The sequence below is a fragment of the Xiphias gladius genome, chromosome 12 (assembly GCF_016859285.1).
Source record: "Xiphias gladius isolate SHS-SW01 ecotype Sanya breed wild chromosome 12, ASM1685928v1, whole genome shotgun sequence".
In the NCBI taxonomy this organism is placed as follows: domain Eukaryota; kingdom Metazoa; phylum Chordata; class Actinopteri; order Istiophoriformes; family Xiphiidae; genus Xiphias; species Xiphias gladius.
This window is the reverse complement of record NC_053411.1, coordinates 12,910,827-13,052,060: the sequence shown is the minus strand read 5'-3', so window position 1 is coordinate 13,052,060 and position 141,234 is coordinate 12,910,827. Positions and strand designations below refer to the sequence as shown.

The 141,234-nt window shown below is 41.5% G+C and overlaps 11 protein-coding genes and 1 long non-coding RNA gene across 23 annotated transcripts in view; 6 read left to right on the top strand and 6 right to left on the bottom strand.

Moving 5' to 3' along the window:
• The window catches only part of svep1 (sushi, von Willebrand factor type A, EGF and pentraxin domain containing 1), a 106,507-nt gene extending 80,897 nt beyond the window's left edge, over positions 1–25,610 (bottom strand). For 3 of the 8 annotated variants that reach the window (XM_040140947.1, XM_040140952.1, XM_040140948.1), the window contains exon 1: positions 19,466–20,690. In XM_040140947.1, the coding sequence (XP_039996881.1) occupies positions 19,466–20,014 (549 nt within the window). In that variant the 5' untranslated portion in view covers positions 20,015–20,690. Of the gene's footprint in view, positions 1–19,465; positions 20,691–21,835; positions 21,936–24,134; positions 24,228–25,542 lie in introns of those variants that run through there. The other 5 variants (XM_040140950.1, XM_040140949.1, XM_040140954.1 and 2 more) reach the window with 5 other exon arrangements.
• Positions 25,611–41,083: 15,473 nt separating this feature from the next.
• On the top strand, positions 41,084–59,459 carry slc7a8a (solute carrier family 7 member 8a). The gene is made up of 7 exons (XM_040141145.1): positions 41,084–41,999; positions 48,876–49,080; positions 52,068–52,219; positions 57,256–57,381; positions 58,320–58,473; positions 58,951–59,074; positions 59,352–59,459. Exons 1-7 carry the CDS (start codon positions 41,867–41,869, stop codon positions 59,457–59,459), a joined length of 1,002 nt encoding a protein of 333 aa, XP_039997079.1. The 5' UTR covers positions 41,084–41,866.
• On the bottom strand, positions 48,966–52,046 carry LOC120797460. The gene is made up of 3 exons (XR_005708524.1): positions 51,965–52,046; positions 49,682–49,768; positions 48,966–49,076 (listed from the first exon to the last, which is right to left on the bottom strand). It is a non-coding gene; the product is annotated as an uncharacterized LOC120797460 (long non-coding RNA).
• Positions 59,460–65,618: 6,159 nt separating the features above from the next.
• nedd8 (NEDD8 ubiquitin like modifier) lies at positions 65,619–68,943 on the bottom strand. Its single transcript, XM_040141146.1, has 4 exons — positions 68,606–68,943; positions 68,434–68,481; positions 68,241–68,323; positions 65,619–67,337 (listed from the first exon to the last, which is right to left on the bottom strand). Exons 1-4 carry the CDS (start codon positions 68,621–68,623, stop codon positions 67,211–67,213), a joined length of 276 nt encoding a protein of 91 aa, XP_039997080.1. The 5' UTR covers positions 68,624–68,943; the 3' UTR covers positions 65,619–67,210.
• Positions 68,944–69,116: 173 nt separating this feature from the next.
• gmpr2 (guanosine monophosphate reductase 2) lies at positions 69,117–74,633 on the top strand. The gene is made up of 10 exons (XM_040141144.1): positions 69,117–69,172; positions 69,675–69,817; positions 70,146–70,265; positions 71,012–71,095; positions 71,196–71,369; positions 71,503–71,584; positions 71,987–72,093; positions 72,784–72,826; positions 72,940–73,099; positions 73,291–74,633. Exons 2-10 carry the CDS (start codon positions 69,731–69,733, stop codon positions 73,478–73,480), a joined length of 1,047 nt encoding a protein of 348 aa, XP_039997078.1. The 5' UTR covers positions 69,117–69,172; positions 69,675–69,730; the 3' UTR covers positions 73,481–74,633.
• Positions 74,634–78,538: 3,905 nt separating this feature from the next.
• On the top strand, positions 78,539–80,873 carry homezb (homeobox and leucine zipper encoding b). The gene is given in 4 exon segments (XM_040141561.1): positions 78,539–78,553; positions 79,781–80,062; positions 80,064–80,212; positions 80,549–80,873. Coding segments are annotated over 4 exon segments (771 nt in total).
• Positions 80,874–81,136: 263 nt separating this feature from the next.
• cideb (cell death inducing DFFA like effector b) lies at positions 81,137–86,995 on the bottom strand. Of its 2 annotated transcripts, none has more exons than XM_040141420.1 (6): positions 86,926–86,995; positions 84,408–84,475; positions 83,592–83,706; positions 82,860–83,018; positions 82,475–82,665; positions 81,137–81,938 (listed from the first exon to the last, which is right to left on the bottom strand). In XM_040141420.1, exons 2-6 carry the CDS (start codon positions 84,431–84,433, stop codon positions 81,797–81,799), a joined length of 633 nt encoding a protein of 210 aa, XP_039997354.1. In that variant the 5' UTR covers positions 84,434–84,475; positions 86,926–86,995; the 3' UTR covers positions 81,137–81,796. The 2 variants fall into 2 exon arrangements, with proteins under 2 accessions (XP_039997354.1, XP_039997353.1); XM_040141419.1 differs by lacking the exon at positions 86,926–86,995 and adding an exon at positions 86,187–86,262.
• tinf2 (TERF1 (TRF1)-interacting nuclear factor 2) lies at positions 86,340–92,718 on the top strand. 2 transcript variants are annotated; one of them, XM_040141417.1, is made up of 10 exons: positions 86,340–86,698; positions 86,944–87,146; positions 87,288–87,395; positions 88,036–88,128; positions 88,251–88,361; positions 88,703–88,826; positions 88,929–89,823; positions 91,588–91,646; positions 91,746–91,825; positions 92,240–92,718. In XM_040141417.1, exons 1-10 carry the CDS (start codon positions 86,671–86,673, stop codon positions 92,357–92,359), a joined length of 1,821 nt encoding a protein of 606 aa, XP_039997351.1. In that variant the 5' UTR covers positions 86,340–86,670; the 3' UTR covers positions 92,360–92,718. The 2 variants fall into 2 exon arrangements, with proteins under 2 accessions (XP_039997351.1, XP_039997350.1); XM_040141416.1 differs by having other exon boundaries at positions 88,033–88,128; positions 92,240–92,717.
• Positions 92,719–93,286: 568 nt separating this feature from the next.
• On the bottom strand, positions 93,287–97,499 carry dhrs4 (dehydrogenase/reductase (SDR family) member 4). The gene is made up of 9 exons (XM_040141418.1): positions 97,421–97,499; positions 96,057–96,172; positions 95,634–95,811; positions 95,273–95,374; positions 95,002–95,072; positions 94,827–94,878; positions 93,838–93,972; positions 93,619–93,674; positions 93,287–93,507 (listed from the first exon to the last, which is right to left on the bottom strand). Exons 1-9 carry the CDS (start codon positions 97,454–97,456, stop codon positions 93,393–93,395), a joined length of 861 nt encoding a protein of 286 aa, XP_039997352.1. The 5' UTR covers positions 97,457–97,499; the 3' UTR covers positions 93,287–93,392.
• On the top strand, positions 96,980–107,479 carry efs (embryonal Fyn-associated substrate). 2 transcript variants are annotated; one of them, XM_040141414.1, is made up of 8 exons: positions 96,981–97,148; positions 97,654–97,861; positions 98,659–100,005; positions 100,252–100,371; positions 101,490–102,434; positions 102,700–102,771; positions 104,564–104,821; positions 105,060–107,479. In XM_040141414.1, exons 2-8 carry the CDS (start codon positions 97,850–97,852, stop codon positions 105,243–105,245), a joined length of 2,940 nt encoding a protein of 979 aa, XP_039997348.1. In that variant the 5' UTR covers positions 96,981–97,148; positions 97,654–97,849; the 3' UTR covers positions 105,246–107,479. The 2 variants fall into 2 exon arrangements, with proteins under 2 accessions (XP_039997349.1, XP_039997348.1); XM_040141415.1 differs by lacking the exons at positions 104,564–104,821; positions 105,060–107,479 and adding an exon at positions 102,856–102,937 and having other exon boundaries at positions 96,980–97,148.
• Positions 107,480–107,758: 279 nt separating this feature from the next.
• Positions 107,759–131,263, top strand: acin1b (apoptotic chromatin condensation inducer 1b). Of its 2 annotated transcripts, none has more exons than XM_040140519.1 (17): positions 107,759–107,959; positions 109,860–109,925; positions 110,026–110,137; positions 110,632–110,705; positions 111,021–112,415; positions 112,806–112,888; positions 118,754–118,874; positions 123,786–123,831; positions 125,207–125,343; positions 125,810–125,956; positions 126,143–126,314; positions 126,507–126,652; positions 127,597–127,704; positions 128,148–128,255; positions 129,328–129,712; positions 130,075–130,172; positions 130,306–131,263. In XM_040140519.1, exons 1-17 carry the CDS (start codon positions 107,825–107,827, stop codon positions 130,624–130,626), a joined length of 3,654 nt encoding a protein of 1,217 aa, XP_039996453.1. In that variant the 5' UTR covers positions 107,759–107,824; the 3' UTR covers positions 130,627–131,263. The 2 variants fall into 2 exon arrangements, with proteins under 2 accessions (XP_039996453.1, XP_039996455.1); XM_040140521.1 differs by having other exon boundaries at positions 107,760–107,959; positions 111,024–112,415.
• An 819-nt stretch (positions 131,264–132,082) lies between these two features.
• ajuba (ajuba LIM protein) lies at positions 132,083–140,634 on the bottom strand. Its single transcript, XM_040141447.1, has 9 exons — positions 140,264–140,634; positions 137,900–140,122; positions 135,307–135,408; positions 135,048–135,115; positions 134,854–134,916; positions 133,801–133,931; positions 133,275–133,326; positions 132,828–132,896; positions 132,083–132,621 (listed from the first exon to the last, which is right to left on the bottom strand). The coding sequence occupies exons 2-9, from the start codon at positions 139,476–139,478 to the stop codon at positions 132,493–132,495; spliced, it is 2,193 nt and encodes a 730-aa protein (XP_039997381.1). The 5' UTR covers positions 139,479–140,122; positions 140,264–140,634; the 3' UTR covers positions 132,083–132,492.
• Between the last annotated feature and the right edge of the window lie 600 nt (positions 140,635–141,234).

The window sequence follows — 141,234 nt, the reverse complement described above, 5'->3', positions numbered from 1 at the left end:
CAACAGATATTTGCAAGCATTGCTTCCCAGCTGCTTAATTATGCCCAATCCAATACAGTAGAAATTGAGTAGTACAAATTGGGATTGTGTGAGCATACCTTAGTGGCATGTATTGTAGAGTTTCTGGCCCTTGACATAATTTCACGGTCCTAAAAGTTACAGGATCACACCAATTTGAAAGTTTTCATATCATCATATCCATTTGAGTATAGCATAATTCTGCTATGGGGAACATCGGGGAGCTCAGGAAGTGATTTATATGGAAAAACTGATAACCTCTTAACCCATTTAATTTGGATTAATATTACAAACATCGACATACAAGTTTTAGATATCTCCTGTGACACTGTCTGCATATGAAGCAACCCCACATGGCATCTGATTCCAGAGAAATTTTGATGCGTAGGCATCTGTACTTTAAGAAAAGTAGGCACAAAAAGGAATACAATATTTTGAATAGGCTCACTCATCAATCATTGTGCTCAAAGCAGAGGTTTTGAAAACCACGTGAAATGTTTTTTAAATTAAATAGTTTCTAACCTGTCTGGGGTATAGTTGGCAAAATTTTAGGGATGCATAACTATTCCTAGAACAAGAGAGCCATAACAGGAAAATGCTCCCAAATTGGCAACCATTGACTTATTTACCACTATCTAATGATTGTGAAGTCTTCACCAAACTCTGCCTGTGTAACGTGGATTTGTCAACAGGCCCAGAGTGAACCAGTCTGACTGAGTAGTGCAATGGCAGAGTGTTGGAGAAGAGAGTGCGGACAGTCAGTTAATTGCCAGAGACGGTAAGCTGGACGGCTGTGTGTGTTAGCTTGACGGTTTCTGTCACAACACCATTCATCAAACTAAACAACACAAGCCGTAGCGACGAGAGTGAGATACACAGAGAGAAAGAGAGAAGCTAATTCCACAATGTGATGCCAAGGAGAAAGGCTATCTTGGCTGGCAAATGAGAAACTCATTCAATTATCCCCCCGGCCTCTGCGTTGTGCTGGCAAAACGAAGCGCTGAGAGAAACATTTTAGGCACTGACCGTGCTCCAATCAGACACGGCATTCTGGGTAATTGGACAAGGAAAGCTGGTTTGATTGAGTGGGAGGAAGAATAACAAGAGCAGTTACAGTCTGAGAGCCAGTTGGATGATGCTGGGCTCAGCCTGGCTTGTATTGTTATTACTGAGTGCATGTCATGGTTACTGGCCAGTTTTATTCATTGTATATTTTTGTACTTCTTTTTTGTTTTCTAATCTGATGTTTTTAATTTGATGAAGACCAGTGTGTTTGATATGTTACATATTCACAGGTTTAGAGCTGAAACGATTTGTGGATTAATCGACCTAAAGAAAAATAATTGGCAACTATTTTGATAATCAAGTAACCATTTATGAAAATTTTTAAGCAAAAATCCCAAATACTTGAGGGTTCCTGTTTCTCAAATGTGAGGATTTGCCAGTTTTTCCAGTCTTACATTGCTGTAAACTGAATATTTTTAGGTTTTGGATTATGGGTCGAACACAAAAAGCTTTCTGAATACATCACTTTGGGCTCTTGAAAAATTACTATGTTCATTTTTCACCATTTCAGATGTTTTACAGACAAGATCCATAAACTGAAAAAAATAATCGGCTGATTAATCGATAATGAAAATAATAATAATAATAATAGTAGGCTAATACGATGAGTATTATGAGATGAGTCCCATCAAATGCAGCTTTTTGGCAACTTTTTTTTTTTTTTAAACCACTCTCAGATGTTATTTCATTCCTATGCATCATAAATAAGTGATCCCCAGGAGTTATTCTGTGATTTAATGGTGTGATTCATTTTTGAGATACATATTTCTTCTTCAGTTAATCGTGTTTGTATGTTTTGTGGGATGCCTTTGAGCAACCAGAAAGCCAGCATGAAAAATACAGATACTTTCTGATTTAACCAGAAGAAGGTGGTAAGCATGATAGTCCAGTAAGAGTTTTCTTCATTGAATGTTGGTCTATTTAAGCTGCTGTTACCAGAAAAACTGTATCTCTGCCTCTCGTACATCGGATTGATGTTTATGACTGGCCAGCATCAAAACAACAAAACCTGATACTTAATTTTGATATTTCAAAAGATTTTCTGCCACTAAACTGTATTGTGGCTGTGTTAAAAATTACCTACACGTGAAATAAATAGCTATTTTCAGCAGAGTTACTTTGGAGAGTGGAAGAGATCCCATGTGTTATGTAATATTTGACATTCATGAGATCATTACCTCACTAACCAAGCTAACTAACAAGTCAGCCACAGCATGATCTCTTAGGCTGAGCTTTGATTTTGAAATAAACAAAGGCAACAGTGTGGTGAAATGCAGTGCTTTTCTTGACTCCAGACTGGCTTGCTGAATGTGCTTATACACAAGGAATGATTTGGGGACTGTTACCGGCTTAAAGCATGCATGAAAATGTATCCCATCTTGTCCAGACTTGGTTCAGACCACACTGCACAGACAGACGCAGAATTTTCCTTTGTTACGTTGACTGTTGTTGCTGTGGCTGCATTTCTTTCTCATGTTCCCCTCTCTCTCTGTCCTCTCCTTCTTTCTTCTCCTGAGGGGTTTGTTTGTTTTGGCACCAGCTAGAGGTGGAGATTTCATCTAATAGAGCAGGGAATTGGAGAGACGTCGGTGTTTATAGTGCAGATTAATGGAGAGGTTTCAACTTATTGATTCTCCTGTTTGTTCTGGACTCGGCCCACGTTGGTAGAATAAATTATGTTTGACATCGTAACATCAAGAGGAAGCACAAGCTGGGAAGTCATATGAGGAGGACACTTTTTGGGTGGTATTGCTTGGAGATCTTACGGACCTGGCCTGGGTTGCCTTGGATATCTACAAAAGCTCTAAACCTCACAATAAATCAAGAGAAATTTGGAGCATAAATTATTTTGCGCAAACATTTTCTCCAAAATAACTTAATAAAATACCAATACAAATATGTTGTTGCTGGGAAACACCTGTGTTTAGTTTTTGGACACCCTATATTTAAGCTGATTATATTTGTATGCTTTTGTGTTCTTCTCTGAAAATTGATTGCGGGTTTTGGATGATCGGTATCCTGTCCTGGGGGATGAGTGTCTTGCCAGCGCACAGCATTTCAAACATGAGCTGATGAGGCTGACAGCACAACTAATAGTTCCAGAAAGTAAAATCTTGCACAATCAGAATTGGGACATGTTTAAAAAATAAATCACATAGAAAGCAAATAAACAAAGAAGACAGGATGAAGGCTTATTGCTGGGTTCACATTCATGTACCAATTACCTACTTATACTCATTCACACAAACACAGACATACAGACAGTCAGACAAACACTTACACACACACACTCACCAAAGAAAACGAGCCAATGGAATCTGGCACTCTCAAACTCTAACCTCAACATAGCAAGTGGTTTACTAATAGATCTACATGCCTTAGCCCATAAAAACATGTCATTTAGTTTGCCACTACTTGCACTTTTAAATAGTTTTGGTTTCTTCAGGTGCCAATGTATGATGCTTTTGGTATATCCTAATCTCAAAATGCCAAAATAAATTCATATGCTTATAGAACTTGTGTCATTTGTCTTTAATTGCAAAGCTGTGGCCTTTATATGGTTTTGTGAGCATAGAGCAGCATTTCAGAGGTAAGTGATTGACTTTTCACATCAAGAACAACAGTTCAATAACACTCATCAAACGCAGTTTATTTCTTGATCAAAAAGGCATGTTTGTGTCAGCTGATATTTCGGCATGGCAGATATTATCAGCTGATTTTAGCATTTGATTACTGCAGCAAAGAAACCCCAAATTTTGTTTTCACTGCCTAGTCTGTCCGCCAAAGTACAATGACACTTTAATTTTTCTTCAGTTGTAAAATCAGTACACATATGGTCGCAAATTGTTAAAACCAATATAAAGGTACTGGAGCGTTATACATCTTATCCCAAGATTGCTTTTCTAGGCTTGAACTAATGATTATTTTTATCATTGATTAATCTGAAGATTTTTTTTTAAAATTACTTTGATCGATAACTGTTCAGAAAAGTGGCATCTTCAAATGTTTTTCAAACGAAATTCAAATTTCTTGTCATTTCAATTTTCAAACATTTATATTAATACCGGCGTCAAAAATCCAGTTTCAGTAGGGCTCTTTTCAGTACATAGAAGAAGTTTCATCCAAAAAATATGTGCGATGGTTAAAAGAACCATGGTTTCAACAGCACGGTGGCCTAGTGGAAACACACTTTTTCCAGTGAGATCAGGAAACCACTGTTTTCTACTCATATACATAGTTGATCATGGCAGCTGAACACAGGCCACTGAAGCTGCTGACAGTCAGTCCCTGTCTCCCTGACCTTTCACCTTGCTGACAGAGTATTATTCTTCAAAGCCTCCTCGCCACTTGTTTCTGAATTGCATATTTCACTCTGTGCCTCTCTACTTCCGTACTCTCACTGACCCCCCCCCTCGACTTTCATGTGCTGCTTTCATACACACACACACACACACACACACACACACACACACACACACACACACACACACACACACACACACACACACACAGCTTCACAAGTCTGGTGTCAGCAGCACCTATCAATTGCTGAGCAGTATTTTAAGTAAGAGGGAATCTGTGTATAGGTGTGTGCGTGTTTATGTGTGAATACACATTCAGTGGAAAGAACAGAGTGTGAGTTTAAGTGAGTGATCATGATGTGTGTAGGAAAGTGCATGCTCCCGACCATATGGGTAACGCTGCAGATGCTTTATTTTTGCATCCAACAGTGAAGCTAGTTTAAAGCATTTTTTGGTAACAGTGCATGAACTGAAATGCTAATTAGATGCATTTCTATCAATAAAACATATTACGGAAAGCGTCAAGTAGGTGTGGTAATTCTGATCACCTAATCATAATAAGAAAAAGAATCAGTGACCTTTTTCACAGCAGATAGCGTGACTGCAGGAGGAGCACAGGTGTGATTATCAACCTTAATTAAGGTTGCATTACAGTTAGTGGTTCCAGTCCCCGGTATTGGGCATGCTGGCTCATTGTGCATGCTGCCATGGTTTACCCAAATGGCACACAGTCATCAGTTATTATTTACATCTGTGATTTTCCTGCTCTGACAAGGTAATATGTCTGCTGTGAAAAATCTCTGCTGGAGAGAAACATAAGTAGTGGTCCTCAGTTCCAAGCTGGTTCCAGATGTCTGAATCGCCACCCACATCTTCTGTTTTTTTTAGGGATTGAAACAGGTCTGCTGTTTTGATCAGTGCTGGGTTTTTCCACAGTTAGAAAAATCTACTGACCCAATCTGGGCTTTGTAGGTGAGATTAAGAATGGGAACATAATTGTCCTGTACCCGAGCCAAAATCCATTTCAAACAAAAACGTCAAGCATGGATACAAGCGATGCAGCTCTTTAGGCGCCAGTATTTTTCGGATGGTCAAATAGTTTTGGAAACCCCCACGCTTCATAACTTTCTGTCGTTGAATTGGGGGGGGGGGGGTCCAACCATTTCTGTAACTTTCTGAAAAGGACAATCCAACAGTCACACCCACTTCACGTCATGACTGGCCAGCTATGCTGAGGGGAGAAAATGAACAGAATTTGAACTCCTCTCTCAGCTGTGTCACTTTTCATCACGACAACCAGATGCAACACTATGAATGTCTTCCTGGAGAGACTGCCTGAAAATTTGCACAGTTATTCACACTTAAATTATAGCGTGTCCCCTCCCTCTCTATGACAGCCGGCTTTTCACCGCGCCTCTGAGTCAGTAGGGCTATAAGCACTTGTAATTGGACAACACATCATACAACTTAGTTCTCATTCAGTAAAGTGACACATTACTTTATTCAACATGACAAACGTTTACTGCTCCGAGCATCCGCTACTGCAGCTTTCTGTGTCAACTGAAATATCTGGTACTACTGTCCGGTTATGCAAAGTAAGCCGAAATTGGCATGACATGCGCCACATCATAATTTATTCAACAACTGAGTAGTCATCGATGGGTGTAAATCCACAAACAAAAAAAAACAAAAACAAGTCAACCAAGCATTAAAATGTTTTGTGACATTAACTACTTTGTTTGTGTGCTATTCATGTTTGTGTAATGTTTGCACAATGGGATCTGAGGTGGTGAAGCTAAGAGCTGCTCCTGTAGACTCCCCCACTTTGTAATGTACATGTATTTTTATGACAAGTTACACCCCACTCTCTGCAGCCATTAAATTAAAACATTTTCACTGGGGAACAATTAATTGCATGGGTGAAATGCAAAAAATGACGCGGTGATGGAAGCATAGGGCCGATGTGGAGACGTCTAAAATTACATTTGTTTCCATCAAGGGGTCTTACTGACATCTGTTTTTTTACAGATCCTGGAAGTGTAAAGACTGCCCTCTCCAGTCTCCTTTGCTGAGCTCATTCAAATGCCCCATTTTTCGAAAAGGATTTTAGAATTTCGACTTCAGTCTTGCAAGTAGCAAGTGAATAATTTCTTTTGAGTCTGGGTTGGAATACAAAGTGGTGTGTGGTAATTTCCACTCTGGCAAAGTGACTCACTCCTGATGCATGTAACAGGAGAACAGGGGAGAGCAAGAATAAGGAATATCTCCAGAAACATTAGCGAAACATTTGTACGACACATGTTAATGAAATTAAATCAGTCACCTACAGTTCTTAATTATCTTGTGTTTCCTCTTCCTTTCTGAATGCAATTTCATTCATTCACTCATTACGTATATCCCCTGTGATGGGTTACTGTGTGGTCAAAGTTGTGGTTCTGGGTGTTTTTTTCATCTTCAAACATACAAATAAACTGTTGTTGAGCACAGAACAAGCACAGGCACACTGGGGGCATTAAAAAACAACAGTTATGCTTTTTATCATTTGCAAGCATTTACACACACTCCTGGAAACTACTGATACATCAATCTGATACACTGGATTGGTATCAGAGCCAATACTGACCTACCTGTAACTGAATGGATCAGCCAGATGCAACCTATCCAACATTATACTTGTTTTTAAGTTGCTGTTGAGAGATTGTATGTTACCAATTTCTCAAAAGCTTGATCAAGTCAGGTTTGAGGAGCAAAGTATGGGCTAAAGCCCTGTTTTCAGATACCCGAATTGGCACATGAAGAGAAAAAGTGGTAAAAATGCACAAATAAATGCTTGTAAACTTGTTTAACTCACATACCCCCCAAAGACACAAACACACACAGACACACACAGACACACACACACACAAAGACACTCACACCTTCTCTAACTGGAGTCGCTGGCCAGAGGAAAGTCCAGTTATTTGACCGCAGCACTTTTAGCCCCAGGACAAGTGGGACACTCTCCAAAGCCCATACTGTGTACACTGAAGGCTACTTAAAAATGCTGGAGCAGACCATCAAGGGAGGAAAATTAGTCATGACGCAGAGAGAGAAGACAAACTGGAAACAGAGAGAAATGAAAGACATGGACTGATCACCTGGTGCTTTGGAAGACTGAGACAGTGTAAAATAGACCGTGTGATCCAAACAACAGTCAAAAAGACAGCAGCTACAAACTCAGCAGCTTCTGCAGAAGCAGAAAATACTTTATCAGCAATAACTACAGTAATTTAGAACCCGTCAAAAAAGTCTAGACCACCCAAACAAAGACTGATTTGGGTATATTTTCACTTTACAATTCTAAACAGACAGCAAAAACGTTTCAAGCTGTCTAAATGTTGATGTGGACACACATTTGACAGACATCCTGTACACAAGCACTCATTCCAACAAAGTCAGATTCAGATCCTCTCCATCCATTTCTAATCCATTCAAAGCCACCAGTGGCTGCCAGCGCCTTCATGATCTATCTGACATGTATCAGGTTTGTCTCAAAGAGGGTTTTTCAACAGTTAGTTACACAGGCCACCAGTCATAGACAGACTAAATTGGTTAAATAAATAAAATAAAAGGGGAGCGAATTTTTGTGTGAAATCTAATCAGACCATGTTGCTTTCTGAGCCTGTCTCCTGAACAGTTCAACACCGGGAATTTTCCAACCTAAACTCGGGTATTTCTGAATTTGAGTTGGACTCTGCCTTCATGTTTAATGTCTCATAGTGTGTTACCGGGTGGGGGGGGGGGTCACTGATCTTCTAAAGAAAGACCTAAAGAAGATTAAGAAGTAGCAACAAATCTGCTGAAGTCGTACATCGCCAAGTCTGTGGCTAATGTTGTAAATACAGATGGGACAAGGATGATGTGTATTGGGTTTCAAAAAAAACAACAACAAACGAACAAAAAAAAAAACCCCGAAGGGTTTTGTTCCAAAGGATATATCTACTCCCCCCCTTGAAAATCTTTTCTTAAATGGTTCAGACCAAAAGGACTGAAACAAATTTTGCTGCTATTTTTGAGACTGTAAGTCATCAATTGCTAGCTCTTGGTTGACAAAATAGCACATTCACAGACAAAACATTTGCATATTGAAGAATTTTTTAATTCCCTCAGTAATTGATAGGGTGTGTCTAACTGTAAAGATAAAAGACTGCAACATGCCTAGCAGCTGGGAGTATTTCAAACAGATCTCTGTTTGAGTCCTCCTCCCAGTTTTCTGACAGGTTGCACATATTTGAACCACGTTCGGCCTCTTACGAGCCTTTCTGCAATATAGTAAACTGCAGATGCACTCGCTGCCATGACAACTGAACTCAGCTGAACTTTCAGTCTGCATATTTCTGCTCTAACTGGCTATCTGTCAACACTTCCCCAGAGATATGCGATAGTCAGAGAATTTAGAAGGGCTCCAGGTTATCAATACATGGTGACAGAGAATGGTGGGATTAGTTTAAACTCATCTTAGAAAATAAATTCATTTTAAAAGCGTTGTACAAAACATTTGAATAATCTGATGAAAGATAGGTCAAAATATATTCAAGAAGCATTCACAGTTTTGCTGTGTCACAGAAAACTGAAAAGCTGATTCAGAGAATAAAAATTACTTAATAAATCCCAGCTTTGGCTTGGATGTGGTCCTGGGGATGCTTTCACAGAGGGACTATTTAATAAATGACACATCAGGGCTCTTTTTTTTTTTTTTTTACTGTTAGTTTATCCATGTTTGCTTCTCTGCTTTTATCTCACCCTGTCTTGTTCACTTTTAATCTTAACTTTTCATCTTCTCTCACAAAGTAGCCATCTTTCTTTTCTCGCAAGTTTTTTAAAACTTTAATTTCTGTTTCTCACTGCTTTTCATCTAAGGTCAGTTGCATCAGGCCAGTCTGCATGTTATGTTGTGTGTCTGCCTGGGTGTCTGCGAGATAATGGTGAATGAGGAGGCCTCAGGGTCTTCTGGATGTTCAGAGCTTGTAAAGTAGGCCCCTGTTTCTGGAATTATTCACTATCCATTTCAGATACGAGGGCAGGGGTGAGCAGAGTGTGATGAGAGAAGGAACAGGAGTTCTCAGGCTGCTGTTAAGTAACAAAGGTAAATATCGTCCGTACAATTAGACATAAAAAGACAGAGCACAGTTTGCGTATGTAGAGGGCAGACTGTATGCAGATTACTTTTGCAAGTGTTTAACCTTTAGTGTAAAACAAACCTACTGTAAAACGAAATATTTCAGGGATGGAGCCACCATGCAGAAGTAGTTCAGCAACCATGAAATTTAAGATTAAACCTTTATGCTGACTACATAAGCAGAGCTGAAACAGGTAGTTGAACAATCAATAAAGTTGACTGAATCAAATTAATTGTCAAACATACTAACAATCACTCAGCCGTGAGTAAGTAATAAAAAAACTTTTCAAAACACATTATTTGGTTCCACCTTCTCACATATATTCTCTGTTTTATTTCATTTTCAACTGTTGGTCAGACAGAACAAGTAATTTGTTGTTGACATCTCCTTGAAACCCAGGAAACTGTGCAGCCCTACAAGCAACCAGCAGATCAAAAATATTGAAAGAAAGCTATGGGTAGAGTACTAAAAAGAAGGTGAGGGAATTAAAGATAAAAGATTCCTACCAAAAGGTATCGCTGATGTTAAATGATGGAGATAGTTTTGAATAGTGAAATGCAAAGATCCCTAGATCAAAGCTAATTTCATAAAAATTCATGGGAATGTTGAAATATTACCTCAAAGCCCACAGTTTCTTCTCCCGCAAACAGAAGCATTGTTAATGATAACACAGACAAAGAACAGCTCAGTCAAAGCATTCTTTGAGAAAAATGCTAGAAAGCTTATTTGAGGTTGATAGATAAAGTTATATAAGAAGAGAACGGAAAATAATTCTGTCAGAATGATTCAGTATGAAGAAGCCCAGAAGAGCAGAACCCAAGACTAATGCATTTTTTCCTCCTAAACCCAAAACAGACAGACAGACAGACACACAAACAGTCATGTTGAGTCTATTGTGTTGATTACCATGACACTGTCTGAATAACTTTCCAAATATGCCCCGAGCATTAGTGCCAGGTAAGCACCCAGTAAATTGTATGTGTCTGTGTGTTTAAGGAGTGGACTTGCAGATGCACTTCTCCAAAACAGTTTTTTTTCTTAAAAATGATTGTCACTTCTTCTATAATATGAATTCAGAGGATGAAAGTAAAGTCCAAATTCTAGCGTTACATTTAGATATCAGCTAAAACAAAAATTACATTTGAAATATATCATCAGCTATGTTTTAGAAAACTGACTGAAAAAAGGGGAATCTCAGGTAGCCGGGGCTTTCAGAAACCAACACACTATGTAATGAAGTCAAATCCTTCATATATTCGTTGAATATAAAATTAAAACTATATATTGCTATACAAAGTGATATTTCCATAATCCTTGCAATTGACTTGAGATAAAAGACAGTTATATTAGTTCAGACTTCTAAAGAAGATTCCAAATAAACAACTGGAGAATTAAAATCACTCATATTAACTCTATTAATCACTCAATTAAACCTATGACAAGCTGTCACAAATAGACACTGCTTTGTTTTAAGGGGACAAAGTCAAAAAGGTTGGGAACCACCAATCTAGCTGGTCTTCAGTATATACTAAAGAAAAAATTCAAGCTATAATTTGCAATTTATATCCATCTGGACTTACTCTGGGTGGTGATTTGGTTTATCAGCTGTCAACGTTCACCCCTTTACTAAAAATATATAAAGTTTAGGTTTCCAAGGCGGTCAATTGGACGAACCACAACAGGGTGAAATAACTTAAAATACAAGACACTATATTATCCTTGCTGTAGTTCGAACCTACATAAAGTTACAAGTTTCAAATTTAAAAGTGAAACAGAAATTTTCTTTACTATTTTCTTTTACTCGTAAATATCACCAAAGTAAAGTAAGGACTGTTCTCTCCACCACTGATCTTGTTTTGAGACAAAGTGCAATTTGCGCCGTGTTAAAGCAATATACTGTCCTTATCATCACCCAGAAGATTCATGACTGATCCATATGAAGTTATGATAGTGACCCACATCCAACTGCAGACTCCGAAAATGTAAATCTGTTTTCTAGTGTCTGTGGACGTTCCTGTCTGGCCTCAGTCTTATCTGCGTTTTTCTGGCTGGTAGGTGAAGAGATCTGTCTGCTCCATCCTTCTGTCTCACCCATCCCTGCCGCAGACCCTCTGATACTGAGGAGTAGGCGGAGGCGAAGGGGCTGAATAGAGGGAAGAAGCAGACGGACTGAGGGGGAGGAAATGATTAAGGGTGAGATGGCGGGAAGTGGCAGTTGCACACAGGAAACAGAGTCTTTTCTTATCATCTTATCACAACTGGGTCCAGCCTTGGGGACCAGATCAAAGAGATGCACCTTAATTTCATTTGTAGCAGAGGGCCCTCGTTTGTATAGTCTCTCACTGAAATTGTAGCCATTTGCTTTATCCGTACTACTCTTTCCTCTTAAACTGAGAGTTTAGCTCGAATTTATCAAAACCTGCTGGTGAAAATTGCCTGGCTTGTTTAAAATTTGCCCTGTGACTCAGCCAAGAGAATAAAAAACGCTTCAGTGAGCAAATGTGTTTTCTAGAAATGAGAAGGCCCCTGAAAATCACCCTGCTGTAGACAACATTTTCCAGCATTCAGGTGATGGATGGTGTTCATTTCCCACCTTAATTTGCTGCACTCTACATCTCATTACTGGTTATTCAGAAATTCAGGCAAAGGCTCAGACTCTCAAACATTAACATCGAGTGTATGTGTGTGTTTGACTGTGAGCGTGTGTGTGCTTCAGACAGACCAAGGATGTACAGGTTCTTCATTTTCACAGGCCAAATATAAGCAACTTTCACGAGCCTCATTTAATCTAATAGACAATGTTTTGAAAAACAATACTGCACATTTTAGCTGTAATGCGTCAAAGCTGACGAAAATTACATTCCCTTGCCTGAAAGACTGCTGGGGAGGTCTGCATGTGTGCAGGAGAGCAGGATGGAAAGGAAAAATAGCACTGATTCACTGGAATGAGACGGGGGGCCTCACAAACCCAGCCCACAATATTTGTTTCGCTTATTTTGGTGTAGCAAAACTCAATAAAAAAAAAAAAGGCATCATCTCACATAGAGTTATATGAAATGCGAGTGACAAGTGATGTCCTTCGATGAAACATTAACTTGGACGGGACAAATGTTGGCTTAAATTCATTTTTTCAAACTTGGAAAAAAAAAAAAAAAAAAAAAACCACACTGCGGCCATACTCAAAAAGCTGTGCAATTCCTACATTATGCAGCCAGATGTGTTCCTGAATAATACAAGTTGACAGATAGAACTTGCAATTACATTGCAATGACTCTTCATTTTGCATCTACAATGAGTATTTAAAGGTTGTATAAGGTTTCAGAGCCGACAAGACACAGCTCAAAATCAAAATGAACACTAAATGAAAACTAAACAGCTCCACAAAGTTTCCTGACTGGTCCAGCTTCCGTAATATCAGGTGAAAACATTTTTGGTGGCTGTTATCAGGATTAAAATCCTGCAGAGTCTGCAAGATTTACGTTGACTTCACACAGCTACAGACATGCTGGACACATACAATATGTCTATAAATGCAGGCACACACATTACCATGCACACACTCTCTGACTTATATATGACGACAACCATGTAAAGACATGCAGCTGCTACATAAACTCTTGTGCGTGAGTGGATGTGTGTGTGAATAATGGGCATGAATGTGTACATTTTCCTGGTGAGTGGGGCACATTAGGAGTCACTGGAACTTTTCACTAAGGTAGCAGAGGAAAATTACCCACCTGCTAGTCCAACTTATACAGATTTCAGTCCCAGAAACACACTGGCTGGCTGAGCAGAAAGCTCATTTTATTAAGTAGCTCCTTTTAACGCTGGTAAATTACTCCAATATCTGTTCTGACCCAGATTCAGGCAAGGCAGCACACCACTAACCAACAGTCAGTCAGGTAAAAACATTACTGTGAAAAACCACCAGTAAGAGTCACATTCTTTCACTCAATTTGATCCAGGGCTTTTTCCCCTCTTTCTTCTACTTTTTTCCTCTCATTCTTCCATCTTTCTCCCACTCCTTTTTCTTTCATCATCTCTCTTCACACGCTGCCCATCTGTCTGTGTCTTATGCAACTGTGAAGGCAGACTGACACAGTGAGGCCGCCAAGTCCAGTTTAGCACTCAGTGTTTTCTTGCCAAAGCCAGGCCTGCCTGCTGGGAGTAAGAGGGGGTTTTATTTGGCAACACATGGCAACCCAGAGGCAAATCTTCAGGATGGAGACAAATGGTGAGACAAAAAACAAGTGATGGCGGGGATTTTTAACTGGCTTTTTAACAGATACAGTCATTTTTCTCCCTGTATTTTTATGGCTGACTCTCGTATCCAAAGCAAGCTATAATAAAAGCAACAATGGAAAAAAACGTAATTCCTGGATCAACAAGATTACAAGCAAACAACAGAATAAAATGAAAGGCTCTGAGCCATATTGCCTTAAAGATATTTGGTCATGTGAGAGGCAAATGCATGGAATATAAATATAATGAGAGCTTAAAAGAACGGGAAAATGGATTGACTTTTTCAGAGCATTTACAGTGAGTGTGTGGGGGGGGGGTGATTCAATTTGGATCAGTTGATGTGAGCAGCTTCTGTCTCAGGTACAGTACCATTGTTAATCCTTGGGGGCCTGAAAACAATTACTGAAAGTCATCAATCAGCTCCTTAGTATGAAGGTCGGGAAAAGCACTGGAAAACTACAAGGTAAGTGATGTCATCAGTTACCAGGTTATCAGGTCTGACACGAGGTTGAGGAGAGACAGATCCCGAAGGGGCACTGTGAATCATCATGACAAAGAACTCATAGTGTATGACATTTACCCTCATCTACGTTATTTCACGTACAGACACTGAATGATGTGCTGGTTTTTATCAGTAAAGCAGAGAGAGAGGGACTGGGCATCGGACCTCAGTATTAAAGTTGGCCATGAGCGCTCAGTTAGATTCTTAGCCTTGTTAATTTGTCCATTGATCAAATATTTTCTCATATAAATCAGATAATCAAGAAACCTTGTTAAATTTAGACTATTTTATACTTTTATGTACTACTGTTATATGCTTGTAGAGCTGTTGGTGTTATGACACCATGAAACAGTGATGCCTTGAGATGTTAATTAAATAGGCAAATGTTTTTGTGGAAAAAAAAAAAAAAACATTTGTACGTTTATTGTCTTTCTGGTATTGTTACAGAAAAAGGGTACTGTATTGGCACAAATATCAAAACATTTCAAACAATATCCAACCCGAGGGGCCTCGTGCCTCTTATAAAGAGCTTGCCAGATCATCTGACAGCATTTGAAACAGCCTTTCCAATGGCAAAATTGAATCGGTGCTGGGTCCATGAACATAACAGACAAACCGACAATCTTGTCCACTTCACACAGCAACTGGCCAGGTGCGCAGAGGTGTGAAAATAGGCTGGATTTTAACATCTTTTTTCATACTTCATACTTCTTTTATTTTTTGTGTGTATGAATGTCTGCAAAACCATGAATGCCTTCAAGGAAAGTCTGTCTGAAGGTGCGCGCACTTATCCCCATTTTTACAATTAATCGCATATTTTGTGTTTATACTTGATCCAAAGTGACACATTGGAAAGCAGAGTAAAAAGCCTGCCATCATAGCCAGGGGGGAGATATCTTTTAAAAACAGGGATAATGGCGCACATTTTCAGGCAGTCTCTACAAGAAGATATTCATAGTGTTGCACTTAGTTTATACATGAAAACTGACATAAAGAGGTCCTTTCTCACCTTTACACAGCTGACCAATCACATCTGACACAGACCACCCTTATTCAGTGTTGGAAAGGTGTTTGGGGGGGGGGGGTCCGAAGCTATGTGACCATTTGACAAGCAGTTCCAATGGAGTATAAAACCCGCTATCAAGTGATGCCATTCAGAAGAGCTACAAACACTTTTGCCTTTAGATGTGATCAGATGACACATCACACAATCTGGTTTTCTGAAGCATTTGATACCATAAGAGAGAGCTTGGAATGGAGAAGTGACTTATTTGTATAAGATATATATGTCCAAATTATATCTATCTATTAGTTTAACGCTAAATACAATATTTCCCTAAGCTAAGTGAAAAACTCCTGAATCAGAAACCATTTTGGAACCTGCATAAACTGATGCTTTAAACCTACTGTATGACGTATCACGTGAAAAAAAGAGACAGCAGACAGACAGCAGAGAAACGGAGAGAGACAGAGATGAAAAGTGCTGGAGGAGAGCCCTGTCTCTACATGCACGGCTGGTGGAAAAATGTCTCTCCTAATGGAATCCAGCTTTCTACAGCACTTAGAAGAGCCAAGACCAGCCAAGGGAATAAAATATGGCATCATTATTATTATTATTATACTGAAATTCTCAATTATCCTCTCTCTCTCTCTTACTTTCACTGTCTCTCTTTCTAACACAAATGCATACATTCACACATATCACATAGACTTATAGACACATGCTATACACACACAACTAATTGAAACCTTAGAACCGATACCTGGGATCACAAATGCATGAGGGCACGTGTAGGGGCAAAAGAACTGAATCACTAACTACATGCAATCACACGCAATGCAAAATTCCCAATTCAACACACTCACACACGGAGACAGTCGCCCTAAAGTTCAGTCAGCACACAATGACAGGCAGATATGCGCCTTGTAGATTACTGTTCACAGACCCATCCTTTATATGGCTAATGGAAAGACATGACAAACGCCCTTTTTTTTCCTCTTTCCAGTCAGATTCAGATGGACGACAAAAAAAAACGATCAGGGGATTAATCTCAGACAGCCTTTTTTTTTTTTTTTTTTTTTAAACATCACTTCCTCAATCATGCAAACACACAGTAAATGTCAGACTAAATCTATCAGGTTTAGGGTGTTTTCTGGAGTACCGGTTGATGTGCTGCGTCTCGGTCTGTATCTGCTAGGCTCATCTATCTTTCCAAAAATTCTCAGCTCTGTTTAGGCTGCACGTAGCTCTCCCATTACTCATACATCGGCCTTTCACCATGCAGATGCCATATGGAAAAGAAATACAGGAGTGTTTGTTGGCTATGATATGTGAATATCAGAGTTAAAATTCACTCTTATTTTAATCAGTCTTTTAATCAATAACAGCCAACTTAAGAGCCTGAGCAGCAGTACACCCTGTCATCTTTGGACGATTTAGACTACTACATCACTTGATAAATCACCCAAAACATTCTGAGTGTTTGTGAATAATGATAAGGTACTAAAGTTCCCCCAGAAAGCCTTTTCTTGGTATTGTTGTGGTCTTTAGCAGCTGGGACACGGCCAGCGGTCTCCTTATCAGCACTTAACTAAGGAGGGTGAGTTGAAAATCTGTCCTGAGGGCCAAGCTTTCAGCGCTAAGCTGGAGCATAGGGTCCAAGGCTATTAACTTTAAACAGGGATGAAGTGGAGGGTAAATTGGCCAAAAGTCAGCCTACCTACCTTTTTGTCTGAAAATGCTGACGTGATGTATTCATGGAACGTTAGAGTGCATCAAAGTGATTTACTCTCCCAGAGCACTTAAGAACACCTGTACACCTGCTTATTCATGCAATTATTCAATAATTCAATCATCTGGCAGCAGTGCAATGTGTAAAATCATACAGATACAGGCCAGGAGCTTAATTTAATCTTCACATCAAACTTCAGAATGGGGAAAAAATGTGACTTTGACCGTGGTATTTCTGAAACTGCAGATTTCCTGGGATTTTCATGCACGACTGTCTCTGGAGTTTACTCAGAATGCTGTGAAAAACAAAAAACATCCAATGAGCAGCCGCTCTCCAGACCAAAACACCTTGTTGATGGAGCTGACAGAAAAGTTACGGTAACTCAGATAACCACTCTCTACAACCGTGGTGGGCAGAAAAGCATCACCGAATCCACAACAGGTCTAACCCTGCGGCAGATGGGCTACAACAGCAGAAGACTACATCGGGCTCCACTCCTGTCAGTCAAGATAAGAAATCTGAGGCTGCAGTGGACACAGGCTCACCAAAACTGGAAAGTTGACGACTGGAAAAACATACCCTGGTCTGATGAATCTGGATTTCTGCTGAGTCTTGCAGATGGTAGGGCCAAAATTTTGTGTCAACAGCGTGAATCCATTAACCCAACCTGCCTTGTGTCAACAGTCCAGACTGCTGGTGGTGTTGTAATGGTGGGGGGAATGTTTTCTCGACAAAGCAAAAGTTGTCTCAAGCTGGTTTCATGAACACGACAATGAGTTCAGTCCATGTCACAAAGAACTGAGGCTGTCTTGAAAGCAAAGGGGAGGCCTTACTCAGTGTTATTCCTAATGAAGTGCTGGGTGGTTGTAGGTCTTAAGGTGAAAAGGCCATTTTCGAAAAATATAATTGTTAAACCTGATGGTTGTTTACCTTATGATCATTGAATGGATGTAGTTATTGCTGCACTTCAACCGCCTTTTCGTTTCACACCGCATCACTGACTTTACCCAGATGATGCTGCAGCAGTCCGCAACAAGCTGAGATATTTTGTCAGGTCTTAGCTCCATTTTCATGTGGGACTGTATTTAAGTCAATGAAGCTCGAGTCTGTATTCTGACTTCGGTGCACGAGTCTGTATTCTGACTTCGGTACACCCAGTCATAAGCTCAATAATGCATAATTGTAACCCTGCCATGGTTATAGCCATGTCTCCTTTCATCTGACTGCAAAATAACAGAAATAACTTAATAACAGGCCGCAGTAATTCTTAATAGTTTTGCAGACCCCAACAGCACCTGAACTTTGTCTTGTGTGTTTTTAAAAATAGCTTCAGTCAGCAGCTCAGTGTCTCACAAAGCTCCTAACTGAAGGCAGATCTGAGGCATGAACTGAGGTATGTGTATTTATACAGGACCAGCCTCTATACCACCAACACCGCTTTTCCAGCAGGGCTATTTGGACTTGACGGCTGAACTGTGCCATATGTCCTGGGTGTGTGTGTGTGTTTGAGTGTGTGTGCACGCGGCTGGGTGTCAGGCAGCTCAAATCAGCAAACCATAAACAACATTTTGACCTCATATGACCCAACATAACCCCCACATCCCTGCCTCTATAACAAATATTGCCTTACAACCTGTAATGCGTCTGTTTAAGAGCAAACACTGTCTGGAGTAATGAAAACAGGCAAAAAGAGTATTGCACAAAACCTTATCACCAATAACACTGGAGCAATTCATATTCGTCCAGAAAGCTTCATCTAAGACACATTTCCAACTTTTCACATTCATCAATTAAAGAAATCCTGGACTTGATTTACGTGTGTCTTACTATCTGTTCCACTTTTCCAAACCTGTTTCTCAGTATTGGCCACTGTTGTATGTATAATAGAGCTCATTTTTGTGTATACATGGCTTTCTATGTGCTTGCATCTGTGTGTGTGTGTGTGTGTGTGTGTGTGTGTGTGTGTGTGTGTGTGTGTGTGTGTGTGTGTGTGTGTGTGTGTGTGTGTGTACGTCCGTGCACGTATGTGCTCACTCTTACTGGTATTTTTATCACTGGAAACTCCTGAACAATTAGCCGGCAAGCAGCTTCCCCTCACTGTATGCTTGTGTATAATTCAGAGGAAGCAGGAGCAGCAGCAGCAATGCCATGCATTGACATCAACCTTACTGAGCCGCAATCAATCCCTGAAGACATAGCAGGCTGCAGACCAACTGGCACACACATACAGATACTGTGCAGTCACACATATAGCAGAGGTTTCTTCAGAAGCAAGCTATGGGGTAAGATGCAAAGAAAATAAGAAAGTAAACTAAATTTAGGAAAGAATTACACTTATACAAACAAATGCAGGCACATTAAGGAGCACAGACTGACACACATGCTTCACTGGCATCAACATTAGAGCCTAGAGCCACTTGCACTTTATCTTTAGGTCTGACTCACCGCTGCCCTCTGGAAGGCTCCTTTCGTGTAGGTGCCTCCTCCTCTGTAGTGTATGCCCGGGATCTCCTGGTTGAACAGGGAACACTTGTGCTGGTGGGACTTAGGCGCTGAAATGTGGTCCACCCTCGTCATTACATGGGTCTTGGATGAGAAGGTGACCAACGCCACCCGCGTGTTCTTCGGTGCGACGGGAAAGTCAGACAGCATCTTGCGTATGAATCTCAACTCACTCAGGAAGTTATTTGCCCCCACGCTGGACGACTCGTCCACCAGGAAGACCAGGTCCAAGCAGGAGCTTTTCTCACGCAGCTCACGGACATTACGCTTGAAAGCCTGGCCGAGGCGTTCCACTTTGCTCTCTGCGCTTTCTGACAGGTTGCCGGCTGAGGAGGAAGTGGTTAGGGGTGACATCTGCCTGGACCGACGGGACTGCAACTGGGGTTGGGACTGTTGGGCAGCTGGCCAAGCTATGGTCCATACATCCAAGATGCACAGGACCAGAAGACAAGAAGTCCATGAAAGTCTTAAAGAGTACCTTTGAGAAAACATAGCGACAGTCAGCACAACACCTGCACTGAAAAAGGACTTTCTTAAAAAAGAAAAAAAAAGACAACGCGGATCCTCTTCTCAAGAGTAATTCAGTGAAAATGTGCCTTATGCCTGCATCAGCCTCCAGGAACATAGCAGACAGCGAAAGTCCAGTGCAAAGCTCCTCGAAAACATTGCTGGATGATGAGGAGGATTCTTCTCCTTTCATTCAAAATGTGCCTCTGTTCATCTGCCTCCTTCCTCTTCAGTGGAAGAAACCTACGGTCCCGTCTGGAATAATGTTTAGACTTGCTCACAAGGTTATCTGCCTGCCTTTTCTACAAAAATATAATTGTACGGTATATCTGGCTTTTAACTTGCATTTTTTTACAGTCTGTATGTGTTCATTTATTGTTTAAAGCTTGTTAAGAGTCTGTAAAAGTCAATATGTCCTCTCTTTCTCCTTCTGCCTGCCTCTTCTGTTAGTCAGTCTTTTAGTTTGTGCATCAGATCCAAAACCCCCACAAGCCTCTTCAGTCCCTGTGTTCTGCCCCTCAGGCTCCTGTTTGCCTATGTGACGCTCCTGCCTGCACCGTCAGCCAAGCTCCGAATGCTTGTTCCCCTCTTCTCCCCAAATCATTTCAAAAAACACACAGAGGAGGAGGAGGAGGGAGGAAAAAAGTTGAGAGACAGAGAGAGGCTGAGGGGAAAAAAGGGGGCAGTCCAGTCGTGGCCGTGAAGTCATTTTTTTCCCCTTCATCTCTCCTCCTCCTTTTCTTTCACCTCCCCCTCTTTCCCTATCTCTTTCTGTGTCTCTCACCCTCCCCCTTGCACCCCCGTTTTCTCTCTCTCCTCTCTGTATCTCTTTCTCTCTCCCTGTATCTGTCTGTCTCTCTTCTCTTGACAGCAGAATGAGGTTCGATGTCAGTGCAGCCCCTTGCTTGTCAACATTCCCAAAGAAAACATCAGCAACAGGCACTGTGATCAACTCCGTATGTCCATACATGCACACTCACCGTGCACGTAGGATAACATCAGAATGAGATCAAACAAAGTGAGAACGAAAGGTGGGATGAAGGGAGGAGAGGACAAAAAGATAAATCAGAATAAAAAAAACAGACTTAGCTTTAAAAAATAATATTTAAAATTAAAGAAGATTTAAAAAATAATAGATTTAAGAAATATTATCAGACAGAAGCAAAGTCTTGCCAAGATTAGAGGAAAGACTGAAATCTCAATCTGTACTTCAGAGTTAGGAAACAGTTAAGTCCGTTCTGGATACATGCTTTGTCAAATCATCACTCTTTTAGGAGATATAATTTCCTCTCCCTCCTTCTCTCTCAGTCTCTGTGTGTATGTTGTTCAAGAAATAAAAAAGAGGAGGGAAGAACTGCCCTGCTCGCTCTCTGGATTTGTCTATTTATTCCTGCACCACAGAGATTGACACATACTCCTTCACTGCACAGTTTTTTCTTCATCTCTTATAGCGTCCCCCTCATTGTCCTTCTCTCTCTGCTGCCGTGTTTTCCTTCAGTGATTTTATCTGTAACCAAAACAAAGGCAGCCGGTGTAACAGAGGCACACTGTGCCTATTAAACCAAAGGCCTTAGATTTACAGCAAAGAGCTGGCTTAGCAAGGAGCTGCAGATGCTCATGAAGAAGAAAGAATCGGAGAAAAGAAAGAGAACAAGACAGGATGAGGAGGAAAAGATGAAGGAGTGAGGAAGATGAAGGGAGTGAACAAGGTAGAAAAAGATCAGGAGAAAGAAAGATAATTGCATGGCCAAAAATATGCGGACAATCAAACGTTACACCCATATGTGACTGTTAAAAATTTCATACCAAAACCATGGGCTTGAATATGCTGCTATAACAGCCTCTGCTCCTTTGCGAAGGCTTTCCACAAGATTTTGGTACCTGGCTGCAGGAATTTGCTCCCTCTCTGTGAAATGTCATAAAATTATGAAAAAGGTCCATCAGTGTATCCCAGAGTCCAAGGTGATGTCTACGAGTGTTTTATTTCATCTAACCAACAATTCAAAACCGTAAGAAATTCAATTTACAATCAGATAAGATAGAGAAATGTAGCAAATCCTCACAAGTGAGTAGCTGAAACCAATTAATATATATTTTTTTTTTGCTCAAAAATGACTTTAACAATTAATCTATTATCAAACAGTTATCAATTGATTAAGTAATTGTTTCAGCTCTGATCTGAACTAAGGGGTCTATAGCCTAAACCGTGAAAAAAAGCCCAAGACCCAATGTTCATAAAGATATGTGGGCGAGGGAGTCTTCATACTTTCGGCTATAGTGTATAGAAAGGGAGAAACAAAAACAAACAGACAGAGGGGGAGCAATAAGAAAGAGAAAGTGAAGAAATATAGAGGTAAAGAGCAAGAGAGGAGACCGAAACAATAAAAAAAAAAAAAAGCAGAGCTGACAGAGGGTGTGTGTGTGTGTTTCCACCAGAGCAGTCCAGTGCAGTCAGTCTTATACTATTAGCCACCATGACACACAGCTCAGGCACACAGAGTGTTTATTAGTCTGTATAAACCAGGGTTTCTCTCTCTCCCTCTCATTTAACAGAAATGGAAACTTCTGCACAAAGAAGTTGGAATAGAAATTAGCGTCATACTAGCCAGATAAACTGTATGGGAGAGTAGCTGAGACACAAACACAGACATATAGAGACTAAAACACACACACACACACAAACACACCCTGACCCAGATCTACACACATATGCAGACAGAGTCAAGAAAAACACACACACACACACACTCTCACACATGCTGAAAGGGGGATGAGCACAGCTGTGACTTCCTGCTTTTTGGCACTGGAGACCCCTCACCAGACTTTCGGGGTGGTCCCTAGGGAGACAGGGGGTTGGTGGATAGAGGCGAGGCTTCAGAGTGTGTATGTTTGTGTTGATGGGGGGGTGTGTGTTGGTCACTGTATATATCTAACCAAAATCTGTGAGGGAGAAGTGGCCTATTTGTACAATACAAGGCCTCTGTGAAAATTTTGAGTACTTATTTAATGACTCGTTGGAAGTTTTTTATACCTCCTACAGTTAAAAATACAGTTTCCATGACAAATGAGTCAAAGTAATAACACAAAAGACCTTCTTATCTTTCCTCCAACTCTTAAATAAAAAAACCCCATTGTTTTCTTCTTTTCTTGGGTTAAATGTGTAGATAAGTAAAACAAGGCTTGCATCCAAATATTTTTGCAGTGTATAAGCCATTTAAAAATCCAAATAAAGCAGTGGAAATTGTTAGCGTTTGCGAGATATAAAATTAAAGTACAAAAAGAGAGACCAAATAAGCAGACGTGCTCTTTCAGTCTGCCACAAAACAAATTTAATGTCTCCTTTCTTTAAATCCCAGACAATTTAAGGTCGTTTTTCTTAAGACCTACACTGGGCCTTACGCTTGCCTTCATCATCATCCAGAAGGCCGAAGGAAAGTCTTTACATTGTCTTTGTTTTGACCTTTTTGTAATGTTTTTATCTCTAGGAGGTATTAAAAACTCTGCAAAAATCTATACTCGACAGTGGGCAGATGCCATCACTGAGAGCGCATCGGTGAGACCTCTGTATAGTTCTCTTGAGGAACTTCAAGTCCAGATGCCTTCGCATAGCACTTACAGAATACCATGACCTGGATGACTGAGAATCTTCACAGACTCTGTATATGTTATTTTCCCTCATAACCACTCTGGTTAAGGCTGGTTAGTTTGGTGAGTCAAGGTTGACTGGTGTTTTTAGAACTGAAACAATTAGTTAATTAATCCATTAGTGCATTGACAGAAAATTAATCTGCAACTATTCTGATTCCATTAAAGGTAATCTACTAAGCAAAAATAACTAAAATTTGGTTATTCCATCTTCACCAATGAGGATGGATTATCTGCTTTTCTCTGTTTTATATCATTGTAAACTATGCAGTGAAAATAATCCTTAGTTGCAGCTCTAAGTGTTTTTATTTTAATGGACTTTTAATGATGCTCGCACTGATCTGCAAAAGTTTTCAAAGTTAGAAAACTGCCGCTTTATAGTAGTGCTATGCAGCAAAAGATTTGTAGAATTCACCCATCGTCCAACAAAGGAATAACGCTGTAGATAAAAGTCTCTCACCTGTCTGTAATCTTCTGAGAGCAGGTTGGAGCTTCAGATACAGTAGCTACAGGTTAAAGCGTATTCCTCATATTTCTCGGCCTATTTCTCGGCCTGAAGGATAAGGCACAGATTTCATCAGGAGGATCACCTTTCCAAAACATTCTTTCCCTGCTTCGCTGTTTGATCTAAAATCAGGTTAAATATTTTTCTCTTTCAGTACAGAGAGAAAACGTTGAACTAAATACATATGTTAGGCTCTCTACATCCTGTGGCTTTAATATATATGGCCTGATATGAGCACAGATTTGGATTTTGTGTTATATTTACTTTTTCGTCGATACTTCGGCAAAAATTAGTTGGTAAATTGAAAGGAAATGAATCGCCAACCATTTGGATAACAATGTAATCACTTAAGACATTTATCATGCAAAAACAAAAAACATTCCCTGTTTTCAGCTGCTCAAATTGGAGGATCTGCTTCTTGTCTCTGTTTTATATCACTGTTAATTGAAAATGTACTGGTGGTCGGACAAAACGAGGCATATGAAGATGATGCCTGGGTTTCCGGGAAAATGTGATGGGACCTTTTCACAATTTTATGGGATTTAACAGACCAAGTGTTTACTAGAAAAATAAACATGTTAATTAATAATAATAAAAAATATTGTTTGGGCCAGCATTAATATATATATATATATATTTCATTTATGTTCATTTCCAGATTGCTTTTGTGCAGTCTTTTGACCAGCTTCCTATGTATTGGGATCATGGGAACTACAACAGCGAACTTCATTTCCCATGTGCACTTGCATTAAAAAAACACAGGTGTGCTCTGTTTGATTTAATTACATGCTTTGAGTTTCCTTTCTGTCAAACATTTGGACGAAGCGTACAAAAAGCCTTACTTTCTCAGTTAGTGTAACCAAGCTGCAACAAGAAAAAAAAAATGTTTAAAAAACAAAACATTGCTTTTAACTTCATTTATGTCATCCAGCACTACTTTACTGTAAGTTTACTTCACCTCTAACGATTTTCACGATATTTTCAACACTCACTTACGGTGGAATATGGCTTTCACTCAGCTAGTTATTAATGTCCCCTATCCTTTGCTTGAAGACAGTTAAATGGCCATAAACCAAAAATAAATAAATAAATAACATATGTCTAAATGCAGAGAAGCAGTTCGTAGCTTTTGGTGCCTGTTAGCTAACAGGCAAAAACCAGTCTTGCCTCTGAAGAGTGATTTAGACTGAAAGGGAAACTCTTTCTAATAGCAGTCAGGGCTACCGTCCTCATTTTGGGAACTTTACAGAGCGCTCAAAACAACCAAAGTGAGCGCCAGGCTGACGCAAACCCTACCCTTTTGGTAGTTTTATCCCAGTGCAAATGTATAAGTGCATAAAAATAAAATTAAAAGCCCACTGACCGGTCAACTCCCGGCTGTCCTTACAAGCTGAGTCGGCGCGCGCGTCGTCACAGAATTGTGTCACAGCACCCTCTGCAGGCGGCTCGACGTCAGCGCACTATGAGTGGCGTGGAGGAGGAGGCAGTGGCACCGCGTGGCCGCTGGGCGGCGCGGTAACGCAAGCGATTTGGAATGAAGAGGGCAGGTGAACCACCCCTAGCCAATTTTGAATCAACCACTGAAGTTGAAAAAAAAAAAATCCTTTAATTCTCTTGGGATTCATTCAAAGGGTAGTTTTTTTTTTTTTTTTCTCAGCTCTTAAACAACTGAAGTACCTGTACTCTAACACACGGACATCACAGCCTCTTTCTTGAGTCACAGCCAGTTTGCAGCCAGATATACTGTATCAGGGAGACGATTAGGCTCCGGCAATGTGCAAACTTTAGTGACTGCTTTATTCAGAGGTGGAAGAAGCCATCCTTTTGCGTAATTAAAAACAGTAATACCGCATTGACAAAATACTGATTTACAAGTATTCAAAATTTTGTTAAGTAATAGTACGGCGTCAGGTAAATGTACTTAAGTATCAAAATGAGAGTACCCCTAATGCAGAATGACCCCCTTCTAGAGTGTTTTATTATTATTTACTCTTAATTATCTGGATTATTACATGATACACAGGATTAACATTATGTATCAAACTGACGTTGAGTTGTTTTACATGAAATATTTAATAGGATGAACAACAGAGTAATAATAATAATAATAATAGATTAAATAGATGAAACAACAGCTATAGTTTCTGTTACGTGCTTGAGTTACTTAAGTCAAATTGTTTGCTTCATCTTTTTGGTTTTTTGTAAGTGCACCCGTTTAACTGCAATCAATTTCAGCATCTCATCTGAGTTAAATATTAACATATAGTTCTACAGTCGAGTCTAATGTTTAACAACCTGGTGTTCTAATGAGCAAAATTTATGAATTTCAGCGATGTAATGTGGATGCAGGGGGTGGGTGTATGCCTTGTCATCTGGGTGAGTACGTGTAGTGGAGGAAATGTTCACCAAAGGGGGAAGTAAGACCCAAGTGCACATGACAACATCATGTCTGCTGAGCACCAGACATCACGTTTTGCTTTCGTTCGTTTTTTTAGAAATCAGCTCAGCAGCTGTCAAAGCACTATTCTGCAAGAGTTAGGGCTCTGCATGTCTATGGCCGGGGCCCCCATTTCCTGCGGTATCACTGTTCCTCGCAGAGTCCTTTATCTAGAGGGTGTATGGAAGTTCATTAAATACAAAAATATTTAGCGGGGGAAAAAAAGGAAAGATTTGAGAGTGTGCAGGGGCAGACTAGATTTTCAGTGCAGGCAAGGTACTGTAGAGGCATTTCTGGTGTCTGGGACCTGACATGGTTTTGAGTTATTCATTTGGATAGATGTTGGGCCAAATCCAAATTCTATTCCGTCTAATCATGTGTGAGCTGTGAAGTGCAGGGTAAAATGACATGTAGTGATCAGATCTAATTATCTTGGGGCTTTTCAGATCAGAGCAGGCCTCCCTTTTTAATTCTTTGAAAATTAGAGCAGGGTAATTTGATTATTTTTGACAGTTGGGGGCAGCGGAAGAAGTTGTAGACATGACATTGAGATATTACCACCTGATAAAGTTGTCTGCTTACTTACACATCCAGCAGACATGGAGAGACATTTGCTTTCATTTTGAGTTGTGTTTCTGGGAATTTGATAAATTTATGTCCAATATAAACAGTTCTTTTAGCTTTGTTTTTGGTCTCCATGCTCTTCTGAGGGAAACATATATAAACAATACTCCACTATATTCACCAGCTAATCAAACATTTAGCTTCTTCATTTGGGCATTTACAATTTAATCCCACCTTTTTTTTTTTTTCCTTTTCATTAGCAGGAAGCCAAAAATAGCTTCCTGCTAATGTGTTTGATGTCAGTGTTGCCTTACAAACCAAAAGCTGAGACACTAAAATACAACAATCAAAAAGGGTAAAGGGAAATGTAGAGTCAGGTGGTAAAAAGTGTTCAAAACACACAAGAGGAACTGAGTCACTGCATGTGTGCAAGACATCCTGTCAATATTATTATTATTTAAAAACCTCTGCACCCTCAGTCTAGGAAGTCCGTATCATCACATCACGCACACTCAAATGGGGAGCAGAGTAAACTGAGTTGGATTGGGCTGGTTCATGGTCGATTTGTTTTTTTAAAGCACACTTTCACTGATTTGTTTGCAGTCTTTAATAGGGCAAACAATGTTAGAGGCTGCGGATCAATAAGTCAGCTCCAGTCCTTTTTTGTTTTTGTACCTCTGAAATTTTGGTGTCTTTGATCTGCGAAGCACATGATTCAGCTGCACATTGCTGGACGTCACACGGAGAATCTCTTTTCACCTTATTTATGCGCTTTGTGTTTTATCCTACGCTGATTCTATTCTATTCTGATTCACTGCTGTGCAGATAATTGCCCTCTGATGAAAAATAAAGTGAACGCTGATTAATTGATACCAAACAAATTATGACCATAATAACATGGAGGGCAACTTCTTAACTGTATGAAAATCTGTATCTGTCCCTTTAAGCTTTCAGACTGATTAAAAACTTGAATGTATTCTATGTTATTGATTGCTTAATAGATTTTCTCATTAATAACTTCAACAGACAGATGCTGACAATAATGCTTGGCACACAATCAGACTGCAGCTTGTGCAGGGTGTGTGTACTCCTGCACAGTCATACGGAATATCAATATGTCTGCTCAGAATGCAGCCTACATCTAGTATGTCACGCTGTGTATGAATTTATGTGTGTGTGTGTGTGTGTGTGTTTGTGTCTGTGTGTGTGTGTGTGTGTGTGTGTGTCTGTGAGTGAATAGTAAAGCTGTGTGAGCAGCGGTAAAACTAATGGCTTTATCTTTAGCTGAGACTATTTATAGCCCAGGCTGCGCTCACACGCTGCATAAATATTTTATAAGTCCAACCAGCCTGCAAGAAAGTGACATCCCTGAGGCAGAAAATCGACCGCACACCCTCGCAGATGTATCGACCTGCACTGAATAACCTCACACATCACAATCTATAGTGTGCCACCACCTAATCAGGTGACCCTCCTGAATAACTCACAGTACAGAAAATCGTGACTGGTTTTGATAGCCACCAAGGTCATAATGAATCAATGCCGAAAGTCTATCTATTTCAGATTTTATAAATAATGACAAAAGGAGTCTTGCTGTCAAGTTACAATAAATCAATTTCGGCATCATGTCATATCTTGTCACTTAAAATTGTTCTACATCCAGAAAGATCCAATCAGTCACCCTCATCCTTTAAGATCGCCTCTAGTAAGCCATCAATCATTCTGCAATCAAAAAAAACAAAAAAATAATTGAAATATGCAAATGTGACGATATTCGCATTCATAACAGGCACTCGGGCATGCAAACACGTTCTTTAACGTTTTCATTGGTGCAATGCTTCACCAATCTGTGAGCTGATCGGTACAACAACTGGCTCCTGTGAGCAGCTGAAGTGAATATAAGTCCTGCGCTTTGCCTGATGGCACTTCAGCAGCTACATTGTGTCCTTAACTGTTGGGTGATTGTGTGACCCCACAAAGATAGAAAAATGCACACAGACACACAAAACGCGCACACACGCACCAAGAGGGCAGATTTTGTTAGAGATCGAAGGGAAGCGTCATCGTGGGAAAGGTCCACAAAGAAGAAAGGTGTTACATTCTGCACCTACACAAGAGAGATAGATCATATAGCAGACGCACACACACACACACACACACTTACACACAAACACACACACTTACACACACACACACACACACACAGACACACTCATGCCATCCCCTGCCTATATACAAACTGAAAAGCACCCATAGTCCAAAATAAAAAAATCTTAGCTTAAAATCCATTGACGAGCCTTTTCCGAAGCTTTCAGCTGCATCTAATGGTCCTCCTCGGCAAATAGAATTTGCTCAGTTTGCTCACTCAATTCCATACACCGAGGAAGAGCATGAGATGTGGTTGAAAGCTCGCAGAAAGCTAGAAATTTGACCTTGAGTTTTACCTATAGTATTATAGTCTTCATTCCGTTTCTTCATTCTAGTTGTTGGTCTTGTATATCTTCCTACACATGTACAGGTGCAATTGTTTTCCCGCAACAGGTCTTTTTTCACAGCGGACATTTTGAATTGTCATAGTGGGAAGAGCACAGGTGTTACCAATAACATTAAAGATGGCTCCACTGTGTTCAAGTTTCCCAGTAAGTCATGACAATGCCATAGTGTGCCAGCATCCATTATATCGGGACCCTGAAACTGAAACAGTTAAATGGAATTCATTACTGCTGGAGCGTTGCCTACCTTATCCTCCTGAAACTGTTTTAGGGAAAACAAACCTAACACAAGTATGCACCATGTCAACATAAAATCCACTGACCTTTTAAACATTTTGAAACTCTTTTTTGACACAGATCCCCTCTATGATTAGACTGAGCAAAAATGCAGGAGCCACCATGGGATGTCTACCGCCTCTGTTTTTAATGTGTTGTCGTGCTGCCACTAAACAACCAAACAAATTCATTATAAATTTAATTCCCACAGGATAATCGCCACACAGACAACCTTTGGAGTCCCTAAGGATCTGGGGCACCGGGGCAGTTTCCTGCTCTGCCCGACTGGTAATCCGGTGTTGATATCTGCACCTGCACATCTAGACATACTGTATATCTGCACAAAAAGCAGTGCACAATACATGTCTGAATACATAAGTATGTTTTCGATACACAAAATCAAAGATTCACACTGAACAAACCAGCTGTAGTTTTCTCTCACTGTTACTCTTTCTTTCTCTCTCTCTCTCTACTTGTTTCTTTAGACAATTCCTCAGGGAAGTGCAAAAGTTGGTAACAACAAACAAAGGGGCTTCACAGAAGAGAAAAAAATGGGAGAATAGAAGGGAAGAAAAAACAATGTGGAATAGAAAGAAAGAAAGGAGACAGAGGAAAAGGGGAGCTGAAATAAGGGAATAAAGAGCAGTTCAGCAAGGACGAAAGACGAAAAATGAAATGAACAGTAAGAGAATAAAGAGGGGAGAGTGATTCGACAAAACAGATGGAGGAGGGAGGCATGGGAGGAGTGGGAGAAGGAGAGGGAGAGAGTAAGATGAGGAGGTCATGTCTTGAGGCAGTGTGAACTGGATTCAGCCAGACTTCCATAAAAACAGCCTCAGCAGCACTGACAGTCGGAGGGGCTGGCCCATTTGGAGAAGAGGGAAATGAATATGAAAAATACACGAGCATGCGCGCACACACGCACACACGCACGCGCACACACACAAACACACACACACACACGCTTGAGGGACTACACAGCGCTCTAACTCACTGAAAGAGGAAGTTTTTCACCTACGATTGTTTTAGAATATCTACAAGAACAGAGACCCGCCCTGTACTGTGACACACTAAGGTGCTGGCTCAGCTGATCAGGATTACTGCACATATCCAATCTCTTGTTATTGTCAGGGACTGCCTGCTTCTAGTTCTGGGTACTGAATGGAGAAAAAAATCCACAGAATTTAGGCAAATCTTGGCAAAGAAATCAGACTTGAAATATTTGTTTTTGTCCATATCTTTTTTCTCTTATTGACTAAACTGAATGTGCAGATAGTTATTTTTAAGCATACTTTTCCCAAGGACTTATTTACATCACACTTTGACGTCCTCTGTTCCAGTGTGACGCTGTCCTGTTAGGAATATTGATTCTAAAAGTCAACAGTTATATCAGGGATCTGGGTAAACAAAGAACCGGATGAGAAACTTTAAGTGTGCCAGCTGTGGTGCCGTTTGGGGGCGTAGCTCTGGGCGAGACGCAGACAAGTCCAGGCTGGCTCAAGTTTTGACACACAAGGAGATCAGAAATCCTGAACATGGATGGTGATGTTCCAATATGTATTTATTTATAGAGGAGGAGGTTGACCTACTGTTTAATTTATAGCAGCTGATTGCCCAAAAAAGGTTTGGCAGAATACACATGAATACGCGTGATGAAAAATTCCTAAACAAAGAAATAAACAGCCACAATGGCAACAACATAAGCTTCATTCAAGTAAACCGTAGCCCTAACACTGATAAACAGACGGTCTTCAGTTTTTAGTTCTGTGCTCGAAGGGCGACACCAGTGTCTTTGCAAATTTTAGCTCCTTAACTATAAATCATGTATACCTTACATGTTCGCTGACCAGTTTCAAACACGTGATGTACAGACTTAGTTTTTAGCTGTATCTTTTTCTCTACCGTTCCATCCCAGTGAATATCACGCTTGCTTTGCATGATGTCAGTCTTATGTTATTGTTGCCTTGTAATGCATTTTAAGTCTGCACTGCCTTATGCCATCCCAACAGTGTAAATTTGAGAACAGCTAACAGAGGCTTCATATTGGTCACCGTGACGAATTACACAATTTAAAGCTGCATTCATTGATTTTCGTGGCCGATGGAGGCAGCAGAATGAGATTTAAACACAACACTGACACATAATTAGCTTATAAAGTTGTTGTGGCAAACGTGTTGGAAAACAGACGCATATTTACATGCCCAGCAGGCGCAAAGCAACAAGACAAGCAAGTCTCTCACTTTGTCTGTCTTTTACAGTGGGTTTATCAGAGCTTTTTTTTTTTTTGGGCTGAAACGAGAAAACAGATGCCTGCTGTGCCTGAAAACAACACTAATGAGAGCAGTGAGCTTGAATGTAAACAGTTGAGTTGCATGACAGAAGACCAAGAGAATGGTGAAAGATGCCAAAACACTCTTCTTGTCTCTGCTGGGTTTCTGTGGGTTTGTGAGAGAGAGCGAACCCCTTTAACATTACATATACTGAATAGATCCATTGTTAACATAAAACACTTCGATCACTGCAGCTTTAAGCTTTCACAACATATAGAAAAGAATGAAAATCAACAAATGCCCGAAACGGTAGACAAAACATACAATACAAGTGAATTGAAGTGAATCGGCTGAAACTTGCAAAACCAGTGACACAGTCCTTTGGAATAGCAAAGGTACATGTATGGATGCCATCTCTAGAGTTGGCAAAGAAATAAAGCTTTATTTCCAAATTAGATACATTTGTATACATTTACAAGAATAATAGCTGTTACAAATCATCCTCCACATCTCCTTTACATCTCATGGATACAGAATAATAAATTCATTTTCTCAATTTCCCGTGTTTACAAGTTGTAAAACCAGGTACCAAAAGCGAATCAGCTTGTTTGGGTCGTGATTTCACCATGTGTTTTCGAACACATTGTCCCAGGAACTCATATGTTTCTGAGGACATGGTAAACACATGGCTCGAATTACCATCTCCACTCCCAGGCTCACACGCCCCCTTCACCACTCCCCTCCTCGTCCTCCTCTCCCCAGCCTTCAATCCCTTCTTTCTATTCCCGTTTTCTCCTCTCGTCACCTCTCTGTCTTCTCTCCAACTCTTACTGTAAATCTACACATTCCTCCCCTTCTCGCCAAGGTCGCAAACATTTTCCTCCCCCGGACCTCTTTCTCTCACTGCACACTCCTGCTCTCCCACCTCCATCTCTCTTTCTCTTTCCTCACTTACCCCTCTTCTTCCCCCGTGTTGCGCAACCCCATCTAATGTTCCCGTAAATAAGTGTTTATACATATACAGTTATGAATAAACATTACATCACAGTCATTCAGTGGCACATGCCGCTGAAGGAACATGTGCTTGGTCTTCCTGAGGATTGGAAGTCATGGAGTTTTCTAGGAAAACAATGGGCGGGGACATATCCACACCAGCGTCATTGCTCTGCTCCTTATTTAGTGTTAATATACATAGCAATGGACCTATTGCTGATATGGCTCAAAACGTGCTGAGCAAAACATTTGCCTACAGTACATGTTCATGGATTTATATCTATCTTAATGTGAAGAAACGAATCAGAGCTTTTCATCTCAGAAGTTGCAGTACTTAAGTATTAAATAGCATGTTGAGAAGGGCCAAAATACAGCACATGCTATTCCCTGTTCTATACGCAAACACTTCATCAGAAGGGCTGGAAATGTTTAAGTTTTTGGGTCTGTGCCAACCAAAAACAGAGAGCTGTTTGCATGTTTTCTGTTACACTGTTTTCCCTGTGATAGATGGAAACTTTTTTTTTTGTTAAGAAATAACGGCTACACCCCCCCCCCCCGATATTATCCTTTAGTAACAAGTGAAGCTGGTTTTGACTTATACTCCTGGTTGATCGGCGACTGTAGAAATACAGGGCTTGGTGCTGAAACACCTTTGCTCTCCCGCCCGTCACTCAACCATAATCAAATTACAGACAAGCTCGTTTTTCACTGAGTATATTCCATGCAAATCCGCAACCAGCTTTTGGAGAACCTGGATAGGTGGAGAACTGAATTCACTGTAACCAGAGGAAGCTGTAATCAATCATTAATGTGCAGAGACTGAGTTAGATGAAAACGGAGAAAGGGAAACAGGCTGTAAGGGAAGATAATACCAAAATGAGATATTAAAGGACATGCAAACGACCTTCTGTTAACAACTCTACTCGCCGGTCTCATCCCATGAAATCATCACAGACTAACAGCTCAGACCCTTTCATCAACCTTCTTAACCTTCCTGATGAAATAGGTAAGTAGTTAGCAACTGTTTGTACTGACACGCCCTGTGATTTCCCAAATTAAACACTCCTTTAATTGCCTCTCAAAGAGCAGAGTTAACAACTTAGAGAAAGGAATATGATCCCCCCCCTCCACACACACACACACACTCACACACACACACACACACACACACACACACACACAAACAGCCGGCTCTTGCATTCAAGGCATTCGATGATTCAGTTCATCAAACTAATGTTAAGGGCACTGTGACACCTACAGTATCAGTGAGTTTAGATGAAAAGAAGAGGCATTTAAGTGCAATATAGTCTAATTCTTATCATTTCTTGTCACGTCTGCGGGGACTGAAATGTTTCTTTTTTTTTACTGATTCAATAAATATCTTCAACGTAAGTGAACAGGGATTTCCTTTTCTACAGGATATCAGGCATCTTAAGTTAAAACCATAATTCTTTCTCATGAAAGTGCCAAGGCTTCAATATACGGCTCCAAGATCCTTGACAGAGTAGCTTTAAGTTTTGGAAAATATACTAATTTACTTTGTTTGCCGAGAGTTAGATGAGAGGATCGATACCATTCGTATATGCTTTCGATAAAGCTATGGCTACTGCCAGCAACTGGTTAGCTTAGCTTAGCATTAAGTATGGAGACAGCTTTGGCTCTGGCCAAAGATACCAAAGTCCTCCTACCAGCACCTCTCAAGCTCAATATTTAATATGTTATATCTTGTTTGTTTAATTTTTACGACACCTGTAAGAAAAGCGTAAAACAGTATCACAGGGTGTTGCATGCCAGACTGTTTCCTGGCCAGGAGCAGTAACTTTCTGGAGTCTCCATCAGTTGCCTGGTGACCTTTCAGTGACTAGAAGATTTCTGGACTACACTTTGTTTTTGCATGAGTTAACCGAACAAGATATAATGTGTTAATTACTGAGCTTTAGAGGTGATGGAGGGCAGATTTTGCTACTTTGGGGGAGAGCCAGGTTAGCTGTTTACAATCTTTGTGCTAATCCAAGCTAACCGGCTGGTGGAAGCTTTATATTTAACTGACAGATATGACAGTGGTATCAATCGTATTCTTGGCAAGAAAGCAAATAAGCACATTTCCTAAAATGTTGAACTACTGCTTTCAAAACATCTTATTGCTCAGATCATTGCTATGGTCTGTAGGTTTCCAGTATCCTGACAGGAAACCAACAAAGTATATCTTATCACAGACGACTATGTTGTGTCTTATTTTTCTTTATCTCTTTACATGCAGGTGTGGTCTTTTGCTAGATACACTTAGATGCATATAGATTGAATAATCTCTCTAAGTAAGTTTGTCTTCAAGCAAGAGCTGTTCTTGCCCAATCAAACAGATATACCCTTTTTAAAAGCCTTAAGATACAACTGTGATATACCAGCCATTACTGTTGGTGTTATGATCAGGTCCTTGTTGGAGACCTGCATCTCCCTGCGGTCTGCCTGCCTAGCACCAGGGCCATTACCTCCGTGTTTGCATGTTATTGTTCCAATTTTCCAGCCACTGAGCAGCAAACAACCTGAAACAGCAGGGTTACTCATTGACAGCCTTATCTGGAGAATCTCCATGCCTTTCACTACCTGATCTTTCACCTGCCAGGCGTTTTGTGTGTATGCGTGTGCATGGACATATGCAATGTGCGTGTGTGTGTGTGTGTGTGTGTGTGTGTGTGTGTGTGTGTGTGTGCATATGTTACAGATGATTACATCAATCTCCATGTGATGGAAAGGTGGAATGCGTGCATGAGAGGTGAGGACCTGAAGAAAGAATGAGTGTGAGGTGTATCTGTCTGTTAAATCTGACGTTTTGGTAACATCATGACCGCATTTAAACATTTTAATCACAGCTGACGGGTTGCATAATTCATCCTTAATGCTGAGAAAATCATTCAACCTTCACATTTTTTATTGTATTTGAAGCATAACAGTTAAAATAAAAGGAGTTTTCTACCTGACATGTGAAACTGTATGCCTACGTTTACTTTGTAACAGTGTTCTGTACACCATGGTGTGTGTTGGTGTGTTTTACTACAGGTGTTGTTTGTGTCCCGCGTGCACATCCCCCACATACAGCTATGCCAAAGTGTGCACCATTATCAGGGTAAAGGCCCAGGGTCATCTTTACCACAGTGATAAACTCCCTGTAACAGCTGACTCAGGACATACCGCTGAAGTTCAAACCAAGCCGCCACTCCTCCACGTCTGCTCTGAAAATCACTTCTGTTCCTCTTCTTCACTAATATTTGACTCATGAAGCCTAATGTTAAATGTCATCAGATATGGGTCATGATTGAATTTGTTTCCACAGTGCTCTCCTTTACTGGTGGATAGCAGAGAGGCTCCACGGGTCATAATATCAAGACAGTTTTGGATTTGTACTCCAGCACAATGGACCTTAAAATCAAACAATGGCTGTGAGGTTAAAGCGTTAACTTTCAGCTTTGAGGACACTAACCGTTACACTGTGTGAAGAGCAGGCTGCTCTATACACAGGTCCCCAGTTTAAGGACAATGCTAAGAACAATTATCATAAACAGCCCAAACATACACACCAGGTAACAAGGTGTTTCTTAAAGGCAAAACAGTGGATTGTTTTCGAGTGGCCAAGTCAACCACATGACCTCAGTCCACCTGAGCTTGTGGTGAGCTTACTAAAGTCCAGGCTGGAGCCCCAATAACAAGCAAAGATGCTGGTGTCAGCTGATGTCTGTTGGTCGTACACTGCAGCACAGTACAGTTTTTAATTTATTAGATGTGATGTTTTTTTAAATTTGAGTCCATGATGACTTGTCCAATTATGTCCAATTGAAGAACTGTGTATGAACAAGGCTAAGAGCCTACAGCCATGCTAGCAGCTCTGTGAGGCTGTAGACTACTTACTGTAGTCACAGTGGTGCTCTGAGCTAAATGCTAACGTCGGCATGCTAACATGCTGATATTTAGCAGGTATAGTTTTCTTAATGTTCACCGTCACACTAACATTTACAGATTGGCACTGAACACAATGCAAAGTACAGCAAGTACTTCAGCAAGTACCAAAGTGGCTTCAGTTCCTACACCGTACATCTAATGTGGATGTAAACACCCTCACATTAAAGCTGAAAGTCAGCACTTAAATCTCAGTCATTGTTTCTTTTTAAATCCAATATGCCGCAGTACAGAAAATTGCGTCACTCGCTTTCTGACCCTCCTGTATAGCTAGAGATGATTCATGTCTTGGCTCTGTCCTCCCGGTCCGCCTCTTTCTCTGCACCCCGGTCTTTGTCAGAGTCTCCAGGGTTTTAGCACGCACCCTCAATCCTTATCTCTTTGCTCAAATGGTCCAGTAAGCTGATCAAATACACACACACACAGACACACACAGACGCTCAAACACACACGCGCACACACACGCACACACAAACAAACACACACACACACATCCAACTAAACACAAGCCATTTACTGATGGGAATACCTGTGACTACTCCTTTAAACAGTCAAGTACTTACTTAATAATAATAATAACATACTTTGTGTTTTATGGAAAGATTGGAGTACTTTTGAACTAAGTATAATTCAAATTTGACTACTTTTATGCCAACAAACAAACAAATTCATGTAATATTCAGTAGTGTGAAGTGTGAAAAAGCTTAAGAGAAAACAGGATCCAGGCCTTAATATTTGGAAATAAACTTTGATGAAACTATATACTAACATTTAACTAAGTAAATGAAATATTGTAATAGAGTGTTGGGGGAACTCATGACCTCAGTATTTCTGAAATCCTTGGTCTGAGTTATGCTTAATTGCATAACTTCCTCACCCTAAGCGAACCTTACCCAGCTCAAATAAAACAGATGTTTCCCAAAGCTACTAGCTGGTAATTATTTTTATCAAAGCTCTTTATCGAGCCGTAATTAGAAATGATGTAATTACAAAGAGTATAATCTTATCAAGCAAACAATGCCAAATGAAGGCAATTTGGACTCAATCAGCGCGTGGGGAAGATGATCAGGGATGTCTTCCACATCTGTGTCCGTAAGTATCAATACTATCAGAACCAAAACAATAAGGGTCATTGTGTTTGATTACTAAGCCTACCTATAGGGATACTGATCAACAGAGAATGGCGATTAAGAGTCGATAAACCTCTAAAACGGTATTCTGAGTGTCAGGGGGGACCAAAACTCAAAACCGAAAACCAGACGCGTGAGGATATTTGAGGCTGTCCAAAAAAACACATTACACCTTTAAGTTAAGAACGAATTCAAAATCAAATGAGGAAATTCAATTTCATTGCTGGTTTTATGGACTTTTATGCAGATGGGTTAAAGGAGGAACTTCCATCCCTTCAGCAATGGCCTACTTTATATCAAACTGAAATACTGGTCTAACCCTGGGACCAGCAATTGAATACGTAACTCTGATTCTTACAGTGGTTCCCAGCCTTTTTTTGTTTGGGACCCCCTGATATGAAACAAAATCTCCCTGCCACCCCTCATTGTAGGTTGTCTGTAAGCTGTGGGTAGTTCAATCGAAGAGCGATTTTCCCCCACTCAGATTGTTTAACTTATTTATTAACATATTTTTCTGTGCTAGAATTTACTTTTTTTGAAATTTCTCACCAGCGTAATCATCCAACAATCCTCTAGATCTATCAGTGCTAGGCTGGGAACCACTGATACCATTTAATCTAATGTCTGTGGACATTGTCAAATGAATTAAATCATCGAGTAGATAAGCTGTGTCCCCAGCTATGAATGTGGTTCTATAGTGGCAGGCAGTTTTGACCCTCATTTCAACCACAACACGACACCAAAACACGGCTGTACTTGCAGACTTTCTAAAAAAAATATATTCTGGGTAGGTGCTCTGCGGCCAGTAAAAAGTCAACAAACTGGCTCACTGACCTGTTTCCTAATGGTCCAGCATGTGTACTGTGAGTGAGCTGTATCGCCGATGTGTGTACCCCTTCCTGCTTCACTGCATAGGCACATTTAGAGTATTTTTTTACACTGCAATGCCAAACCTTTCAGATGAAGTACTCTGCATAGAGTCAAAGACAAGAAGCTGGGTCAGAGGTATTTTAGTGCAGTCAGACTATGCTGAGGTGATTCAGGTGACCTTGTTGTTCTGTCCACTCAGCAGAGAAACACTGGCTTGCTCTGTTTTGCAGAGATTAGTAGCTGTGGTTATGTAACTCCTGGCTTTTGTTCTGCACTGGCTATCATGAGTCAACAGTTGTTCAGGATCTATTGGGGACTCTCAGGTGAATCCAAAGTTTCCTAGCAAATCAAAGGAAATGCTAGTAAAGCAGAACCGAAGGACTGAAGTTCGAGTCTTCTTGTCCTGCCTGCAAGCATCTGTGCTGCTGGAGTGTCCTTGGGCAACACGCTGAATCCCAACCAGCTCCAGGGACTCTGGAGGCCAGCAGTGATCTGATCTCCTTGGGGAGAAGCGAAAAGACTAACTTCAAATGGTTATTTCAGAAGTGAGCTGACAAGCTGGATGGACTTTCAGTTCTTTGACCTTTAAAGAGATGTGATCTTGTTATGCACAACAATATTTAGTAAAGCAAAAGACTAAAAAAAGCACCAGTGCTCAGAAGGAAGCAGCAACCTACTCATAAAGATGTCTATTTGCAAAATGAGTATTTATACATAAACCAAAGTGGGCAAGACATGTGTAGGATTTCAAATATATCCGTCTTTACTGATCTTTTTTTAAGACAAGTCATCACTGCAAGTGTTCATGCGGTAGATAAATTAATTCTATGATTTTACTGTAAACAAAAGACCACAGAAAATTGAAATCAATGTTGTGGACTGCATCATAAAAAATGTAAATATAGATCATGCTGAGGAGATAACTTGTCCTCTCTCTCAACATATCCTAATTTGAAGAGAAAAGCTTTTTGCACTTGAGCCATTTAAGGAAGTCAGAGGGGTTTTGCGCTGACAAACGTGTAACAAGCATCTGTATCGGCTTGTGTTCCGTGTCCCAGCATGGCCCAAAAAACACCTGAAGGCACATGAGGGAGAAGATGAAGGACATAATGAGTATCTCGAGCGGGGAGCAAACATTTGCATTCGGACATTGTTGAGCAAAGGCGAGGTCATGATACCAGACAGTAAACTCTCTCTCACACCGAAATGACAGAAATGTTCTTGCTACCTTTTCCACCGCGTACCCAGGAAATTGTCTTTCGAATCTTTTTATGGGTCACAGCTTCATCTCAAACAGTTAAGTAGAGCTTAGGGCTGGTTTTTGTGGCTTGATCAGGAAATAGCAACCTACTACAAGAGCAGCCTAACTTCTGACAAAACTGTATAGAGAGACTAGATTCTCTATCCTATGCAGTTTGACCATACACGTACAAGAGGACAAAGACACCGGCATTGTGGCAGCAGGCAGAGCGAGGAGTGAGTTGCGTGTAAGGGCTAAATTTAGACTCTGGCTTCTGCTGCACGTTGAATAATACGTGTGCATGAGTGAAAGTCTCTGTGCAGGCGAGGAAAAGGCAGTGGCAGCGAGAAGAAGTGGTCGAGAGAGAAAGGAGGGCAAGTCAGAGTTCTGTAACCTGAACGTGGCTTGTTTTTCACTCCCGAGCTGCCTTTCTTGGGGAGGATTTCAGCATGTGGAAGCTGCACAGCTGAACAGCAGGAGTGATTTTGGAATAACAGCTGATGTTTTTTTTTTTTGTTGTTTTGGGTGGGGGGATGGAGGGGGGGGGGGGGCGTATGGGAAGGTCCTGCAGAGGCTGAAGGAGGAAAAACAAGTAGGTGGGAGGAGGCAGAAAGGGGGCGGCGCTACTGTACTCATATGAAGGTGAGAATGTATGTCTAACCAAATGCAACATCTCTTGTCCAGGTTGAGCACAGGTGTGCACGGGGCAGCGCTGAACGACTTTCCCAGACTTTTCGGTTTTACCGGAGCAGCTTCGCCCAGAGAGGATGCTCTTGTCCCTTCAGCTCACACCTGATAAAGGAAGCAGCGAGGGCTTATTGTTGTTTCTGTGAGCATTTTTTTTTTTTTTTTTTTTTGTCGTTGCTGCGGCTGTCGCTCAAAATCAGAAGCAAAGTGAAGGACCGGGCGATTTCCCCTCGGTTACTTTTAGGGAATGCCAGTGGAATGTTGCGCTTTTTTCGCTCCGTGACCGGACTCGACGTGATGACCGTGTAGACTGTGTAGACCCGTGGCACCGGCTGTGACGGCGGCAGGCACCAGTACAAGAGACGGTTCGGTCGTCAACTGTGCTCAGACCTTGAAGAGGCACTATAAAGCCGCAGCCGGGATTTTGCACCGTGAAGAAAGTGACATTGACATTTACAACAAGGTGTCTAACAGACTGCACCAATTTTTGCAGTATTTCCTGTCTAGTTACGTGGGGTTTTTTTCCGTTTTTTTTTTTTTTTTGTTTTCGTCTTATAAAACCCTCGCCTTCATTGTGGTCGCTGACAGCGCAACATCAGTCATCTTTCCATATCAGATAGGTGCAGCACGTTCCAGTGAACGTGGTTTTACGCAGAAAGAGGAGACGCTTGAGCGCCAGGCGAGAGACAAGCGCGCGGGGCAGCATCAGGTGCCGGGGGCTGGAAAAGAAGACCGAAACGTTACCCAGAAGCCCGGCGGTGAGGTCCAGCCATCAACATGACGGACGGTCCGAGACAACGGAGCAGCACGGCAGGCTCTGCCAAGGATGCTGCCGGCGAGACGGAGTCCGGGGGAGGAGTGGCGCTCAAGAAGGAAATCGGGCTTGTGAGCGCCTGCGGTATTATTGTTGGTAAGTGATTGCCGCTACTGCTGTGCTAGAGAGGGTAACGGGCATGTGGTGCGACCGGCTGTCTGATCGAAACCCCCCCCCCCGCCTTTTAATAGCCTAGAAGCAGAAGTGTGCGTCTGAGAAGGTAGAACAGCTCTGTTTGAGTGTGAGGATGAGAGAAACAAAGAGAGACAGGGGGCGGGGAATAACGTGGAACAGGAGTCCGCCCTGCCACCCAGGACTTATACCCAGACAGTCCTCAGCGGGGTACAAAAGCTGCACCCGGGATCAGATTCCACCATTCAGTAAATGAGGTCTATAAAGTTTACGACGAACGCGATGATGTCGTATTGCAACACGCACAGTGGGTGATACTGCCGCGGCTGCGCGCCGAGCCAACAGCTACACGGGGCAGGGCTCGGCCGACGCACCGAAGCATCCATACTGACTGGTTCGAGGTGTACTAATAAAACCAACGGGGCTCGAAGGGGGGCATGTGCGTTCCCATACCGGGAAGCCGTCCTCCTTGCGGCGCGCCTCGTGCCGCCCGCCCCGCTCGCAGCCCTCGATCGGTCAAGCCGCCGTCGTTTCCCTGGAGCCCGGCCAGTACCGATGATGTCGCCGCCCTCGCTGGTCTCTGGCGCTCGGAGGACTGGCCCGGTCGGAGCCCCTTGCAGGCTCACGTGACAGGCCGTGGTGACCTCGGTGGAGGAGCACAGTTTTTAAAAGGGGGGCACTTAAGTCTGAGAAAAAAAAGACAAAAAAAAGACAAAACTCAGCCATGTAATCCCGGGGGTTGCATTGTGGGAAATGTAGGACAAAGTGTTTGAAGTCTGCATGTATTTATTTGCATTCGTAACAGCATAACGAGATAAGAGACATAGCAGGAGAGGTCAAGAAGCCACGCCTCTTTATACTAGCAACTAATAATTATTTTCATTGTCGATTAATCTGCAGATTATCTTCCCAACAATCGATTCATCCTTTGGCTGAGAGAATGTCAGAAAATGGTGAAAATTCCCTTTTTTAATTTGCTAAAGCCCAAGGTATTGTCATTAAATGTCCTGTTTTGTCAGACCAAGAGTCCAAAACCCAAAATTATTCAATTTACTACCACATAGGACAAAGAAAAACAGCAACTCCTCACAACTGAGAAACTTAAACTAGGGAATATTTCGTGGTTTTGCTTGACAACTTTATCTCTTCTTTATACTATACTATATATGTACTATAATACTAATATACTATACTGTTAAACTCAATTAAAACAATCTAGATTGATCAACAATCGAGCAGCACTGTAACTGTCCCCACTTATTCAGATTTATGGTGAAAGTATAACCAGTAAACTTAAAGCAGTGAAATCTAACATTGCACTAATTACCTTGTCTATATAATAATGGGGGTAAATAACATAAATACAGTGGCATGGCTGTACAGAGGCCAGTCAGTGCAGACAGCCAGCAAGCAGAGATAACATCATCAGACAACGGATCTTACTATACACACTCAGGGATGAACTATGGCACAGGTTGTCCAGATGGGTCTGAGGGAGTGTGTGGTCGTCATGTCGACCTTGGCGGGTCGAGGCGAAGGGAGCGGATGGCTCATTCATTCTTGTGTTTCCACGGCAACGGGAGGAAAGAGGAGTGTGTGCACATGGGAATTCCCAAGAGGTTTTGCTGCAGGAGGGAGGAGGGAGAGGCTGGGAAAAAGACAGGGAGAGATGAAGGACAACTTAGTCACTGAAACGTTGTTTAGAAGACCTTGTTCCTTCTCAGTGTGTAATTTACTCCCTAAATCCCTGAGGTTGCACTGGAAAGGTTTAATTTCTGCTCTGCTGTAGGTAGCAGAGATCCGTTTATCTAAAGACTTTTTGATTAATGTTTTCACACCTTTCCACTTCAAAATGATCACTTGATTGCAAATACCGCACGATCGCTAAAGATCTCTAAAATGCCTGTAAAAATCAGAATACAAGCAAGAGATCCCCTTGAACACTGCCTACATCTCTTCTCCAGCCCCTTCGGCGTATCTTTTTTATCACTCTGCATTCATCTATCGACTATTAAGAAACAGGTTGGCAGTGTTAAACCAAAAAGGCCATATTAGAGGATTTATACGGCCGTCCAGAGTCCATACATTCAGCATAGTCACCAGACTGTTCTTGGCCGGGGCTTTCGTCCTTGACTTAACTCATTCATGCTCGTTCAGCTAAATCAGCTCACACTGTCATGTGCGATAGAGACGTGAGCTCAGGTGACTCGTCTGATCCTTTGGTTGTGAACATGCCCACACACAAGGACATCAAACAATTTTATAGCCTATTGTACAGTACAGGCATTTATCACTCACACACACATAAGTCCAGAAACGTGCAAAGCCAGGAATTGGGATTAGAGGCGAACCTTTGGCCACGTGGAAAAAGGCCCCGCCCTGATAATGCTGTTTTACTAGCTTGACTGGATTAGCCATGTCTGAGCTGGATACCAAGATATGTGTTTCATAATGGAATTGCCGCATTAACTCAGATTCACATCACTTTGATTAAATATCAAGTTCAAATTGATCCTCTTGTCTTTCAAAATTGTATTAAGCTGCAGAGCCTAAATCCTTAATTGGCAGAAATATCTATGAACCTTGGTTAGATCCAAAATACGAATAACCTAGAGTTTGCCACTAGTTTGTCTTCATATTAAATATCAAGTTCAAATCGATCCTCTTGTCCTTCAAAATTGTATTAAGCTGCAGAGCCTAAATCCTTAATTGGCAGAAATATCTATGAACCTTGGTTAGATCCAAAAGACGAATAACCTAGAGTTGCCACTAGTTTGTCTTCATATCGAATTGCTTTTATTACAATATACGCATTAGTGGTTCTGTCTCTTGGAAATCGCTTCAGTGTAGAAATAACTCACATACATGTGCACAGTCCTGCAGGGCCTGTGAGACGCCGGCTGAGGGGCAACAGCAGGTGGCCTCAGCCTGGTGGCTGTTTGAACAGGGATTTAACGCTGAGAGGAAATGCAAGGACTAATCTTACAGGGCTTTATAAAGGCTGATTAGGGTTATATCATAATGTTGCACAAACACACACCTGCTTGTTAATTTTCATCGCCTGCTGTTGGTGTGAGTGGTCTTTGGTTGAGTGGTGGCATTCAGTCGTGTGTCATGGGGAGACCCAAACAAGTAACACAACATCTAATTTCTGTCATTGGTTCCTTCTTGTGTTTGTGTGTTTGGACTTCACTTAAGATAAACATTGCGGGTTTGGTTTTTCCTTAGCTTCAGGAAATGTGTCTCCATATCGTGTCTCCATGTAAATTTTTCTCATGTGTAAAAAATTATTCGATTTTTGCTTTAAGTATTTTAAGAGGAAATGTTCTAATGCCAATACTTGTTAAATGCAAACAGTAATATCACAATACACAGTCATACACTGTTTTTTCTTTCTTTATTCACCCCTAATTTAACCATGAAAGCCTCACTGTCCTGCCCAGGATACTGTAGGTAACAATAATAATTAGTAGAGCTGAAGGAATTAGCTGATAAATTGATTATTTGATCGACGCAAAAATTAAACAGCATCTGTTCAGGTAATCAGTTAATAATTTACTTATGTTTCTCTTTCTCTTATATGACAGTAACTTTTTGTGTTTTGGACTGTTGGTTAGACTAAACAAGACATTTGAAAACTTGGGATTTAGGTAATTATAACAGGCATTTTTCACAATTTTCTGACATTATTTTTAGACCAAACAATTAACTGAGAAATTATTTGCCCAAATAATGAGTTACAGACAAACAACGTGAAACAGATAACACAAAAATGCCACAAAAAAAAAATCATGAATAAAAATTCTAACGCAAATCAGATAAAAGATTACATCCTTAAAACAATATATCAAAGTATCCTGTGGGTAAAGAGGCTGAGGCCTGCAGCGAGTTATAAGGTTGTGATACAAACATTCTGTTGGTCTTAGATCAAGGTCAGGAGAGAGCCAGTGGTATAGCAACAGCACATTAAAAAAAAAAAAAAAAAAGGCCCTGCTTGGCCTCGTTGGAGACAAAAGGGTGTAAAAACAACTGCAAGAACAGGAAACATGAGGATTTCACATTAGTCAGCATTAGACTCACATGAGGGTGTGTGTGATGATGCAAAACATGAATACACAACATGCAAGTGTGCACGGCTGGTTATAAAAGCACCATTATAAAAATGACAAACAAAGAAATCATTCGAACCATCCAGTACTAGCGTGCTACCTCTACTTGCCTCTGCAAATTTGTCCAAAACTTTATGTCGCGGAAGCATAGCAGGGAGTTTCGGCAGAGAATAGAGCTGAGTCAGCGCACGGCTCCTTTTTTTCCGCAGAGTCGAAGGTCAGGCACTGAGGGCCGCTGCTGCCATAAAGGTGTCAACAAAATCAGGGGAGGGATGGTTTGTTCGTCGTCTTTTTCCCTTTTACCTGCAACTGGAGTTACATAAGTGAGCGGCTGTCTTCAACACTCGCACGTGAGGCATGTGGAATCGTTTAAAGTTGAACAAATTTGCATGTCCTCATGCTTCAGTTGAGCACATGGTTTGGCAAACGTTCAGATTTTGCTTTGGATTAAACTGATTTTAGAAAGCAAATACAGTATTTTTTCTACAGAGTGATAAAAATCGACCATTGTTTTTTTTTAATTAATAATTAATCCTTTCATTTTTATTATTCCATTGTTTAATTTTATTGATCCACACACACCCAGTCGCTGCAGTTCATTTGACTCTCCAGGCAGAATATGACAGTATCATTCATACCTTTGACTTTTGTACTGTAAAATGCCACTCGGCCTTCCATCCAGCCGGCCCATTATGATTCAAAACCTTAAACCTTTGACCCTGATACCTCTTTTATTGGCCGCTGAGTTTTAGCACAGTCAGAGCACAGTCGGCTGGATCTGATTGGAGGCTACTGACCTCCGACCTCGGCTCTGTCAGAGGAGTGAATCCTTTCATGCTGGACCAGAACCCAGTCGTCCATCCCTCCATCTTTCAGCTCCTGTGTAAACTGCCTGGCACGCTGATGCTCATTGAATATGTCAGGGCATTAACACCCCACCCCCTGCATGCACCTCTCATCCCTCCTCCCTCTTTGCACTCTTTCACCCTGCTTTCTGCCTTGCTCCATCTCATAACTCTGTGCCTAGTCAGCAGATTGCCACTTTTCCTGCTTCATCACTGTTCAAACTGTGCTCACTCTCTCATTTTTATTCTCTCTCTCACTCTGGGCCCATGACCTCACTGTTTGTCCTGTTCAGTTTGTATTTTTCCCTTTTCATTTTGTCTGTCTGACTGCAGTGCTTTCAGTGAATGTTACCCAGTAGCCACCTGTGAACATTTTCATCAGTCGGCTGTTTTTACTATATCAAGCACTAGTTTTCCTTTTATAGTGCATAATAATGTGCACAGTTACCCTCCGACCTCTCTCAGGCACTCAGACTCAGAGTGCAAGAAAGCCCTTAACAAGCAGAAATAATGCTACCTGACTTAAATGGAACTCAAGTGGGAGTAAAACTGTCCTAAAGTAACACTATAAAGACAACTTAGGAAGTCTGACTATGTTGCAAAGGACCATTCAGTCTCAGCTTGGCAACTACAAATCACGCATACTTTTGCTGGCCATTTAGGTTAAACAGTTTTAAATGCGTTTTCCTACTTTTCCAGACAGCTTTTGGTTCATTCACTTCCAGTTTACAAACGATATGAAAATTGAATTAGCGGACTCTTGACATCTGCAGATTAACACATCGTATCTTGTTTGCTTAATCAAACAAGCAAACAAGAAATGTAGATGTTGCAAATGTCAGTGTAGTGACTTCCCAGGGTCTCGTCGTCTCAGTGAGGTTGCCAGGTTTGGTACAATTACCTTAAAACCTGTGTACACTGACTAGCAACTGTTATTCAGCCAAGAAATTGCTGCAGCGCGTTATTCCCTGTCAAACCAGAAATTTCTGCTTTTACATTTCTGTTACAACAAATGAAACAAATGAGAGACAAATAAAACTGTGAGTTTTAGATGTGTTGGTAGGTGCTTTTTTTTTTTTTTTACTTTGAACAGCCAGGCTAGCTGTTGCCCCCTGTTTCCAGTCTGTCAGAGTGGTAACGATCTTCTCGTCTGACTCTCAGAAAAAGAAAAAAAAAAAAAATCATACTTCCTGAAGTTTTGCACTATTTGTTTAAGTTGTTTCCATGGAGCACTGTTGTTGCATGGTGATGCAGTTTAACTACAGACTGAGGTGCAAAGTTTTTGTCAATTCATTTTAATATTTTAGACAAATGAAGGGAAACCAAAGGATGCCTGGAATGGTTAGTGAAAAAGGGCTAAAAATGTGCAAAACCTCTGTTATGGTCCTTTAAATGGACTACCTTCTTGGTACCTGTTACTGTTTTTTAGAGGAGTTATTCAGAAATTTAGTTTGCACTTCCATAAAGCTGGAAGTCTTGCAAAAGACTCATCAACAAAACAATGGTTAAAATTGAAGAGATCTACTGGCTTTTATTCGCCAATATGGGTCAAGATTCAAAATACTAGATCCTACACTTCCCACAATGCAACTGGATAGCATATCTTTGCCTGATAAATGCACACATTCTTCAAACTCAGTTCCCACAGTGTCTAATCAAGGCTATTAGTCAAGAATTTGAAGTCTCAAGACCAAACTGAGATAACCTGGTATGTTATTTTCTCACTTGACAAAACTCACCCAGAGCTACAGAAGACAATACAAGACAGTGTCGAATTGTACTTCCCACGGCAACTAAAATGATCTTGAGCTGAGAAAAGAAAAACCTCTTTATCAGTTTGTATTCAAACCTGAAACCTCTCTGTCCTCCCACTCTTCCTCCACCAGGTAACATTATCGGCTCAGGTATCTTCGTCAGCCCGAAGGGAGTGATGGAGAACGCCAGCTCCGTGGGCGTGGCCCTGATCGTCTGGATCATCACTGGCATCATCACTGCCATCGGGGCGCTGTGCTACGCTGAGCTGGGCGTCACCATCCCCAAGTCGGGAGGAGACTACTCCTACGTCAAGGACATCTTTGGAGGGCTGGCTGGGTGAGCAAACAAAACACATTCATAAAAAGGCAGCCAGGTGTATTTTTATACGAATACTTGAAGGTGTGAGTCGAGTCAGTGAGCAGAATACATCAGAGAGGGCTGACATATAACAATGGAAAGAATTTTTTAAAGAGCCGGCTTGATTCAAAATGTGCAATGTGTTTGTATTGGGTTGCCATTAACTAGTTGGATCTAGTTGTCTGTCTGCCCTGCAAAAATACTTTGGCAAAACATGATTTTTAGTTAAGCTTAAATTATTTAAATATTTTCTGAAGTGCTTTATATTTGTTATGGGGAAACAAATGTCTTTTTAAAATTTAAAGGACATTTTTTTAACATCAGATGTTAAAAATCGATTTTTCAAAACTGCAAAAAAAAAAAAAAAAAAAAAAAAGTTAATTTATGCCATCAGTTATTTTTGCAAATGCAAGAATCACTTGTTCCACAAATGTTGGATTCATTATTGGTCTTTGTTGTGTTGGTCTGATAAACCCCCATGGTCAAAAGTACTGCCTATTAAGTATATGACCCAGTTTTCAAAAAGAAGGGGCCTCCCAAACAATTAAAGTTAATTTGACAAGGATTTAGGTGAGCATACCAACATGTCTAGATTCCTCTCTCTATCCTGGTGGATGAGCTTTCTGATGTAGGTCAGACGTCTTGATCCAGAGCAGGGGGTCTTTAGCTAGTCAAGTGCAGAAGTTAGAGGGTAAAAAGATATTAAGCCAAAAAGAATCAAATGTATTATACTGTATATGCACATGCCCACAGACGAAAGCGACTCACAGAATTACAAGTAGCATGCAGCTGTTGGTTTATCATCTTTGTGAACCTTTTTTTGAAATTACATTCAACCCGCAGCCGTCCTCCGTTCATGCATAAATAGTTAGCTTAAATGTAACGCCGCTTACAGTAAATGCTTGGGAACCATGCTAGGTTAATTTCCTAGCAAAACAATATCGTTTGTTAGCGTAGATTTCACACACACTGTGCCTTTGCCCAGACTGTAAACACAGATTAGACCATTGTTTTTTCAACTATCACAAGGAGACGTATTATCAGGGGTTTTTTTTTTTGGGAGAGGAATTCAACCAGACAAAACAGCCAATGATTGTTTTTGTCTCTTTGTACAGTAGCTATCAATACACATCAATGAGCTTCTACCTCCAGAGACTTTTTGTAGTTCATGGCTTCAGATGCTCGGTTTGAATTGTGGGGCCACAGCGTTTCCCTGTGCCCTCTGTCTAAGATAAATAAACCGTTTTCAAGGGGTGTTTGCTTTTGTTGTCCTGCTGCTTTCATCCCCACTTACATATCTTACTTACATCACCTCGTCGCAGCTGGACGGAGGCGAGCTCGCAGAAAAAGGGAAGAGCTCGTAAAAGTTGTACGCTCAAAGACAACTTGATTGGACAATGTTTCAAGTACAAAGGCTCTTTGTTATGTCAGCCTTATGAGGGGTCGTGTCACACCCATGAAGTGCAGCGTAGACACTAGTGTAGATGGAACAGGAGTACAAAGGAATTTATTACATAGTTCTAATTATTTTAAAGTCTGCTGATATCGCCTGTGTATCCCTACCTGTGTTAATTCTGTGTCCTATTATTCATATTTGTCTGTGAGTGGAGGAAGACGCATCCAGGTCCTTTACTCATGTAAAACTAGTAGAAGCGAAACAAATACTGTATTTCCTGGGTATCCTAGTTCTCTATGATAGTAAAGTGAAATCTCTTTGGGTTTTGAACTGTTGGTCAGACAAAACAAACTATTTGAATATTCAGATTTGGCCTTTCAGGAAATTGGGATGTGCATTTTCATCATTTTCTCCCGGAACCGCAATTATTATTACAATTATTGAGTTTATGTACTTATATCGGGAACCCACTGGTGTCTGCATAGGGGTTTCAGTCAGCATCGGTCTGCATTTGAATCCACATTTTTACGTTAAACACACACACACACACACACACACACACACACACACACACACACACACACACACACACACACACACACACACACACACACACACACACAGACACACACATTCCAGTGAATCACAATCCCGTTAATGCAGTCAGGTGTAATGATCCCTCTATAAGCTTTCGGAGAATTTCGTGGAAAAAGCGTGGTCTCTCCTGCTACAGACAGCTCCCCCCTGCTCTCCTACATGTCATCTCACGTCTGGTTTGCATTGCAGTTTTTTAACTGCTGCTTAGTCTAAATCCTGTTTGACTACACTGACACTTCACACTGCAGTGAAAAAAGGAAAAAAATGGGGGGGGGGGTCAAAAATGTCTGTAGCTGAACATCAAAGTAGGTTAAAAACAGAAGTGTTGATATAGTATGAGCCTTCAAGTTTCCAAATCAGTTAGTAACGAACAGCATGGGTTTTCCCCTTTGCTTCAGGGCTTGCAAGGAATTCTTATTTGTATTGCCTTAATCTGTTGGCCTATTTTTTTGTATTGATTGTTTGATTGTTTAGCCTGTGAAATCGCACCAGATAGCAGAAATGTGATTTCCGAGAGCCCAAGATGGCATCTTCAAATTGCTTGTTTGTCGAACAAACAGTCCAAAAAAACAACGATATTCAATGTAAAACACAAAGAAAGCACCCATACCTCATACTTGAAAGGCTGGAACTAGAGTATCTTTGGGATTTTTGCTTTATAAATGAGTCAAATGATCAGTTTCTTGTCAGCAATGAATATACTGCTAATCGTTTTATTGAGTTATTTCACCACTACATGTCTTTTATAGCCACATGAGATTTGTGCCGCCCTCAACCAAAATAACTTGCTTTGAATGGGAATCTGTAAATGGAAGGATGTATATGTGGTGTATGTACCTCTGTGATGCGTTTCCTCGTTTTCATCCTCACCTGTTAGTGCTCCTACACAATGCATTTGATCCGGACACCCTGCTGTTTCTCACAAGCCTCTGTGTTTGTAACCGCGCCCCCCCCCCCCCCTGTTCTGTTTCAGGTTCCTGCGTCTGTGGATCGCCGTGCTGGTCATCTACCCGACCAACCAGGCTGTGATCGCGCTGACGTTTTCCAACTACGTCCTGCAGCCTCTGTTCCCCACCTGCTTCCCCCCGGAGAATGGCCTGCGTCTGCTGGCCGCCGTCTGCCTCTGTGAGTAACACGTCAGGTGTGACGTGTGTGCAGATACTAAGACACCAACACACCCACACAGTCAAGGTCATGTTTCTTAATGTGGAACATACTTCAAACAAATGAAATATAGTCTACAGATACATTTTTAGTTATTAAACTTGCTTCCAGCATCGTGCTTAATGGTTTACTATTGATAATAATTTTAATAATTTTATTTTTAATTTTTAAGATTTTTTAAGACTTTGGAGTCTTCAGGGGAACTTACAAGATTAACATCTGCATGTAGATAAATACACAGTGCGTGTTAAGTACAATACCAGTGACACCAGTACTGGGGATGAGGTGTGTGTGTAAGCTGTGTGTCACAATCACGTAAGGGAAATTCATCAGAGGAATTTAGCGCAATCGTGAACAGTCAAAAAAATGTAACCCTTGCGTCTGCGAGAATTTCCTCCTCTGTACTCCCTCACTTTTGACAAATCAGCAGTGTCCGCTTCAGCTGAAGGGACATGCTCAGACTGCGTTGACAGCAGTCTCCCCTCAGTGTGCTAACCACATGACAAGTCTGTCTAAGGCAGAAAAATAACAAGCCGCAAAATGTTGAAACTGTTGAAATGTTCACTGACTTTAATTTGTTTTCCATCAAAATATCCAATCTGCTAATAGCAAGTAAAGCAATATCAAACTTTTTAATGGTTATGTTTAAACAAATTAGTGCCTTATGAGTGTAATTTCCATATGATAGAAGATTTTACAGATTAAAAACCCTTTGTGCATTAATAGTATACGTTCCTGGTGAACCTACCAAAAGCTACCAAGAGCACATTAAATTCTTTGAGCGAACTTGTTTAGACAGGCTCAGATGTGGAATAAGAACCAGTAAATATAAGACTGCATTCTATATATATATCTATATATATCTATCTCTCTCTCTCTCTCTCTCTCTCTATATATATATATATATATATATATATATATATAAATAAACAAATAGGAATCAATGTGATTCACCAAAAGCAATAAGTGCACAAATGCTGACACAGTTACTGGATGCTTAGATATTCTGGGTTGAGACACCAGCTGCGGGAAGGAATGTAAGAGTAGTTTAGATACTGTACAGTGAAGTGTATGAGAGCAGATTTAACAGTAAAGCACAGGCTCTGCTGCAGGAGCATTCGCTCTGTTGGTTGCAGTTACATCATCAAAGCTGTCTGTAATATGTAAGATATTTAAAGCAGTCAGAGATTGGTTGAATTATGTCTTGAATTATCCAGTTTATGTCCGTCCCTGTCCCAGTATTTAGCCTTTTTCTCAGAGACTCTTCTGCTATTTAACCCTCTGTCAGAGCTCATTTAAGAGAAGAGGAGAATAAAAGAGGTAGCAAAGCAGCTGGAGGAGAGTAGCAGCGAGTAGTGAATGCGTGAAGACAAATGGATAAATGTGCTGGCAGTTACATGAGAGTGGTGGATTTGAGTCCCTCAACAAAGGTCACACTCACTGGTCAAATACTGCAGGCAGCCTTCAGACAGAGAGAGAGAGAGAGACAGGCATGGACGCAGAAGAAGAGTATGTTTTTTTTATCTACGCATGTGTGTTTGTGCATTACTATGAAGCAATCCTTGTGTCTGATTACAAAACACGACTGTTCTCTGTTAATACCCTAATCTGACCTGTCAAATAAACTTCCCACTATTCTATAATCACTGGTTTTTGTGGGAGCTGCATCCTGACTCCTGCAACTGTTGTGACATTTAGTGGGATATCATCAGTGCAAATGTTCTTTTAGTCATCTCTTTTAAGTCATCACTAAATCTTCGCCAGTTGAGAAGGGAGAAGGAAAACAACTGTGTCCTTTTCTTTAAGTTACCCATACTTTTTTTTTTCCTGAGCTCAAATGGAAAGTGGTTTTTGCATGTCCCTCCAAAATAGGCAAGTGGTTGGCATCAGCTACAGAAAAACAGGAGCTGGTAGAACTGGAGAAACTGGAGCTACACAAATACGCATGATTCAGCATTTCACTGGGTTTTTGTTTGGGTTCTTCGGTAGAAAGGTGGAATCTCGTAGTCGCCACTGTAATTTTTTTAAAATATATTTATTTTCCCTTAAACTGATCTCCAAAGGGTTTTTTTTTTTTTTTTTCCTGGAGTTGGAAAGCAAGGAGGACATCCTGTGACATGCTGTTCACTGGCAGATGGGCTCAGTCGGCCACTCTGTTTGGTCTTGACAGTGTGGAAACCTCGCTTTCCAAAGGCATGCACAATAATATGCACAAACGTATTTGTACTCCGTAAACGAAGAGATCCACTACTCAATCACCTCTGCTGATTAAGTTATGTTTTCAGTTTTATCTGTTTGCATTGAATCTAAATGTCACACAGTCTGTTTGGGTAGAACAGTAGATTTGGCGTGGTGTACTCTGATAGCTGTTAGTTAAAGCTAAGAATTTAGGGGCGGGGGGACATTTTGTTTTGAGTTATGGTGTATTATGTCAAATAGGCAATTGGCATTAAATCACAGAAAAACTGTTTTGTTTTGTTTTTTCGGGCCTCTCCAACTAACCGACCAAATTTGGTAAAATTAAGATGAAATTTGCAAGAGTAGGTTGAAAAAAAAATATTATATTCAAATTGGCTGAAATTCCGTTTAGGTGGAAATAGGTGATATCTACTTTGATAGCTATTTGTTAAAGCAAAAAAAAAAATAAATAAAGTTTTTAGGAAGAATAGAAAAAGTTCATATGGGCCAAAACATGCAGGGTTTCATAAATGGCCACAGGGTAGAGCTACTGGGTGCATTCTACACCAAAAAAAAATACAAAATGACTTGTTTCTTTGGCACTTGTTTTCTTGTTTCTCGAGATATCATGCCAGCTAACAGACTGAAAACCTCTTTGGCAGAGGTACTAACAAATTTTCAGCATGGTTAACCGCGGCAGAGCTCTGCACTCTCTGAATACTTTGTAGTGTTTTTGTCTGGATTACAGACACATTGACCTACATGCACCTGTCTGTCTTGTCCCACTTCCATTTCCACTTGAGTGCCTTCAAGAAAAACTGTGTTTAGTTCTGAGGGGAACTGCTAGCAGCCATTCTTATTGCCAAACTCTGGTATGTTCTTAGCTAAAGTGATTTTGATTGGCTGAGCCAGCAGAGTGATGTAGCTCCTGTGCTGAGTTACTTGAACTAATGTTGTCGGTCAGTTTTCGGCAAAAAACCTGAGTTGCTGAGCCTTTTTTTTTTTTTTTTTTTTTTTTTGGTAGATGTTTTATCCTTGTTTTGCAGTTGTTGTTCAGGGGAAAAGTGGGTGAGAGGTTAGCTGTTTCCCCTCAACTCTGATGTCATCCTTGTTTTTTTATAGGGCCAGTGTGTTTATCTACTTCTGTGTTAAGACATTTCTGCGACGTCTTCAATTTGATCCTTGCTGAAGGGTGTATGATAGTGCGCAGGATATAACCTTTCTTATTACTTTCATATCCAGACACAAGCAGATTGAGTGATAGTGAAACCAGACGCTTTCGAGGTATATTGTTTCAAAAACATGCGGGAGGATTCTCCCTGGGGTCCATCTCTTTCCTACAGATGGCAGAGCACGAGGTCATAACTCTGTCATGTTTTCCAGCAGGCTCATAGTTAACTCAGCAAGTTTCCACACACACACACACACACACACACACACACACACACACACACACACACACACACACACACACACACACACACACACACACACACACTTATACTCAGCTTACAGACAGCTGAGCAGCCCCAAAGCCCAACGGTTCGGAATGTGTCAAATGTGTCCTCAGGTGATTACTCGCAGCCTCCCAGTCTACTAGGAAGACTAGGAGGGGACGCACATGGTACTTTAATGCAGTATGGCGGCAAAGAGTTCTTAGAACAACTCTGTTTACTGGTGGTTGAGTTAAGAGGTTTGAGAAGTATTTAGTGCATCAGCTAGTGGTAGTTAATTGTGCCTGTGTTTAGACACTACACAAAGCAGATCATAAACTGAGTTGCGTGTGTATACACTTTCATTTCCTTTTTTTTTTTGTGGCAGGAGTAGCAGCACCAGCTCTCCCTGACACCACAACTCTTGTTCTGTCTGCTGCAGTAATTTTGTTTGCGAGGGAAACGCGAGCATGCATTTGTACTAACTTTTTCCTGCCCTTAAAACAACCACTCCCTGAGCTAAAAACATCATACACTTCTGCACGACATCTGAAAACAAGCCCAGTCTGCCAACCCCGCTCTGTGCGCTCGTGCGTCCATCCAATACACATATGCATTTTGTTTCTGTCAGTGCAGAGCCGTGCATGTCTGTTCATGTGCATCTGCCTTTGTTTCCTGCAGTGGCAGCTCGACTCAGAGTTATTTAATGTGATGAACTTAATCCCACGGAGTCAAACAGGCCTATTATTTAATGGCACCCTATTGGCGTGAACCCACTGGCCTGTTGTACCCAGCAGTACAGATCAAATCCATTATCTTTGTCTGTGTTAGCTCAGCCTCAAGTTGGGGTGAGTTGAACAGCATTTTACAAAAATTGCTGGTTCATGTAATAACGTGATATCATTACAGTGGCAGGTGATCTATTACGTTAATGGGTGTTTCTATAATTTTTACTATCTAGAGTTTTTTCCTTTTTTGTCTTTACATTACACTTTACGATGCATGAAAGGGATAATCATTGTCATTTTTAGAAGTTACAGAAGGCAGAAAAGCAACTTGAATCGCGGAACCATGCATGAATGGGAAATACTTGCAGTACTTCAAAAGAAAGACATACAGGTACTGCAGGTACGACTTTAGGTGTAAGAGATAACGCCAACAGAGTCAAAGGTCGCTTCTGTGTTTATGACACATTTACAGCTTTTAATCATCCTCTATTCACTGACCTGAGATCAGTTCACCGTCCATCAAGAAAACTTCAAGGTTATTGAAGTTTAACTTCTTCTCATGGGCAATTTTTACGGGTACTACAATGACAAATGTGACAGACAACTTCAGTAAAATGTTTTTTTTTGTGTGTGTGTGTGTGTGTGTGTGACTGTTTAGTGCTGCTGACATGGGTGAACTGCTCCAGCGTGAGGTGGGCCACCAGGGTGCAGGACATGTTCACCGCCGGCAAACTGCTGGCCCTTGCCCTCATCATCATCATGGGCATCGTGCAGATCTGCAAGGGTAAGCTGGCTAATGCCATCTGTGCATCCGTGAACGCATACATATGTCCATAGTACATTCCACCTGGCGACCCCCCCACCAACCACACACACACACACACACACACACACACACACACACACACACACACACACACACACACACACACACACACACACACACACACACACACACTCGCGGTCACTGGGGACATCCTCAGTCATGTGGGACAGTATAGACTCCCTGTGGACGCCACAGGGGTCAGTTAGTTGCTGGGGCCCTTTTGGTTAAAACTCACATTGCTAATATAAGCAAGCCTGTGTGGGTTTGCAATTCAAACATGGCTGAGGGCCAGTTGTTATAGGGGGCCACAGAGTGTAGGCTCCTGAGACAACAAAATGGGGATTTATGTGCGAATGTTTGAAGATAATGAAGAGTTCAGTGGCTAATCTGATGGGAGATTTTGGGTCATATATGAGAGAGCAGAGTAGAAATATTTTCATGCTCTCTGGAAACTTGCATCTTGAAGGGATTTGAGAAAAAATATAATGACATATGAACAAAATAACAAGATTTCTAAAGATAATTTATGATTTAGACATTTACCCTAAAGAGTGTTTGATAAAGTCTCAGTGAATTTCAGGGGAGTGGAAATCACTTAATAGGGATTTAGCAGAATGTCTTCTACAACTTGTTTTACACACACCGATTGCATTAGATGTTGGTATTCGGCTGGGTTTCCTCACAGGTCTCTGAGGTCCTCATTGGTCTGTTTACCCCCTCGGCAAGACAACTATTGCCAACCAGAGTGAAACGATCAGAAAAAGACCTACTTAGTTAGGTCATGTCATTCAGGTTTACATAAGGGACACAGAAAAACGAGAATAAAGGAGGCAGTTTCAATGGAAATGGAATTGCAGATTTTGCCTCTTATTTTGCATTATCTTCTCCACCTGTAGGAGAGTACTACTGGCTGGAGCCCGCCAATGCCTTTGAGCCCTTCCAGGACTATGATGTGGGTTTGATAGCCTTAGCCTTTCTACAAGGCTCCTTCGCCTATGGAGGGTGGAACTTCCTCAACTACGTCACAGAGGAGCTGGTGGACCCCTATGTGTAAGCCACTTTACTTTCATATATCTACAAATATCGTGTTGTCGTGGTTCGAAAACAACCTTCCCACAGTACTGAATGGGTCATTACCATAGGATACAGCTGATTTCCAAGCCGCTTGTAGCTATTTCAGTGATTAGCAGTCGCATACCAACTAAGGTCCCCAGTTTAATCCTCGATCCTTTTTGTTAAAGCTCTCTGAAATTTATTTAACTTAGCATAAAAGAAACTCTCACTATCATTCCCAACGTCTGGCCACTGACCTTGCACAATCTCTTTGTGTATGAAATGGTTTATTTTTTCATTTCCTTTGCATTTTCTATTTATCTTTTCTTTTTTTAACAATTCACATTTTTTAATAACCTTGGTATCCATTAATACACCTTCCCTAAGGTACCACTTTTAATTTCCTGCCTCAAATCCCCCCCCACTCCCCCCATTCTGTGAAATAAATACAGTTTTTTTATTGTGTCCACGCAGGAACCTTCCTCGTGCCATCTTCATCTCAATCCCCCTCGTGACCTTCGTGTACGTCTTTGCCAACATCGCCTATGTCACGGCCATGAGTCCCCAGGAGCTGCTCGCCTCAAACGCTGTTGCCGTGGTGAGTGGATCTGATTGTGAAGTAGGCCGGTCCTGCGACTTCATTCAGACACATACGTTGATAGTAGAGTGACTCTTTCGCCCTCTAGTGGTCCCTGATGGTCAATGCAGGTCAAAAGTGTTAGCTGATGACCTTTTGGACCTCATCACTTGCATTATGAACATATTAAAAACTTGCTGAAATAAGCAACTGACCATGAGCCTGTGTGTCTGCCTCGCTCCCCTGCCCCTCCGTCTCATCCATCCTCTAACCTTCATCCTCCCATCCTCCACCCCAGACGTTTGGTGAGAAGCTGCTGGGAGTCATGGCGTGGATCATGCCCATTTCTGTGGCTCTCTCCACCTTCGGAGGAGTCAACGGTTCCCTCTTTACCTCTTCAAGGTGAGTTGGCTCCTTAATGACCTCTAACCCTCGGTCAAACCATTTTTGAAATTTTCTTTTTTTTTTTCAGGGTTTTACTGCCAACGGAATAATTAAAATTTTGTGTCAAATAATAACCAGGTTGTCACTCATTTTGACTTTTTCTGATGCTCATTTTATTGGTTTATTTAAAAAAAAAAATAAATAAATAAATAATCCGATGGCTCCGACACAAGCACAAAAAATAACTCAAACTGAAATAACCCACACGCAGCATATTTATAATGTGAAAAAAAGAGTATCAGTTGTTATGATTATTGCCTAGGCTCTCTCCTCCCTACAACAACACACACAACACAGCAGGGGATCTTTGGTAATACTGTCTCTCTCTGTTTTTTTTTTTCTGTTTGCTACTCTGTCAATAAACCCTGCACCCCCTGCATAAACCTGTACGTGCTTTAATTTTTTTTTTTTTTTTTCTCTGTCCTGCTACTTTTTGCTTTTGCTTTTGTTGAGCCAGAGGGCCACCTCCCCAGTCTGCTGGCCATGTAAATGTAAAAAAATGCTGCCTGCTCCCTCTGCTGCTGCTCTCACTGTGAGTGCTCTCACACCCACTCACTTAATAGTATTCTCCTCTCATGAGTCAGTCTTTCTCAGTTCTAGTCTACTCATTAAACCTAAACGACCAAGAGACCAAAGCCACAAACATGACAAACCAAACCCAGTGCCTTTTCCCCAGTGCCTATCCACTCTGCTTATGCTGTGCACCAGTGACATGTACACTCTCATCAACAACAACTACACTCATCAAGAGTCACTGTTCTATCACTCTGTCCTGCTCTTATTGTCCTCAACCCAAAATGCAACAACATGCACCGTGTGTTTGTGTGTGGTGTGTTGGTGTGTTTTGTTTCATTTTTTTTTGCCTTTTTTTTTTATTATTATTATTATATATTGCACTTGCACTTTATATACATTGTAAATAACAAATTTAAATAAGATACATTATATATATATATCTCTCTCTCCTTCTCTCCTTTTTAGTTAATCTTTAACTGTTTGTTTTTTTGTTTTTTTTTTTTTTTTTTTTTTTTTTTGTTCAAACAATCAATTTTTTTTTTTTTTTTTTTTTTTTTTGTCTCTAAAATTTAAATCATATAATAGATAAAAAAAAAATAAACACAAAATTATGGATGCAAAAAATGTAAAAATATTGCAAACTAAACCGAAAAAAGATCAAATAAATTTCTCTGGAAGTACCATAAAAAAAATGTATCTTGCATCCAAATCTTCCTCTGATATTGTTTATCACATTGAGAGAAGCCTTCTCAGTGGCCAGATAGAAAAGCTTAAAAAACAGAATTGGAGCCAGTAAAGTCTGAAGGTAAACCTGTTTCTTAAAAGGAAACTGCCCTGAAAATTTTAGAAGGGAGACACTGATAATGTGCAGTAACTCTGCTTTCATGCAGCCAAAGACTTTGTTTTTTGAAAGCTGCTCTATATTGGGGAGAAAGGTGCACTATAAGAGAGTGATTCCCCAGAGAAGAATATGCAAAATATAATCAGAGAAAAGACAGAGACTATCGGTGGCAGATGTAGCAGTAGTGGAAACTGCCCAGCTGTTTAAAGTCTGCTGCAACATTAATATATGTTAAATTCTGTCAAAGCTGCAGTGAATTGTTGACAATATCTCAGAATATTCATCACTTCAAAGTCCTCATTACTGTACTTCGGGGGCCTGTAACAGCATGTATAGTGGATCTGCATTTCAGTTAATCTGCGTGATATTCAAATGAGGATGAAATACCAAATTATACACTGTACTTGACTGCTCAAATGTGTCACTTTGTTCCCTCCTCCAGGTCAGCCTGATATGGCCAGTCATTTACCTCATCTTCTGGGCCTTCTTGCTCATCTTCTCCCTCTACTCCGAGCCCGTGGTGTGCGGCATCGGACTGGCCATCATGCTGACTGGTGTCCCCGTCTACTTCCTGGGCGTCTACTGGGACAACAAGCCACAGTGCTTCGACACCTTCGTTGGTAAATTAGCTTATCCTGGGCTACGACATGTTAAGACAGCTGTTTTGGACAAATGTTTTATTATTATTTTTTTAAATTGTTTTTAAACAAATTTACATTATTATACAGTTTCTCAAGTCTACGGAATAGGTCAGCATTTTGGGAAATACGCCCATTCGCTTTCTTGACAAGGATTAGATGAGAAGAGCATGTCATGTCTCATGTGCGTAAAGTAGGGATCCAGAGCCTGGTGGTGGTTAGCCTAGCTTAGCACAACAACTGAAAGCAGGGGCTAGACTGGCTCTGGCTGGAGTACAACAAAAAATACACCTACCAGCCCCTCTAAAACTCAATAAATAACACGTTGTATCTCGTTTGTTTCCACCTTAGTGAAATGGTGACGTAAAAATAAGAACTTGTAGTTTTAGAGGGGTTTTACGTGGTGTAGCTAGCAAGGCTAGCTGTTTCCCCCTGCTTCCAGTCTTTATGCTAAGCTAGGCTAATCACCTGCTTGCTCCTAGCTGGGTCCTTGCTGCACATATATGAGAGTGATATTGCTCTTTTTATCTAACTCTTGGCAAGAAAATTAAAAAGCATATTTCTCAAAACGTCAAACATCTATACTCAAAGTAGTATTAAAATGTCATTGTGTTGCATGTAAAATGCATTTTAATTATTTGTCCTTTCCATTTCTGTTGGCTGTTATTTCATCTGTTTGCCAGTTAACATTTCAATTCCAAAACAACCTGTATATCCAAGTTAAAAGAAACAAACCAAATAACATTGTTGTTCTTTTCGTCCAGACAAAATGACATACTTGGGCCAGAAGTTGTGTGTGGTGGTGTATCCTGCGGAAAGTCATGGCAGCAGCAGCGGGAGTGGAGAGGAAGGAGAGGAAATGAGGGAGGCCAGGTCTCCTCTGTCCAAGGAGGACGGAGACAACCACAAGTCAGCGGACTGCTGAAGTGCACATCATCGCCCACCTTCCCCAGAATAAACAGACAAAAACAGATGCATATGTGGGCGCACACATACACAAAGACACATGCAAACATACATAACAGTTTGTAGTGGATTAACTGATCAACACTTGTGCCCCCACACCTTGACTTTAATATTTTTATTTGGTTTTCAGCATCGTATCAATCAATAATTTCTGTGCCAAATATAGTATGAGACCTTTACGGTAATAGGACCTCAAACTTTTCTATCTGGGGTCCTTCAAAAATGCAATAAAGAAAGGTTAGTACCTTCCAACTCCTCAGTACATGCTTTTAAACAGACACATTTAACCATTTACTACTCTTCATCATCATCATCATCACCATCATCATCACCACCACCCTGCTTCTTAGCCTGCCCCTCCCCCTCCACACACTCTCTGCACACTCCTACTGTAAGAGCGACAATTTTTTTTTTAGTATTTTTTTATCATTATTATCAAAAGACTCTTAATGTAATGTGATGGCTAAACAACCACGTTTTGTTTGTTTTGTTTTTTTTCCGTTTTTTTTGCCACATTGTAAATTTTGCTTTGTCGTACTTTCAACACACCAAAGCTGTATTCTGACTGACAAAGCAGAAAATCTGATTCAGATCAAGTCATTTAATGTCGTGAAGTACACTAAGTACTGTTGTTTTGTTTTTTAAAGATGACTGTGATTCCGAAATGTTTCTATCTTTTTTTTTGTAATTGTGATAATTGTTTATATCATTTACCTTTGTTTTCATTTTAGTTTTAATATGTTAATTTTAGTTCTGTTGATATTCTTTTTCTATTCAACATCATATTGATCTGGGCCTATTTTTTACTTTTGAAACTGCAAAGGTGTACACCTGAAAGATGATGTGTGATCTGTAATGTGTAAATTTGGTAAATGTCCTGGTAAATGATGCACAGTTCTTGTTAATTGCCTTAATTAGATTATCTTCTGTGCTATATCAGCTGTGGTGCCTGACTACACTGCCTATAGTCAGCCATTATATCTGGCTGAGGTAGCGAGATGGTTAACCCTCATACTTTGGGGTAAATTTTATGAAAGTGACAAAAAAAATTGTCAGTTTTTTAAATCTGAGAGTTTTGAGTTCTTGTATGGACACTACACAAACAAGTAACCCGTTAAAACGTCTAGAAGGAATAACTAGGCAAGACACGATAGTTTTCACCACCACATTTGCATTGTTAATGTGCAAATCCTTACACCGACACACGTGAATGCCTGTGTGAAAACAGTTTTAAAAAGGCATTGATTGTCTTTAATGTATTAGGGCAAAAGTATTTTTGTAGCTTAACATCTAGCTGTGTTTAGATATATTTTGTGCTTTATTTAGGGCGTAGAAAAGAGAGCTTTGCATATTTTTTTTTGATTGATACAATTCACTAAAAATTAAATTATAGTGCAATATTAGTACAGGCAGCAGCAAAAAATGAACATGCACCCCTGAATTAACCCATTCTGTGTTGTCTGGTTACCTCCACCAAAGAGGTTATGTTCTCACCCATGTCTGCTTGTTGGTTTATTTGTCTGCGGAATTATGCAAAGAGTACTGAACAGATTTGCACCAAACTTGGTGGAGGGATGGGGCATGGGCCAGGGAATAACCCATTAAATTTTGGGGCCGAGGCGGATCATTTACTATGAATTTGAATTTTTTTTTTCTCTGAAGTCTGGTGTATGTTGTTTGACATTGGCCTTGGCAGAGGTATGTGCTCTACTCAGTGCCATTCTAGTTGTAGTTTTGTATCTATACTTATGCTGCATTATAGTAACAACACTCCTTCATACATAAACACACATTATATACTTTAATGTCTTCAGTCTTTCTGTAAACTGTTAGTGTCTCAGGGCATCCCCACTGCCTTCTCTTTACATACACTGCCTAAAACCTCCAGACCATGAAAACTCAGCAGATCTGACTCATTGCTTCTTTAAAATCCAGTCTGTTGGTGGTCAATGTCTGTACTGGTGCTTTTAGATATTTATTTCCTCAGGAGTCTCAATCTTACAACCAATCCCCGAAAAAAAAAAAAAAAAAAAAAAAAAAAAAACTCTCACAGAGAATGTCAGGTGTTGAGTAATTTTAACCATCAAAGTACCATTTAAATTGGGCCAGTACTGTAAAGGTTGTTCTTATTAAACTCTATGGGGAACAGGGTGTCTTGGATGTCTTTACAAGTACAATGATTACATGTTATTGTGTATTTACAGTATGCACAGATGTGATGCCGGTCTGTATTTTGTCTTAGTAAATAAAAACCACTGACTAATGTTTGAATTTGTAATTCAGGGCTTCATTTATATAAAAAACAGTGCTCCCTGTTTTCATCTCTATCCCATTGTCCAATCATTTGAAATAATGTGGTTAAATTCTTATTAAATTCAGTGCTTTCACTAATGAGAAGACATTTTAAACATACATTTTAACATAAGCTTTGTGGTTTTCACATTACTTAGCAAGATCCTTACTGTACATAAATGATGCCTGAAAATTCTCCCACCTCAGAAATCAAATGCTGCAACGTTGTGTCATATGGCATCGCGACTTCAGTCTGAGTCAAATCCTGTTTATCTATAGGAAGTTCAACAGTGCTGGTATTTTTGACTCACGACTCACTTTCTTGCTGCTCAAGGTCTCCTTATAAGCTTATAACCAGGCTTCCAACGTGGAGGAAATATGAAGTTTCATATGTTGTAACAGGCATTACGTATACTGCTATTCTAAGCAATTCTCCTCTTAGCAATAAATTATCGCACTACAACAGACCGCTATGAAGAAAATGTTAATTCTAAATCATTTTTGTGCACATTGGTCTCTAATTGAAGCTGCCTTTTGTCGTTTGCAGTCTACCTACCATACTGAGAGCCATTTTGACTGACATGTCTCTCAAACGTATGTCTATTTTTGTGTTAAAGATGTAAATGTACATATTGGTGGCGTGTGTGTGACTAGAATAAAAGAATATAAATAAGTGAACAAGACTCTTCACGTCTCCTTTGTTCAGCTGTATTGAACATTTCAGATGAATGTACACGGAATGGAAAGAGTGAGGCATTTTCATCATTATCATAATTTTATTCTAGTCATAAACTAATCCACAGCATGGGCCAGTTTCACACAATACTGTACACACTGAGGGTGGGGTTGGGGGTTGGGGTGGGGTGGGGGGGGGGGGGGGTGTTGATTACATATGGGTGCTTTCACAGCAATCCCAAAAGTTGACATTGCTTCTCTGGAGATACAAACAAACCTAACAATATCCATGTAAACTGAAGCCATTGTCAGTCAGGACCAGAGTTAGTACGCTCCTTGTCTACTTTCAGTAGTAACCTATGCAATCAACACAAAAACAAATCACTCTTAACAAATTAAATTCACGTGAAATTTTATAAAAACATTATCCTACTGAATGGACATGCACAGTCTATGAAGCAGGAGTAAAGCACATTATGTGGTACATGATTTAGAGTAAGTGGCAGGAGGTTTTCCTGACACACAAAGCACACAAAACATGTCCTTTAGTTGTTTTCCCTTATAGGAATAGTTCAACATCTTGGCAAATATGCCTATTGACTTTTCTGGTGCAGAGTTAATGTTAAATCAGAAGATCGATACCGATCTCAACTTTGTCCATTAAGGCTGCAGCCAGCAGCCAGTTAGCTTAGCACTCGTGCCGTTTGTTAGCCCAAAGCCTGGAAACAGCTACTCTGGCTCCAATGGTAACAAAATTCAACTGTCAGCACCTTTAAAGCTCACTAATTAACACGTTATATCCCACTTGTTTAATCATTAAAAAAAAACAATAACAACAATAATAAAATAATAAAATGATAATTCATCACTTCGTAGAGGGACAGCACCGGACCGTTGGTTGCCTGGCAACTGTCCAGGACCAAGAACCAGTCCGGCACATAATCCTCCCTAAGGCATCGAACAGTTGTTTTAAAGTTTGTTTTTTGTATGGATTAATCGAACAAGATATGATGTGTTAATCGGTAACCTTCAAAGGTGCTGAAAGGCTTTTTTCCATTGGACATCAAATAATTGTGTTTTCCAAAACATCAAACTATTCTTTTAAATATGCCCATTCTTCATAAGTCTAACTGAGCTCCATGGGCGCTTCGCAAGAGAAAATGTCTTTTGATACATTGATACAGTAGCTTCAGATAATTAAACTATATGAGTGGGGGCATTATGTCGAGAACAGAATAAAACATGTAGGAAGTAGAACCAGTAAATCTTACTTTGTGTCACGCTCTGAAGGCAAAGATTGTAATCCAAAAATGGCTTTCCCTAAAGCATCTGTACGCTACCGTTATCTCTACTTCATTGTGGGTAAGTGGAACAAAGATAACATCTCTGCTTAGATGCTTTGGGAAACTCAGCCTTGCCTGATTCAGAGCTGAAAAAAATAACCGCAAAAAGCAAAAAGTCATGTAAGTTTTCCATAGCAGCCAAATTAGCTCTGGGTCATGAATCTATAGCCAAAGCTTGTTTTAATTTTGAAAGTAACTTGCCTTTTCCCCCAGCCTAGCTTTGACATGTGGAGTGTCTCGCCCTAACAGTGGGGAAATGTTTGCAGTCAACGCATTTTTGGCTGATGGGAAGAGGCTGCCACAAGCAGAACCTGATCTCTAACCAATGGTTCTGTGTTGCCTACGGTGCCACCGGTTGACTCCACAACCGGTGGCTGTGTGTTTTTAGTGTATCCTCTTTTTGTAGGCATTGCAAAAGCTAAGGCATGTTTTGTAGTGATGGCTACAATGCAGGCTTGGAGTAGAGGCTTCTTGGAGAGCAGGGCACCTGCCCTCCTCGCAGAGCAAGTACCAGGTGGAGAACAGAGCCTCCCTGGATTTTATAGTCTGCCGCGGTTTTCTCATCGTTCCTGAGAAAAATTAAGGAAAGGGATGCAGAGTGGAAGACTTCAGACAGCAGAAATACGTCTTTTAAAAAACTAAACTTATCAGTGTGATCATTAAACTTATCACTAAACTTATCAGGATGAGTAAACTGATGAAGAGAGTCGTGATGATTGGGTTGGATGATGATTTCTGGGTGTAGTCTTTTATGTTATGCTTTCACTTCATGTACATTGTTTTATGTGAGCTTGCATGGATTTTTTTTTTTTTTTACATATTTCTATTGTATCTTTCATGTGCTTTATTATCGTTTAAATATCTTATGTTTAAATCTGTGTGTTTTCTATGTTTCATCTGGTTGCAAGGCAAATTTCCCCCTTGGTAAAATCAAGTTAATGTTGAGATGAAGTTGAATACTGTCTGACTTCTCTACCCTGTCTGTGGCACTCACTCCAGGCACATTTGTTCCTGTCAAAGACGTAAATCTTTCAAAACAGGTCACGAATACATAGTTTCATTTTTAAGAATGGCTCAATAATTTCCTAAACAGGTCTTCAGTCATTTTTAACAAAAATTAATCAAACAGTAGTAAACTGTGCATTCATTGGGGACAGTTTTGATAAACATATGGTGCACTAGTCAGCATTTACAGCAGTAAACTATGGTGCCCCTGTTTATGGTAATAAACATATGAAAATAACACCCAGTGGAAAGGTGCAGCCCACTGATGTGTATATATGTATACATAATAGTTTTTGAACAACAATGGAGATGTATGGCAGAAATGATTAAACTATATGAGGCTTTGGAAAGACAGATATGACTTGATAGTGGGATAAATTCGTCGTGGGTTTTGGATCTGTTGACAAGAAAAATACTGAATGTCCCCAACTTTATGCTTCAATTAAGAAAGGGTATGTTGATCTTACATCTGTTTTCCACTGTAGATCAGCCTCTGCTGTTGCGGAGGAATCCCCTCTTTCTCCTCCACCCTTTCTTTAATCCGCTCCACCTGGATGGAAATTAATGCAAAACATAGTGCTCTGCACTCAAACATACACTGTATAACTGAACACTATGTTATTATCAGCACAAGTGAGGAAATAAAGGATCATCATATACCTTATCAGTGGGCTCTATGTCAATCTCTATCTCCTTGCCAGTGAGCGTCTGTGGTAAAGATACTCTCAAGTTATTAAGAAATATACGACATGGAGACAACTCAGTGACTCAGTAATAACAACTGTTCAAATGAAGAGCTAACTGCTAAATCGTTATGCTTGCTATGCCTTACCTTCACTTTAATCAGCATCTTTGTTGACTTGTTTTTATAAAATTCCCTGGAGCGGGATGAGTGGTATGATTATATGTCAACAAAATCTATGATTTGACCAACCGCGGGTTGAAAGATAATGTTAATACGGTATTTTATGACTCGATAATTCCTTCCAAAGATTCAATGGGTGTTTCCTGTGTTTCTCAGTAAATCACACCGCCTCTTTTTTTTTGTATGCCAACCGTTCCGCTTCAGTGGATTTCGGACTTGCTTCATTTAACGGTCGAAAACGCACAACGAAAATGCCCTAAAATGATGTTAAATTAGTGTGAGCATTGCGCCAACAAAAGAAAACCGAAATGTGTTTCCTAAATACCTAAAATAATCCTTACGGTGTCAGTACAACGTGGCGTAAAGCGAGTCTCGCGTTTGTAGTTTTTTGCTGCCTATTGCCTACAAGCTGAAGCCCTTAAAAAACTACAAGGCTGCTGTCTATTGGTGTCCGCCCGCGTAAAGCTTCCTGCGCAAACAGTGGGTTAAAGGAGGCAGAGGCACAGGCAAAAATCAGTCATCATTTTTCTAAAGGTAAATACTTTCTTTTGCTGAATCTATAACATAACTTCGTTCTGTTGGTAGCTTATGCACTTTGCAAGTGGATTCAATTTTGACTCTTGAATCCTGACATCGGGCGTGAAAGGGCGACACTGTTCTGATCTGTTTGCAATGCTTTAGTGTAACTAGCATTAGCAATAGCATTTTCAGTAGTCTGTAAGCATTTTTTAAACAGCCAACTAGCTAAAGATAGCCCTATTACATTTCCACAAAGTAGTAATTACAGTTCTTGCCAAGGTTGACTCGCCTTTTGAACGCGGGAATGGTTATTTGCCTTTAAATGACTCCTACCAGACCTTCCAGACCACACACCATGCCTCCTTGTAGTTACTGCGGTTGATGACTATATGTAGGTGTATGATTGTATGAAGGGGGGTAAAAGAATGTGTAAAAATGAGAAAAGACACAGCATAAAAAAAAAAAAAAAAAGAACCTGACCTTTGACCTCCCTCTTTTTTTCAAATTTTCATTCCAGGACAAACTGCTTCATTTCACTTTTTTTTTTTTGTTACACTATTTCCTGTTTACAAAATGCCTCGCATTGAGAATGACATCAAGCTGGACTTCAAGGATGTGCTCCTCCGTCCAAAGCGAAGCACACTCAAGTCTCGGAGCGAGGTGGGTATACAGCTGTGGATTTTTCTCCACATCAAAACCAGACTGACCTAAAAAGAGATGTTTCCATTTCCCGAACCTTTAGTTATCCCTGAGTAATCACACATCCTCATCAGCATGTGGTAGTTGTTCAAAGAGACACAAGTAATCACGCAATTCACATTTTACCAGCTGGTCTGAGATTTCAGGGAGTGACCCTTTAGTCACAAACCTGCATCTATAAAATATAGGTCGCTGAGAGAGAATTTCAAGGCCCTAAAATAAACGGTTTCTTAGTTAGTTGAACAAACTACCAAGTGCAATAAGGTCTTGCTGTTCTTGTCTATTTCAGGTGGACCTGATGAGGAGCTTCACCTTCAGGACCTCCAAAGGGAGCTACAGAGGGATCCCCATCATTGCTGCTAACATGGACACTGTGGGGACCTTTGAGATGGCCCTGGCCTTGCACCAGGTAGGCTATTGATGACATGAGAGGTGTATAAATCACTTATTATTTCACAAAGAGCTGCACAGAGCAAATGTTGAAGTGCCAGTTGTTTTTTTCGTGGGAATGAAAAGTGAGAAAAGTAGTCCAAACAAAACTAGGTCTACCTTAATTCAGTCTAAGATGTGACACTATAATGCCTAATAATCCTTATATTACACAGCAGCCTGATAAATAAGGACAAGCCCTAGTTCCCTTACCTGCCCTTCTCCAAAGACCAGATTAAAAAGTAAGAGGTGATCAAGACCTTCCGGTCATGGTTCCCATATGCCAGAAGTTAAGTACTGGTGGTTTATGTGTACCATCTTCTTTTGTGTCATTGTAATGATAATAACACAAAGTACTGTATGTTACTGATTTTACTTCAGGGTCCTCTTGGCCTTTTTATGTACGAACAAATAAAAAGTACCTATTAGATTTAAAACACACACACACACACACACATACACACACACACACAATGTTAATTGTTTTGTTATTTCATTAAATCATTGACTCCTTTACTACTCCATCTCTACTCAATTACCGTTAGGAAAGCTGCCCCCAGTGGCCATTGGATGTCATTGCACCACCCACAGACGTCAATCTGAAATTGAATTCTTCAGCTGCCTCTTCTCAGAAACACTGAATAATGTGGCTATGTGTGTCCTTGTAGCCATATATGTCTACATAGATATCTTCATTAATGTGTTGTTCTTTGTCTCCTCCACCAGTTCACTCTCTTTACCACAATTCACAAGCATTACTCTGTGGATGACTGGTTGGAGTTTGCAGCAAAGCATCCCGAATGCCTGGAGGTACTAAAAGTGCACATTATTACGAAGCCCGTTTTTTCGGGGCGTTTATTAATGCCAGTAATGGTGACAAAACTCTCCGTCCTCTCTGTTTATCTCCCAGAGTGTAGCAGTCAGCACAGGTACCGGTGATGGTGACTTTGAGAAGATTTCAGCCATCTTGGAGGCAGTGCCACAGCTGCAGTACATCTGTGTAGACGTGGCAAACGGCTACTCTGAACACTTTGTCCACTTTGTCAAAGACGTCAGGCAAAAGTTCCCCTCACACACTATAATGGTTAGTGGATGTCTGTTTAATGCCTTTAAATTACAGCACATGGGGTTGAAAAAAGGAGTGGATGTTCACTAGTTAACATTTCCTGGATAGGTGATGAATAAAACATTTTTATTATTATTTTTATTTTGCACAGGCAGGAAACGTGGTCACTGGAGAGATGGTGGAAGAGCTGATCCTGGCTGGCGCTGACATCATCAAAGTAGGCATCGGACCAGGTGATCACAGCATAACTTTGAATTTTTCTTAACACAAAAGCATTCATGACTTTTGACACATTAACATTACTAAGTTGTAAATCCATCAAACCATCCATCAAGAACACATTTAGTATTTGAAAATAATGAACTTACTTGGAGTACCAGGTGGGTATCAGGTCATTGTGACTTATATAAGTTTATATAGATGTATAAGTCATCCTCACCAAATTGTTTTAAAGTAACTTTCACATAGTTTCCTGTGTCTCTTCTTGGGGTATTTATATGCTGTAGGAACCACCCGTTCGTTTGGCACATGAAGATCAAACAGACCACAAACAATGCTGTTTCCTGTTTGCAAATCGTGAGCGGCAGACTAGAAATGTTAAGAGTCATCGCATGCCCCTGTGTCTTCCTCTACAGGCTCTGTGTGCACCACCCGCAAGAAGACAGGGGTGGGGTACCCCCAGCTTAGTGCTGTGATTGAGTGTGCAGATGCAGCCCATGGACTGGGCGGCCACATTATTTCTGTAAGTGACTCACTTCTATAATAATCCGGTAATGCAATCAGAATTTCTACACAATTCTTGTGCAGGATTAATGCTAAAGGAATAGTTTGACATTTTTGCCGTGAGTTGGATGAGAAGTTTGATACCACTCTCATGCCCGTGCGCTAAATTTGAAGCTACACCCAGCAGCCGCTTAGCTTAGCTTAGCATAAATAATGGAAGTGTGTTTTATGCTGGGGACTATTTCTGGGCTGGGTGCAGTGATTTACTGGAGGCTTGTTGTCACCTTGGCAACAAGCGGAGACTGCAAGAAGTCACTGCATCAGACCAAAAAAGAGTTTGGTACATAACTAACCATAAAGCCACATATTGTCATTTTTACACTTATTTATTTTATTTTTTTACAGATTAAACAAACAAGCTATTCCATGTTAATTTTAAAGAGTCAGACTCATGATACAAATTATTGATCATCCTTCTTTTCTTTTTTTTTCATTTCTTTGGCTTGTTTGTAAAATGGTTCGTGGCCTGCCTCGTGTTACTGTCTGTGATTCCATTCACTCTTAAACATGTATTTCACCCTGGCAGTGTACAGCTTTATCTTTTGCTCCAAGATGTACACGTGCAGCCAAGATAAACATAAGGTCACGCTCGTCACATGGTGTTTTTTTTGTTTTTTTTGTCTTTTCCTTTCTTTTCTCTGTCATACAGGATGGGGGATGCACTTGCCCAGGAGATGTCTCAAAGGCATTTGGTTAGTTTTTGTTTTTACAAACTGAATTTTATTGTATTCCAACCATAGCAAGAATTCTCTCTGTTAAAACGGGCTTCTCACCGTTTGTTTGGCTCTTTAAATGTGACTCTCAGGTGCTGGGGCAGACTTTGTGATGCTGGGTGGTATGCTGGCAGGCCACTCAGAGAGTGGGGGCGAGGTCATTGAGAAAAACGGCAAGAAATACAAGCTGTTCTATGGAATGAGCTCCGACACAGCGATGAAGAAGCATGCTGGCGGCGTGGCTGAGTACAGGTGAGAGTCACAGTTATTGTGGTATGTAAGGGAAAATATATGTGTCAGACTATTTTTTATGTGTTTCTGGATGTTTTCCTGTCAGTATTGACCACTAAACCTACAGTGTGCAATGGTGATTGGTGTGAATGATGACTGGTCCTCTGAGGATAGTTAGTCTTGGATTTTTTTTTTTTTTCCTCTCCATCCAGAGCATCGGAGGGGAAGACAGTGGAAGTCCCTTACAAAGGTCCGGTGGACGTGACAATACGAGACATCCTGGGCGGGGTGCGCTCCACCTGCACCTATGTAGGGGCAGCCAAGCTAAAGGAACTGAGCCGCAGGACCACCTTCATCAGGGTCACCCAGCAGCTCAACATGGTCTTTGGCAATGACAGCTGAATGTCCAGCTCAGTCCTGCTTCAGGTCGAAGGATTAGACTGCATCACTACCTGTCTGACTTCTAAACTTCTAGATGCTGGTTTGTGTATTAACCATGTGTAAAACCAAGTGAACAGACACATATATTAATACTTACATTTGATAAAAATAGAAGTTTTTCAAGTTGGAATTTGAAGGCAATTTTAGTTTATCAAGCAACAATGTTACTTTTTTTTGTACAAGCCGGAGAGTGTTTCAGGGGTCAGATTCTCTACACAGTGATATGTAAGCTAGAGCAGTAGCTCTGCAGTCCTTTAATGTCTGCTGTCTCATCATTCCAATGCAAGGTCCTTAGCTGTTCTTTTTACATGTATGCAAATCTTAGTCTGTCTATAAACAGTATCTACAGCATGTCTCTGCTCTGTGCCGAGATCGTACTGTAAGCCTTCATCACCTATATTTAAAATTATAGCAAATGTTATAAATTATTTAGAAAGCCTAAATATGTATGTTACTGCTGTAGCTAATTGTTTGTAGTTCATTTTTATTTTTATTTTTTTTTAATTCAATCATTCCATCACTCATGATGTTTTGCACTTTGAGATTTTAGAGTCAAATATTTAGTTTCCGTTACTGTCTCATGGAAATGTTTTGAGACTATAGTGTCATATGTTGTTTCCGGCACCTACTACTGCATTATGTATCTTGCATAATTACGTTTTCTTAGATAGTAGGTGAATTCAATTTGGGAGAATTTACATATGACCCAGTGAGCGCTGAATGCTAGTACAGTATGAGAGCGCATACAGTATCTAGTTACGAAGCAGAGGTGTTATCCGTTATAATATGCAGCTTTTCTCTTCTCTGGTCAATACCAAAGTTTGTGTGGGCCTTTTTTAGTGCTGTACACATTCAAATGAATTTATGATTCATAGCCTCTAAGTGGTCGTTCCTTGGAATTAGACTTAGAAGGTTTGCACCGTCAACACTGGGTATGGTTTCACCCTCACGCAGTGTCTGTAGTTATTCCATTTCAAGCTGTTCTTACATGGTCTGTGTTGTTTCATTTCTTTCTCACTTTGCTGTGATGTTTTTATGTGGGCAAAACATAAAACTAAAATGCAGTTTTTAATTCTTTTTTTTTTTTCCACTTAACCTTCTATCCAGTCAATAAAAACATTCCACATCTTAAAACTTTACTGGCTTTATTATTGACAAGATCATTCGCAAGATATGTATGATACAGTAGCCACAGATTTCCTCGTTGCCCGTTACAACCCTTTTAAATGATATTAAGGGAGACTGACGGTGCATAAAAAACAAACGTCACGGTCTCCCAGGCCAAAATAACAAGTAAAACTCCCCATACTAACTGGAAAATAAAAACTCAGTTAACCTATAGATTCAAACAAAAGACAGTCACTAACCTCCCTGACTGACTTCAAAACAGGAGGAAATTGGATTTTTTAAAAAGACAGTTGAAGCATAGGATTTCACCAATAAGGGCCTCAGCAACAACAACAACAACAACAACAACAACAACAACAACAACAACAACAACAACAACAACAACAACAACAACAACAACAACAACAACAACAACAACAACAACTCCGAAGACAGTTCAGTGGCTAAAAAGGCAGGCAACACTGGCTCTGGAGGGTTGATATACAGGGCCACCGACGAGGAAGTGAAGATCAGCCGACGGTGATCGGCTGGAGTTTCAGGTGAGGGTGCTCCAGGCGCTCAATGGGGGAACGAAGAGGGTTGTGGCAAACCTGAAACACTGAGAGACAGCTCTTTCCTACAGGACAAACAGGAATATCGGTGGACATAACTCTGCCGTTCTGACTCAATAAGACTGGAGTGCTCTGAGATACTGCATATGTGAGAGTAATGACACATTCCTCACCAGTAGATGGAGACAAACCCCTTAAAATGGCAGGCAAGAAAAGGTAGAAGCATTAGTTATACCTTGTTGTCTACATTAGAAGTATGTCCCAAAACAAAACAATTAACATTGGTACAATTAAAAGATATTACATTGCTCATAGCGTATAATATGTATTTTGTACCATAAAAACCACAGCATGGGCTTATTAGTGATATTTGCACCGATAGCACTAAATTTTCATTTGACAACAACTTAACACTAATCAGTGACATTTATACTCATCTCATTAAATCAAAAACATTATTCCTGTTGATATTTTTAGCCATGCACTTCTTAGATTTGTACAATGATTAGCAATGATCTGCAGCGTCCCACCAATTACAGAAGTTCACAAACCACCTCTGTGATGCACTTGCCACCAACAATTTCTCCACAGGAACAATTAGCCTGGTAAGTGTACTCGCACCTTCCAGAGGTGTATCTATTGTTGTCCTTGTTGTACAACTTCTGACAGGTGCACCTCCATTGCTTTGGGAGCCAATTTGCACTATTTTGGGCATTTTCCTTTTCGAGTTTAACAAAGGGGACCAGGCCCAAGTCGTTGAGGTTTATCATAATTGTGATTATTTCTTCCCTCTGGTGCTGTCCAGTTCTTCTAAAGAAGGACAGTGAGGAAGCAACAGAGTTCCAAAACACTTCCACCATTTCAGGTCGGGGTACGGCCTCATCTCCATTCCCCCCCCGATATGTGATTAATGCAGAGGAAACCCTGTACGGTTCCTCTGTTTTGGTCACGTACAGCCTCAAACCCTCTAAATTGGTTTCATCACAACAATCATCATACTCAGTCGTGAGAGAGCTGAGCTGGTTATCTTTGCAGCAAAGACCGTAGACACATCCCTCCTGCAAGTTCTTTGCAGACTGTTCGTCACATAAACCGATGGTCCAGTCAAACTCTTTGGAAAGACTGACCAGCCACCTCTCAGATTTCCGAACTGATTGGGTAGTATGAATTAGGAGAGTGGCAGAGCCTTGCTCCATCCAACTACTGTAGAAAACTTTCTTGTTGTCTTTGGACAGTGACATGCTAGGGCCCAATGTCTGAGGGGCAAAGATCAGGTCTGAGCTAGTGGCAAAGAGCTCCTGGTGGTTTTCAGGGTCAGCCAGAGTCAACAAGGATCCCCAAAACTGTGTTGCTTGCGCTATCATCTTTTCACCACCCTGCCTTATTTCCTGAACCAGTTTGTCACGATCGCTGCCAGGCTCCAACCCTTTTCTCAAATCCACACACTTGGCCTTCTCCACATCCTGGTGCACCTGTGAATACATCTGTAGGAATCTGAAGGTGTCCTTTTCATTCTGTGCTGCTTGCATGCTGCTCTTGCTGGTTTTGATGGACACCATGCGAGCAGAGACTGAACTCTGGACGCTGGCCAGCGAAATATCATGCAGTTTAGTCACAGCCTCAATGAGACGCACTTTAGAGTGACCAAGCTTCTCTCTTTCACTCTTCTCCCACTTTTCCAGACTCACATTTGCATCATCAGTTTTCACCAGGAGGGCCTTCTGCTCAGCTTTGAGCTTTTCCATGAGCTCCTTGTGGGCTGTGGAGAAGGTCTTCATATTGTGTAGGCGGTGCTGGTCTTCAATGGCGCAGGAAACACACACACAAGTCATGTCATCCAAGCAGTAGTACTCCAGGAGTTTGCCATGCTGGGCGCATTTAGTGGCACCACATAAAGCCATAGGTTCAGTCAGCGGATGGGTTTGTAGTAACACAGGTGTGGTCAGATGGGCCTGGAGATGCTGAACACACATGGAGATCTCACATTTCATGCAAGTCTTTCGTGCCGGCTTCCTGTCCTCCTCTGTACACATGTCGCAGAGGATAACTTGCTGCAGGTCCTTTGTCAGATCTTCAGACATGTTTCTCGAAAATTGAAAGTCCTGATTTGGATTTTCTTGAATATTATTCAGTGCCCTTAGGATCCCCCTTGTTTCTCTTTGGTTGACTATGTTTTGGCAGAAAACTGAAAAAATGAAATCTTTGCTAAATGCAGTCCCGGTCTCTCGGTCTCTAGCCTGAACACTGCAACAGCAGCACTGCCCAACAGTTTCAGTTTCCTGGAAGATAGTCTCACAATGCGTTCACCAATAATAAACCAAACATTCAGGGGGTGGAGTCATACAGATTTGCCTGCAGGCATTTTGTTAGGTTTACTGTTAAGTTTCATTTCACACATCAGAAAATATTAACACCCATTTGAGTGGCAGACACATTTTCGTAACGCTCTGCCTGTGAAAGACATTAGGACTTGTAATAAAAGGCAGGCAAATTATGAAATTCAAGTAGTAATCAGCCCACAACATACTGCATAAGTTACAGCTATGTGTAACTAATAAACTGACAATTGAAGGTACATTTTATTAAACACGATTAATCTATATTTTCGTCATGTTATATTATTTTGAATTTGTACTCACACCATACATAAACAGATAAAGGGGGATACGGACATCCCATTTCATAGATAAACCCTGGAGTAACAGATTTTTGAGTTCAAGCAGATATAATGTAGCTGGATGCACAGGGCAGTTTTTGTGTAGAGCAATGGACTCAGGCAGATCAGCAGAAAACAAACGGACAAGAGCATCTCCTGTCATACCTACAGGACATGTTTGTGCGCTCCAAGGGAGGAACGCCAAGCCATTCATTGACTGAAATTCTTCCCAACCTCGATGTCGTCTCGATACGGACACGAGAAAATGTGTTTTAAGAAAAATTAGCCAAGTTTACTGTGTTAAAACAGCTGCCGAGCAAGCTAACCCGCCCTGTGCGTTGTTAGCTAAACTGATATTTCAACTGACATCAGCGCTAACGTTAGTTAATTGAATGATTGAAAAATGAATCAATCAGTTGTGATAATCAGTTAGATTCATTAGGTTACTGTGTGGTAGTCAATTGGTAAGAACTGACACAACGTTGAATTTTAGCGTCAATTTAGCTAAAGTTAGCTGGTAAGTCAATATGAATTTCCACACAAAATAACGCTAATTAAACACCAGTGTTACGGTTGTAAGTTTAGGGTTGGCATCGTGTATTCGGTGATTTAGTTAACAACAACAAACATGAGCCAGTTTATGTGTAAGTTGGCATGCTACCTACTTAACCCGTCTGTATGTACATGGCAAGTGTTACCGTAAGTATACATTTGTTACTGAGGTACTAATATATTTTTCAGATAACTACTTGGAGTTCTGGTTGTATCTCTATTACAGGGCACTTCTACCCCATTAAGCCTCTATGCCGAAGGACAAATACTGTGTTTTACTATCTGAGAGCTTCCGTTGATTTAATTCAGATTTTACATAGAGTCACAAGCTCGGCAAATACAATAATGCATTGTTATAGATTAAATTAGAAAAGCAGTAGATGGAAGTTAGTTCACAAGTACACAACCTCGACCAGCTACAATGACATGCTGTAAGCATATTAATGCAGTAATTACAATCATATACTGTATAAATCAGTATATAAATACACAAATCAATGATTTGCCTGTAAATGTCACTTCTCTGGAGTATGGGAATGGTATTGCATGGCAACAGCTAACAATAAATACCAACTCTGTTAAACAGGTCTTTATTTTCCATCCTGTTTCCTTAAAGTAGGGGTGTGTGTGATAGGAATATAAGCTCCTGTCACTGTATCAGCAAATTTATATTGTGATATAGTAAACCGGAGAAATCGTATATAAATGAAAATAGGTAGATGGACATATCCTCTGAAATCGAAACCCGACAAATGAGGAGCTTGATCGGATTGACACAAAATAATCCTCCTCACTGATTTGCAATGTAGTCCTCAATTGCCAAGTACTACTATAAATGTTAAAGAGATATCTACCACTATACAAACTGTAAAAAAAAAGTCTGTGGTTTTGCAACATTATTCATATAAACCCCAAAACTGAACAAAAGGAACCAATGATGTCCGTTGAGAAGTTTAGGGAGATCAGAAAAAGTTTTCAGTGACATTACCAGTGTAAAATATGTCAGCTGAAACCCAGCAGAGTGAAGACAACCTTTTATTTTGACTGAAACAACTTTGTTGGGGCACTGTTACTTCAGGTGAAAATTTAAATGTCAGTCTGCTGTTTGAATGAGGATGTTCTTGGATGATGCGACTGATTTACAGCTGGGAATACAGTTGAATACAGATACCTAGCAGGTTTGCCTTGGTGCACATATTCAAATGATACTAAATACAAAGGATGAAAGCGTTTACAGATGTTTTTAAAGAATTTGGGAATAAACATTTTCCCCAAAATGTATAATTACATTTTTGGGATCAAGCCTTTCTGTTTTTTTGCTCTTTACAGGAGCAATTACCACAGATGAGGAAAAATGAGGCAGATAGCTGACAGGGGGCTATATGGGTGGACTCAAACCAGATCGACCTACAGCTGGATGGTGCAGCAGAGCTGTACAAAGCCTTCGACAGGTTCCCGTACCTGACACAGAAACAGACGGCTGCACTGGCACAGCGCTGCTCCCTGCTCCCAGATGAGGTAAAGGTGTGGTTCATGTTACACAGGCTCTGCTGTGGCATCAGCTGGGACTATAAAGACATCCAAGAGGTTCAGAAGAAGTTCGAGTCATGTCAGGGAAAGGTTCAGGGAAAGGAAGAGCTGCAAAAACAGGATGAGGGAAGTGGTAAAAGAGGATAGAAGAGAGACGAAGAAATGGAAGAAAGAGGTAAAAGAATCTGGTGGGAAGAAGGCAGGAAAGGTAAGGAAGGAACAGAGTGCAAATGAGGGAAGGATGTTGGGAGAAAATGTGAAGGCTAATGAGCGATTGTAGAGAAAAATGAAGCAGGAGGAACCGAAGAACAAAGATAAGGACAGAAAAGTAGAAAAGGTTGAGGAGGACAAAAAGAATACTCAGAAAAAGCGGAAAAGGATGGCAGTGACGGACAAGATGGAAAAGAAGAGGATGAAGCAAGACGATAATGGTGTCAGGGAGGTAACAGTAGAAAGAAGAAGTGATCAAGTTGACGGGGGGCCCGTGGAAGTGAACACTGATCCTGTTGTGGACGGTTCATCCACTTTCACACCACAGCAGGATCCTCATGTGATAGACGTCCGCACACTTCCCACTCGGATCCGCTGCAGTACAAAGACGCAGCCTCAGTAAGCGATGATGAGGTTGGCTTTCTCTCACTGTCAGTATCCAAGCAGGATCGACTACGACCGCCTGGCGATGTTGATTGGCCTCCCTCGCGACGTGTTGGTTAAGTGGTTCGGTGACATGCGCTATTACATCAAGAAAATCAGGCCGTGCTGGATGAATCAGGAGCAACACAGCCAGGCGCTGGCCAACATCAAGTACTCGCAATGCCTGAACGCGCTGGCAAAGGCGCAGCCGAGTGAGGGCATCAGAAAGCCAACCTGGAAGATGAAGACTGAGAGCAGTGAAAGCTCAGGCAAGGATGAAAGTGTGAATGTGCCTCCAGAGTAGAAATGAGGCTACAGCCTAATATCCCACTGCATCAAACATCCCACTAAAGGGAATGAAGATTAATCACGTTTAAACATTTGGAAAGATGCATCAGCAGCTGTTGTCTTCTAATTTTTGCAAGCTGTTTGTCATGCAGTTGAACTTTAACAAGGCTTTTTTTTTTACACAGATGTTTGATAAAAGGTTGCCAAGTCAGACACAGTCTTGTGAATTTGCCTGTTCTGTCATTTAAAATTTATTGTCGTTACACTGTTATTAGTTGATGGTGATTCCTTAGTATGTTTGATAACACACATGTACAGTATTTTCAGAAAGGCACTCATTTGCAAACTAGATGCAATTTTACATTGACGAGTCCCTTTGTGCTGTGCAGATGTTTTACTGTCATTCAAGTAAAATGCTTTCATTTCTTGCTGTTCGGACATGACTCATCTTATGATTAGTTATATCAAAACATTCACAAACTACAAAATGAATAATCCTTTCTTTCTCAATACATGAATATTTCATTTTTCAAAGGAGACGATGTTTCATATCAAAATGGCGATAACCACATAATTATAGAGGGGTTTATCACCAATAATCCCTGAGCGGATAGAAACAGAAGTTCACCTGCTAACCCATAATCTACACCAACTGAAAAAAAATATACAGTTTCTAACACTTAATTGTTAAGGTACAGAGTTTTTTTGTGTTTATCGTTGTTGACATTTAAAGATATTACTTTAAAGGGTGTTCATGTCACAAAACGTAGTTTCTTTCCCCCCATCTCAAGTAGGTAAACATCCTATCAATTAAACAATAAAATGGCAGCCCAATGAGATGCTTATTGATAAGAATAAATTCAGGACATCTCAGACAAACCTACCACCAACAGACTTAGTTACTCTACATTACATATAAAACGATATCTCTTGGCTCTGTCAGTTCCAGCTGGCCGTGTACTCTGCCCTCTGTGGCTGCCAAAACTCAGCCCCTTCAATAATGCGTCGGATCATGGAAGCGGAGGAGATAAGCAGGTGTCCAGCGGCCTGAAGGAGGGTGGAGGCCACACGCAGGGCTTCTCTGGAAAACAGAGCCGAGATGAAGCGTCAGCAGTACCATTTTCTACTGACACCGTGCCACATAAATCCAGCCCAAGTCACATTCAGTTTTGATTCAGTGTTGAACTCAAGACTGATACATAAAAGTAGATTTACTCAACATATACTTACCTACGGTTGTGAGGTATTTTTACTTTACGTGAGTATTTCTTTGTTACTTTATACTTCTACTCCACTACATTTCAGAGGAAAATATTGTACTCCTTATTCCATTATATTTATTTGGCAGCTATAGTACTAGTTACTTTTCAGATTCAAATGTACATTAAAGGAAGGAACCATATAATAGGCTGTAAACGAAATACTGTAAATTTAATCCATTGTTAAAGATGAAAGATTACTTAAATAAATGATCTGAGTACTTCTACCACTGAAAGGATGTAGCAAACAGCCTACAACAGCAATACATGTGTGGATGAAGCCGACTTTTCCTCTTTAAGTAGTGTCTTTAGTATGTTTTTTCTATAATGACCCTCACCACCTTCCCCCTTGCCTTACCTGAGGACTTTCTTGGGCCCCAGACACTGGAAGTCAGCGCTGATAGAGTACAGGCCTTGAAATGTGGCCTTCACACTCAGGGAGCCAAACACATCCTTTGGGCTCATCCTGTAAAGGTCAAAGGTGACACGAGCTATGTCTCTCCCGGTCCGAGGCTTGTTGTGGTCTTGAGATTTAGGCATGACTGCACCCTGGGAGGATCAGCAACCAACGATCACATATATTTAATATTTGTGCTGCACTAAGTACCATTATAGTAAACAAAAAGCACGTCCAAAACCTATAGGAAGCGTAAATCTGTTTTAAAAGAGCCTAGGTACGGTATAACATCACTACATATGGGGCTATATAACAAATAACATTTTGCTTCTTTGGTCAAACGTACCGGCTGTGGTCTCCATGTCTGTCCGGCCTCCAGGGCCATGAGCATGGTGTTGTCGGGCAGCGTCATGAGGAACTCGTCGGAGTCTACCTCTGTACCGTCCTCCTCACAAACCAGAAACAGGGACACTGCAGACAGGGACAGCAGCAATGCCTTGCATACCTACAGCACAGACTCAAGTCAGTGTTACGCCCAGAGATCCTTTTGGTTAAAAATAAAAACGAGCTTTGGATAAAATAAATAGCCATAGATCCACTTCTCTTGATTGTAATTTCACTCACATAGCATACAGATCTGTAATATTTAATGTCTGAATAACCTAACATTTTACTGACTAATCGGGCTCTTAGTCACAGGGCAGATATTTTTATACCAGTCTCAGGTCAGCTTTGACTCACGACTTCATTTGCTCATGTATTGTTTACATAGTCAAGGGTTCAAGATAATGTCACATCCCTTTCGACGGGTTTATGGCCATTATCTTTTAATCCAATTGCTGAAACAGCGCTAATTTACTTTATTCTTTGTTACTCAGTTTAAATAATTTAAGCTGTTATGCCTCATTCTTTGAGTCATTACTGTGTTTTGTCTTTTTATTTGCCACTTGTTTAGTGTTTTTGCATTTTAGCATATCTTTCCTTATCTATTTACATCTTATATATTCCTTGTACGCAGCTGGAACCTGACCAGAGCCTTCTCTTTTATTTCTTTCCATTATTTGAAATAAAAGCTCACCCTTTCTTTCAGCTCCTCCAGGGTCCCAGCTGTGATGCCCTTCCTGGTCTCCCTGTTGTGACAACACACCCTGAAAGGTCGCTGTGGTGGGGACCACACTCGCCTGGTTACTGATCTGAGGTCAGACAAACCAGAAAGGTAATTAAATTATTGAATGGTTCGCCTGGACTCTCTGGGATTTTTCACAGCAGACACTTTGACTTGTCGTAGGAGGAAAAGCAGAGGTATGCTGATGGCTCTGTTTTATTCAAGTGTCAGAATAAGTCATGACAGTGAGCCAGCACGTACAATACCAGGAACCTGAAACTGAAGCAGCTGCATGGAATTCAGCCATCATTAGTTTTATTTAATTCTGTGCTTTCCTACTGTGATTGTGACAGCTTTTATGTCTTTTACACATAATCATTCTCCCTCTGTATTTCTATTAACTATTCTATTCAGGTTTTTCTACATTCGATCAGATTCTGGCACCCACTTCCATTGACATATTGCCTTTTGCTTTTTTTTCTTTTCTTTTGCTTGTTTGCTCATTTTACAGTCAGAAAAAAGGAATGATTTCAAATCCTTTTTTCTCATACCTCACTGAAACTGTTGCTACCCGTACTCTCAATATGTAGGATATAATAGGATAACTCTTGAAATATCACTATAAAACATAAAAAAGCTTAAAATTAGATGATATATCACTGGGTTAATAACTTGTTTACATAAGTCCAGTTTACCTGAATTGGTGATTGATAGGTTTGTCGGTCAAGCTAAGGGATCGTGAAGCAAATCCACACAACATCAACAGGCCCAAACTAATGCTTTACTCACTTCATAAATGAAGACGTGGTATCCATTCCTGTCAGAGTCTTGTTGTCTCTCCTCACGACGTTATTGTTCTGTTGGTTGTTTTGTGTGACAAATTGTAATAATGTCAGTACTTGTGTTTGACCCAGCAGCTGGACTTTGCTCTGAACCTGGTGATTACTCAGATACAGGACGGCACAGGGCGTAGTTCATCTGGCCTGTGTGTGTTTGTGTGTGTGTGTGTGTGTTTGTGTGTGTGTGTGTGTGTGTGTGTGTGTGTGTGTGTGTGTGTGTGTGTGTGTGTGTGTGTGTGTGACTGAAAGACTATTTTCCTCTTCTAACAAGCAGATTTAACAGATAACAGATAATATAAATAAAAATTTTGATAAGGATCCCTTGTATTTGTTTTGTCTTTTACAAATTGTGACCACAATGTGTACTGAGGGGCACATTTTACTGTTGAAAAATGAAGTTAATCAGTGTTCTGTAATGCTGGTTCTGTTTTTAAATGCCTTCAGACATAACAGTTCAGCACTGCAATTTCTTGTTACTTATCATTTGACATAAACAACAATCCTGATACATATAGCTCCAATAAGCTAATATTAGCTGATATACTGGTCCAGAAAATGTATCGGTCTAGCTCTAATGCTTCTAGGCACGGCTGGATTAACCTCCTAGGGGGACCATGGCAAAAAACTCGTTCTTGGCCCTCACCCGACCCCCATAATACAGAGCAATTTCACTATTTCCCCAGGCATCCCGAAACCAACTAGCACCCTAGAGCTGAAATGATTAGCTGATTAGCTGATTATTTGACAGAAAATTACCTGGCAACAATGTGGACAGTTGGTTGATCATTTAAGTGCATTTTTTAAGCAATATTGCCAAAAATTCACTGGTATGGTTAAGTCTGGACATTTAGTTATGTGTGATAGTTATCTATGATAGTAAACTCAGCATCTTTGGGTTTTTGAATGTTCGTCAGAAAAAAAAAAAGCAATCTGAAAATGTTAACTTGGGCTCAGGGAGTAATGATAGGTATTTTTCACTATTTTGTGACATCTTCTACCCTGAGCATTCAACTGACTATGAAAGAAAATAATTGTCTCATGTATTGATAATGAAAATAATTGCTGTTTGCAGCCTTACAGCACTTCTATGATAGAATAACACTACCTTGCCTGAGGTTTTCTGTGTGTTAATTCATTAAAACATGGGAAAAATAGAAACAATTAAGATCTAACACGACTCTACAACAAACAAGCCCAGTATAAACTGAAACAGTTAAGGTTTTAAACCTAGAGTTTGACACAGAGCCCCTCTACAACAGAATTCAACAAGATGATGGACGGAGGACTAATCATAGTCGATACTCTATTTCAAGTACAAATTTCTAACAAATTTGCGATTAATCGAATGATGTAGAAAGGTTGATAAGGAGTAACCGGGGGTCTTTTGGGGCCCTTGGTAGTCCAGCCTTGTAATAAGGGATATAGATGTTACAACAACGTTACATTGCAGGGATATGAACTCAGATTGATACCTGTTAACGACGGTATTACCACTTGCTCTTACTGTTACTTGTTTTTTAGCCCTTTTCAGCCATTTTATTAGTACATATTTCATATTCATGTGCTCCGTAAAATGCTCTGATATTCTTCACCACATTCCGCCTTTCTTCTTATAATATTTCACTTTCTTTTTATGCTATTTAAAAAAAAAAAAAAGCTATGATACATTTAGCAATGCAATAAGACAGATGTGAACTGTGGAGACAACGGCTGGCGGCTGGCGACTTACGTCCTTCCGTCATAATCCGAGAACAACATTGGGTGCGCTTGTTTGATGTATCAAAGTGCACGCACGGCTGGAGTTTTCTTCCTTCGAACCGGTGTCTTCTACTCACAATCCCCGAAGCACCGCCAACTCGGGACACCGGGAATGGCGAATCGAGCGAATGATACGGTTCCAGTGAAGGCGGGAGGATGAGAAGCGGAACGTTTGGTGCGAAGCGCTGCTAGCTTTGTTTCTGGCGGGTAAACAACAACAGTAGGGAGATGATATGTAGCTAGGTAACTCCAGTCAGTGGTCAGAGTTAGTAAACATCATTTCCGTAGCATTTCATAAATATGTTTGCTGGGTAGGCAGTTGAGTCCTTGTCAGTTTTGACGCGTACGCGGAGAGAATTTTGACTAAGTTGCAAAGCTAACGTTTGTTTCTTCACGTCAACTATTGGTCATTTGACCCCCCCCCTGGCTTTGCCGATTTCGACTGGTTCAGTGGAATGGCCACAAGGAAGCCTGAGGAAACTGGTAAGGCTTAAGTTAACAGCTGGGACTACGTTAGAACTGGGGCAAGGCACATCGGGGTGAAGTTAGCTCGAACAGCGTATTTGACAGTTGATGGCAGACTGCTGCATTATCATCACTGGCTGGGTTGTTCCAAGCGGCGCATCAGTCCGCGGGGACGAGCCCAGCTTTTCGATCCTACGTGATTTACTTCGCTAGATTAGCTCCCATGAACGGGCTCAGCGGCCTACGTTTTGTCTCCCGCACAGATGACAGCCTTCCTTTTGCTGCGCTTCAGCTCCTGGCCCCGCCTGTGCGTCTGGTGTCTGCGGCTCTCTGGAAAGTGCTGAAGCAGAGGGACGTGATGCAGTATGGCGTTGTGGAGGAATTTGTCACATCGGCCTGCGAGACCGTGCCGGGGCTGCTCACCGTGAGACACCAGGGCAAACTGGCGCTGGGATTGAGAGGACGGGTGAGCGTGACAGGAGAAGAGCAATCAGCCTTGGATGTCTGACTCCCATTATGCCGGTCTCCCTCCGTGTTTCAGTATTACATTCCCGGCTTGGCGTGTGTATGTAGTGCATGGCTCATTGTCCTCCACCTCCTTTTTCAGCTGATCTTGGAGCTGTGCAGTACACAGCCTGATGTGAAGGTGATTCAGCCTCACCTGAAAAGGATGCGTGCTCCAGCTGCCCCGTCATCCTCTTCAGCTTCTACTGTGGTAAACTATCCAGTGTTCAAAATCTCACAACCAATTACATTTTTAATTTTGTCACTGTAGACAGCTGTTGGGCTTTTATTCCAGACAAAGACTCCGCCATAGGATGTCGTGGATTATTTTCCACTCTTTGGTTTGAACAAAAAATTGGGAAATGGCTACAGAATTAAACATCACAATATTTTTGACTCTGTACCTTGATGCAGGTGATATTATAATGTTTGGGCATGAATAGTGGTGCATTCATAAAGTATTTAAACTATGGGACAAGGTTACTTGTTCAGTAATGAAAAATCTGTAGTAATGTATTTGGTAAATGATGGTTAACCAAATTGAAACCCATTACTCATTTCTCTCAAAACATTCAGATAAGGTCATGAAATTACATACCTATACTGTAATACTAATAATACCATTTAAGATGTATTATGAAATTACAATGATCAAAATCCCAGACGATATAATTTAATTACCATGTCTCAATGTGGATGTTATGTCTCTGTATTATCTTTCAGCTTTACCACTTATATGTAATATTTGTATGAATTCCAAAGGATTGCCTTGCTGATTATAATGTTAAAGCAAATGCTCTTCAAATTTGTATGATACACAGTGTCATTTTTGCTCTTCTGTCTCCTAGAAGAAGGATGTCAAAATTATGAGAACAGTTGAGAGTTTCCATTCGTTTATTCACACACTGCTAACAGACCCAGCAGAGAGAGAACAGTTCTTCAGGGTGAGTCCCTCTCCTCCAAAGTCACACTTCAGCAGCAGCAACAGCTAATGATTTCAATCTCTGTTCAGCTGATGTGCGTAGGACTGTAACGGCCAACAACAACTTGTTCTTTTTTCTGACAGGAAGAGTTTCCTGTGGATTACGGTCCAAAGTTTGACGAGGAACTGGAGAAGCTGCTGTGGGAGTTTTTGATTCGACTTGACCAGTTGCTTCCAGTTCCCAACCTAGCTCAGGTACCGAGCGTGTTTGAGAGCATCTTCCCTTGTTCTGTTACAAATACCAATTTATTCATTGCTCTTTTCGTTACTGCTTTAACACCGTTTCTATACTTCTGTAAAAAAAATCAACTTGGTCCAGTCTATGTCTCATACAAGTGTTGTTTACAAGTTTTAGCCCATTGCACCTGTAAGCTTTGAAAAAGAAATCATTTGCAGTAGATGAGAGAAGTATGAAAGCCAAGTTGTTGTTGGTGTGTTAGCCAGTAATCGTATTTTGACTGAATTTTAGGCGGAAACCTGATTCAAAATGAATGTTGTTTTTAAGGAAACTGTTATATCTAATACTTTGCCTCCAGACTGTGTCATGGCTCAGTGAAGCTCCCCCTGTCCTGGAGGAGTGTGCACGGTCAGCCACCCAGCCCCAGCTCCTGAACATTTTGCTTCAGCATCAAACCTGCCTTGGTCATCTTGATTCAGCAGGTTAGAGAGAGTTAACGTCTTGCCAAGATAACTGCGACAGCAAGACTTGGCTGCAGAATGCTAATAATTCTAATTATCCATTGTGTTATTTGCTTTTTACAGCATCCCTCCCTCCAAACATGGGAGACTCCATCCTGGATTCACTTTCTCTGCCACTGTCTGGAAGATTACCTTCGAATCAACAAGCAGGAGCCAAAACGTCTGCTGTGGACCAGTCTAATGGCACACAGGCAAGAGACAAAACACCAATTATTATGCCTGTTATCGGACTAATATCTAATGAAGACGTACCAATCATGATCTCTGCCGGTAAAACGGCACTGAGAGGTGATGAGCCAGCCAGCTCAAAAGATGCAACAAACAAGCACTCGGACCCAAAAGAGAACTTGAAAATCACTGTGGTTAAACAGAGACAAAAATCAAATGACGATGGATTGAAAGAGGGCGAAGAACAGCTGGAGGACGAGAGGAACGCCTCACAAAGAAGCAGAGGAGAGAAACGCAAGCAACCTTACAAAAGACACCGTGAATTCGATGAGGAGGAGGAGGAGGAGGAGGAAGAGGAGGAGGAGGAGGAAGTGTTAGGCATGACCAGATCTATGAAAAAGAGGGTAAGCAGGGTCAGGCCGGGTAGAGGTGACCAGAGAACAAATGAGAGCGAAGAAGGTGGCGCAAAAACTGAAAGAAGTGAGGAGTGCAAAAGAGCAGTCCTGGCAACCTGTATGACCCAACTGGGCGTCAAAACGCTCCAGCTGCCCGAAGATCCAGCCCTCTGCTCCATTTTTGTGTCCTGTCTGAGCAGCCAGCCCAGAGTTATTATCGAAAAACTTTCAGAGGCTTCTGCTAGCGCTAACAGGACTGGTAGAGGAGGAAAATCCCCACATAAGGAACAGCAGAGTCAGAGGAGGAAGTCACCAGTCAAAGCTCCAACACACAAAAGCATGAGCATCCAATTTCAAAAGCCTGAATCAGACGTTTCTGGCTTGGATGATAAAGAGTAAGAGACATGGTACAAAGTTTGCCATAGCATTATGTCAAGTTTATTTTGCAAGAAAAACCTTTTCTTCATCTCTGCCTTGGATTCCTGTAAATAATATTTTTATGAAGTTATGAATGTTCAATTCATATTCAGTCAATTCAGTTTTATTTATATAGTGCCAAATCATAACATACATTATTTTAATGCACTTTACAGAGTAAAGTCAAAACCTTACTCTTGCCAATCATGAGCAAGCACTTTGCGACAGTGGAGAGGAAAAACTCGCTTTTAACTGGGAGAAACCTCCGATAGAACCAGACTCAGGTTGGGCGGCCGTCTGCCTCGACCGTTTGGGTTGAGAGGAGAGAAATGGGGGAGAGGGGGGGTGAGAGAAGAGAGACAGAGACCAGGAACCACTGTCCTGTTGTATTCAAGTACTGTCAGAGTGGTTGTAATAATAATAATAATGATGATGATGATAATGGGAATGATAAGACGAAAAGCACAAAACTATGGCAGAGAGAAGACCCAAAGTTAATGGCATGCAGTAGTGTGGTATAAATGCATGGGGTTAGAGAGAGCGAGGAAGAGAGAAGTGCTCAGTGCGTCATGTGAATTCCCCCCAACAACCTTGGACCATAGCAGTATAACTAAGGGATGGTTCAGGGCTCACCAGAGCCAGCCCTAACTATAAGCTTACCAAAGAGGAAGGTTTTAAGCCTACTCTTGACTATAGAGAGGGTATCTGCCTCTCCACAGGAGAGGAGCCTGTTAACTGAAAGGCTCCCAATCTACTCTTGGAAACTCTAGGAACCACAAGTAAGCCTGCATTTTGAGAGCAGACTGTTCTGTTGGGCTAATAGGGCACTTTGAGGTCTTTAAGATACAATCTGGAGCTTTGTGTTTAAAGGCTTTGTAGGTAAGGACAAGGATTTTGAATTCTATTCTGGATGTTACAGGGACCCAATGCAGAGAAGGTAACGCATGAGAAATATGATCTCTTTTCCTAGTTTCCAAGTCTTTTCCTGTCATCACTTTTGCTGCAGCATTGTTTTTATTTTCCTCTTGTCAAGGATGAGCAATAGGTTGCTCTGCCGTTACAGAGGGCCTTCCTATATGTTTTAAGACTACCTTGCCAGGCTAAGCGGGACTCTTCCAGTTTGGCGGAACGCCATTTCCTTTCAAACTCTCGTGATGTTTGCTTTTATTTGCGGGTTTGGGAGTTATACCATGGAACTAACCTTCTTTTTTTCTAATATAGAATAGAATGTTTTTTTTGTTTCAAAGCATATCAGTGATCACTGGACTTACAGGGACCACAGAATAAAAAAACATTCTGGTCTGCAGATGTTTCAAACTTCAAAATAAGTCAAACTCTGGCATTTGAAGTTTACCTTGCAAGAGAATAGCAAACCATACAACACATACGGTTGTATAGAATAAATGGAGGAAGTTCAGTTAGTTGTGGGCACTTTATTCTAGCATTGTAGACCATGGTTCAAACCTTAAAAATGCAATAAAAACAATTGATTTAGTTCAATGTTTCTGGTTTCATTTGGTTTTTCTGTCTTTCTGTGAGATAGCATTAGTGACCTAAATATGTATGTACATTATATTGTCCTTTTAGAGCTGCAGGTCCTAGAAAGAGAAACATATTTATTAATTAGCTGCATTTCAGTGTGTTCTGGTTTTCTTTAGACTGTAAATGCCTTTTTCATTTACCACTTACCAGCAACTGAAACTATGACTTAACGGTTTAATTATGTTGTTTCTACTTGACAGAAATCATCCTGTATTACCGAGTTTAAGCAGCTCTTCCGCTCAACTACGGCGTAACACAGGTGATTTAACAAATCATGTAAACTAAACGCAGGGAAGTTTCAAAAACATGAAAAATCACCTGCACAGGTTTTAGTTTAACTGTTTACTTTCATGTTTAGAGATGTTGGCCCGTCCTGGAGACGGGGAAGACTACGTAGCTGATTCTGAGGATGAAGCAACAAAGAACTTCAAAGGCAGGGTATGTATGCTCAAATTAGAAAACGGGCTCCATTGGCAGTGAAAATCCTTGAAAATGTGTCCATTTTAGGAGGAAAGGCCTTAAATGTTTCAGAAAGTAGAGGATCAGTTTTTTTTAAGTAGTGGACTTAATTAAAAAAAATGGAATCTGACATTGAAATTTATCCTGACAAATGTTTTGTTGCAGGGATGATTTCACCACTTCGTTTTACGTTCATAGAAAGTTTACCTGGATGATATGCAGTTTCAAACAAATGTCATATTGTATCCCAAAGCATATGAAATATTAATATTTCAGTCATGTTTGGGGTTTTATCAGGCAATATATGTAGCAGTAAATTATGAGAGCTGTGACAGGAAAAAGCCACAAACTTTGTGCTCTCCGGGACGTTTTCTAACCGACTGTCTCCCTCAGCTGTTCATGAAGCGCTACTACAAAACCAAACACGGCACATACGTTCCCACCCTGAGGGAGTTCTGGAAACCCGGCATGACACGGCGGGACTTGCTGTTCGCTGGCAGTAAACGCAGATGATAAAACGCACTTTCACTACCAAGTTTAGTAAACGCCAGAGAATTTGGACGGTGGCAGAGCTGGATTTCTCCACTGGCTACGAGTTAGTTATCTTTCTCTTGATTTATGTTGTAATTGTGGTTGCATCAGATTGATTTTACCTTGAATAAATGGTACGTCATCATGAGAAACAAGCCCTGAGAAGCAAATAAAACTGTGGGGATTTTTTAAATGTTACTGTACAGTTTGTAAATAAAGATCAGGCAGTATCTGTTATGTCTGTCACAAATAAGTACTTTCAATATGTAATATGCTCAATTAATAAAGGTTTATGGTGTTGCAGACATTTTGTACGAGACAAAATGATCACTTTGGGCATTATTTTGTATTTCATCCACCATGTTGAAGTGTCATTGGATCACATTGGTAAACCACCCAGATAATGGCACAAAGATAAAGCATGCTCTTGAACTTTTCCACCTAACGCAATATGTCTGATAGCATTAGGTGTATTCGTTTTTGTCAGTTGTATTTATATATATACACATATTTATGTGCATTAACATCCATTATCTAATAACTGGTGCAGTGTAAAATGACTGAACACAACTGGAAATTGTCCCCTTTATTTAGAAACTGAATGTAAGTTTATCAAATAGACTAAAGATTCATGGTCACAGCTATCACAGCGGTCGCGCCAGATCTGTGGTGTGTTATTTGGGATAAGCAGGTTGTGTAACTTTTAAGTCTTGATTAGAAATCTTTTAACAGAATATTACAAAAATCACCCAGGAAACTTAAACAGTTACCCAAAAATTCACTAACGGGTTGATGGCACGGTATCCCTGTATATATTTTTTAAATTTATTATTATTTGTTCAAATTTATTTATAGAACATTTTGCTATATGACTGTGCTTTGCCAGCACCTCAGAGTAATAGTGGAAGTAATCAAAATACAGCCAAAAATAATCTACACAGAACCAGACACACACACACACACACACACACACACACACAATGACATGAAAATTTGCTTTGCTGCCACTGGAGGCTCAGAGTCGACAGCCTATCCCTCCAGTCACTGTGATGGTCTCTCCAGTGATGTAGGAAGCCTCCTCAGAGCACAAGAAGGCAATCACCCCACCAATTTCCTCTGGCTCTCCAATTCTGAGGGGGAAGACAAAGGAAAATATGAAATATGGTGTCCATTAATTACTCACGTGTTTATGCACAGTACAGGATATTAGTGACAAGTTTCCGTGTTAGTAGGAACTGTACCTTTTGATGCTGAGCTGCTTCTTGAACTCGTCGACGATGTCTTCGTTTTGCCATATCTGGGACAGAGCAAAGTAGTACATCCATCGAGAGTAAATTAACAACGAAAGCATGTCTCGTGAAATGGGAAGGTGTGAGGGTTAAACGAGAGCAACACCCCAACCCCATAAATACAGGATTTCAGGGTAGGACACAAAGAGGAATGTGTGTTTTTTTCCTCACCGCAGAGCTGAAGCGGGTCTTGATGACTCCAGGGGCCACGCAGTTGACTCTTATGTTACTCTGGGCAAGCTCTGGAGCCAGCGCCCTAGTCAGACCCAACAAGGCTGTCTTACTTACACTGTAAGGACCCAGAGCCTGCAGGGACAGAGACCGCATTGGATAAACACGAAATGTCGAGACTTTTTTTCCTGATCTTTATAATTGTGTTAATGTCTGTTAAAATAATGTTTGTTGATGCTACATTCTTGATGTCTGCCCTCATTAACTGTCTTACGTTGTTTTTAAATTTTGTGTGATAAAGCCAAAGCCAGCTTTCCACATTTACCACCCATCGTTCCACCCACTGGACACTAGCGCTGGGCACAATTTTCACAGACTGCTTGTACTATGTAAAGTGAAAAGAGTATTAACAAGTACTATATACATTGTTGATCACTGCTCCTCTTTTTGGTCATTCTGGTCATTTTCAAAAATAATCCCCAGTCGTAAAAATAATACAATTCAGGTGCAATGCACGGCAGAAATAAGACCTTAAAAATATGGTGTCTTCGAACGTTCAAAGCAGTGCAACAATGTAATAAATCTTTAAGCTATTTAATGATGAAAAAAAGGTATTTTTCCTCTTTTATTTTAGTGGGATCATCCACAAAAGTGGGGTAGGTGATATTGAGTCAAAGAAAACGCATTCAATCGCAGGGAAAAATCAAGTCTTAACGGACGCAATAATGAAATTCCTCTAATAATTCATGTTATTTTACATCCCGTATCAAAGGAAAAATGACTCCCCAGGACTTGGTTGACAGAGGCTGGGTGCAGTGGCAAAGAAACATAGCAGAACTAAACTAGACAGCACTCACAATGGTGAACGAAGTTGTTACACCGACATATGTCGTTCCTGTCAGTTAGGATTTCAGCTAATTTAATCCTGCTCCTGTTTATCTTAATATGAATATGTCTGGGATAAATGTTCTACTAGTTCTCTCACGGACCTGCATTGGTTGGTATCCAGCCACAGATGACACAAACACCACATTCCCCCCTCTGTGAGAAAAATACAGACACTTCAAAAGAATTTGAAATTAAAATTACAGTGGACAGTTTCACAGTCTCAATTGTTTGGATCTTGCCAAGTTACATTAGGCTGGATAAACCTTCGTCACTCACCTTCTCTTCTCCATATGAGGCACCACCAACTTGGTCATGAGGAAGGCTGATTTCACATTTACAGACAGGATCTAGAAGCGAAAAAAAATTACATAGTTTTCAATTGCTAAAATGATCCCATAAATGATCCTATATTAAAAGGAATGAAAGGAGGCGGAAGAATTGTTTTTTTCAAAAACAGAAACCACATAGAAATTAAAACAATTCCTCTGATTTGTCTAACTTTTTCAGTTTTCTAAATGAGTCCTGAAGCCTCATTTCTACTACGTACCTTGTCCCAGACTTCCTCTGTAGAGTCCATGATGTTTCCAAAAAAAGGGTTGACTGCTGCGTTGGATACCAGGATATCAATACCCCCACACTTCTCCAGAGTCTATTCCAAACACAGAATGAGACTGCTGACGAGGTTATAATTAAAAAGAATCACCGACAGCCTCATAATTATGGGTATTTCAGCCATGGCGCTTGAACTTGTCGATGCAGTTGTCTGAGAGCCATATAACAGTGGTTGATAAAATCAAAAGTAATAACATCAGACACAGTTATATTTGGCTTCTACCAGCCCACATTTCTTCTTTATGTGAGGGCGCCCCTGGTGACTCCTCAGATGCACCCCGGAGGACGGGACTCACCGTTTGGACCAGTTTTTCTCTGTCTACTCCACTGCCAACGTTGCAGGTGGTCCCAGTCACTTGGACACTCTGGCTCCGCAGCAGGGCCACAGCCTTGTCCACGTTGGCCTGCCGCCGGCTGCTCACCACCACATGGGCTCCTCTCTTTCCCAGGGCCACGGCCGCAGCCAGACCGATACTGAGGAGGTGGAGAGGAGAAAGAACCGTGACAGGGGATCTCTGTACTGGATTAAGCCTATCGGTATAAACTACATATGAGCAATATTTGCCCAAACATTGCATGTCTTTTGTAATCCCTTTTGTACCACTCACTGAAGTGTCAGGGCATCAGACAGGTGATTGCCACAGCCACTTCCTTGGTTATTGTTGGGTGTATTTCTATGGCAAAATAGGCAATACAGGGGTCAATAATATGAATCTTACCCATCTGTGGAGGCGGTGACTATGGCTACCTTTCCAGCAAGGCTGCTTTGAGACATGCCTCTTTGGCCAGCAGCAGGGTTGGTCCTAAGGCACCTGAAAACACTCCGCAACATCACCTGCGAACAGAGAGCAGTCGCTGATATTTTTCGTGAAAACACACGGTAACTCGGGCAGAGGTCACCTGGGCTTATGGCAGCGGAGTGGTATAATAAACAAAGAGTGAGTGAAGTCGGGAACCACTTTCTCATCAGTCACTTAAGATAATATTACACATTCTGATACATGGTGAAGCAACAGCAGTGATAAAATACTTGATTGGTGTTCACAAAGGCAGACTCGGCCGACTTTATATCAAGTTTTTTGCTTTTACGTAGCGGGCTACCGTGTGTCTTGCAATTCAGGAGCGATCAGGAGCGATCTCTCAGCCCGCAGTTCATGCAAAATTGAACACGAGTTTGTACAGAGGTAGAATTTGTTAAAAAAAAAAAAAAAAAAAAGTACCCCCAAAATCTAGAGCCGGGACCTTGGACTACCGAAGATTTGTGTGTCGCTACAGTCAGTATTTTCCGGGTAAAAGTCCCGCTGTCAAAATAAAAGCCTCCAGCGAGCAGTCACTCGTATTTAGTGGTTGTTTTATTGAATATAACAGCCATGTCCGTTGAAATAGGCGTTTGATTTGTTAATATAATTGAAAAATGTACTATAGCGATCAATGATAGATGAAATGCGGGGTACGTAGGTTTTTTGACATTTAGAGGTTAGTTATCAGATTAACGGCTAGAGTCGAACGTCCCTTAACGCATCCCACAAGATCGAGCCAATCACGCAAACGTTGTAATTCGAGCTGCGGCTAGTCGCGCGATCTCACAGATTCTGGATTGGTCTAAGGCCTGGCGCTGGCACTCGAGTAACGCTTTGAGATTAGCGAATTGCCTAAACTTCGGAGGAGGCGGAGATCATTTTGTTGTCATCGCCGAAAATGATTGAACGCCGATGGCCACAGATTTTCACGCATGAAAAGAAGTGATTTTACGTATCATAGACTGTACACCGATACGAAGTTTATCGGTGATAAGAAAAAAAAAAAACAAGGTAATTATTTTTCTTAACTACGGCTTTGGGTGCTAACGGTGGCTAGTAGACTTTAGCGGTTTAACCCGGCGGTGCCATTGTTTTGAACTGAACGTCAGCTTTAGCGGCGAAAGACGATGAAGATCACCAGCGTTAACATAGCTAACATTAACGCTACCGAGCTAGCGTTAGTAGCTAGGCCGCGACAGCATATATCACGTTATTCTAGCTAGTTACTTTTCATATTATTAAATTATCATTTAACCTGGTTACACAATTACATTCTCAATTACATGGGATATCTTTGATAGCGAATGCATACAACTCATTTATCGATGATTCTAAGTTAACGTTAGCTTTCTCTGAACGGGCTGCATTTAACGTAACGTTACTGGGCGTGGAAAGGATAGACAGGTGTTGCCGCTGCCTGCTTACCTTTCATTTCACATGTGTCCCGTTTGAGTCTCGGTGTGTGCTAAATGAGTCGTGAGAAAAGCGTGAAAAGCGTTTTCTACATGGATTGCAGGGTCCTTATGAAGGCGGGTGACGAGGCACCCGGACTTTGAGATGTGTCCTACCCAGACACAGCTGTGCCTCGGCACCGACTCTCCCTGCGGACCAACACATCCATGAGAACCACAGCTGATCTAGATGGATGAGCCTGACTGACCGGGACGCTTGAGTTATAGTTTCTCTGAGACTTAGCTGTTAATCTATCTACGATGTCTGTCTCCGTGAGTACAGTATTTGTTTCTTTGTTTGCATGAATTTGCATGTACGCTTGTAATGTTATCACAGTGATGGAGAAATGTGATCAAAACTAAATTGAAACAAAAAATAACTTCAGGGCATGTTTTGATGTTCCTATACTATCTCCCCATATCTAGGTATTTTATCTAGATACTCATTGCCTCCATTACTGTTCTAAGGGGGTCCCACATGGTTCAACTGAGCCCAGTTGTCCCCAGGGGGTTGGTTTAGAAAATGAAAGGGGGCTTGACTCTCTGGCTTTGGGTTGGCAATTAAACCCTAAAAAGCAAGGGACAGATGTGCCTCTCATCCCCTCCCCCTCCCTCTCATCTCCCTCATTACCATTAAGCCCTTGTCGTCCATTTGATCATTGATCCTCCCTAACTGTGCCCCTTTATCTCTCTGCTTCATGATTTCGGACACAGCTGTGAATTTTGAGTTAGTCATGATGCTAGCTTTTACGTTTTCAATCTTTTTTGTTCACCCATCCTCTTCCTTTCCTCTGTCTCTCACACTGACATTTTACGAGATCTTCCCCATTCACTCCTATTCACTCTCCATTCAACAGCTCTAAACAATCAACCTTTTTATACCCCTGATTTGGCATTGCCATGTCAATGTACTTGTTTGTTTGTGGTGTGCAGATGTGAGACACTAGCCTCTGTGAATTTAGGCTGTTGATTAAAACCTACTTTCATATGGCTATTTGGTGTGTGTGTGAATTACTGAATGGGTGGGTCTGTGTTCATGATTTCTACTCTTGTCTCCTCCTCCCTCTCAGACGGCACTGGCAAAGGCACTCTTTGACAACACGGCAGAGAGCCCGGAGGAGCTGGCTTTCCGGAAAGGTGACATCCTGATGGTTCTCGAACAGGAGCAGAGTGGTGGGCCGGGCTGGTGGCTCTGCTCCCTGCACGGAAGACAGGGTATTGCCCCTGCCAACCGCCTTCGTCTCCTCCAGACTGCCCCACCCCCAGGCTCAGATCTCCGTCGTGGCCCCAGCGAGGACTCTGTTTATCTGTCGCCTGGCCCCGCGCTGGCTCGGTCTGCTGTCAGCAGTAGTACAGAGGACATAGATGGAGTGTATCGCTCCCCGCCTTGCGTGGGTGAAGGACGAGGAGCGGGAGCTGCCTCAAGGCCTGGGGAGCTTCGCAGAGTTGAGGGTGGGCGCCCACGCTCCCATTCCAGCTCTGGCACCCGGCCTAGACCTGACTGGGATATTGGGGTGGCAGGGCGTCCACGCTCACCCTCTTTGAGGGGACGAGGAACAGAACTGACAGCCACACTTTATCAGACTCCTGTAAGTCCCATACCATCAGCAGCTCAACATGCCAGGCAACCTGGAGCTCTCATGGCTTCAGAGTCTGTGTACCTCTCCCCCATTGGATTGCCAAGGACGGCTGATGAGCCAGAGGACACTACATATTTAGTCCCTAGAGAAACAGTAACGACGGGACACTCGGACGACTGTTACTTGGTACCCAAAGGTACACCACTTGCAGGTGATGATGTTTACCAGTCCCCAACAGGAGGAGCTGTGGCTACTGCTGTTTGCTCTAATGGCCACTCTAATGTCATTGGAACACCCGGTACCCCCCAGCCCAAAGTGAGCCAGGACACACCTGGGATGTACCAAACGCCCACCCCTGTGGGAGCAAGCCTTCACAGGACTTCAGCCACAGTTTTGGCACACCAGCATCCATCTCAGTTATCCCCTGCTCAAGCATCTCCCAGACCTCTGCTGAAGGGAGTTTCACCAAACCCTGCTGTTGCCAGGGGTAAATCTGGCGTGGCCTGTCACCGGGGATCCCCGTTACTGGTCAGAGCAGGGCAGGTCAGAGTTCCCGGATCACCAAATTTTACCCGCAAACCTCCTCCACCAGCACCTCCAGTGAGAGGAGTCACAAGGAAAGATGCACAACAGGCAGCACCAACATCAGCCGATTCTAATTCTGTCCCCAAGCCCACCGCTCAGACCACCTCGGCAGGCCTGCAGCAAGAAGAGGACAAAAATAAGGAAACTCCTCAGAGTAAAGTTGAAAGGGTGAATAATGGGCTGGAGAAAAGTAACAATGTGCGTAACAAAAAAGGAGAAAATCAGGATTACTCAGATCCTGTGGATGACCAGGTATGTGATGTCTATTTCACTTACCACACTGTTGAAACGGTTATTCTGTCTATAAAAGTTCTTATTGTTTTTTTTAGCAGATTTATACATATTTTTTTGTTGCTCCAAAAATGTCTTCTATGTTAGAGAGTTTGTGAGTGGAGTGGATTTACATGTTGTCCAAGTGTCATTACCATGTTGTGACAAATTTTGGCTGACCAAGGCCTGCAATCATACTTTGGTTTCGTGTATTTGTTGCCTTGGTAGGTGTATGATACTCCTCCCAGTGGCAGGTGGCAGCGTCCAGTCCCATCTGTTCTTGGTGATGATGATGGCATCTATGACACCCCTCGCTGTGTCCCACCACAAGCTAACTCTGAGACAGAGGTAAGGATAACTCTGGTAACTTTGCATTTCTTTCCGGGCAACGGGTAGACCCATCTGTTTTCTAGAAGTGAGTTCCCCCTCAGATCTGTCTTGCCCTTTTTAATCTCCTCTTACACTTAAGAGTCAGAACAGTAACTTAAATAGATAGTTGTATTGTTTAATTAAAGATAGACTTTAAACAGCATCTAAAACAGCGTTAACTAATGTGTGTATTTGTTTCCTTACAGTACTTCCTTTCCTTTGTTTCCTTTATTATGTTTTTGTTTTGTTGCAATCTTTTCAGGTCAAGCTTTGACCTGATGAATACCCAATTGACATCAAAATGGTTATTTAAATTAAAGTTTTGGTTTGGAGTTTTGTGCAGGCATTATTCTTTAATAGATTTCCTATGATTTTGCAACTACATGTTATGTGTGAGTAATTATGATCTTCCATTTATTTATTTATTTATTAATTATAGTAAAGTGGTAATCCAGAATAGTAAATTTCCAAATAAATACGTGGGAACTGGGGTAAGATGGTGTGTTTAATTCATGTCTGTACAAGTGAAGCAATTCACCAACAAGAGATGACTATCAAATACCCTGTCACAATCTCTTCCCACATTCCACTATTAGTTTGTCTCCCTACCCCCCTTCAAGGCGAGGCCACACCTGTCTCAGTCTGCTGTGGGAGCCTGTCTGTCCGGTCCAAATGCTGCTTCTATTTTCTCCCAGTCACACCCATCTGTCAGGGCCATGCCAAGGCCATATCACAACTACCCTACCCCCAGTGGTCTCCCCTTAATGTTACTTGAACATGTCTGCCAGTTGTTGGACTGTTTTTTTCCTTTTTGCCTGAAATGACTGTATGTGGACTGCAAAACTCACAGTGTGACATTTTATTCTTCCAAACTGTGTACCCACAATATTTTCGATTTAGTTGATCCCAATTGTATCATTGTTCCATCATTGTTCCATCATTGACACGCAGACACATCATTGACCATGACATGCTACGGTACAATGAATGCATTGTGTCCCTGTCATATAGAAATTATCTTCCTTCCACACAGTCATAAGGAAAACAACACACACAATTTCAAAACGTTCCTTCTGTCTCCTCCCTCCCAATTGTAGGTCTACGATGTCCCCACCATCACTCTGAATGTGTCGACATCAGATGTTCAGCCTGATGAAGCTGATGATGAAGTCTACAGTGTCCCCACACTTCCAGGTGTACCTCTGGGACCAGGAGACTCTACCACAAGCCTCTCTGGTGAAGATGTTGCCCAGGCTGGAAAAGTCTGTTGTGTCCCTGGACCTGAGAAACGAGCCAGCGGTGGAGATCATAATCGAGACTCCTCTGAGCCTGACTGTGGCATCTATGACATGCCTGCTCTGACCATTGAAGTCCTCCCTCACTCTTCCTCGTCGTCCTCCACCTCTACTCGTCGCCTCTCTGTTTCTAGTAATGGTTCGGGTGATGTGCAGTGGAGAGCCTCACTTTCCAGCCTTGTCCACACAGTGCTGAGCACAGCCTCCAGCTCGGCCTCTACCCTGTCATCACGAGACTTGGCCACCTCATTGGCTGAAATCCTGTCCACCTGGAAAGCCAGTCATTCAGGTGATCCCCCACCGCCTCTTCAGCAGGCTTGGGCTCGTCTGTCAGACGTGCTGCCAGCATTATCTGCTATTGGCAACGCTCCTCCGTCTGAGGGGCTCTTGTCACTGGTCCAGCTGTCCCTAGAGGAAAGCGCCCTCCTCTTGCAGGCTCAGGGCCGACCACGCCTGCCTTCCCAAGAATCCCTGTCCCGCAGGCCATTGCCCGCGCTCCCAGTGCCTGATGGGAAGTCATCTGGAGGTGGGATGGGCTCTCGTAAAGGTAGTTGGATCCAGGAGAGGCCCCTGCCCCCAACCCCTCAGCCTGCATTCCCCTTGCCTCCTGCTCCATCAACTGTGACTCTCACAGTGGGCCCTGTTGATGGAGAAGATGATCCCAGCAACGAGTATGCTGGGATCGGCTTGACTCCCATCCCTGCCCCAGTACCTGCGGGAGACAGTGTTGGATACGTCAAGCTGCAGGTCAGTTTTTGTGATGAAATTAATTTATTGTTATACACCATCTGCTTAAAAGTTGGTCTTTACCAGCCATATATCTTCAGATGTTTTTTTACATGTACGTTTCATTATTTTCTGTTTCTATATTCTGATGTTTTTGTGCTTCAACATATCTTTACTTTCCTGTAACTATTCATTTATGTCATAAGCGCACGTGTTATTTTACGGTTACAATACAATCACACGTGGACTGCAAATTCGTCTGACTTTTCTCTCCTTCCCACACTAGGGTAAGCCTGAGCCACCTCCTGATGCCCTGGCTGAGAACAGGCAAACACAAACCATCAATGCAGAGCCAAGGGTGAGTCTTTCCCTCTGTATTTTTACCTCCACGTACATAATCCTTTGTCATTCTTTTATTTTTTCCATTACATTTTTTTTTTAGTACCGAAACACACACAGCAAGTCTACACAGATAAGTCATTGATTCACCCTGTGTTCACAGTGCAGTCTGTTTACTAATGAGCAGTGTGACTCATTAGTCCAGCCTGCAGCACCTCTTCGGCTCCTGATGCGTTCTAAACCCATCTGTACCCTTAACTCTATGCCCACCATGCTTACCCAGCATCATCAAATCTTATGTCACATTCCCCTCTGTGAATTTCTGACTCATGAATCTGCACACTCATCTTTCATTGCATGGAGATTAACAGCATGCATTTATAATATAGCTCTAATGTGTTTTTCTGAGATTCCAAAATCAAGGCCTGCAGCTGGAGACATGTTACATCATACATAAGCAAAATTACAATCCATGTATCATCGTATGTTATGTCTTAAGTCACTTCTGTTTTCTGTTGTTTTGACTGAGGTCATGTCTTATTATCCCTCAGTCTGCATTTTTTTCTACTCCTTGCTAGATTCCTTGGTTACGCCATAGACGACCAACAAGAGGTCACTTGTAAAACTTAACAACATTGCCTTACATTGAATGGAGGCTGCAGGACAATAGGTTACAGAAAAGCAGAGTCATTCTTTCAACAGCGCCAAATGCTGAAGTACTGTGTGCATGTGTGCTTGTGTCAGACATTCTCTGGCTTGAAGTTCAGCGTAAGACTGTGTCAGCCTTATTTTAAAAGGGAGTTGACTGCACATTGCAGATAACACACGTATACACACCTTTTACAGTCATCAGTAAGAAGCTAAAGTTGATGGTCTTCAAGTGGTTATTTATGTTTTAGCGCATTTAGGTTTCTGAACTGCACGCATACTAACTGTTTTCCAAAGCATACTTCACCTAAATTTTTTTATAAATGTTTTTTTTCTGCCTAATGAGTCAGGCAGTTTCCGTTAATTTTGTTATGTAGAAAAAATGCACCTCCACAGACTAGAACCTTATGTAAAATACGTTAACTTATCGCAGAGTTACTTTATCAAAGTCGCTTACCCATCGGGCACATTGATCAAAGAACTCTGCACGCCTTTGGCTATTTTTACATAAGGAAAGCTCTAATATTGAGTACTTCGATAAATGGTTGCAAAAGAGTAGGGCTGCAACCAATGATGGATTTATCTGTCTCATATTATCTATTTTCTTTATTAATTGTTTGCTCCATAAAATGTCACACAAGTGAAAAATGATTGCCTTAATTTCCCATAGCCAAAGGTGATGTCCTCACGTGTCTCGTTTTGTTCAACCAACAGTCCAAAACCTAAACATATTAAGTTGACTATCATGTGTGACAAAGAAAAGCATCAAATCCTCTGACTGGAGAAGCTGAAAGCAGAAAGTGTTTGGCTTTTTTTTTTTTGAAAACACTAAAACAATTTTTTAAAGTATCAAAATAGTTGCAGATTAATTTTCCGTTGACCAAAAAATCTATTAATGGGCCTACTAAAGAATAGTTTGAATGTAATGTAATTAAATGGCTGAAAACATGAATTGCATCCGTGGTTTTTGTGTATTTATCTGACAATGTTTCATTCATTTTCCCTGATGAGATTTTTCCAGCTGTTCCAGGGATTCAAAGTGTAAAACTTTTGTCACAAGACCACTTAGTTTCCTAAATTTAATAAATTAGTGTTAGTGGCTTATTTGACACTGTTGTGCGACGTTTCCCTTACAAACACCGATTTCATATTTTCTTGTGCAGTTGACCCCATCCCCTCCTCTGCCGGTGTCCCTCTCCCTGGAGGACTCGGAGCTGCTGTCCTTTTACTCCTCTCAGAGCCTCGCCCACCTCTCCTGCCTGGCGGACGCCATCGATGTGCTGTTCAGCAGCGTGCAGGGGAACCAGCCTCCCCGCATCTTCGTCGCCAGAGGAAAGAGTCTCATTGTGACGGCACACAAACTGGTGTTTATTGGGGACACGCTCTCCCGGCTTCTCACCTCTGCCGACCTCAGGGCCAAGGTATCTAGAGAAAACTCTACGCACACTTTGTTTTCATGACGTTATTAGTATGGAATCATGAGATACAGACTGTAAGTTGATGGGGAAATAAATGCACAAAGCAAGGTCTTCCTGAGGCAGACAAACTTTTGTCTTAATGTGAAATAACAGGCTGCTAATTCATTGGAGGAAAGTTAAAACAGTGAAATTTATCAGATGTGTGTAATAATTGGGTTCTTATTTCTTTTCCCTACTTCAGATCACAACCTCAGGGGGGCGACTCTGCCAGGCCTTGAAGGCGGTTGTGGTGGCAACGAAGGGCGCTGCACAAAACTACCCCTCAGTATCTGCCACCCAGGAGATGGTGGACCGTGTCGCTGAGCTCTCCCAGCAAGCGGCTGGCTTCTCCACTCTGCTCCAGCGTCTGGCGGAAATATCTTCATGATATTTCATATAACTTGCGTAAAAACTTTGTTTACACTACACATATATTTTCTATCTTTGAAATGCCTTATTTGATCGTAGACTCTTTCATTACCTTTAATTTGAATGCGATTGAAGCAGGCGAAGTTGAATCCTGAAACAAGTGTTTAGCCTCGCTGCAGCGGTTACTAAGCTGGGTTTTGACTGTGCTGGTTCTGTCCTCCGATTGTGTGTTGGTTTTCCTTTGTTTATATACTGACCTCTGTGCTTTGATGCCAGGCACACTTGTCTTTTTGAGTGTTAACTTATTGAATAGTTGAAGCCCCTCTGTGGCTTTGAGTGTCCGTGCGGACTGCTTATCTTGGGAGCTTTGCTTTATTATGTTTGCCGTATTTTCTTTCCCTCACATGATAGCCATTTTTCCTTCCTTCCTCTATTTATTCAGCCATCCCCCCATTCCAAAAATAGCGCAGAAGGAGGCCTTACATCCTGGTGCTGGCCTACTTTTTACTGTGATACCTGAAAGGCCTTTTGTGATTATCATTCTGAAACTGCTGAAACCGTACGACAAGTGTTTTGGGCTTAATATGGGAGAAATGGAAATGGGTGTGGAGTGGGAAATGTGCCCGACTTCCATCCATAATATGTGCAAGTGTGCGTTGTGTTTGTGCAGTGCCCATTTCCACTACAGAGAAAAGATAAGCTGCGGTACACCTTGTTATCCACTCACTGAGGTTTACAAGAATCATCTCCCAATACATGTTGAGTTTACATTTATGCAGTCTTACACATCTCATGAAGAAAAGTACTCTCAGACAGAGCGAGATAATATCTAACAATGGATGCAGCGACTGAGAGTGAACACGGATAGTTGGGTAAGAAACTGCCTTATCCTGTTCTTTCCCGCAGTCCTGTGATAGCGTGGCAGTGGATAAGAAACCTGTTGACCAAGGATACCTGTTTCCACATGTCCTGTTATGAACTGCATGCTTATGTTTAGTTAACTTTCTTTGCTTTTTATCTCCATTTCCCATAAAATGCTTGCCAACAGTGCTTACTCATATCTGCTTTAATGTTTTCAAGTCAGCAATCTTGCTGTGACGGAGTACAGTAGAAGCTAAGGCTGGTTATTATATACATAATTCATTATTAATGGAAAGCATAGCAGTGGAACACACTTAACTGTACTGAACATCAATTTGATTATTTCACATGATTTTACATTTTTCATAAGATATATATCAATATTTAAAAAATATTCTAATTACTATGAGGATATTGAACTAAACCATGTGGCCCAGCCCTAGTACAAACTGTGACATGAAGCACAGCCCATTTTTTTGATTTGAAACGGGAGAATTTCAAAACTCATACCTGTCTTCCATCTAAGATGATTATATTATTGTCTGACTGCCCTTTTTCATTGATACCAGTCATCAGGCGTAATTGTCAGCTCATCGTGAAGCTGTGGGGGAACCTATAGTAGACTGGAAGTTGAACAAAACACGATGCTCATCACACTTACACTACAAATCATAACTGTGGAAACACATGGCCAGTTTCACTGTTCAAAGTTAGATTGTGAAGGTTTTTGGATCTGTTGTCTGTATCGTAACATTCAAGTTTTATTTTTCTGATCCGATTCGGTATCATGAGTGCATTGTATAATCATTTTTTCACTTGTGGGGCTCAGTTTAAATCACTCTTTGAGGAGTACTTTTTCTTCCTGCTGTTCCATTTTCTCTTCTGCAGCGCCACCTTGTGGAGGTTTGAAGTATTATTTAATGAATACCTCCCTGCCAAAGCTATACTGTACGTATGAAGACAGCATAATCGGCAAGTAACCTTTAGCTATATATTTATTATAGTAATTTTTTTAAAATTTGCTTTCCACTTTGCATGGCTTTAACTTGCTTAAATTTTATATATACACATCCTTCACCAGGGTGATTTTACTAGGTGATTTACAAGGAACAAAGAATGGTGTTTTGTTTTTGTTTGTTTTTTTTTTTTTGGAAAAACTTTAAGTTACAGTTTAAAGATATGGCTGTATTTTGTTTTGTACACGAAAGTTTTTTACACTATGTGAACTCATTTGAGTCTGTCATCCGTGTTCGCTGAGGTATAGAGGTGAATCTTTTGACTTTTCTCCTACAGTAATACAGACTTAAACCTCTTTACACTATATTTGATGTCTGTCTTGTATTCCTGTTCAGAATGCACAAATACAACTTTTGCAATTAAACAAACGTGTTCGGATTATTGATTGCAGTACGTGTCAGTCAAAAAAAAAAAAAAAAAAAAAAATATATATATATATATATATTGTCTGCATGACATTTCTATTCGCCGTGCCGGAAACAATGGTGAATTTTATACTCCGGAGACCGCACTTATCCAGAGACTAGTAAAACTTATAATAAAGTCATTCTAGGTGGATAGAGTCGTCTCGAACTTTGAATCAAGTTTGACAAATAAGTGTGTCGAGGGTGCTGTTACGTGACTCGGACAAACCGATCTTATCCGGAAACTGCCGAGCTGTGACGCCGAAAGCCAGCCGTAGCGACGCTTGTTGGAGTTTAGACAAGCCGAGGGAGCAAAATGGCGGACGACGATATTACGCTTGATGGAAAACCTCTACAATCGCTCCGAGTTGCGGATTTGAAAGCCGCTCTGGAGCAAAGAAACCTCCCAAAAAGCGGGCAGAAAAACACACTCATTAAGCGACTGAAAGGGGTAAGTTTTCTCCCATGTTACGGGCGCCTGTGTCGAGTCTGGCTAAGTTCAGCAGGAGGAGAGAGAGATGGTGGTGGTGGTGGTGGTGGGAGGGGGGGGGTTAACATTAGAGGCCGTAACGGTGTGTGTGCTCGGAAGCGGGAATACGTAAATCGCCTTGGACGCGTCGTTACACATAAACAACAGGTTTTGTTTTAGGTTATTTGTAAGAAACTGCCTACCAACCGAGTTCCTGCGTAATTGGTAACTACTCGTACTGCATCGTGTTGCTCACAGTTGAACTGTGCACCTGTCAAGTCGAGGCCTAAGCTGTGTGTAAGCAAGCGGGCAGCCGCACATAGTGTACAGTACATGACCGTGCCCGCGCTTTGTGTGTGCGCGTGTGCTCGCGCGTGTGTGTGTGTGTATTGGATTTACGGGGGCGCGCCTTGCGATGTAAACACCATTTTCCGAGCTTCACCAACGAGTAACTTACGCAATTTTGTTTTAAGTAAAACAATTTTTTTTTTTCTTTTTTTTTAAAGTCAAGACTGTTGTTTTGCACAAGACCTTCAGCCCATAAACAACCAAAGGTTTCAGTGCTGTAGCGAGGATTTTAGAAATACTGAGGTCATGGGTCTTAAGTCCCCCTGCAACAAAAAAATGTTACCAGACACTTGAAATAAAGACTTTTTCTTGTTTTTGTTTTCATCTATAAACGTTTTATTTACTCAAGTATTACATTTTATTTCCCAAAATTGAGGTGTAAGTGCTGCTTCAAAGACCTCTCCACGCTGCCATAACTAAAGTTCTGCTGGGGAAATAATGACTCATTGTTTTTTATTGTTTTTTATTTATTGGCCTAAAAGTAGTCAAATGTAGTTTTGAGTCAAAAATGTACTGAAATTATTGTTAGTGGATTGTGAAAACCGTAAACATGGGGAGAGTGAGGGGACCAGCATGCAATAAAGGTTGAGGGCTAGATTTGAACCAGGGATTTTGTAATTACAGGGTATACATCTTAATCACTAGGTTGGGCCAGGGTACAACTGAACCAAGCTTTCAATAGTGTGGAAATTAGGGCACAAAGGTGGCTCATTACACAGAGGACCCACATGCTATTTGCTATTACTCTACATAAAGAGTTATAATAATATTTGATAAAAATTGTGCAAAGTTTTAGTCAGGATTTTTACTAAGTAATTTAAATTTGAGTGTAGATTACCCTTTCAATCTGATTAATAGCAAAATATCTGATCATTTACACAGAATGAGTCTGTTTCATGGGAATTATCTACAAAATGTATGTGTATGAAAATTGTCAACGTTCATTTATTTTTTTATATGAAGTATTTCATAATTTTTTTTCTTCAGTGCTGTTGTAAAATATGTGCTAGGATTTTTGTAAAAAAAAAAACAACAAAAAAAAAAACAATGCAAAGATGGTTGGCATTACAAACATATTGTTTGTATTCCCAAAAGTTGTAGAAACACTGGTTGAGAAGATGACCATTATCTTGCCTGGTTTTACAGGCATGTTTAGTATCAATTTAGTGAAATATATTTTGTGTTTGAGCTAAAATGTTATGTAAAAATTTTGAATTTGCATTTATTGTTGGAGGGATGCTCCATCCACCTCAAAATTTATGCAGTAACTGTGTCTTAGGCATTAAGATGTTGACCAGAACATCAAAGTCCCCAGCGTGAGTCCAGCAGGGGAACTTTGTTGCAGCTCGCTCCCTTGTTTCCTGTCATCTTTCTACTGTCTGTAATAAAAAGGCATAAGAATGGGCACGAGATACTGAAGTAGCCTGTAAAGAAAAGTTATAGTATCTTGTTTGCATTTGTTTCCGTATCTTTAGTAGACGTTATGTAGTATAATTTTTCATTTTAAATAACTTCCCTTACTCATTCCCGGCAGGCTCTGATGTTGGAAAACCTACAGAAGTCATCCTCCTCACACAGTGGGCTGCAGCCCAACTCTCAGGTAGAAACAGCTGTTTAAACACGGGTTAGTTTGTCAGTTCTTTGACAGCATATGTGATGTCACTTCTGAGTGTTGTTTTTTGTACTTTTCTATGTCATAGATAGGGGAGGAGATGTGCCAGAACAGCTTCATAAAACAGTACCTGGCCAAGCAGCAGGAACTCCTTCGCCAGAGACTTGAGAGAGAGGCGCAGCAAGAGGAAGAGGCCGATGGTATAACATGGCACACACAGTCACAAATCAGACAGTAAACAGTCTCTGATACATGAACAATGTATGTATAAATGAATGAGCTCATAAATAGATTACAACTAGCTCCCATATTGGATTATTATGTTTTTGGAAGAATCACACATTACAGAAGAAATATTTATAATAAAAAAAAATGTTGTTCCCTTGTCATGTACAAATAACTCCATATGACACAGATGTAGTCATATTACCCAACCCATACTGACATACATCACAGTGAAAAATGACTAAGGTTTTTTATAAAAATAAAAACCTGCCAGCTCAAATGATGTTGGACATCGAAGAACAACCTATACCTGAGATGCTGTTGAAGGAGACCTAAGAGAAATTGATCTATCTCTTTTTGATGGATTGTAAAGTTGCCCTTGTTTTGGATCCAGTGGGTGTGTGTCATGAGTTTTAATCCTCACTTTTGTGGTGACCCTTCACCCCTGCCCTGTGTCCCTCACTGACAGAAAGCCCAGCAGTGCCAGAGGAGGATGAAGAGCACTCAGAAGACAACGACAGCTCTTCCTACGTCTCTGACAAGGTTAGTAATGTCCACACACTGAATAATCAGATGAGCAAAACTAAGGATTTATCCCACCAAATAGCACACACTAAGCTGCTACACAATTATTTGATAATGCTGTGAAAAATCTTTTTTTCCCTCTGTGTCTCTCAATATACTACTTCTCACGCGAAATAGCTGCTTCTTTTTACATTACACGATTTGTTTTTGAAAAGTTTTGGTGTATAAACTGTGTTTCAGTCGTTTTATTTGAGGTGGAACGATCATGACATTTTAAAATAAAATTTCTATTTTTGGAAATGCCACAAAATGTATGTCATTATTTGTGCCCAGCAGCATTGCCCCTTACCCTCCCAGCCTCCACTCACCAAAGCAGAGGAGAAAGGTGGAGGAGCTTCAGTGGTGGGTCATGGGAAGATGGCATACAGCCCTGACATGGGCCCCGGCCCTACCCCCCACTGCCAGGAGTCCCCTGAGACTCCAGGAGCTAGGATGCAGCGAGCCATAGGACATAAGGAGCCACAAGCCCCGTCTCCTCCCCGCGCTGTAGCCTCCCTGTCAGTGCGCGTCCTGGGTAAGCCTGACCGCCAGGGGCTGCCCCCTGCTGTGCCCCGAGCCCAGGAGAAGGAGGGGACCGCACCAAGTGAACCAGGATCAGCTCATCCTGTCCTCCACCTTAGCCGATCTGCTGGGGCATCAGCAGGAGGTAACGTACGTGAGGATAGTGACGAAGATGACGGTGATGATGAGAGTGAGGATGATGACGATTGGGGACCTGGTCCTGGTACGGCACGAAGGGGCAGCAGAGTCCCTCCCCAGCCACAGCAGATACCCCCCAGTGTCCCATCGGCAGGTGCAAGATCCAAACGCAAACTTCAACCTCCGCAGCACATACCACCACCACAGGTACACCACACTCCCATGCAGCTGCGCCATCCCACGCCTCCTCCCTCTCCACCCCCCAACCTGTTCCCCCTCCCTGATACTCCCAAGCAAAGCCCACCAGACCCAGATGACCAGGAGGGAGAAGGTTCTGAGCCGGCACGGGGCCCAAGGGTGGCATCCTTCCCACCTCCCACCATGCAGAGGCAAAACTCTGACTCAAGCTCTCGCTCCAGCAGTCCTGAGCCCCCTGTGAAGTGCAGGCCAGGACCCCTTTCTCTGCTTGTACATAAGATGGAGTCAGAGGGAGCTCTCTGTGCAGTGGAGCCTATCTCATCTGCGGAAATGTCAGGAGATACAGCAAACTCCACCGCTGGGTCATCCAGTGAATCTCCGCTGCAAAGATTGGAGAGAAAGAGGCAACAAAAGAACAGAGAGATGGAGGAAGAGAAGCAGTTAAAGGAGGAGAAGGAGAGGGAGCGACAGCAGGAGCAGGAGAGAAAGAAGAAATGCATGGAAGAGGAGAATAAAGAAGAGAGAAGACAACTGGAAAAGAAGGAGAAACGGTGTCAGAAAGAGAAGCAAGAAAAAGAGAGAAAACATCAGGAAGAGGAAACCGCAAAAGACAGAAAACGCCAGGATGAGGAGAAGAGAAGAGAGGTGAAATTGCTAAAGGAGGAGCAGGACAAGAGACAGCAGAGAGCCAACAAAGACAGGGTGGTTGTGATTGAGGCACAAGATTCAGGTTCCTCATCAGATTCTGACTCCAAATCAGACTCCTCTTCACGCTCATCACAATCTTCCTCCGCCTCCAGGGATAAATCCTGCCCTGCCAGGAAGCTAAAGGTCAGTGATCCAACTGTTGCAGATGTCAGTCATTCACTAGCGCATTGAGAAATGTTTGTAAGGTATAGTATTTAAGAGTCCTTCAGTGTATGTGTTTCTGGTGGGGTTTTTTTTTGCCATGCTAGTGATCATCCACTCGGGTGTTTGATCATGTGTTTTATCATGTGGAAGTCGTTTTGATCCCAAATAATTGCAGAAGATTGGTTAATATTCCCAATTGTTTTTCTTTTTCTTTCTCTTTCTTTCTCTTCACATCATTTCAGCCTTCTGGTGTTTTCTTTTAAAGAAAACTTGCCTCTCATAGCTTATATTGACATGCATTTAAAGCTAAATCTCTTCGGGCATATTGCTATTTGCCTTTCATTGTTTTTACTTTGAATAATTTCACAGAAGGTAGACCAAGGACAAGAGGCAGAAGAGGAGAAAAAGACTAACCTGAGTAAAGGGGCGGAGAAACGATACCTTTCAAAAAGGTCAGTAACCATCATTCAAATTCTGACAACCTTAATAACAAGCATAAGCAAGTCTTCATATTATTTCTGGATGGAGTTGAAAAGTTACACCAGCACAGCAGACCATCATTCTTAATTTTCATCCTGTATGCACCACCTTCTTACTGTCTCTATCACCTTTTTTTTTCTCCCTGTGTGCACTGTGTATGCTGTTGAATAATGTGATCCATACATTTCTCTAGTTACTCCCTGTAATACTTTGCAACACCAATATGTGTTTCAAATTTAGTGTTTTTAATTAATGTCAGCCTTTTGAATTTGAACAGGCTTTACCAACAAATCTGTGGTTTGCTGGACAAAATGGAACTAACATTTCATTATGAGTCTTAATGCTTTTAAAAGTTGGAATCACCTATATAGAACTTAAATCATTGGTACTGGTCACTGAGAGATACCCTCCATAGTGCCAAACTGTATTTCTGATTCACCTTTCTGGATATCTCAGCTTACTGACTTTGGTGTCGGGGGTGATTATACATCACATTTCAGGCTTAACCTTCTCAGCGAAGCTGATAAGTTAAACAGTGATGGTATCACAAAATGACACTTAAGCCTTCTTGCTATGTTATTGGTGACATTCAGGTGTGTTTTTCAGTATCGGAGTATGTCTTCGCCTCTGCATGAAAATATTTAGAAAAACATGTGGACCAAATCCAAAGATTTTTGGGGACATTTTTGCTGATGATTACATGTTCTAGCTATGTACTCTCCTGAATGCTTTGCTTATATTAACTTTGGGCCTCAGAGGAAACAGCAAAAGCAACATGTATTTTAAATGCAATAGATTACTATGGTAGTAAAGAATCTAACAACAAATTTTGATGTGGCATATCAACTAATGTAAGCTAATACAGAACAAGGTTTTTGTCATGTGATTATCATTAGATGAAAGTCATGGTCTAATCACATCAATGTTATATTTACTCTTACAACAGAAAGGAGACTGTGTCTGCACTGAAGTTTAATAAACTGGCCCTTATCTTGGTTTGTACTAATATTAGTTTCTGTTAAACTTTGTCCTTTTACTTAATATATTTGTGCTTTTGAAAACTCATGACTTATGTCATTGGCTACGGCCTGGACAAAATTGATTTGTCACGTAAATGGTTGCAATGATTTTCCATTGTGTATCATTTGTCAGCATGGACGGGCTTAGGAAATGTCTGTTCCAATTAAAAACCTTGGTCACTAAGCTGACTGTATGCCTCCAGGATGTTTTTAAACCCCAATCGGTTGGAAACGCACCCCTGCGCTTTCTCTGTTATTACTCCCAATTATAGCAGGATGTATTTCTTGTCAGGCGTTCAGTGCGGCAGCCCCGCAACCGGCGTGACTGCTACTGCTTTTCTCATGAGAGAGGAAAAGGCCCTTTTCCGCGTTCCTTCGTTGCCTTTCCCTTTAGTCTTTTTGGCGTAATTTGCCTTTGTTGCTGGTAGCAGATAACCTCCCGGTAACATTTTGGGATGCGCCACGTTTCAGAGTCTAAAAGAGCTTTTATTTTGGAATTCCTTGACCGGAAGATATTTTTTTTTCAACTCTGGTAGACTTGACACAGGTCTCGCTAGCCAACATGGCCGTCATGCATGCATTGCATCCCTGATACCGACGCAGTGTACGGGTAATCGGCAGTAGAAACAACCGCGACCGGATTTTTTCTATTTTGCGTACGCGATCTCAAGCCACGCCTGACCGGAGTAAGCGACAGAGTGTTGTGTGTGTGTGTGTGGTTTTTTTTTTTTTTTTAATCCCCGGGGGTTTCCTTTCAAGGCCGGCCATAATGCTGTCCGAAGGCAACAAAAACGGGTAAGAGTGAGCCAGAGGGCGACCCAGGGCTTCATCTTGCTGGTTGTTCTTTTACACCACTTAACCAGTAAGCAACGGGGATACATTAGCTTAGCCGGTCTCAGCCTGTCGTTTCTTACCGTGAGACTGGCTGTACATTACGCAGCTGGTTAGCTAGCAGCTCCTTGCTGCCTGTGAAATTGCATGCCATTAGTTCACATTGGCCTGGTTATGAGCGTGTTACATGTTCGCCCATGTGAGGAGGACCGGGGGTGGGGACGTCGTGAGAGTCTTTTGTTGGGTGAAGGAGCAGGGAAGGTTTTTTTTTTTTTTTGGGGGGGGGGTCTCCTTTCTTTGATCAGTGCCTGAAATAGCTTTTCAATGAAGGAACGTATTGATGAATAAATAATAGCTCAGATTTCATAGTGTGACGGGGAGTAGCATGTGCACAGTAATTCCCCTCCTTTCTCATGACCTCAACATTGCCTGTCATACCGGACAGCGAAAAGATAAGGGTTTTTTTTCCCTTATTTCAGAATATACCTTTTCTTATTTCGAAATGCGAACATCGCCACTTTGTTGTTCATTCATGGTCATACTGTACTGCATCTTGTCTGAGCCACGGAGGACTATATTTGTATTTTTGGATTTGTGTGGCTGTAGCTGTTAGTGATCGCACTGTTGTCAAGGGAGATCATTAAAGCAGACATCTGTTAGCCGTACAGTCAGTGTGAATGGGCCCTTATGGTGTGATATAATTCTCCCAGCTGGCATCAGAACTCACACTCTTGTTCCCGGGGAGCTGAGTACATGTCTGATTTGATAAGTGACAGTGTGGTCTCCCTTTTTATGAGTCTGGTTTGTTGATTAGGTTGCATTTTAAGTAATTCTGTTCAGCTACGATGAACGAGAATAGTGCCTCAGCTAAGTAATGCATTTATTCTATGGTAAATTTTACAGATATTGATATTATTCCTCAGGTTGAAATTGCACTTAAACTTGCTTCCTCATTCTAGCCTATTCATATGAATACAAAGCTGTTTGAAATGTAGAAGAAGGGGCTTCAAGGCTGTTATTTGAGAAGATAAAGCCAAGCATCACGCAGACATACAGTAAATCACTCATTGTTTTGTTTTTTGTTTTTTTCAGTGATCATTACATCACCTTGGCATGGCCTTTCCTCCTCCTCCTGATCCTAAGGGGTTGTATTTCTAGTCGACATCTGTCTCCCTTTATAGCCTGCGCAGGTGTGCCTCTGGCCTTGCCAAAGAGCCACATGCACATCCACACCTAGGGCAAACGAGGAGAATTGGTGTTGCGTGGAGGAGGGGAAAACGCTGTCCTCCTGCGTACACTTCTGCCAGTGACTAATCTCTAGAGAAGGAGGTTGAAAGGGCTCTCCTAACACTCCGGGTAGATTTCAGTAGTTCAGAGACTAACATTACAGGCCCTCGTCTTAAAGAAAGTTTGCCAGTGGCAGTTTTACATATTGAGAAAGAGAAAAGCTGAGCTTTGGCTGTCTGAGTTGGCAGTGTGCCTAATAGTTTGCAAGCTAGAAATAATTTTACAATTTCTCTAAGTCTGAAAAGGAGGTGGATGGAACTTTTATTGTCTAAGTCCAAAACAACAGTACATCACCGGGTTGAAGAAGTGACTTTGATATCTTTTGGTTAATGATGTTTAAACCAGAAATGACTTTCCCAGGGCCACCTACCACATTTATCTTGGAGGTCAGTGCTAGAGCTGCAACTAAAAGTAAACCAACAGAAAATTAATTTGCAACAATTTTGGTAATGGATTAATCACTAAAGTCAAATCTCAACACCTTGCTCCAGATTCTCAAATGTAAGAATTTGCTGCTTTACCTCATTTTAAAATATAAAGTGAATAGTTTTGGGTTTTGTACTAATGAACAGACAAAAAAAGACATTTGAGGATGTTACCTTGGGCTTAATGAAATTGTAATGGGCACTTTTCGCTGTTTTGTAATGTTTCATAAACTGAACGATTAAGTGATTAATTGAGAAAATAATAGGTAGATTAATTGATAGTGAAAATAATTGTTAACTGCAGTCCTAGTCGGTGCATTGTCTGGGTGTTAAACAGAACATCTGTTATTTACAGGTCATTACGTGTTCTACTGAATTGGTTGCTTTTACAATAACTGATGAAAAAAATTACAACTAGAGACAAAACATGTTGCAGCAATTTACTTTTGGCACTGGAATTCAATATCACTACTAAACAATTCTTTGTTTGATACTTTTCAGCAATGAAGTGTATTTAAATGTATTATTTACTTCAATTTACTGTTGGATGCAATGCAAAGAGCCATGTAACCAATCAAACAGTAGAGGGGAATATGCACTATGAGGGAGAGGAGGATGCTAGAGGATGTGATCCTCCCACCTACAGGGTGCTGCCGCTGTGCCTATGTCGTCACATGGAGGCAGCGGAGGAGGCTTTTGATAGTGCTGGCAGGGGAAATGAAGGGAATAGCTAAAATTATAATAATGACATCTGCTTGGTTTTGCTCTGTTGTAGATAACAGTGGTAAAATAAAACATGAAGAAGGTTTGGCTGTGTAAGGTCTGACTCATAGTGACCGCATAGCATGGCTTTCATTGGCTCAGTTAGAGTTTTTTCTATAATAACCCAGCATGGGTCAGATGAAGACCACACACATCGAGTCATCTCCGTGTGTCCTGGACGATGAGTTAGTTTGAGGTGTGTTTGTGACCCTGGGTGTCAGTTAGCTGGTGAGTTATTTATAGCAGGAGTGACCCAGATCACTGGCCTCCAGCACCCTTCCTCTGACTCTTCCAGTGTTTTCCTCTGTCTTGTCCTACACATCGTTTTGTCACCTCAAACGTCAACCCTCAAATTGTCCAGTCTCAAGAGCTGAGCTTGAACGCAGTCTTGCACGTTTGTCTGGATTGTCTTCCATTAGAGCTGCAACTAATGGTTATTATCTTTTCTCAATAACCTGCTGATTTTTTTTTTTTTTTTTTTTGAATAATCAACTAATTGTTTGATCTATAAAGCTTCAGATAATAGTGAAAAATGCTGATTACATGTCCTAAAGCTCCAGGTGATGTCATTAAATTGCTTGTTTTTTTGAAGATAATCCTTTTATTGTCACATAAGACAAAGAAGCAGCAAATCCTCAGATTTGAGAAGCTATAATTTGGTAATGTTTGCTTGAAAAATGAATTCATTTCACATTTACATTCCTGTTGGTCAAGTAATGGACTAATTGTTCCAGCTCTGTCTTCAATATTTGAAGTAGTGAAACGTGCAAATTCATCTGTCAGGATCAACATGAAGAATTTTTTTCACTTGCCCAGCCAGACCAGTTTGTCTGATTTTGACTCATGCTTAGTGTATTTTCATTGATCCAGCATCCATAACTGAAGATAATCACTTTATTTTCATTAACATAAGGTTATGCAATACCAAATAACATTGAAGTGTAGGATAAACAAGTTTTAGATTTTGTTGTGTATAAATTAAAACCCAAACAAAAGGTTGAAAACAGTTCCGATACTGTTATTTCTTTTATGCAGTTCATCCTCCTGCCAACACAACAATTACACCCACTCTGAGGTTGGCAGGTATCGACATCATACGCATACGGTCATGCTATGCCTTGTCAGCATAGTGACTCAGTTTATGAATTTGGTCATTATCAGTCCCATTTAAAAATAAGAGGGATTGAAATGTCAAAAATATGTATCACCTACAAATGGCAACAAGTGTCCGATATTGGGTTTTAGTTTTTAGTTTAAGGAAATCATTGTCTCACTGGTAAAAGGGAGATTATTTTACCCTGTGGTTCATAATGTGAAATGTCAGCTGCCACAACACGCAGCATTGGAGATGAATTTGGAAAAAGTAACACAGGGGAAGGCAAAAATAACAAGCTTATCAGCAGGTGAGAATTGGTAAGACCAGGCACTCTTACCAATGAATCGCCTGTTCCAAGTCAGAATGGCAGTGACCCCAAGCTTCACTCCTCACCCCAACTGTCTCTTTCTCCTGTAGAGAGGTGTCGGAGCCCAGCGCAGCTGCCGTGACAGAGGCGGAACCAGACTCGGAGAGTTCCATGGCCCAGCAGCCAGCCTCCGGGGCTGAGCCGGAGAACAGCGAGAACCGCCTGGAGGAGGTAAGGTCACTGAAAGGGTGGGGTCTTTGCTCTGTCTCCCACTAACCTACATCCTCATTCACATACCAGCATGTGGAGTTGGCAGCTGAAGTTTAGAGGGTCACTCAAAACCAACACAACTCCAATGTTTTATCAGCCATTAATGCCGTTGGCACCTGTTTGGATTTTATCCATTCAATTCTGACTCTGTGTCCAGTTTCTACATCCTTTTAACCTCTTAAATGCTCAACAGATTACTCAATTAGATGTTTGTACAATTGATCATTGGTGAACAAACAGCGGTTGAGTTGGAGTTGGGTTCTGAAGTAAATAGGAATGAACTAATCCTTTCATCTGTGTTTAATACAACTAATACTTCATAACTAGCTCATTCACATAGATGATCTCTCACACACGTCCATTGTCTGGCTGGGCCTTGTAGAGGGGTGTTTAGTGCTGAATACTGCTAGAATGCGAGTAGGGATGTTAACAATGTGTTAAATTAGACAACCATGCTGCAAAGAGTGCATGCTCCTCATATCACTGTTCTTGTATGTATGTTATGGAGGTAGTGAGAGGAAGTGAAAACATTAAACCTCAGGGCCCTGACACACCAAGTCAGTTATCGATTACAGTTTATTGTCTGTGGTCGACTATGGCTCTTACTTGTCATGGTGTATCTGGCAGTATTGGAACTACTCAGCTCCCTCTGACAGCAGATCAATTGTGTGTGTGTTTGTCTTTTCACTGTGTTTGGAATAAGAAAACAGACTAGTGACTAGTTTTTTTCCCCTCATGCAGGCATGCACGTCAGTCACCATCCGTCAGCTATCATCTTTGCACTGTACTGAAGTGAAATTTTTTAAAAGCAATTGCCCAGTGTGCCTTTGTAAGCGCAAGTTCTTGCGCATGGTGTGTCACGGTCTTAAGAGTCATTGTATAACACCAGAGTATTTCACTTTATGCTATCAGATACAGTTTCCGTTCTTTAAATGGAAAAAAAACAACCTAGTTACACCATCGATCATTTTGTTAGATCTCAGTATGAAGCTTTTGTCAGATAAAGCCTTCACAACTCCTGCTGTTGAAACCAGGTGAAGAGAAGCATAAGGGGCTCACAAGCATACATTACATTGCACGTTCTTATCTAGAGTACCTTAATTACGTTTACTGGTCAACTTCTATGCTATTGAAGTTATTATCAGCATGTGTCTTTTTTACTTTCTCTCTGTGTGTGTGTGTGTGTGTGTGTGTGTGTGTGTGTGTGTGTGTGTGTGTGTGTGTGTGTGTGTGTGTGTGTGTGTGTGTGTGAGAGTGTGTGAGAGAGAGTGTGAGAGAGTGTGAGTGAGAGAGAGATTTTCATTTCCCCCTTGGGTTTGTATGAGTAATGGACCCTGACAGTGTGTGTAGAGATGCATCAGGGCTTGTTTCTTCTGTTTCTTTCACCCTGTTTTCATTCTCCCTGCTATCTTGCTGCCTCCTTTCACACTGCCTCTCTTACTTTTATTCACTGTCTCTCTTCCCCTCTTTGTCCCCTTACTTTCCATCTTTCGCCTTTGTATCCCATCATGAACACTTCTCTCTCACTATATATATTTATGGTGTGATTGCTGTTTAAAACCCCATTGATTGCTTTGTTATGAAGGTGCCCATGCCTCTTCCATTGCCCCTAATGGTACCTGCTGCGTACTACTACTACCACCACCAACACCAACACCAACACCTCCTCCACTCCTCCTCCTACTCCTCCTACAACTCCTGTCCCGCTATGCCCAAGCGCGTCGCTGGTACCTGAATTAGGCCCAGAGTCTGCAACCACATGGCACTGAGTTAAACCTGAGCCCGAGAGGCCTCCCTTATAGCCCTCCAGTGATGCGCTGAGCCAGCAGGAACTGGATCGTGCATCACAACACCACCGACAGCAGTGGCAGCCATGGTAACTGCAGCAGCACACAGTTGTTATGGTAACCCAGCCTCAGGGGTTGGAAGCCTGCTCGCTGATCTGAACTGGACTGGACTGTACTGCACTGTGTGGTGGTGATGAATGATGGGGTGAGGGTAGGGGAGTGTGTTTAATGCTCTGTATTGCCTCCCCCCTCTCCCATCTGCCATTTTGAAGATACGCACAGTCTTCAAGTGTTGTCTTCCAACATCGATTCGTCTGTCCTCCAAAAGCCCGATGCAAACTCTACAGCTCTCCAGTTTCATTTGAACCTCTACCTCCAATCCCACACTGCCCTCTGCTTGTGCGGTGGAGTAATGACTTTGGATTGAGAACTGCTGTAATAACCCATACAGTAACCAGATCATTCATATGATCACACTCCAGTGGAGCAACTAAAAATAATCTGCTTGGAGGAGATGTTTGTGGGACTTTTTATGGAAAACTTGTTATGTGGATAACAAATGTGTCTGTGGATGTGATATGACATTATGGACCTTGACACATTCTCAAACATCTGGAACACTGTTATTGGTTGAGCTTGTAGGGTTAACAGTCATTCTCTGCCCTGACAAGCTAACCGGACCTTAAAAGGGACTTTAATTATTCAGCTGTGCAAGTAAAATCCTCCACTTTTGACTGTGCATGTAAATTCACTCACACATGCATGATGTGATCATCATAAGGGAACTGTAGCAGAGACTTTCAAAGGACATAATACCAGGCACAAGTAATCTGACACGAATTATGCAATGTGGCTTTTTGTGGGTGCACGGTGACACTGATTATCCACACCTGGGCCAAGAGAGCTGGATATGTCAACAAATCCTTGCCTCTCCTTCCTCTGCAGCCATACTGTCAGTGAGTGACTCAGTGGATTTTTCACCATGAAATCAAGATATTCTGCCGGTGCTGAGGAGTTGGCAGATGGACAACTGCAGTTGCTGCTGTTATTTATTTATAAATCCATCTCTCCACTACACCCACAACCTGGCCCTTGCTTCTCAAATGACTTCATGTGAGCGTGAGGCATTCATGCCAGCGATGCCATAAACCCTCTCCTCTTGACTACTTCCATGGATTGTAATTTAACAAAGCCACATGCTCCTGGATTGTTTTTCCGCCTTTGGTCCCATTAAGAGAGATGAGACAGACCTTCATCTTGTGCTGTCAACTTGCAAAACAAACTCAGCTTTGTGGCTATCGAAAAACCCATGAACTTCTAAAAAGAGGAACTCAAATCTCTTGGACAACAAAAGAACACAGGACAACCTGTTATCGTTTTGACATTTCAGATACACCCAAGTGTCAGAAAGACTTTCAGGACTGGTATATTGGATAACATGGACACCTTTGATAATTAAAGACAATAAATTCAAGCCAATGGATTTGTTCTACTCATCAGATGTACCTCACAGATCATGGATTCTAACAAAGTAGACATCACCCTGACACTTGTCAGAATCCATCACAAGACAATTTGAAACTCCTGGCTTCTCAAAAGACTGAAACGTGACCAAGAAAAGTTCTCCCCAGCCCCATTCAAGAAAAAAAGTCCAATCCAGTGATAAGTTCCTGCCTGGTGGCCTATCTGCACACTCATATCGAGCCCCGCCCTCACTCCTCTGCCTTCTCTGATTGGATCCTTGTTGCCTAGATACAGTACACACTGTGGTGCGGTTGGGCCATAGTCGAGCCAGTAAGGAATCAGGTGTCAAATGGTACCAGGAAGTGACTTGTCATTATTCCTCTATTTAAAATGTCTAAACATTTAAATGATTAAATCTTTTTTGTTTTTTAGTTTTTTTTTTCTTTCTTCCTGATCTTTTTTGTAAATAAGAGGAGTAAATTACTTTTTTCTTTGTAATTTAGTACAAATTTTTGAATTGTCGTGTGTACTGCAGTTTTAATTTGATATTTTCACACCAAGCTGAGAATGCTCATCATGCATTTGAACACACTGTGGATCTACAGTTGTCTGTTGTTAAATGCGGTAAATCTTCAAGGTGAATTTCAACTGCAGTATCTCAATAGTCCTGCTTGACAGGTCTATGAGTCTTCAAGACACAGTTCTCCACCTCTGCTTCACAGAACTCATCAGCATACTCATTAGCATAGTTGGTTCTGAAATGTACATAATATTTATCACTGGTGGGCTTAGTATGATTTTTAATATATATGCATTATTTAAAGGTAATTATTAGCCCTAATTTGGTGTTTCGCTCTGAATGTTGATTAGGCTTTTTTTTTATTTTTATAAATATTTAAAAAATTAAAAGTCAAGAGAAACCTCTTAAAATGCATCTCTGGATAGAGTTAGATTACAGAAGGACCAGTAAGATTGTCAAAAAGCATGAAGTAATTGGGGCTATAATACTTGCTGGTTTTAGGGGCAAAAAAAAAATCAGATATATGCACTCCAGAAAGGGGTTAAAATCAGTAACCAGCACGGTAATATTGAGATCACCCCACCTCCTCTAGAGAAAATAAATCCAGTCAATCTCGGAAAGTGACAGAATCAACTGAAAAACACTGACAGACACTCTAATAGTCTTCTTTTCCCTTCTATTCTCAAAATATTCCTAGACACCATCTTGTAATATCATACCATATTAAGATATGATCCAGTTTGAGTTTAACACAGGCCTACTCATGTCCTAATGCACATCATGTACTCACTTTGTCCTTAGAGCCTACCTTACACACAGACGAAGAGCAGAGTAATGATTTAACCCCGTGTCTTTGAGCAGAGGTGGAAAGCGGAAATGTGTCTGTAGTCTCTCTGTATCGACCAAAGAACCCTCTTATTAATGTGGTACAACTGGAGCCTCCAGACCTATGTTACTTTAACCCCCCGCACCCCGTCCTCCACTTTTCCTGTCTCACCTCCTCTCTGTTGATGCCTGTTTGGGTCTGGACTCTTGGTTCTCATCTTGCCCCGCACCCCTGGGGTTTCTGTATGTTCTCTTTCTGTCTCTCTCTCCTTCCAGAGCACGACTCCTAAGGCTTTTGCTGCTCGCAAGATATCCTTGACCAGTGAGTATACCACTTACATGTTTTCCCGACTCCTGGATCTCTCATCCTACATGAGGACTTGGGAAAGAAACGAAAATGAAAAATACCCCGCCGTTAGTATTTTAAACCTTGTGCGGAATACATTTTTCAGCTGTAAGTTAGTGTTTATGATTCAAGCATTGGGAACATGAGAACATCTCACTGTCATGCTGATTATGTAGGCATTCAGTTTAGAGCCACAGTGCTGTAATTCTGCATGACTACCAAAAGTAAAGTTGCTTTATTTCTTAATTTATTGAAAAATAATTTGAATAACAGAGTTTATAAGTATTAATTTTTGAAAGATGTCTGTCTGTCACAAGCTCAAATATAAAAATTTCAAATTTGATGGAAAAATCCCAATTTTGAAAGTGATCACATTGTAGGAAAGATCCACGGGGGGGTGATTCTTTATTTTATTTTTTTTTTCCGAGTGACATTTTTTACACAATTTGTTCAGTGCATAAGCCAAATCAACAAAAGTAAATTTTGTGCAGTAAAGTCTTCTTAGGGAGAAATACATTACGTGTTGTTTGCTGTAATGCATGACATACTTTATGACACTTGTTTATTTCTGCCAGTTTTGATATATTATTAAAATTATTAATTGGACTCTCAGAGTAGCAGTAACAGCAGTAAATTAGACAGTAGGCTCGTCTGACGGTGGCAGATACATAAATTAACACTTTTCATGGTTGTTAAAGCTGATAGAAAAAAACTAAATTACGCCAGTGTTATCCTTTCACATCCAAGTGCTCTTGTAGCATAGTGTTGTAGAAACACTTGATTCCAAAGTGATATTTAAACAAACACTTCACTGTAAATAATGTGCTGTTCGGTCAGTAACAAATTGATGATCACCAAGGTACAGTATTTCCTACTATTTCAATATGCTGCTGCAAGGACCCTGTTAATGCTTGTGGCCTCAGGCCCATTGCCCTTTATACAAGTACACTATTTATCTGCTGCATGGTTCCTAGTATTTCTCACTGCATTTTGTAATCTCCATAAGCTCTGTGTGGCAAAAGTATTCAACACAAAGAATTGTGCACAGAAAATTGACAATTAGATTAGAATAGTTATCAATGAAAAGCACAGCAGACAGGTTTGTTAAAATATCGCTGAAATGATTTAATGTCTCTTAATGTAAACTTAAATTATATTTAATATTAATTTAAATATAAAGTTATTTCTGAGTCTGTGGTCGACTATTTAAAGTTATTTCTGCTTGTAGGCTATGTGCTTCCAGTGACTTGTCACTGAAGTTTTGTTCAGCAAAGAGTAAACCCTCCATCTTGGAGTGTATTTTCTCTCCTCTCAGTGATAAACTACCTTTTTCTTTTTGACTCCTCTGCAGGCGGTAAGACCACCACAGATGGAGGAGCAGGAGAACCTGAGATGGGAACTGCAGCAGGGAGGAAGAGGCGGTGGGGCTCCAGCACAGCAGTCACTGCTAAGAAACCATCGATCAGCATCACCACCGACTCACTGAAGGTACTGACACAGCACATCAGATTTGGGGAAAATGTGAAAAATATATTTGATGTCTCAATTTATTTTATCTGTGGCAGTATTTTTTGATCAGAGCTGATATTTTGTGCTGTAGGCCAATATTTAACTCATCACTTCCATATCACATATCAGATCAAACTTTGTGAAATGACAAGGACTCAGTTCCTCAAAAAAACTCAGAATTTCCATCCTGCAAAACAATCTTAACATGAACTGTTTGTTGGCTCTGTAAAATAGATTTTTTTTTTTTTTCAACCAATTAGAGAACCTTTGAGAATTATTAAAACATTTTTGTTAGCTTTATGATTTTTGTGATAGCATCCTGAAATCCCTATAAGTTCCACCCAGACTTGTATTGATGTCTTGAGACTCAATGGTGAACTGTGATCAGTTTCCTCAACTTTTCTCTTCCTCCAATCTTTTTGTTGTCTGTGTCTCTGTCCTTCAGTCTTTGATCCCAGACATCAAAGTAAACCCGGAGGCAGTGGTAGAGCTTCACCCAGAGGAGCTGCAACTATCTGGAGACGAGGAGAACCTGGACACCAGCCGTGGTGACCAGGACAAAGGACTCAAGATCCGACGCACCGTCACACAGGTAAGGAAAGGCTGAAAACCTTTTTAATTCCAGTGAAGACAACGAGAACGTTGTTTTTCATACCAACGCTAACAGAAGTACTAAAGCTGAGGTCCCCGTTTTGACATCTACCATTACATATCCATTTTGACTTATGTGTAATTTGAAGAACATCCGATCTTTTAACATGCTGTTTTTCCTCCCCAGGTTGTCCCAGGTGACAGTCAGGAAAATGGCCAGACAAATGAAGAGGAAGAGGTGGAGAAAACAGAGAGAGAAAAACAACGCAGGACTTCCAGAGACAAAAGGAAGGACAGTCTCTCTGAGGAAGCCTTGGAAACACAGACATCTGTCAAGCTTGACGGAGAGGCAAAGAAAGGTAAACTACCTCACTGAAAAGTTTGTGGGTTTTTAATTGCTGTAGATTGTTGGGTTCCAGTCTCTTTGCTGCTTCTGTCCCACCTCATCCCTCAGGGAGTATTTCACCTTCCCCTCTCTTCTTGATTACACACATTCCTGTTTTTTACCTGTCCCACTCACTCTACTCACCTCTTCCTCATCCTTCCCTCAGTTACCCCCAGCGACAGTCTGGTGCGTCGCTCCATCAGTCAGCAGAAGTCTGGCGTGTCCGTCACCATAGACGACCCCGTCCGCACAACTAGGCAGCCATCGCCACCGCGTGGCAAAGTCTCAAATATCATCCATGTGACCAACCTGGTGGGTTTGTTTGACTCAGTACATTACAGTAAAAGACTCAGAGAGAGCCGAGTGAAAAAATGTTGTTCTTTTTCCAAGTCTGTGAAATGTGTGTTGTGTTTGAACCATTCTGGCAACTCAAAATTATTTCACAAAAAAAGATCCTGTTATATTTTTGTTTTTTGGCCGCGTTGGAGCCTTGAACTTTCCCCACGAACTAAAATTACGCAGGGAAAAATGGTCGTACAGAAAAATCTGCATTTCCAAATACACTATACACGTTTTTCATGAAAGAGGCATACTGTGTTCATGCCAGTGGAAACCACATCACCATCATACCCATAATTAGAGTCAGGAACACTTACCCAGGTATTACGGCTGTAGTCAAGCATCACCTTAAGTTGGGGGCAACGTGCATGACTAAACAGACTATGACAAGACAAGACATTACACATTTAATGACTAGCATTTGCAGATTTTTTTGTTTTGTTTTTTTTTTTAAACTTGGGCCATAGAAGCAAGACTTAAAGATACACATGAATCAAAGACTACAAGATTTCTAATGCCACCCAGCCTCACTAATCTCTGAGAAACAGGATGTCTGATACTACGGTGATACAGAATGCAAACAAACAAGGCTGAGAGACTAAAGCTATGGTGTGAGACTGTGATGCTCATCACCACTGTGTTTAACAGGAACCAAAACGGATTGGCAGATTGGATGGATGTAAAATATAGAAACAACTTTGCTATTTTATCTTTAGCGAAAACAGGTGAAGTCTGACCCGAGGGTGGCTCCAGAGGAAAGACCATGTTGTTACCTAAATTAAAAGGGCTTATCGCTGAACTGTGATCAATTTAGGACGTGTCTCTGTTTGATTTACTGTAGCATCAGTCTATATAATAAGCACAAATGAAAATCTGTCTCAAAATAAACTGACTGGTTGTCTTTTCCTATCCCAAAGGTACGACCCTTCACTCTGGGCCAGCTGAAAGAGCTGCTGAACCGGACAGGCACCGTGGTGGAAGAGGGGTTCTGGATCGACAAGATTAAGAGTCACTGCTATGTCACAGTGAGTAAAAATAAATGAACTGTTTTACATTGTATTGGGAATTTATTCATGCATGATTCACCTGCCAGAACTAGCCTATTTGAAGCATATTGTCCTTTTATCAAATGCTGAACTATTTTTAATGATTTGTGTTTGGTGATGTAAGGGTTTTAGACCTGGCTCAGTGTGGGGGGAGTATTGTGGGAGGTGGACTTCCAATAGAACTAGTTTACTGCTATTCTCCCGGAGAATAGCATCGGAAATACATACTGTATATTAAACAACTTGATAATAAGTACTGTGTGTTTTTGCAGGAAGACATGTTTTGGTTCATACGTTGATAAAAGCAGTTGTGTGATTATAGTCACTTCACCTCACAAACTATCACCTCTGTGTTCTTGCAACAGTCTAATCAAAGGATTTTTCAGTCTGATAGCCTTTTTCCTCTCCTCCTGTCCACGTAGTACGCTACGACGGAGGAGGCAGTCGCCACCAGAACTGCCATCCACGGGGTCAAATGGCCCCCCAGCAATCCCAAAGTCCTCAGCGTCGACTTCTGTGAGCAGGATGAGGTAATGAACGCCTTAAATGCCAAAATAAACTAATCGCATAGCTGTCAACACAGACTTAATGGAACATGAATTCGATTACAGTAGATGGTGGGGAGCATATTCCAGGCTTGATCTGATTTTCATTATTTTACAGTATAAAATTAATCATTTCCTCTGCCACTTTCAGGAAAGGACTTTATGGTTATGGCTAAAATTATATTCTATGTAACTGATTTAAAGTTTTTAGTCTCGGTTACTTGAAGAACAAAATAATTTTACTACACTGGTGACATACTAAAATCCTGGTTATTTTGAACCGGACAAGTAGGATTATAAAATAACAAAATCCAATAATGGTTACTTCAAAACTCAATCCATGCCCTTGAAGAGGAAAAACACTTTTATTGTAACAAAAAAAGTACATAAAATAGTAAAGGTTGATGTTATATAGCTGAAAGTGTGTGTAGTGTCTTCTTTTCCACTGCTCCACAGATTTTAGAGAAAAATCAGCTTTTAGGGAGGTTGTCATCTTAAAGTGCTTTAAAAAATTCCCCCAAGCAGCCCCAGGCGATTAATCACTTCTGTGCAGTAAAGCATGCAGTGTGTCAAATACTAGGCAGCTATTGCTATCCCAAGTAAAGGGTACGAGGAAAAAAATTTTTTACAGGTTTATTTTTGGAGCCATTTTAGATGAGCATGCACACAATGTACTGTGAGATCTCTAGGATTCTTTTAAAGATGTGGGCAGTGTCAAGTCATCCACCAGGTTTGCTTTCTATTTTAAACAAGGAACGTAGCCCCTTTTTATTTCAGTCCATTATCTATGCATCATACTTGAAGCAGATTTTACCAGTTTTCTACACCCAGCAGTCAGATTTAACTGTGTATGATTTCTTTGTTGTCAGTTAATAATCACTTCAATTTAAAAGTAGCGATTTGCATTTCTGATGAGACATCAAGCCTAAATGATAGCTGTCTTGCATCAGATGTTCTATGCATATGTTTCTAAATTCACACATTTAATGTTCTCTACACAATCAAACTTAAACATCCCTGTCATTTATCTCTGTATTTCTGTCCTTTTTTTCCGTAGCTGGACTTTCACAAAGGTGTCCTGAAGCCAGGCAAGGAGGAGGAACCTGTTGCCCAACCAGGTGGTCCAGGTGGTCCTCAGAACAGGCTGCTCCCGCTGATGCCTGAGCGAGACAGGGATAGAGAAAGGGACCGGGACAGGGAACGCGAACGAGATCGGGAACGGGAACGGGACCGAGGAATGGGAGGAGTGCGGGACCTGTGGGCAGAGCGAGAGAGAGAGATGGAGCGCCGGGAGCGGACCCGTGGTGAACGGGAATGGGACCGTGACAAGGTCCGGGAATTTGCAAGACCAGGAGAGGACGGACGACGATCCCGATCCAGAGATAGGGAGCGGAGGAGGAGGGAGAGGGCAAAGAGCAAGGAAAGGAAGACGGATAAGAAAGGTAGGAGAACAAGGAGAAAAATGTCAGAAGAAATGACAAAATAAAGCATGCTGGTGGAATAGTCCCTCATACAAAATGCATAGTAATAATTCAAAACTTCATTAATCCCCATAGGGAAATTGTGTTTTGCTTCCATTTGCTTCTGCCTCAAAGTCAACCCATACCACAGCACGCTTTCCAGCTTGGAAATAATCGATTAATCAACAAATAGATTAACTTTTGCAGCTCTAGCCACACAGACTGACACTAGCCAACAGTGATACAACAGCCTCTTTAGTCTTCATCAGTGGTCGTTACTCTGTAATGATGTGATTTCTACTTTATAACAGAACATTCACCCATTTCTGTTTTCTCACTAACAGAGAAGGGAGATGAGCCTCCAGCCAAACTTCTAGATGACCTGTTCCTCAAGACCAAAGCGGCTCCATGTATATACTGGCTTCCCCTCACTGAGGAGCAGGTTAGTCCTACACACTTAGACGTATTTCAGTCAAGAACTCGGTGTCTAATAAAAATGAGTGGTCTGAGAGTCTTGCGTTTTGGTTGAGATTTCACTTGTACCGCGTTACTTGACCATGCTTTGCATCCACCAGGCAGTGCAGAGGCTTTTGGACCGCACAGAGCGGCAAAAGGAGCGCGAGCGAAGGCGCAAGGAACAGCAGGAGGAGGAGGAAAAGAAGCGGGAAGAAGAGAAGAAAGAGAGGCTGAAGGGTCGGGAGAAGGACGGCGCCCTAACGGTGAGCGGCGGAGCAGCTGGGCGAGGGGCCGACGGAGACAGAGAGAGGGAGCGTGGCCGAGACAGAGAAGGGGACAAGAAGAGGGACAGCGGTCACCGGCCCAGACGCCCCTCGGCAAGCGCTGGCAGTGGAAGGCGGTCTCGTAGCCGTAGCAACCCCAGGGACAGACGCCGCTGAGGGCTGAGCAGCTGCAGGGAAAGCTGAAGAGAGAGGGAAGCAGTGTAGCAGAGGACACAGCAGACAGAAAGTCTTGGGAGGGAGAGTTTCCTCTTGAAGCATTTCTCTGTCCTCAAATTCAGGACTTGTGTCTACTCCTCACTACCTGCCCCGCTGTGCTTTAATTCGTCCACTTTGACGCCAGCGTTGTCTTCCACACACTTCTGCCATTTCCCCACCTCCTTAATGTCAATTCACACAGAAAATGTTGATTACATGTTTGGTTTATAGTAAAATAACAGATCATCTAGCTCCACTCCCCAGTCTTTTCTCCTTCTGTCTTTCAGAAGCAAAATTCAGTCCTCCCCCTGCCCATATAGAGCAGCGTTCCTCCTCGTCTCCGTGTAGTGTTGTTAATTATCCTCCGTTGAAGAAAAGAAGCAGGGAGGGCGGTGGTTTTTTTGGCTCGCCTCAGCATTTTGTCCCACTGAGGTTTGGGAGCCCGCCTCTTTATTTTAGTTCTGCGGGTGCAGTTCCTTCCTCCTGAGAGCCCTGTAATAAAACCAGTCCGAAATAGATCCCTGACTTTCAAATATTTTCTAGGATCAGTTTAGTGCTCCACTCTTCGGCACTACATTTTTTTTTTTTTTTTTTTTTTTATACATGAATAGATTTAACGGCCATCTTTGTCACCGTGAGGAAAGTTGTTTTGTTTTGTTGACGTTTTATGGATCATGTTTATTTTTTTTTTGCCTTGGAGGTTTGTGTGTTACAGCAGGTGATGTTTGTGTGAGCGATAACCTTCATCTCCCACAAATATACAACTGGTACTAAAGTCTCTACACTGTAACCTAGAAAATTGCGATAGGAACACACGATATATTTTGTGGTGATGCGGGAGACATGCAAATGCCCAAATTTGTCTTTGGTGGATGATTTACAAGGGGGATAAGAAATTCTAGTCGAGCGGAAATTTATTCTGTAACAATTACTCGAAGCTGACCTTCCCTGCACTGAAGTCTCAATTTGGAAATCCCTCCTATGACCCTTCAGTCATATATTTAATGGGAGTTAAAGTTTTTCTTCTAATAGAGTAATGGTTACAATTTTAATATTTTTAATTTTATGTTTTTAGTTCAAAATTGTTTGATTTTGTTGCTTTTTCTCCTCCAAGTGCTGAATGTACCAAGAATAAAAAAAAAAATGAATAAATTTAAATTGGTTATCAGCTTGTCGGCTTGGATGGTTTTGCTTGTGGTCATTTCTAAAGGAAGCATCATGGCCTGGCCGCCGGCCACCGAGCCGATCTTTTGCAGTGTTTTTGACCTTCATCTCTTTAATCCTAGATATATTGGCAAAATATCTGAACCAAGGACGTTGAGTGCAAAGGAGACGCCTAAAATCTACAAGTGCATCTACACGTAGGCCGTTGTCAGAACTCAAATATTTTCATTTTTATTACAACACAGAAATTGCAATAATGTTTTCCCCAAATTGTACAGATTCATGTAACAAATCTCTTACAGTAAAGGCAAATTTAAGTGCAAAATGTTTGCTAGCAATAATATATGTACAAAACAGTTTAGCAAAATCCCTTGTTCTTCTACAGCAAACAGTAGCCACATTGGGGTAAAATTAAAAAGCAGTAGTTTCGTTCCCGTTCCCTTATTACTATGGTACAGTAATAGTACAAGAAGTACAGCAGGCAGTACATGTGACAAAAGGTCTGATTCAAGTCAAAGACACAAAGTGAATCAGTGGAAATGTCTTAATATCAGCAGTTTCCATCTTGAAGAAAACGACGTACGGCTGAGCAAAGAGCACGAGAGAATAACAGCATGTTACGACCAGCTATTTTTCAAACATCCATAGCTGCATAGGCGCTCATCAGTGTGTGTTGTGAGGGGGAATGTGTGTGGCGCACACTCTGCTCATGTGACAGGAGTGGCAGAGGAGATGAGAGTCCAGGGGGAAGCACTGTGAGCCAGGCTTATCGGAGAGCTGCTTACCACACTCCTGAGAGGGGGGGGGGACAAAAAAAAACAAAACAAAAACGCAGATAAGGACAGGAATGCACACACAGCAAGTGAGGTCAGCTATTGAGCCACTTCATCACAAAAGTCAGATCAGAACAGTTTGTACCTCTGATTTAACCCACTCAAACGTGATATTTTAGGAGTTAGGACAAAGAAATTTGGGGTAAGCAGCTGACGATCACTCACCTCGCAGTGGTAGCACTCAAAGTGATAGTCCTTGTTCATAGACACGACCCTGAGGATCTCTTCGCTGCCCTGACACACAAAACAGGAGAAAAGTGGAGACGTCAGCACAGGGTCCCGGTACATGGGAGTTTGTTGGTTCTGTTTGGAGCACTTTCAGTTTCAGGAAAAGTGGGAATCACCAGAATTTTATGCTTGATAACCTGAGATTTTGAAATACTCCTCTGTGATTACCTAAAATTGCTTCTTCTGTTGCACTGGTTGTAAAACTTGGCTATGGAAAACTGCATAATGTTCAAAATATAGAAGTCTTAAGTACACTTGGGAACAAAAAATTTGTCAAAACAACAACAACAAAAAAAATTCTCACCAACATAAGATTATAAAAAAGGCACAAAAATGAAGTGTGGAAAAATAGCATGAGAAAAAAAAAAACATACTTGTACTCACCTCAGTAGGTAAGATGGGCTGTAAACAGGCAGCGCACTTGGGGGCAAAAGTCCTGCAGGACGACAGGAGAAAGTTTATTTACCGTAGAACAACTGGGAGCGCGCACAGTTGAGGAATGTCTCTGAAGGAAGTGTGATGAGTAAGGGCTAGTCTTCGAATGTTAACATGCAAAAACTAAATTTCGTAACATCTCCGTTACTTGGAAAAGACCCTCATAGTTGACATTCATGGTTTTCTAATCCGGACCTTAACACCTGATAGCAAAATTAGCAAACTCCCGTTTTAGGGCATCCAGATGTGTTTAATTTTTGGTGGATAAATGTAGCTTTAGTAATTCACTGCACAAGAAGTGGTCCATTTCTTTAAACATCATATTCCCTGTGTTGTTGCTTTACTTGACAATTAAGAGAAGGAACAGAAAGATGGACACCTATCAATCGGCCCATTTTATGCGAAGCCGTGTTCCAGATATATCGTAGACAAGCTGAGTTGCCGGTAGAGCATTTAAACGCATCGTATGCCTCACTTGTTGTAGTCTGCGACGCAGTAGATGTTGCTGTGTTGGTCCACGGTGAAGGGCACCCCGTCCAGAGCCTTGGAGCACACCACACAGCGGAAACAGCCGGGATGGTACGAGTTCCCCAGAGCCTGCAGGATCTGAGAATGAAGGCCAGTAAGTAACTCGAGCAAATAAAATGATTTCAAAACATGAATCGTCCACAGATAACTGGCCTAGACTGTATATATTTGCGTATGTTGGTATGCATATGCATAAGTATATACGTAAAAATGTGCAAATGTTTTAAAAGGCACAAATTTTCAGTTGTTGCTGTTTTGATTGTAATTTGTAATCATGTGATTGATCATATTTTTTTGTTCCTGCCATCTACAAATGTTTTTTGTTAGATTGTTTTCCTATTATTTTATGTTGTGCTTTTTCTTAAGAGCATTACATAAATCGATACATGCTGTAAGAATAAACTTAATTTATATGTTTTTTTTCTTCTGAAATTCACTATGCAAATCAATTTTCAGCAAACTATTTTGATTTTCCAAATTTTCCGTTCCTGTGCTCCTAAAACTTGGATGAGGTTAAGCCATTCAAACTGTGCCTGTGATTTCACAGACACACTGGTAGCTTTCTATTTATATTATGGGTATTATGTGGTTCAAATATGGTAAAAAGTTTTAAGCTAACCACTACACAGCGATATTTCTTTATTTATCAGAAACCCAAGGCAAACATTCCTCTGAAGTCTGCCGTGGGAACCCAAAGAGGAGCCAACAAAAAGACGTCACTGAATTTCTCCATCCTCTGGGAGAGAAAGAATGGTGGGGGGGGGTTCTTGAAAGGAATTCTGGGAAACATAGGACACCAGTGACTAAAAATTACCAAGGGCAGGTTAAGGGTTGGGGGTATATTTATTTAAATCTAATATAAGTCCAAGTGGTTAGATGTATTTGTGCACCTCTTCATGTGGCATGTTCTCACACTCACACTCACACACACACACACACACACACACACACACACACACACACACACACACACACACACACAAAAACAAACACCCCTCACCTGTTCGAGAATAAGGTGGCCACACACACTACACTTCTCAGCAGCAGCCTGGAATCCAGAAAACTGTAATTAAAACAAAGAGATTACCATTAGCAGAGAAATCAATCTTCTGACTCTGAACATGTGTGAGTGTGTGTCTGAGTGCGTGTGCGTGTGCGGTGGATGACAAAACACGCCTTGACCTCAACTCTTACCATATAATCCTCTTTACAGTACACAGAGCCACTGACATTGTAAAAGTCCTTGTTTCTCAGGGTGCGTCCTGCAGAGGGAGGGAGATGGCAGACAATTGATGCACCACGATAAACCCGGAACATTTTAATAGTAAATGGTAAAAAAAATATATAAAGGTGGGGCGTTTGGAAAAGGTGTGACAGTGACAGAAATTCAGAATTAAGCTCAAATACTTTAAATCACCATTGTTGTGTTTGTGGGTGAGGTGGGGTCACTCACCACAGGACACACAGGTGAAGCAGCGTGTGTGATAGAGGTTGTCCAGGGCCTGGCAGGCATTATCCGCCCCGTACACGCCTTTTCCACACTTCACACAGGTTCCTGCCGGCACAATGGGGGGAAAAACAAAACGGACACAAACATGCATTTAGTCGAGAGCGATCGCTCGGCGGCTCTTAACACTTCGTTTACGACGCATTCCAGGAGGATGTGTCTGAAATCCAACTCCACACAAAGTGTCAACACTTGTAAATCCTCTCGTTCGCACCACCTAGGGGATTTTCACACAGTTAAAACACAGTTACCCGTGCCAGCCTGTTTGCTCGTCCACTCAAGTGTCTCTCTTAAAGCTGTGTTATTAAAGGGAAACTCCGCTGGATCTAACTTTTTGGCAGACGTTCCAGAAAACAGACAACTCTTTCCTCTGGAGTGCTTTAATAAAGACGTTCCTTTCAATTTTACTTTAAACCCCACAATTGGAGCAATTTGGAGATTAAACAAGATTGCACTTTTTTTCTTGAAGTTAGGAATGTAAATTACCTCAGGAAACAACAACAAGAGGTAGTAAAATTACAGAAGAAATAATAATTTTTTCCAAATTAAGTCAAAAGGACCAGATGCTTAGTTGTAACTTTCAATTTTTCAGCTCCTTTTCCTCACTTTTTCAGTTTAGGTATAAGGCCTCCACATTTCCATGTCAAGATTAGCATAAGTTCTAGTTTTGCTACTTGGAGGCTGTTTTTATTCATAAGAAGAAAAAAAAAAGCCTTAAGACAGTCAACCTTTACAACTAAATAACTCCTGTGTTTTTCATCTAACAGAGTACAGTTTTGTACATGTTGAGCGCTAGTCAGGGACCTAAATGAAAAGTGGAAAAGTGGCGGTGGTGGTCCGAGCAACAGCATTTCTGTGATCTATTTCAGGGTCTGCCTGCATTTTTTCCCTCTCTAGTGTGGCTGAGGGAGTTGCCACACAAATTGAGAATTCCTACACTCTGCCGCTATGATCTTGGACAGTCCCTCCAATGTTTAGGAGAAAGGCACAGCTCTCTGCCAAAGCCAGAAACCAGAGGCCCGAGACTCAAACTCCAGGCTTTAAATATACTGCCTGAAGATGCTACATATAGAATAAGCTGGGAAAGAATTGGCCCTCCTCATTTTTTTTCTCTTCTTTCTACCTTACTATAATTTAAAGAGTGTAAGAATATTTATTACATGAGGAGTTGTGTGCATCCCTTGTTTTTTTTTTTTTTTTCACCTCCTGGGACTAAAATCAACACGAAAACCATTAATTTTCTACAGATTAGCTCTGACTAGCTCATCACGGTCTCGATTTGCAAGAGATCATTTTTTCATTTTTACTTTCTAAATCCGAGCGGGGTTTCTCTAGTGCTGTTGGGCATTACCCCCTTCGCATAGGTGCATGTGTCAGCTGAGCTTAGAGCGTCTGTCTTCACGGCCCAGAGCCTCCGATTTCTTCCTAATGGCTGAGGGGAGTACAGTATTGTATGTCCCCTCCGGGCACACATACCTGAGCAGAAAAACAGGCTACAGCACACCGCCCCTGCACACGCCAAGGCAGCATTGCACACACACACACACACACACACACATGACTCACACACATTGCGTTACTGTGGCCTGAAGTCACTCGGGGGAAACACACCCTGCCACAGGAGGAACAATACACACATACACACACACATTCATCCGGCCACCGCAACACACTCCTTACCCCGCTACGATCACACACACAAACGCACACACACACAAACACACACACACACACACACACACATCCTGAGCCCTCATCTTCTGTGACTCACAGTAATGGTCGGAGCTGTGTTTATATAGAACCATGTAATTTGCGTCTAAGTGTTACAGCAGAATTTTGCAGTTTAATGGCTGCGTAGATATGCTACATTAGCCCTGTATGTGTACCACACTAGGCAACGCCTGCATGGAGCATCAGCTGACTTTGCCTGATGTTTTGGACACAGGTGTGAGCTAAAATGATCACACACATACCTGCACTGCTGGGGCTTTATTACCTCCATTTTTTTGTCAACAATATGCATCTTTCATTGTGCCCTACATTTTCTTCTCATTAGCCAAAACACATCTACTTGTCTCGATCAGTACGTGAGGCACGAGTGCATTTCTTTTTTTTTTTCTCTCCTTTATGCTTTGCGTGCTACAACCCAGCATGTCTCTGCAGGTTCCAAGGCACTATCCATCCATCCATACACTCTTTCAACTATTAATCGGTCCATCCATCCTTGCATCCTTCCCTACAACCCTTTCATTTAGAGAGAGAAACCTGTGATCCGACACCAGGCAGCAGAGAGGACAATAATAATATACTGAGAGCGGATGTTGGGTGACCCAGCGCTCCATTACGAATGCATGGGATGCCATGCATGAACAGTAACGACACTGGCTCAAATTAGGGATTTGATTTTACAAGTTGTGCTAAATACAGCTCTGTTTAGCTTGTATCCTTGCTACATTTCCCTTCACTTACCTGTTTTCACAGAGTAGCCTGAAATCTATTGTTTAAAAAAAAAAAATAAAAAAAAAAAAAAGGACCTCACCAAAGAACTCCTGGCGGTTCTCAGCAGCCTCTCTTCCAGCTCCGACTCCTTGGTCCTCTTGAGGTTTGACCGGCCCTCCAGCTGAGGAAGGCCCCAGTGTTGTCGCACTCGGTTTAGAAAGAGCCGTCAGGGCTAGAGACTGCTCCTTCAGCATCAGGCCCTCCAGGAGCCCCTCACCTTCTAGCGCTGCATCTCTCAGCAGGAGTCGGGTGAGCTCTTCCTGATACCGGGTGCCAGGCAGGTCTGAGTAGCGGGCCCTCTCTCCCATCACAGCCGCATCTTTGCCTCTCTCACCCACCTGCTGCTCATCCCACCACTCTGGGCCACCCTGGTAGCACGCTGCTCCTGGACTTCCAACAGCGGGTGGGTAGGAGTGTCGACTGTCATGGGCCCCTGGACGTATACCTCCCTCCAGGTACTGAGTCCAGGACTCCGCAGGGGTTACACCGGCCCTGCCTGGAGCGCCGTAACCAGCCACAGAGCCGCCTGTCTGCATGGAGGGGGACTGCTGCTGTGGGGGGAGGCCTCCAGAGGCGGAGTAGCGAGAGTCATAGCCCAGGCTGATGCCACTCGTCCGGTTGCTGCTACAGCGGCTCCCCATGGGGCTCCCACCTCCGCCACCGCTGGCCGTGCTGGAGGCAAAGCTGGACCTGGGACTGACCAGCACCGACTCCTGGAGGCTGAATGACGAGCATGGGCTCACAGTTGGCCCTGGGGGGTAAAAGAAGCTCCCTCCCACACCTCCTCCGGACACATCCGATGGGCGATGTGGTGGATGAGATAGGGATGCGGGCCTGGTGCTCTCCCACAATTCACTACCCGTGCTCAGGCGCTTGTAGAACAGAGCCTCCTGAAGAGAGAGACGCTTGTGCCTCTCAGGCTCGGAGAGGTAGCCGGGCTCGGCCAGGCCGCCTCCACCGCCTCTGGGAGCCGATCCATAGCCCGTGGCCGCAGGGTATGGCGGAGGGACAGAGAGAGGCGGCGGTTGGGAGAGGAGCTGCTGTCGTCTGACCAGTTGCTGGAGCTCCAGGGAGTAACGCCGTTGATTGAGGGACGTCTTGGAGCCAAACGCCCCCACAGGGTCACATTCGGGACCCAGACCAGACTCACGCCTCATGTGGGAATCCACACCTTCGCCCAGGTAACAGGAAGCTCGCTGCTGGGGGGAGCGACGCCTCAGCGGTGCCAAGGTGGAGGGGTGAAGTGGCTGCTCACCATCTGAAGGTATGGCACCCACCGTGGAGGAAGTCTGTGGTGGGGTGAGGAGCTGAGAGGGAGGCATTCCCATCACACCACCTCCTCCTCCTCCTCCTCCCCTCCCACTCACTGGAACACATGCATCGCTTGTGGTTGCAGAGGCAAGCGAGAACTGGCCGGGTCTTGAGGGCGAGGCAGCTGCAGAGCTGGGAGCTGGTGGCAGACCGCTGCCCCCACCGCTGTCTCCGGAGATGCCAGTGTTGGCGTTGCTGTTATTAGAGTTGTTGGCAGAGTCGTGTTTTTTCTTCGAACTGTTGAATTTCACACTGCCCGAGTCCGTTAGCTTTAATTTCTCCAATAACTTGCTTATCGGCCTGTCCATGATGAAGCCTTCTTTTTCTGGGCAAAGTAAAAGTCTTACAGCTTCTCCTTTAAGTTACAGATTGGCGTGCTCAAATACAGTGTGTGTAGATATACAGCAGAACTAATTTGTTCAAGTAAATCTACAGCTTTCACTATGACGGTTGAAATGTCAGCTTTCAAATTCTGGAATAAGAAATTAAAAACTGGCCTTGGAAATAGCTCAAAGCTTAAAAAAAAAAAAAAAAAAAAAAAGGACCCCTTATATACATACAATAAATACAGGACAGATAAATAAGACCTTTAAGACATTACAGGGTAGTTACATGACTAAAGTCCTCTGAGTCATCTGGTTTGCCCTTATGTGGAAAATCCACAGGCACAGGTAGGCTGTGGTGAGCAAGAATCCATTGGATTATTAGACAATTACTAACAGTTCGACTCCAATCCGGCCGGGAAACAGGAGAAACATGGATCCAGGACACTTCTACGTGACCTATGGTCGCGGAGGGCCTCCTTTGTGGACCCTCATGTGGCTCCACATCTGCATCTTTTCTCTGCTAGTTAAACTGGTCTGAAACGTACTTCAGCAAAGTCGGTTTTTATATCGCGCTTGTCCACTGCGGCGTGTGTGTGTGTATGTGGATGTCTCTTCGTTTGAATTTTCTTTTAAAAAAAAAAAAAAAAAAAAAAACACACACACACACAAAGCGGAAAGGTTCAGCAGGATGCAGGCTATCACCACTTCATGTGGGGTCCAGTGTAGAGAAGAAAATAAATCCGTCTGTGCACAGATAGTCGACTCACCCGACTTCTGCCATTCATCTCGGGGCGAAACGTGCTCGGAGAAATTAAAACAACATGGTTAGCGCGAACCCAGGCAACGGAAAGCCCACGCACGGCTCTCGCTCGACTCCTCGGTCCGTCCGTCCATCCGCCCGTGCTCGGCCGCTTCTCTCATTCCCGTTTTCCAAAAGGGAGAAAATCCGGACTCGAGTCAAACAGTAGCGGAGAAGTTTGGAGACGAGAGGAGGAAACGAGGGGAAACCGGTGCGCCGTTACGCTCACATCCCAGCAGACCGGCGCTGGACTAAACGAGCCTCTCGAGATAAATAAAATCCCTCCCCGTGTGCGTTGCACGGTCGACAACTTTGTTTCTTTCTTTCTTCCCCCTAAATAATTACTTACCTCCCCCCTCTTTTTTTTTTTTTTTTTTTTAACAACACTGTCGAGTTATCTTCGGTGGAGACAGCTGGTTCCGGTTTAAGCTTTTCAAAATACACTCCTTCCTGACAGCGGTTGTATTTAACGAACTTTTAGAAAAATAATATTTTGTCCACCGCCCGGTAAAAAGATGTTTGACCTGTTCCCCAAGTGGCGATTGCTTCCTATCCGGGTAGCCTGCAGGGCCAAGGCCGGATTATCAACCGGGCAAAGCGGGCAACTGCCCAGGTGCCCCATACCCGGGGGCCCCAAAAGCCCCAGGTTTACTACATACTGTATCATTTGGGTCTGCATAATCTGATAAATCACTCATTTGTTAGAAATGTGAAACTATGACTGGTCCCCCATTCTCAACCCCGTGGCCCCGGACTCAAAGAGGGTCCCTGTGTCAAAATTTAGTTTTAAGGCATGAACTGTTGTGGCTCCTCCCTGGTGCTCCTTGATTTTAAAGTTATGTTTTTGTCAAATTGCTTCAATTTTTTTTCTGTCTGTCAAGTAATTACTGGACAGATGACCTCCCGTAAGGTAGCATCATTCCATCACAGGAGAACTGT

Bases quoted from the DNA above. Each gene is read 5' to 3' on its own strand.
- slc7a8a (XM_040141145.1), top strand. From the start codon at position 41,867: ATGACGGACGGTCCGAGACAACGGAGCAGCACGGCAGGCTCTGCCAAG. The intron at 49,081-52,067 runs GTGAGCAAACAA...GTTCTGTTTCAG, and splicing joins ATCTTTGGAGGGCTGGCTGG to GTTCCTGCGTCTGTGGATCG. The intron at 57,382-58,319 runs GTAAGCTGGCTA...CTCCACCTGTAG, and splicing joins CATCGTGCAGATCTGCAAGG to GAGAGTACTACTGGCTGGAG.
- tinf2 (XM_040141416.1), top strand. From the start codon at position 86,671: ATGGCCACAAGGAAGCCTGAGGAAACTG. The intron at 87,396-88,032 runs GTAAACTATCCA...TCTGTCTCCTAG, and splicing joins CCTCTTCAGCTTCTACTGTG to AAGAAGGATGTCAAAATTAT. The intron at 88,362-88,702 runs GTACCGAGCGTG...CTTTGCCTCCAG, and splicing joins CAGTTCCCAACCTAGCTCAG to ACTGTGTCATGGCTCAGTGA.
- dhrs4 (XM_040141418.1), bottom strand. From the start codon at position 97,456: ATGAGTTGTATGCATTCGCTATCAAAGATATCCCAT. The intron at 95,812-96,056 runs GTAAGATTCATA...CCACCTCCTCAG, and splicing joins GTCACCGCCTCCACAGATGG to TATCGGTCTGGCTGCGGCCG. The intron at 95,073-95,272 runs GTACGTAGTAGA...TTTCGCTTCTAG, and splicing joins CAGAGGAAGTCTGGGACAAG to ATCCTGTCTGTAAATGTGAA.
- acin1b (XM_040140519.1), top strand. From the start codon at position 107,825: ATGGCGGACGACGATATTACGCTTGATGGAAAACCTCTACAATCGCTC. The intron at 107,960-109,859 runs GTAAGTTTTCTC...CATTCCCGGCAG, and splicing joins TCATTAAGCGACTGAAAGGG to GCTCTGATGTTGGAAAACCT. The intron at 110,706-111,020 runs GTTAGTAATGTC...ATTTGTGCCCAG, and splicing joins CTTCCTACGTCTCTGACAAG to CAGCATTGCCCCTTACCCTC.
- gmpr2 (XM_040141144.1), top strand. From the start codon at position 69,731: ATGCCTCGCATTGAGAATGACATCAAGCTGGACTTCAAGGATGTGCTC. The intron at 69,818-70,145 runs GTGGGTATACAG...TGTCTATTTCAG, and splicing joins CACTCAAGTCTCGGAGCGAG to GTGGACCTGATGAGGAGCTT. The intron at 72,094-72,783 runs GTAAGTGACTCA...TCTGTCATACAG, and splicing joins TGGGCGGCCACATTATTTCT to GATGGGGGATGCACTTGCCC.
- efs (XM_040141414.1), top strand. The intron at 100,372-101,489 runs GTAAGGATAACT...TCCCAATTGTAG, and splicing joins AAGCTAACTCTGAGACAGAG to GTCTACGATGTCCCCACCAT. The intron at 102,435-102,699 runs GTCAGTTTTTGT...TTCCCACACTAG, and splicing joins TTGGATACGTCAAGCTGCAG to GGTAAGCCTGAGCCACCTCC.
- ajuba (XM_040141447.1), bottom strand. From the start codon at position 139,478: ATGGACAGGCCGATAAGCAAGTTATTGGAGAAATTAAAGCTAACGGAC. The intron at 135,409-137,899 runs GTGAGGTCCTTT...TTGTGCCGGCAG, and splicing joins GAACCGCCAGGAGTTCTTTG to GAACCTGTGTGAAGTGTGGA. The intron at 135,116-135,306 runs GTGAGTGACCCC...CTCCCTCTGCAG, and splicing joins CTTCACCTGTGTGTCCTGTG to GACGCACCCTGAGAAACAAG.
- nedd8 (XM_040141146.1), bottom strand. The intron at 68,324-68,433 runs GTATATGATGAT...ATTTCCATCCAG, and splicing joins ACATAGAGCCCACTGATAAG to GTGGAGCGGATTAAAGAAAG. The intron at 67,338-68,240 runs GTAAGATCAACA...AATTTTTCTCAG, and splicing joins ATCTACAGTGGAAAACAGAT to GAACGATGAGAAAACCGCGG.
- cideb (XM_040141420.1), bottom strand. From the start codon at position 84,433: ATGGATACCACGTCTTCATTTATGAA. The intron at 83,707-84,407 runs GTGAGTAAAGCA...GTCTGACCTCAG, and splicing joins ACCACGTCTTCATTTATGAA to ATCAGTAACCAGGCGAGTGT. The intron at 83,019-83,591 runs GTGAGCTTTTAT...TCTGTGCTGTAG, and splicing joins TGGAGGAGCTGAAAGAAAGG to GTATGCAAGGCATTGCTGCT.